A 112,166-nucleotide genomic window follows, 5' to 3' on the forward strand; every position below is an offset into this window, starting at 1 on the left:
AAAGAGAAATGTATGAAATAAAATAATGCAATGAAAACGAATGTGAAAGCAAAAGTTTTGTGGTGTTTAACTTCACTCCATTGAGACGTTTTGTGTCGCGGGGTTGCCACAATAGGTATTTTGTTACCAGGAGAGATGTATTTTTTTTAAGAGACTTATGAGCATTACAAATAGTAAACCGTGTTATTATAAGCGAGTGCCAAAAGAATGCTCAATTTAGATAAAATTGCCTTAAGGGAACTTCCATTCGAACTGAAGGTTTCAACAAACATATTGGAAACAGATTCTGACCATTCTGCTGGACTTGTGATTCAGTTTCACTTTCTATTTGAATGGAACGTCTCTGTTTTATAGAGTCTGACATGACTCAGCAGATCGCAAAAGAGAGGTCACTTCTCGAATAAATCCCTGCACACAAAAGTATAGAGAGTACTGAGGCCGTGGACTGCCTTGCTAGTAAGGCGGCGGTCAATAAGTTCATAGGACTAGAAGTATAGCCAGTATTTGTGTTGTGGTCTCGGGCGAAGTTGCTTAGGCAGTTATAGAAGAAGTGGATTTTTTTCAGTTATAAGGAGAGTAAACTCTAAAGAACTTTCATTGCAAATCCTGTAAGGACGGTCTCATAAATGAGTGATATAGAAATATCGAATTGAAAACGGAATGGTTTTCATGTAATTTAATTTTAAACTCCTTTAAAAGTGGCAACCTTGATCCCTGAGTATACTGTTTATTTCTTTTACAACACACATTCTTTATTTGTATGTATGTTTGTGCGCTGGTGTGAGTGCTACAAGCGCTGTTCGACGTGCGACATAAAGTGCAATAACAGTAAACACGACACAATGGTGTATAAATACGATAGCAACAACAATGCATCTACCACTGCAATAGCCGCAATGGCATTTGCCCACCGAGGTTGACTTGAGTTGTGTTAAGTGTAGTGCATTTGCACTTGAATTTAAAAGTTTTCTATTTGTTGTATATATTTTTGCGCTTTTATGGCTTTCAATTGCTTTAATAACTTCTTTTATGTACATAGAATTGGCCACTGTGAATCACTCTTTTAATGACCACTTATACAGATAATACAGGCCAAGGAATGTAGTAAATAGTCGCTCTTTAGACAGTGGCAGCTCTTAGTTGAAGTGCCAATTACATTTAATATCGAAATTATATACTTGAAATAGTGGCATTGAGAAAAAATTGAAAACATTAATGAAAGTGTTTTTTAGATTATCCGTTTTGAATTTTCATAGGTTCTACAGGATGTGAATTCAAGGCCCATTAAGAGATAGAGTCCATATATTTTCTATTGACTATAATTCTGATTTACATACATACTAATATATTTATGAGTCTTGGCATGGTCGCTGCTATGAATTGGAATATGCAGCTCCTGGACCTATTTATAGCAACACGTTACAGATTTTTAGTGTGTTATATATTTTTGAGTCTTCTTATCACTTAAAGCTATATAATTATGATGACTGAATTTCGACTCCATGTGAGCTTTAACCCATAATATTCAGGATTACCTTCCGCGAAATAAAAATAGAAAAGGGAGATATACTTAAAGTTCTTTACACAAAACCATATATTCAACACTCATTTTGGAGTCCAGTATCTCTTTCCGTAATTTTGTGCTATATTTAATATTTCCTCTGGACATAATTTAAGAACATTGCAATTATAAAGCAATTTTTTCCTAAATAAATAAAACAAAGTAATTACAATGGGCCTCCTAAGGTCTATGTGGACCGACATCCACTGTATTTATCTACCTAACCTCATATATAGGTATATAAATTTCGTTCTCGATAAAATCGAAAATATTGGTTAGGTTAAGTTAGGTTGTAAGGCAGTTTCCCAAAGGGAAACACACATAGACTTTAAAATATAGTCCTTTGTGAAGCCTGGATCCCCCCTAGATTTACAATTAGGAGTCGACAAAGCACCCTGAACGTTATTTTCCTATTTCGAGCCTGTTCTAAAAAGTGAGATTCAAGAAATCTCTTTCTTGATCTCGCAAAGAGGGAACATTCCAGAAGAAAGTGATGAGATGAGAGATTCCACCTCATCCTCCTCCATGCAGTAAGAACCCCTACGACAAAGGAGAGGTAAGGTTTACTAAGGGCGAAAAGTTCAGTAGACCTACCGCGGTTTACCTTAGGCCAGAAGGATCTTGCGACTAAGCATGTGTTTGTAACTGACCAGCGCCTACCCAGCTCAGCCGAAGCCCATAGCATAGCAGACCGCAGTAGGACAATGGTGCTCCTACATGATTCCATGCTTCTAATAGTGAGTCCGTCGAATTCCGTAGTGGCCAGGAACCCAGACTAATCTAATTGAAAAGTATAACGACGTCACCGACAGTGCAGATAGGCATTCCTTAACCAACGCTGAGCGCATGGTCAATGAGTGGATCGCCAACTCCCTAAAGGTTGTTGAGCTTCGAAGCAATATATCCGTCCCTGTTTTAATAGCAGCCACTTCCGCTTGAAAAACGCTGCAGTCATCGGGAAGCCTGAAACTAAGGTTTATGTGAAGCTCCCAGCAGTAAATTCCTCCGCCAACTTCATCCTTGAAGAAGCTCACCGCGCCTAAAAAAATAATTTTCGAAATATTATCGAAAATTTTTGAAACATATTTTTTTGTTGCTGGAATTAGAGGAATTTCGACAATTCCTAATCAGTCCTAATTCGATATATAGTCTTATGAATGCATGAAAACGTATAGTGGGCGTGGTTGTGAGTTTATAACAGCCCATTTTCTAGCTAGTAACAACAATTGTATATTTTTAGATTTTTCGACTTTTTTTGGAAAGTTAATTCGACATAATTAGCTTGTCTGAAATCGTGCATATCTATTGACATATTTTACTGTCTATATAATACTAACTACAGCATATTTGTAAATTAAAAGAACTTTACTAAGATGCCAAATGAGGGCAGAGCTGACAAAGCAATTTTACAACAACACTCTTCAACCAGCATCGTTCGCCTGACAGTAACGTTAACAACCCCACAACCGATGGCTACATTTAACAAAATCAGCGAGATAGGCTAACAACACCAACAACAGCGCACTTGTTAAAAGGAGCACACTTAGCAATAACAAAATGGATGATGACAGCCAGGTATGAAGCCAACTTGGTGAGAATATGTCACAATTAATATGTCAGCAGTAACTTTTCGATGCGGGTTTAGCGTCCATACGCTGCTCGCAGGCTTGTACATAGCTTTATATGTATTACATAACCACATTTCAGTGTTCAGTTTCACAGACTGCCCGCGAGAGTTCTTGGAAAATCACTGAATACCTGCAGACAGTTTAACACCCGGCCGCTACGCCTAAGTTGTTTGTAATACTATTGAAACTTTCTTTTTTCTTATTTTACTTGTTATTGAAGTTTTAACCTCTGAGGCCAAGTCGGCGTGTCATCGGCGCTTACAACGTACCAACACATGCGTACATCTCGACGGGCGTCTCATTTGCCGCGCAAAAGTTGTTCACAAGAACGTTAATCGATTTTGCAGTCGCTTATTACATGCCGTGCCGCCAGCTTTACAGATGTACCCGCACAACTGGCATTTACCTTTCCATTTACCACCATACCACCACCGTTACCCATTCCACTCATACTTGCTCTTGCGCCCCATCTAATTTGCATCATTCGCGCAAAAGTTGTGGTGTGCGTATAATACAAGTGCGAACCCAAACTGTCTCAACTTTTCAAGCTGTTGTGGATGAGACGTGCGGGTATGTGCGTGATTTCACCACCTCCACCTGGACCTGCTTAAGTTGATAGATCGCGCGAAGAGATAGGAAATGCGAGGTGCGTGAAGCGATTTAAATTACATTTAGTGGCAAGATGATGTCTATGTTGCTTTGATGGTGGGTGGTGGGGTACATACGCTCGGAAGTTAACACAAATGGGTGTAAACTTCGACACTCATCTTTCTCTCTGTACTTATACATACTTTGTTATTTGAAGTCCAATAATATTATATCTTATTATTATTGTACTTTAATCGGAAATATCTGTGGCAATAACCCGTACTTACTTTAGGACAGGCGTTCTGATTTATAGTAAAAACTAGGGCATATTTCCCGTCGTATTTTAGCTTAGTTAGAAACTGTCGATTTCAGGATATTAATTAGGGTAATAGACATCTAGTCTCAAAATAATTAGTCAGAACAACTTCATTGGACTTGAGGTCAAAGAAGAAGGTATTAAAGTGAATGACTTTAAACAACAGAGACCAGGAACAAAACTAGAGTATAGTGAAAGTGATTTCAAATAGAGATGATCCTTAAACTATAAAATTGGGTTTCTCATGCGAACAAGTTTCCGTACATTTAATGAGTCGTTCGAGGTGGTATAAAACATGTGAGTACTTCCTTTTTTGTATATTCTGAAATGCAGAAATATTAAGGTTCTACCTGATATCAAAGCTGTTCGTGTACTTTTGGTATCGGGATAAAATACGAAAATTTCAAACAGTATGAAGAAAATGACCATAAAGAATAATGATTTTAGAAATATACTGTACATTAAGGTGTTACATGGGTTGTGTCGCGTAAAATGGCCTATTTTCAATATTTTTTTCACGTAAAAAAAATATTTATTTCATTCAAACCTTTTTCTATCTTATAGATACATATTTAGAAAATAATTGCTGAAATTTTCGAAAAAAAAGGAAAACTTCCATTGCGACGTCATTTCCGGTGACCCCTCTGAAAAAGGTGCGTCCGCGTTGTCAGCATAGACAGGATCATCCAAAATGGAAAAACAAAAATAAGTGTTTTAGGTGAGACAATAATCTCGTCTCTTGAACGAAGGAAAGACAAAAAAAGTGAAAATTGGAATTTTGACAGATATTTTTCCAAAAAAATCAAAATTTCGGTCAAATTCGCTCAACAATTTTTTTTTAATAGTTGTAATTGAAAAAAAATAAAATCCTTCGTTCAAGCACGAGTAAATTATATCCCGAACACCTGTTCAAAGTTTCAATCAGATAGGTTGAATAGTTTTCTAGAAAATTGGACAACCGACTTTGAAAACAAGGTTCCGAGAAAAACGCGTTTAAAGTTTTGAGTAACAGTAATACCTGACTTGGAGCGCACACCTTCCAAAAGCTGTATCTTCGAAACTATTATTCGGATCGGCTTGAAAATTTAGGACAATATTCTTGAGGTATTGTATAAATTAATAAGCCAAAAAACAAAAAATCGATTTTTTGAATCCACGAAACCCCTTAATACCGTATCTGTAGAGTGAGACCCATAAATCCCAAAAACCTTAAGTGATAATCTTAATATATCCTTACATATAAATTATATTGCTTATGGGACTCCATTATATACCCAAATGAGACGAACAAGCAATGAAACTTTTCTTGAAAAAAAAAGAGTTGAGTTGTTTTTTTTGTAACCTTATTCTTGTTGTTGACGCATGTTGCTGCGAAATTAACAGAATCCTTGGGTCTACACGGCCAACCTTTAGTTGAGATACACTTGAAGCAGCTATGATCCAACTTCTTTAACCTAACTGAAAAACGATTCAAATCTCTTCAATTATTTTTCCGTCGAGACTTTTTCAAATTTGGAAACAGAATGAAATTGCAACGGATCAAAAATTTCAATACGAGATTATAAGCTTTTATCATGTAAACCTCTGTGGTTGTCGTTTTTGTATCACTGCGTCATCGAAGGAGAATAGTCACCGTATACAACATTCCCTTCCTTTTCGCTCTGCCCATCGAACGTGCATCAATATTTATAGTTGGTACTTCAACAACTGTTAGAATCCCCTTTGCATAACATCCACCAGGTGGATACTATTTATGTCGTTGCTGATTAATGAGTCTTTAAGCAGTAGTCAAATATAATATTCAAACACAGGTAGCCAGTCGATGTTGGGCTTCGTTGAATTTATTTTGATTTAACTTGCGGTCTGATTGGGGTTTTTAATCTCGTGTTCTCTTCGTAGGTCTCTGTGGACTTTGAATTGATCTTTCATTTTGCATTTCATTTAAATTGTGAAAGTAAAATAAACCCCAAATAAAAGTTAGTACATTACAAAATAAAAAAAAAATCCTATAAATATATCGGATATCCGCTACTAAAGCAACCGGAAACAAAAGTGAGGACCGCAGGATATGCCGCACATTACATTACCTGTAGATACATTATGACAAGTTTAATTTGAATTTAATTTGCGAAAACTTTACAATTGAAACGTGTTCACCTCGTGCAGAGCAATTTTTGAGGGTGCAACATTTCACACAACTCTCGCACACCCAAGGTGGTGTAAGCAACTCGCATTGAGTGGGTGTAAACTTTTGAAACTAACTAACGAAGCGGCTAGGCAGCCTTACCATATGTGACGGCCTGCCTGCCTGCCGCCTGACTGACTAACTTAGTGAGAAGTTGGCCAACACATAACTGCTACTCTACTGCCTGTCTGTGTTGGGGTTAATGCTTGCCACAGTAAATGTGGCGCAAAAGTTTTTACAACACTGTCTTCTACTCTTTTTTCGGCTTAAATAGCACACCTTCATCGCTGTTGTTGGTTTGAAATTTCGTCCCTCGACGCCTTCTTTTCCTCCACCTACTACTATTAATAGTAAAAAGTTTTTACTTTTCCAAAACGATGTTGCCACTTTGTCAGCGCAAAAGTGTCAAAAGCAAGAGTGCCTGTGGAGAGGCTAAATGTGTCGGCGTTTCAGCACAAGCACACAACTATCTCTCTTTTCAAGTGTAAATGTACATTAAGTACTTGCCTTTAAACATATCTTCTTTACGTGTACGATAGGTAGGCAATAACAACAATAAAGTCAACTTGTTACCACAACAAGGCCGGCATAACCCAATAAGCCTAAAGTTTTCTTTTCAGAGGCTCAAAGATGTTTTATGTACAGAAAGTTATGGATTCATGATATGAGCAAATTATGATTCAGTCAAGATCAAGAGAAAGAACTTTTATAAAAGTCCAATTGAGCTTTTCTAAACAAAGCTTATACGACATTATATTCAATATCAAAATAATTGGTAAGAAAGGCAGGGAGAAGGAGAGTAAGAAGAAGAGAGAGCGATTGAAAGAAGCATCTCAAAAGAATGGGAATAATATGGATATCTCTCTCTCATTACAGGATATCTGCTATATACGATCTCAATTATACATATGAATGTTTATTAATTTCTAAGATTTAAAACTAGTAGTTTAAAAACTTGTTTGTTCCAATGAATCATTATACACCTTTTTTGAAGATAGTTATCGGTGAGATCTACTCACATATTTCCCCGAGCGGACTATGGAGCATAATGGGTGAGTCATATTAGTCTACAGTCTAAAACAGGTATTTCCGAGTGCCACTTCTGATCATTCATTTATTTCACAAATAATCTAAGATTAACAATTTTCTGAATCCACGCATAGAAATTATTTCAGTATCTGAACCTCGGATCATTCATTTATTTCACAAATAATCTAATAGCGTTTTCTTTTCTCGATGAAAATGCTGCCTTTTTATATTTCAACATTATACAAATGCTGTACTACCTTTCTGAATGTCTTCCATTTTTTACGTGATAAAAGAACAGAGAAATGTCTTCCTATTATGCTAGTCAACTCTCATTCACAATTTGAAAATCCGAACACAGGGCAGAATAAATGTTACATTTTTTTGAGAAAAGAAAACGCTATAAGATTAACAATTTTCTGAATCCACGCATAGAAATTATTTCAGTATCTGAACCTCAATGCATTTAATGTCATCAATAGAATTGTATATGGAGATCGTCATCGAAACAAATCACAATCTCGAAACCTTCAGTAAATCTACTTCAAGCCGGTGTTGGTCAGTATTATGATTTGTGAAATAGGCCAAAGGCCTTACCATATTCTTTCTGTTTTTATGACTTTCTACCAATCTATGGAGTCTCCACAATTTGGTTTATTGACATATGTACAATTGAGTTTCTGGTTGTAATGGCTTCAGCGTAACTGTCTGTGTATCACAATTGGGTTTGGTTGCTCGGTTGCTTGGAAAGTGTAGAATATTTACTCCTGCAACTTGATTGTAAAACTAATTCAATAATTACAGTGTTGACACAATTTCGGTTTAACAATGTACAAGACTACGGTAAGTGCTAACACCCGCCCCTCTCTTGCTGTCTTTAAAGATGTTCGTTCTTGCTTGCAGGTACAAATTTGTACCGTTACGTGCTTCGAAAAACGAGTGTACAATTTAATGAATATGCTTTTATGTTTCCATTCCTTTTGTAACAGAGTGTTCTACACGTGTGGAGATCCATGGTTTTTAAAGTTTAGTTTCCAAAAAAAAGTATTTAGTTTATTTTGATTATCATGCATTACCTTTTTTTTTACTAGAAAACTAATTAGAGAGAATATACTGATCTGAAGAGATATAATGACATTATATCATTATTCAGCGAATGAGATCGGCTATACTTCTTAATCACTTCGTATGTCCAGAAACGCTTGGATACTGAAAATTTAGAATATTTTCTAATTCTCTTTACTGAAAATTCACATCGATAGAAATCTTAAGACTAAATTGGGCATTGGTACTAAAATGCTATTGAGACAGGTTTGTTCGTTTCATAGGCAAATGTAAATATACTATAAATTATCTTTTTGAACTCATGTAGCCCATATAAAGGAAACTTTGTGGTATTCTTGTTCAGCTGATTATCGGTGTGGAGGAAACTACATATAATTTCCACCGGAGCGGTATACAAAAGTTATAAACCTGTACGATGGCACCGATTTGGCAAATTTCTGGTACTAGTACCCCACAAATTTGCTGGGCGTCTTTAATTCTTTGTTCAATTAATCTCCAAAACTTCAGTGAGTCTCAGAAGGAAGGAATTTTGAATTACAAAGTTATATTCCTTAACTCCTAGAATATCAACTTTTCCGCCAATATGTTTTATTAAAAAATCTGATAACAATCGTGTCTATCTCTCATCCATTTGTATATATGTATATATACCATTTTTCTTATAAGAGGAACTCTGATCTTGATTTCACATGGTATATAACGGTCACCAGATATCTCGATAGAACTAATTGGAAATTCGATTATACTTATGCTACGATTTGGGACTTGATATGGCGAAGTTCCACTCTATCTTCGCACTTTAGTCCAATAGAAATATGAAGAACAAATTTTAATTTTAACTTAAATAAATATATTCTCCAAACTCTATAGGCCTATAATTCCACTCTACTATACTCTCGTATACTTCTTACTTAAGTATTTAAATGTTATTTCGATTATGTGGTCAGAAAAAAATAAGTGAATACATTTCAATTTAAACGGCAAACAGGATTTCGAAAGCTTTCAAATTTGCTTAAAGGCATGCAACATGGTTTTATAATTCAATTACAGCGGGATAATATTACAGAAACAAAAAAACAAAAACAAAATCAATTTTACGCCATCACATTGCGATAACCAGCGACACTCATTTCTGTGTAAATAAATTTATAAAATGAGCGAAAAAAGCTTCGAAATCCTGTGCTGCCCAACGACGTTGACGACGTGTTTCAATTTTCAGCGACGAATTGTTGTTTTTTGACACACACACACACACTCATGTATTTGTACAAATATAAACACATGTCCACTTAAATGCATGGAGAAGCGTGTTGTAACTGAGTGTTGGCAGAACAAGTTGATTATCGAATCGAATCGATTTAAGCGGATGCGACACGTGCTGGTTACGCTGTTGCTGAAAAGCTTATACTTAATAGTTAACCACTACAATTGCAAAAGCATGTACTGAATAAGTAAGAAAGTAAGGTTCCAAACGAATATTAAACCGTTTTCGAGAGCTGGTGACATTTTTATTATTATTCCAGAATATTTTAAATCTTCGTAAAAGAAGTTATGGGGATCTAGAAGTAATTTTACTAAACTTTACTAAAGCTCTTACTTTACTAAAGCTCTAGGTTACTCGAATCCATCAATAGTTGTGTCGTTTCCACAAGTAGGATATACAACCAAACTTTTAGTCATCTAATATAGATTTAAAGGTTAGAACTTGTAGTGCTGCTGCTTTCATCTCTCAAATTAATTTCACTTTGTACAGGCTTTGTGTTCGATGACATTAGGCTGAAAGTTAGTGAAGAAGTGTATTTCCTCTTTAGTGTTAGTTTTCAACTACTTCAATATCCGACTTGTTTGAGTATCCGGTCATAGTGGTGTTGGAAGAAGATACCTTAACTACATTGTCATCGGGGGGGAACATGTCGGTAGTCCGCGGTCAATACGTGGCCAACAACAAGCATTTGAAAGGTTGCAAGATCTTTCTGGCCCGGAGCGTTAGAAGTCCTTCTAATTGCTATGCCTCAGCAATGTTCATCTTGCCGCAATCAAGGGAGTGCTGAAAGGACACTATCCAATAGGCACTCATGCGGTGGGACTAAAGGTACTGACAATCGCAAGCTGCCAAAACGGTATGAATGAAGGCGAGGTGGAGTCATCTAGGCACTTTCTTCTTTAATGTACAGCTTTCGCCAGACTGAGGTCAATTTGTATGAATATATATCTTTTCCGACAATATGACCAAATTTTCATTTTATTGCGCATCTTTTTGTATCTTTAGATTCCCTATCAGACTATTTTATTTTAGCCCTTTTTACTCCAACGGCTTCTAAATTGATTATATGAAGGTGGTATTGTAAATGCAAATTAGATAATAACAGGGATAGCTCGTCAAAAATGCAGTCTTCACCTTACCTCTCTTACCCAAATGAAATTTGGAACAATTCTGGTAGAGAAGAACCGCCCGTTTTCTTGGGAATTATGACATATCCAAGGCCTTTAAGTTGAATCTCATTTTTAGAATTTATGGTATTATAATTAGTAAAGTCAAGAACATTTGAAGAATTATGTATTTTCGCTAGAGAATATCAAAATAGTCAGATTTTGGTTTAACAAGGAAAAGTGGCTTTAAAACGACTATCAAATTTACATACAATGGAATCAACTTTGCTTCCGCCGTTTTTTTGTAAATTGAAGTTTTTTTTGTATAAAAACGGTTACAAATGTCGATGTAACAAATCTCGATGAGCCTTCCTTTTGAAATACATCTCTAAAAAGCTTTCTAATTTATTATTCTTCATGTCGTGCATCGAATATTGTGGAGCTTGGCGCAAAATTGAATACGGTTCACTAAGTAAGTAACTTCACCGTTATTTTCTGCTCTGTAGCAATTTGGACTCTTAAATGTAGAGAGTGTTCATTACACAAAAAATACTTACCGCGAAAACCACTTAAACTTTGTAATTTAGGAAAACCCTTTTCACTTCATAAAAAATCAATTTTATTTGTATTTGCTTAACGTCTACGATTGACACGATTTCATGGCTTAAACACTAAAACAGCTAGAAGAACTGTGAGTATTTTGAAAGTGTAAGGAAAAAAATTGAAAACAATTTGAGCAAAAATACTAATTAACAATTCCACAGAGAACAAAACAAAAAGGTAAAACGGCTGTGTACAATTGATAAAGAAAAGCAAAATTGTAAACATTAATTGGCACATTTTATAAATGGCTGCAAAACAAAATTCAAATAAAAAACACAGAGAATTAAACTCGCATTAAATATATATGTAGGTGTATAGGAGATAACAAAAACCGAGCGTAAAACTGAAAATGTAAACACAAAACACTTCACACTTAGTTGGCAGTTGGCAGTTGACAGTTGACAGCAGCTGTCAGTTAACACTTGTCACCTGACCCTTGAAACTTTTTAGCTAACAGCTTACACTAGCTTAGCGCACCTTTACAACTTCTTGTCGCACTGCTACACTACTAGTTACCCTTCATTGCGCTTATTTCTCCTCCTCGCCGCCGGCATCATCGCCATCCTCGCCGCCGCTCGCTGGCCCAGAGAAAATGTAATTGTCACGTCCCGAAATGCCAGTGCCGCCAGCATCACCCAACCATGGATAGACATTGGGACATTCGCGGCAAGTCTCCATGTAGCGTGTGTCCGTCAAATTCTGTTCGGGTATTTTAAAGGGTAGCGCACAGGTATTCCAAATGTTGCATGGTTTCGGTGCAACGGCAACACTCTTGTCGCACTTCCACGCTTCGATGGTGTTGACGTCACGCAACTCTTTGGGATCGGTCATGTATTGCAGCATCTGGGTGATGGTGAGTATGTAGACGTCGGGACTGCAAGGGGGGAGAGAGAGAGAGAAGAGAAGAAGAGAGTATAAGTTAGTGTATGAGTTGTGTAGAGCGTGATAATGAAATCATGAAATAGTTTACAAATGCAATAAAAAGTTGTTTGGTCAAAAGAAGTTAAAATAACTCAAAATAACAGTATTTGTGTTTGAAAGAGAAAGATAGGGAGAGTGAACGTAGTGTACGTTACATGTAGTCGAAATAACATTGTGGGAGTACAAAAACAAACATTTGCATTTCCCAGAAGTGAAATAAAAAATTAAGCAAGTTAAATAGTTTGGTGTTCAACATTTGCTGAGCGAATTTGGAGAGTAATGGTGTTCCTGATAGGAAATTTAAGAGAGCGTTGCATATAAATGTATAAATGTTAATATAATGAGTTATTTTCATCATGAGTTCAAAATAATGATACAAATAAACAAACAAAATAAAATCTATGAAATCTATTATTTATCATTAGAGATTATAAGGCTCTGAGTTTGAACTTAGAATTTCTGATTTCAATGGCATGCATATGCTTAGGGGTTCTCTTTGTTCATCGTCTAGACTTTCAGTAAATTTTTTGTTCCATATACTTTTAGTTAATGTAAGTTGAGTTTTAAAATTTATTTTAGTTTGAAAATTTTATTGTTGTTTGTTCTAACATTTTGTGTCAATGTGGTTTTAACTGCTACCCAAACGATAATTTTGTATGAGTAAAACCGCAGGCATTAGGGTGAACGCAAAACTTCCATTTCGAAGAAACAGTTTGATAACGAGATGGATTAATTTACTAATCCTAAGGATTCGTTTTAGTTTAAGAAACTATAGATAAAATTTGTCATCGATGGTCACCAAAAGAGGACGGACTACAAAAGGGTGGAAAAATGGCTTTGGAACGTACAATAGTTGATATACTGTGGAAAGTCCAAATGTTTTCGCTACCAAGAAAGTGTAATACCACGATAGAGGCACATATTGGTGCATTTTATTGGCTAGGCCAGTATTTATCATACTTCTCTCAATCGAGAAAGGATCTTCCGCCTGATATATCCCTTCAGTTTAATACCCTGTATGCTAGAGAGAACTTCCCAGGTCTTGAAACACTTTCAACATGAGTCGTATGAGGTAATGTTGAAAGTGGACAGACCAATAAAATTCTACTTTAGAGTAAAAGAGAGAACTACGCAATATCACAGGGGTTATCGTGGGACTACTACCTCTTTGATTCCACCTACAGAGGTTTGGTATAGTGGAATGAGCAGAATGGAGGGCATTTCCAATTTCATTTCCAATTTCCCAATACTCCAATCTAAGAGAAATCGATTAATCTAACGAGTTGTTTATGGATACCTCTGGGGAGTACAATGGACCTAATGATGGCCTAACTGCGGCCGTTGTGGTTAAGCTCACTTTGCCTCCAAAAACAAACCAATCCAACAGTAGAGATCAACTCGTCTTCAAATAGTTTCATTTTTCCAAGTTGTATGGATAGGAATTGTGATGGGGTATTAAGTATTAAGTATTTATCATATAAAAACTGTAAGGTTGTTAGAAACCAGAACTAAGCTCTGATTATACTTATAATCTTGAACTTGTCTGTGAGCATACCCGTATTTTGAAGAAATATACCGTAGAGAGCGTGAGGATATGCTTAGGACTGTCCTTCCGAGATATTTGTCTGGAGTATATCCGAAATAAAAATACGTTAGATTTTTTTGAGCTTAAGCTCAAATTCGAACTCATTCTAGGCGGATGGTAACCAACATTTCATAGAAAAGTTCCACGGTTATGATGAATAAAATTTTGTAAGACTTTCTTTGCTATGGTGAGTGAAATTGTTCATCTGAGCGTTGAAAAATTTTTTGTTTTACCCTAATAAATACACATGCCAATCCCGTTTACATTGCAAATATCAAAAGTTGTAGTGTCGTTTGCAAATTAAAGCACACATACACTTAAATATACTCACAAACACCCCTGAATATTCAATCAAACATTTCCACCAGCACAGTAATACATCAACAAAATGAATACCCAAACAGTTGGCAACAATGTTGTCGCAAACATTCTGAAAGGTCAACAATTCACCGGGCATAAAGTCGATAAAGTGGCGCGAAGTGTTAAGTGCAGTGTGGACCAACTTACAGGTGTCAAACAACAAACTTCGTAGAATTCAATTTAAATTAAACTGCGACATTACAAACAACAAACACAATCAAGAAGCAAAGGATATGCCATAAGAATAAATGAATAAAAAAACACTGTGAATTAAATGAAACCCCCATGCTCGACTCGTCTAGCATTGATACTCTTCCATTGATGGTCACAAGCAAATAGTTGCTCATACGCACTGTTGTACCGGCGAATCATCGATTTCACACGCCCTTCCAGCCGGCGTTGCTGTTGCTGCTGTTATTGGCACTAATTAAAAATTCCAAAAGTTTCAAACAAAATAAGCAAAAGTTAGCTACGCCACAACTGTACTACGTCTGGGTTACACCGCTCTCACCCTATAATCGTGATGAGTTCAAAATCAACTTTGTTGGGAAAATTGAAGTATTTATATATCTGCATGTGTATGGGTGTGTGTGTTTGTCTGTATTATATTTCAATGTCTGCTTCTCACAACATTCAAATGCGTTTATTGCTGTTGTTGTTGGAGTTGAGCACAAAAAATGTTTCGAAAATAATAAGGAAATCATCATGTGCTCGGCAAAAGCGCCGAATAAAAGTATAGCTGAGGGAGGCACTGTGCAAAAGTGTTAAGGTTGTTGAGCGTGTCGAATGCCGCATGCCGGCATGTATTAGCATTGTGTAATTTCAATGTTGATTGGAAATTATTTTAGGTTAAATAGCGGTTAAGCGAAAGGATTACTTATGCAATACTTTCTGTAATTTCCCTGTTGTTGTTGTTGTTGTTGTTCATCTTAAACGAGGTTAAGTTAGAAAGTTGTTCTTCTTAATCTTGTTTACTTAGCTACTTAAAATGTTGGCGTATTGAATTAGATTTTACGTAAATAACGGGTGATTTTTTTGAGGTTAGGATTTTCATGCATTAGTATTTGACAGATCACGTGGGATTTCAGACATGGTGTCAAAGAGAAAGATGCTCAGTATGCTTTGACATTTCATCATGAATAGACTTACTAACGAGCAACGCTTGCAAATCATTGAATTTTATTACCAAAATCAGTGTTCGGTTCGAAATGTGTTTATCGACAAATTTTGTTCAGCGATGAGGCTCATTTCTGGTTGAATGGCTACGTAAATAAGCAAAATTGCCGCATTTGGGGTGAAGAGCAACCAGAAGCCGTTCAAGAACTGCCCATGCATCCCGAATGCACTGTTTGGTGTGGTTTGTACGCTGGTGGAATCATTGGACCGTATTTTTTCAAAGATGCTGTTGGACGCAACGTTACGGTGAATGGCGATCGCTATCGTTCGATGCTAACAAACTTTTTGTTGCCAAAAATGGAAGAACTGAACTTGGTTGACATGTGGTTTCAACAAGATGGCGCTACATGCCACACAGCTCGCGATTCTATGGCCATTTTGAGGGAAAACTTCGGAGAACAATTCATCTCAAGAAATGGACCCGTAAGTTGGCCACCAAGATCATGCGATTTAACGCCTTTAGACTATTTTTTGTGGGGCTACGTCAAGTCTAAAGTCTACAGAAATAAGCCAGCAACTATTCCAGCTTTGGAAGACAACATTTCCGAAGAAATTCGGGCTATTCCGGCCGAAATGCTCGAAAAAGTTGCCCAAAATTGGACTTTCCGAATGGACCACCTAAGACGCAGCCGCGGTCAACATTTAAATGAAATTATCTTCAAAAAGTAAATGTCATGAACCAATCTAACGTTTCAAATAAAGAACCGATGAGATTTTGCAAATTTTATGCGTTTTTTTTTTTTAAAAAGTTATCAAGCTCTTAAAAAATCACCCTTTAGTTAAGCAAAGGTTAATGCAAAGCATATTGAATTTCAAGTAATCTGCGGCGTGTGCTCGGAAAGCGCTGCAATTTGATGGAAGTTTAGTTTGTTAAAAGGTTGTGAGGGAATTTTGTGAGTTTATATAAATAAGCTTCGTCATTTACACTTTGATTGTTTGGTATAACGAGCATATGGATATTGTGTTTACTTGGTGGGTTGGTGAGAAAATATATAATATGAAGTGAAATAAAAATCTGGAAAATATATATACATGGCTTTAAAAACAGAATCGAGCTTATGCATACCGTTGAAGTAAAAATTTTTTTTAATTAAAACATAATAATAAAATATTGATGATAATAATTAGAATAACGAAAATCATCATATATGGTAAATGAGGGCTAAGGTAATTCCTGAATCGTATTCAAAAATCATTTTCACCACCAAGGCACAGTAGATTCAAGATTGGTTAAGATATTTAACAAATTTGAAAAATTTATAATTAGGTATATAGGAGGTAGGAGAAGTTATGACCCGATTTTAACCATTTTCGGTACAGAGACAAACTATTAGAAGAAAATTATTCCATATGAAATAAATTAAAATATCTGAGAGATTTACCAGTATTTTCGGTAAAATAGCATTGAGTTCTTCTTGTTCGATATTCGGGGCATTGAAAAGTTATAGTCCGATTTTGACAATTTTTTCATAAGTGATGCCACACCTCAAATACAGCATTTTTTTGTAAAGTTTTATTCCGCTATCGTGATTGTATTATATGGGAAATAGGTGTGGTTAAAAACCGATTTAGTACATATTCCATCCGTGTCATCAGGGTGTCAAGAAATATATATGTTATATACCGAATTTCATTGAAATCGGTCGAGTAGTTCCTGATAAATGGTTTTTGACACAAAAGTGGATGACGCCACGTCCCATTTCCATTTTATTTTTAATTCTGAGTGCAGCTTTTTCCGGCATTTCTTCTGTAAAATTTGGTGATTCTATTGTTTTCGAGTTAGTATTTTGCGAGTTATATACAAAAACCTTTTTACGGGCGAGATTACGCCCACTTTTCCGCTGTACTAAATACGATTTTCATTACTTTATTTATGGCTTAATTATAGCTTTTTATAGGTTTTCGGTTATCGCATTTTTGTGAGCGTTGCAATGGTCCGCTTTCAATAGTAACCCTCTTACGGTATCAAGGAATATGCTTACCAAGTTTCATCATGATATCCTAACTGGTACTACAGTTATCCGTTGACAAGAAGAAACCTCCCAGCAAGTTCGAACTTAACTGGCTATAACCGTAAACTAACTATACCCAAATTGACTAAAAATAAAAGCAATGGCGGTTTAGATTATTACCAGCCATTATATACTTTCAATCAGAAGAAATATTGGATTGGTTTAGTGCATATTTAGTACTCATCGCAGACTAAGGTGTAATATTAATATTGAGAATTCTATCAAATACCTATACTCTGTAACTCAGTTATCTCAACTCTCTTTACGATCGTTAGTTCAATAAATGGAATTTTGTTTGAACAAAAACAAACAATATTTTAATCAAAAGAGGCTGAGAGCAGCGCAGTAATGACAAATTCAATAAAAGACCATCTCATTGGTCATTTATATATGTCTCTAAAACGAAGTACAACAGTAACGTTTAATTATAGTATATTGTAGCAATCATTCCTAATAATTGTTAGACACATTTTTTGAAACTCTAAAAAAAATTCAATACTGGGATATGGGGATATCCAAATGGGGACACCAAAGGTTTATTTCGTCGTTTATGTGTTTTCCTTAACAACTCTCCCCTCTCGGCCATGTACGCTCATCTAATTGACCTATAATTTGTTGTGGAGCTCATCGAAACTAAATAACAAGGTAATAGAAGTGAAAGAGCTCCAGAAAAGTGAGAAATACTTCACAACTTTGTCAACACCTTCAACAATACGATTTTACTACAATGCAAGAACACACATGAAAACAAACAAACAAAAATTGGAGAAATATATAAAAAATATGTTAAAGAAAGTTTATTGAGGTTGGCTCATACAAGTGTGCGCAAATAACTTTTCTCATATTCGTACTCGGACACATACATGCATATATGTACATATGTTTGTACCTATATGTGTTCGTTTGTTGCTTGTAGTAAGTAGAGTTAAGCATTTGAACTCTTGTGTCTTGGCTCAAATCGCAGCTTGGCTGTCACAAGATCGAACTCTGTGCAACAATCGGCCAACGTAGGACACTCACAGAAGCATACAAAGCGACAACTCAAACACGGCTTGAATAGCTGTAAATACAATAAAAGCGTGGCAACTGCAGCAAACACTAACAAGACACGGGAGCGTCGATGGCAAAAGTTTTTGTATTGCTGCCACTGCCACAGCGTGCGGCTGGCTGCTCCACGTATATTGCCTACGTAGCAAAGTTGGAAAATTTTTGTTGACAAGCATTTAATTTGTTTACGATACACAAATGTCATTGACACATAAAATTTTATTTCGCTTCACAATTCGCTTTTCTTCTTCTTCTGCGCCTGCTTCTTCTTCTTGTCGCTTTAGTTTTCCTTTGGTACGAGCACCTTTCTGCTTTATTGATATTACTGTTGTTGTGCCGTGTGAAAAGTAACGCAAAGTACATAACAATAAAATCGACAACAACAACAACAACAATGTCAGAAATAAAGCAAATGTCAGAATTTTGCAATTTGTCACAATCGAATTGTCGCTTCGCCGACTCGACGAGTTTTCTTACTGTTTGCCCATAATTGGCAAAACTTTTGCTCTGCCCTGTCCGCAGTGCATGTGTGGCACAAAATTCTTTGGCTATTTGTTTGTACTTGTTTGTTTTTGGCATGCGGGTAACTCTGACAGAGTAGCTTACGATATTGGCTCAACATAATCGTTGGGTGTTGCTAGGACATAGTTTTCTGTAGATATGTATTCACCTATGTGGGCAGGTGTAAATGAAGATAAGTGTGTAAATATATGATATCCATATATAGCTAATTAAGCAACTTCTTTAGGGGCTATATCCTGCTACGTAGGTGATTAATTTGTTGCTAACAGACCTATAATATCTTAGCTACTTATAGATACAGAAATTATTTTTTTTTGTGTTTTAAAAGGCTTGGGGTAGGCACAAAGTAAATGCCGAAAATGTGGTGGAACTCCAATTTATACTATTATTATAAAGAGGAAAGATTTGGAGCGTGTGCAGCGGCTTGAAGAAAAAAAATTTACAAGCTAATACTAGAGGTCGTAATCAAGTTCTAGTTCATTGCAAATAATATATAATTTCATGATCGAATTTTCCTCATTTTACTTTTTTTAAAATGAACCCATTTAAGAAATGGGAAAGTACAGACACACTTCTAAGTTTTAAAATGTTTGTTTAAACCCTTGCGAAGCAGGAGAGGTCTGCTAGTAAGTAATAATTTTAGAGAACACACTTTTTATGTGATTTTATATGGAAGTTGGTTTATTTAATGCTAATTAGCAGAGAAAAGGATTTGATTTTGAGTAAATTCTTATTTTTTTTATTTATTTTTTTTCAATAATGAGCAATAGGTATAAATCATTTGGAAAAATTATCCTTACTCGAAAGACTTTATCAGGATATTCTACCAAATACTCCAACTTTGTTTTGTTAATAGACTTTCGATTAAGATTTATGGCTGTTCCCCACAAGAAGAGGAATACACTTAAACTATAAGGAATGTCCTTTGTGAAATCAGAAAAAAAACCCAATTAGATGTTAAGACTCGACAAAGCGCTGTAAACCTACTACAAATTTGCATAGATTGTTTACTTCTAAATCCGCCACTTCGCGAGAGTATTAAAAAAGTGAGATTCAAGGAATTTTAGCCTTGATCTTGCATAGACGGGGCATTCCATAAGGAATTGTTGAGATCATTCCAACTTGTCTTCTCCCACACAACTTCTGCAGCTAGAACCCGATACAATTTTTAATAGAACAATGACCCAGGCTGCAAAAAAACTCACAGTGATATTAAAAAACGCTTGGAAACGAAACGATGGGAGCCCGCTTACAAGCAGTGTTTCGTGTTGTTTATGTTTTGCATCATTTTCAAACCATCGACGAAACACGAACCCATTGGTACGCACCAGACATCAAGTAATGGAAAAGGTCGAAGAAATTTCTGTCAGCTATGGATGTGATGACCACCGTTTACTGAAATTCACAACATCTACTCTACATCGACTACCTGAAGGCGAACAAACGGTCACAGCGCTTTTTTAAAGCGGTTGTATTAGACGAATTGGTCGCCTCATTCACTATGTTGCCTAATCTGATCTCGAACGTACTTTAATAAGATTCAAATCTTAGAGTACATGAAAACCCGTCAGCGGACCTTGGGTGTCCTCATAAATAGAGGCTGTGGTGTTCACCACTTGTAGTAGAGCTTCGATAGTAAAGTTGAAGTGCAAGAATTTGAAGCAACTAGCAATATTTATCGAGATAACCGACTTATCTTATCGACTTGAGATTGTTTAGAAATCTAGTTCCTCTCTAATCTAATATCTAATTTTAGAGGTTTCATGAACAGTCTGATAGTAACAAGTCTGAATAATATCAATTACTCTATAAAATTCTCCTTTATTTGAGACTGTGTTTACTAGAAAAAGTAGGTCGTTTATCTACAAAAATAGCATAACTACTTACTTTCATTAAATATGAAATTTTTTTAAATCTCTGAGTATTTCATAATAAAATAACATTCTTATCCTTATTTTAACACTACATATATTGTAGTATATGAGCTTTAAGCATTTCCATCCACATAAATATTTGAAAAACGTATTTACGCTTAAACAACAAGTTTAGTTTCCTGAAGTTCATTATCGTTGGCCCTCATGTACGCAGTATGCGTCTGAAGAGCTGACAAAAAGTTTTATTAGCCGTTCACCACTACATGCATAGCTGATTGCAGTGAAAATGCCATTAAAATGGAATAAATTCCTCGCACATCAAGTGCCGGTGTTGTCATTTTCAATTACCTATCTTAACTGGATTGCGGATGAAGGATGCGAGCATGTACAGTGGCTGGCAAAATAATGGCATACGGAATATGTTTGTGAATTCAATGTTCCGTAAAAAAAAGTTTGATAAGAAATTGTGGAGAATGTGAAAGTGGAAGACGTGAAATATTACCGAAAATTGACTTCTCTTGAAAATAATTGAAAATCTTCAAATAAAATTTTAAAGTGCAAAATTTTCAAAATATCTTTTTTGTAGATATTTTTAAATTTTTTCTTTCCTTGTTCCAATAGTAGCCTTCTTGTTGATATATTGTTCTGATTATGCCATCATTTTCTACCCGTCTGTACGCCAGTGCTTTAAGCTTGAAAATGTGTGAAAATTGCAAAAATTATAGTTCGCTACGTTCGGGCGCATTTCGCTCGTGTAGTGAGCGGGTGATATGTGCCACAACAACAACAACAACAACAACAAGGCCGTCTAATACGACTAATACTAAGTGCCAACGGCCGCGCCAGTAGCGCTTGCTATTATCGGTGTAACTTCATTACCAAAGTTTAAGCAGCAATATATGCGCCATTTTAACATGGCGGCGGTTTAGGCCATGTCGCTTTCAAAGTTCACCACGCCATGCGCATCCGTTACATTAGTGAGGTAAATTTTTCGCATATTTCTACTTTACTGGATGTTTTTATGCGTTCGTTGTTGCTTTCCGATGTTAATACTATTTTCTCTCTTTTTTTTGGTTTTTGTTTTTGTTTAGGGGTGCAGCGCGCTTTGCTTATGTTTTTGCTTATGTTGTTGCCAACGGTTTTTTCCGGCATTAACTATGTTTTGCGTTATTTTAAAATGAAAGTTTAATTCTGTTAAACTTTTCTCATTAAAACGTGCGAAACACTGTTGGTCAGTGGCGTAAATGCGCACGAGTGCAAAAAACCGTTTGCGGTTAATGGGGCGGCGTAAAGCGCGGCAAATTGTGCTATGCTGTAAGTAGTGGCTGCATTTATACTTATATTTACTGGAATATATAAATTTTGTTGTGTCTTACTTTCGTTTTGTAAAACTATGCGCAGTTATAATTAAAGGAATGTAATTAATTACAATTGATTTTTGTGGTGAAGTTGGTATGTTTTTCGCTAATAACGGTAGTTTTCAAGTTTTCTTGAGTGAGTTGTGAGTAATTAGAACGCATGATCAGGTACACGGAATTTTTTAAAATACATATATAATAACTTTTTTCTTAATAATTCTAGCCCATCTATAGTGTGATAGAGGCTCTTTCTGAATGAAAATACTCGTTAAATTTATCAGTTATGAAATGGTGTTATAACAATAATATTAAAGATTTTTCAATTTGTCATGTATAAAATATATGATGAAATCTTGAAATAACCTCAATGAGTCCAAGACTTGCTCCAAACAATTGTCATTTAATGGAAAATATATACATGAAGCTATAAAACTAATTACCCTAGAAAGATCTGTACGCAAGGATTCCTTTAAAACCAAATAGAAGAAGAACTCTACGACTTTAGTAGCAAATATTGTTGTAGACCGAAAAATATGTTGAGTATTATCTACGGCGACCGGAGGATTTGAGCAATAAGTATAAAAAATTGAATATTTCATTGTTTAAATTTCTTCTTCTTCAAAAATGTAATACGTTTCAGAATAATCTAAGACATATTCCCACGCAAGGTTTTGAGCGATCTACTGTCAGGTTGTACTTCACTATAGAACTCAACGAAGTTCAAGATATAAATTCAAAAATATATTTATCGCAGCACTGCTGAGTTTTACTAACGTAAAATTCGTGTAAACAAATTATTGAAAGAATTGTCATGGTTGTACTTTATAGGGTGATCCAAAAAGTAAAAGTTTCATCGATATCGTAATCTCGCAGGCGTGTCCTGGGACTTGAAAAAATGGAAAAGAGCAATATTCTTGTTTCTATATGCCAAAAATGATGTGAGATCACTTCCATGCAGTGTTTGGGACTTTTTAAGAGCAACCCGAGGAAGTATCTGCTTTGACAAAACTCGAATAGCTTGGGGAATGTCTCTGCGACAGGAACAGCTAAACAGTGAATTTCATCTGGTGAACCTTCTTCGAAGAAGTCGAAGAGTTTTTGGAATTCACAAGAAACGATCTACATCTACATCTATCTAATTGTGAAGTCAATCGAGTGTTGGACGTATCATTCAGTAATATTTCGGTATTCGAACACTATGTGTAATTTGGCTGCCGACATACTGAATCGACCTATTCAGGATTCTGGATCTATCAGAAATCATTAATTTCATGAATTTTCTTTGGAATCACTTCTTGCTTATTTTTTTATCTGGATCTAACCGTAAGCAACATTATCGTGTTCTCCACCTAAAGAGAAGGGTCGCTGATAAGAATTACTAAGAGTGCGGGAAATTTTGAAGCAGAACCACAATATTAACAAACTAATGCTATCAAGAGTTGACAGATAACCGGGTTTTCATATTTGCTTTTGATATAATATCAAGTTAATCTCTTTTGTGGTAAGTCGAAGAAACATTATTAATTGATACGATGATTTGCATTAATATGACGCTAAATTGTTTCACGGTTTGTTTTTTTTTCATTTTTAATCAATTTACGACATCATACCTACCACTCTCTTAAATTTCCCCACATATACTTACAGCTAACGTCAGTAGATATCAATATAACAGTATATATAAAAATTTAAATTTACAACAGTCAGGTACTTACAGTTCAAGTGTCCAATCAAGGAATTTATGCAAGCCATTTTCCAGCGGTTTCGTCTGGAACCAATTCGTGTGGAATGGCATCATGTAGGGCGCCTTATTCTGTTCGTAGTAGCGTGTGAAGTCCTCCTGCAGCCAAGCGAACACCTCATCCTCATCCAAATTGTGGAGTACACATTGATCCAGATAGGGACAGTGACCGCCCTCATAACCTTCGACATAGTGAGTGTTGAGTGGCACCTCCCACACGCCGGGGAAGCTCTTCGACGGGCACGTGCCGCTCTTGCATTCATGCGAGATTTTAAAGTCGAGCGTGTACGGCCAGATGGGTACGCTAACTGGTGGCACCGTGATCGAACTGTCATAGATGTAGCCGAAGTCTTCGATAACCTGTGAGAGCGCCAAGCGTCAAGTGCAGTCATCCATTATGCAGCAGCGTGATGCGAGTTTGTGTGTGCGTATTTGTGATGTATGTTCGAACATAGTTTGTGGTTTAGCCATGAAAAAGAAATAAGAATATGACAGAAGAATTGAATATGGTGTTTGTTGCAAGTGAATATGCCACACACACACTCTCCACAGTGACTTGTATGTGTGTGTGCAAATGTTCAAAGTGAAAGAGTGTAAAACTTTTAATACATTGCATATAATAACAGTAAAAATGTTAAACGTGGGTGTAAATGCTGTGGCACAACGAGCAGACAAAATGTTGCAACAAGAATAAATGTGACCATGAACATGAAAATGGCTTTCAAGCTCATGCCACGCGGCTGCTGCGCTGCTTCTATTGTATATATGCATGCATGTGTGTGTGTGGGTTTTGTTTGACAGCAGTTTTGCTTTGGCTATTATGGTTATTTTTATTGTTGTTGCTGCCAGTTTAATGGCCCTGTTTACAGGTAATTGGTTGTATGCACAGCATGCTCATAGCTGTTCATGTGCAACAATTTCAAGTGCAGGCACTGATTTCACCACTCAACAACGCTCTCAACGCTCAACACTCAACGCTAACGGTGTTGCGGTTTAGTGTAGTATTTTATGCATTTAATTCTACTCAAGTTTCTGTGTAGTGTTAGTGCTTAGACACATACTCACATGTTTTGCAGTGCAGCGAATTGGAAAGTTGCAAGCTGCTATTGCATGTGGCACTTAATTCAATTAAAGTCATACGAAGGAAATAACAATCAAGCCACAAATGCCTCTAAATTTATGCAGTTGCCTTGGTGAGCTTCGATTTACATTTTTTAATCCTTACTTGAAAGTAGTTGTTATGGCAATAATAAGATTTAAAGGGTATTAAAAATAACTGCAATCTGTATCTAGCTCATTTGATAATACCTATGAGGAATATAGTCAAGTGTGAGATAAAAAGTCAAGTCGATCGCAATGCAGTCAGCCGTTGAGCCACTGAGCAAAAGAACGCCGATTCCAAAGGAGTCGCGACTCTGTAATTGGACTAGACTTGGTCTTATATCCTAAGATCTAAGCTCAATAAACTCGCTTGTTTCCTGTTACTACAACAATAGCTTTATATCTGGGTAGAGTTGTGGTTAACAACCTCGAATAATATACGGAGCTTTGTTTAACATTTATTATCTACATTAGTTCTATGGCTATGCACGGAATTTCTAAGTTGAAGAACGGAGATATTAGACCGATCCACAGAAGATGCAATGAAATATAAACTCTAATCTTAGTTGTCGTATCTTAGACTGAGTTTTTTCAAATAAGTTATCGAGAAATATCCTGAGTACAGAGATATAAAGCATTTAGAGTTCTATCGAACTGATTGGATTTTGTCAGTAGTGCTTTAGACAATATTGGATATCATAAAAAATACCAGTTAATAGTATTAAAACTGGAAGAGCTCTCTTCTAATATGTTGAGCGATTGCGGCGTTATTATATTCCAAGACTCCAAGTGTTCGTAAAAAGAAAGGATTTGTGTCATTAATAAACTAGTTCCGTGGAACTCAAAAATATCAAGTAAGTTATATTTTATCAAATTGTTAAATATAAATAGATAGGTAACCCAAAATTCATTTTGAGACCATTAAGGACTTAAACGAATTTCTACTGAAGTTGTCTATTATTAATTGAACAAGCTGTCCGATGAACATTTAGAAAAACTTTTCATAGAGTTTTACAGCTCTAAATTTGGGTATAGATCAGTTACTTTGTAAAATTCTTACTTCAACCCTTTCGTTTGAGCAGAATTGAGTACCCTATATTTAAAATCGGACTTCTACTTGTTCAGAAGTCTGTTTCGTTTGTTTACAAAGCGACTAACTAATCTAATCTAACATATTTACCACTGTTGGTTGGTCCTCTATTTTTGCACTGAATTGTCGATACCAATAGATGGATCTTCGGATATTACAGTCTTTAATAGATAATGATTTTATTTAACCTTTTCTAACCAAGTGGAGAATGGTAAATACAGCGTCTTCTTAATATTTTTAGTTCAGCTGTCCCTTACTTTACTTATTTCATATTAATTGCGTACAAATTGAGCTCAATACCATAATTCTATTACAATGTGCGAGTAAAAAGTTTCATTAATCCCCTTTTCTGCTACAAATTCCAATTTAAAGATTTCGAAATTACGAAAATTCTATTTTTATTTTCTCGGAATTTTTAATATTTTCTCTCTACTCAATTTTAACAGGAGTATAACAATCTACACCTTATCTGATGCAATTTGTTTTTATGAAATTTTTCGGCAATTTGTAAGTGACTAAACGCTTTATTGTAGTTCACCTAAAATGCCGACAAAAAATGTTTGTCTAAGCATAGACACAAATGACCAAATCATCCCTGCAGAGAAAAGCTGAACAAATTAAATATGTGGCCATAATTAAACTTACTTACTCAAGGTATGTTAAGGAACTAAAAACATCTGTTTTTTGAGAATTTGTTTGTGTAAACTCTTGTACAATAAAGTGTTGCTCATTAAACTCTCAACGGATGGCTAAAATGACGTCACAAAATATATTCTCTCAAATTTCTAAGCAGTCTTGTATTGCCTAATTATTAAGCGAGTAAATGGAGCGAGAGATATAACGCGAGTTCTTATGTAAGAACGGGTAATAAAGCACAAAGTACTTTCTAAAAGTCAAATTTCTCAATTGGCCTACTCTATTAAAATTTCCTGCATGTCTACCAAATATAGTTTCGACTTTTTTGTAATTTTTGAGTGAAAATAGTTGTTGACAAGTGAATGTTGAACATTGCTGCAGGAGCACTTAAAAATCCATTTGATGTAATTCTCCAAAGTAACAACAAGATATATGTGACTTTTCATAGGAGAATACTGCATTCTTTGGTTGGCCAAACTGGGATACACCAATGGGTACACTGTAATCGTCGTAGTAATGTGGAAAAACATGCATTCATACATATGTATGTGTGACAAATTGTTGTTCCCAATGTCCCCAACAGGCATTGTATTTTGTATTTTATCTCTATACAAACAATTTTCAATGCATAACTCTATGCATGTTCACATCCAAAATGGGCCAAACAAAGCAGACGAGTGAGAATTGTTAGGAATAATAGTAGGAAATGGTAATATCAACTGTAGATGTAAATATTCGAAAAATTTTCAATATTGACAAATAAACACTTTCGCTAGGGATATGTATATTGAATGCACTCGCAAAGCTTGTGATATATGATGCTGATATAATTAAGAGAGTGGTGATTCGAACGAATAACTCGTATAAATACAATAGACTGGTATAATTATATAAACAGCATCAAACGAAACAGCTAGTTAATGCTGCCAAGCCAAAAGGCTGCTGCAAATGAAAGCTATCGCCATAGAGCTTTGGTCAAAATGTCTTTAGTCAAACTGTCTTTATCAGCAAAATCCGCTATGTAACATATGATTTGTCATTAGATGACATCTGAAATATTGCATTTGAGTATTAATTAGACCACGTAGATTTAATCGACTCTTGATTATTATGCCAGAAACTGGTATTTCATTAACATACATTACATAAATGATCATGTCTTCATATTATACATATATGATTGCCTGCTTATCAGCAATCAAGCCTACCTTATATTGTGTGTTGCGTCCAGGCTTCAAGAATGGCGCACGCATACCGACCACATCGTTGGCGGACACATTGGAGAATTGCTTGAGTATTTCACGCATGCCAATCATTTCACCAACCCATTCCTCGTAGCCTTTGTCTTGTAGTCCTTGTTGTTGTGAAATGCTCTCAGTGGCGAATTCGTGTCCAGCATAGCCGAGATGTTGAATTTGTTGGTAATTGCTGCAAGAGAAAAAAATAAAATTTACATTAGTAAAGGGAAGAGGGAAAAGTTAAGATTATTGTTAATTATTCGAACGGAAATTTATTTAAAATAAATACGAATACAAATGTAAGTACTTTATAAATACCAACTCTATTTTGAATAAAGCTGAATATATGTAAAATTACGAATTTTTAGGTAAATATTTTCGTAATTTGGTGGTTGATTTCTCATCAGAATATAAAATTAAAAAATGTGAGTTTTTGACTCTATTAACCTGCAATTTGGCATTTATGAGTATTTCATTTGTTGGTTATAGCTATTTAAAAGATCTATATCGGGAACATTTTGGATCAAAGTTGTAACTATGTCTGAGTAAGTTCCACGAATTAATGTATGGAGAAGAAACACCATTTTAATAATCCAATTTGCCGAATGCTGACGGCCTGTTTCGGTAAACAATTTTTAAGAACAAGATAAAATAATCAGGAAACATTAATATCCAATGCGGCAATGGAAGATCGCTTTTGTAAGTTCAAAAAATTAAAAAATATTAGAAGAATTGAATAAACCTATCTTCCAAAAATAGAGCGCCGGCTCTCTCGAAGTATTTTTATAAAACATTTTAGTATCATTTCTCTTAAATCCTCAGATCTTTAAAATTTTGATTCTTTAATTAATCTATTTTTAGCCAGGCCACGATCGGCGTATTTAAAACTGTTAAAAAATGGAATGGAAGGGTTCGAGAGATATTTGAGTTTGGTCAGTGATTTCCTGCCAATTGAAATGTTATTAGTGACTTTTTCCAGTTGTGAATACTGAATGGTAGACAGTGTAAGAAAAATAATGTTGACTCGGGAATCGATTCAGACACATTTCGGCGTGATTTGAATAGTGAGAATATAGTTCGGTGGAACTAGATTTGAGTTCAAAGAGGCGGAAGTTTTCGAAATTTTTATTGTCAGAAAAAAATGCGAAAAAAATTAAGCTTTACATCTGATGAAAAAGAAGAAACACTCATTTAATTGGAACGCTTTTGTTTCGTCATCACAAAGAACAGAGTTTCAACGGTTTTAGACAATGTTCATTCCGTGGATCAGTCCCGAAACCTTACCTTATTACGATGGATATTACATCAAAATTGTATATAAAAATTTGGTAAAAGAAGGATTCCTCCAAAAAATTCGTTTCAAAATTTCCATAAAAAGCCAAGTCAAAGCAATATTCACAAATTATAATATGAGAAGCAATAGAAGAAGAGAGATGCAACCTGAGTTTATGCAATCAAGCCAATTGTAAATATGCAAAACTTGGTAATAAGTAAGTGCATAAATATGAGTATTAGGACACTTATACACACACGAACACATACATCTATAAATGAAAACATGCATTTGTGTGTGTCAACATGAGAAACAATAAAATATAACTTAAGTGATAACAAAATTCCCTTAGCAACCAAATCCCTTTAGTCATATGCAAATCTTAATTTGCACACAACTGCACAACAACCACATACATACATATTCATTTATTTCTATTGCATTGCAAGTATAATGTAGTATGGCTATATGTATAAAACTTAAAACCACAATGTAAATATTTCAGGGCAACCCAAATGTTTTGCAATAAGAACAATACTGAATGTATTTTATTAAAACAATGTTAGCAACAACAAATGCAACCATAGCGCATATACATGCATGTGTATATATATAATAATATTAGTAGTGCAATTGTATATTTAAGAGGTTTAAAAATTCGTAAAAATAAACACAACTAAAAATGCAAACTAAAACAAAAGGGTCACCCATTTATTTGCATGTCTATTCCCAAAATGTGTGTGTGTGGGGCGAAACTTTTGCATTTGCGGAAGTTGCAACAACCGAAAATAATAACAAATAACATGTGTATGTAAATAGGGAATTACTTGTAACGAATATAATATATTTATGAACGCATATACACGTCTATATATTTATATATAAATTTATACATATATGCATATTTGCAAGCTTGGTTAGGCAGTGCAAACAAATGTTGTAAAGTAAAATATAATAAACACAAGTGTGGTGTTTTTGTTTTTGTTAAAAATATATGCAAAATAATTATTAAAAATTTATATTTTCGTGTTTTAACAAAAATGTATAATATATATTTTTATATAGTATATTTGAAGTTAACTTTCATTCTATGGTAGTGTGATTCACTTGTATTTGATTACTTAAGCCTTAAGTTAATCTTTCCATCATTTAGTGGTGAGAAAAAAATCATATTCAATATTAACATACTTACAAGAATATATGTGAAGAAATTAGAAATTCCACAATGTCTTTAAAATTAACTCCACGTCAACTACAGTCTTATCAAAGTTAATAGTGTTCAGGAAAAATATAATGCGAAACCAACCTGGAGCAGACAACGCTGCATGTTGGCCTATAACTTCTTTATCCAGTATTGAGAGATAATTGTATACTTCTTGACTTTAATTTTTACAGCTATTGAATTCTAACTTTCAAATCGAAAAGATTTTCAATAAATCTGAAATTATCTAGAAATTTCCATGTACACTCGTGATACATCCTTTCCGTTTTGTATATTAAATTGATTTCTCCCAGGTCCACTGAATTCAGTAAAAGTACTATTATTAGAGCGATTTGGAACATTACGTCGAGATTCATTGGTTTTAAATTAAAATTACTTTAAGCTGAAGCTTTACACGAGTTGCCTCTTTGAGCTGGAATATGTCTGGTCGGTGAAGAGGTATGATAAGAATTCAGGCAATAAGGGTAAATGGGAATTTTTAGGAATCATTTTGAAAGTGTATCTAATATTTTTTGTACTTTGTAGAGAATCAACCTCGGTTCGGGAGATCGGTCAATATGAAGCGATCTTTTGAAAAATCTAATTGTTTGAAGTCACACTACAATTACTCCAATTTGAAGAATATTGTACATGTACATTAAAATGAAGTTTTAAATATAAATTTAAGTTTAGTTTAAAGTTTCAAGACGCAACAACAACTAAAGTTTAATTGCAATCAGTAATATATAAAATTATCATTGTAAACCTCTATAAGTAACATATGCTTTTATATTCTCTGCCAAGGAAAATGGAAATAGAAATTGAGACAGTATCGAATTGTTATCTTGTGTGTTTAACAGAAAAATACCTTTTTATGACGACACTTGGAACGAAAGTAGAGAAGGACGGAAGGAAGAAGAAAGTTTGAAAGGTCATACCATATATTAGGTCTATAACTTTGCTTCCGCCGTTTTCCAATAGATGTCTCTAGGGTCAAGCACTGGTCGATTAAATCGATTTTTTTTATATCTATCTTAGACATTTGTGTCAATATTAACCCAACAAAATATTTGTAGAATTCTGTTTGCATCCCAAACTTATTCTCAACTGAAAATGTCACTTTTTGAATGTCTCTAGGGTCAAGCACTGGTCGATTAAATCGATTACATCGTTTTATATCGATTTTGGACATTTGTGTCAACATTAACCCAACAAAATATTTGTAGAGATCTGTTTGCATCCCAAACTTATTCTCAACTGAAAATGTCACTTTTTGAGCTGAATTCTCGACATTTGCGGGAAATTTTGCTTTTCTTTTTTAATTCCAAGAAAAGTGCGGTTGAGGCTCATCGACATTTGTAACCGTTTTTATACAAAAAAAACTTCAATTTACAAAAAAAAAAAACGGCGGAAACAAAGTTGTAGACCTAATATGATATAGCATCTCTCATTCTTGTATATATTGTTTTTTGGTACTTCCACGACTTCTACTTACTCGTAGAGCTAATTAGCTTTATAAATTGTGAAAAAAATGAGATTTCATTTTTTTTTTATGGCACTAAACGTATCGATAACAAACCCATCGATTTTCACAATTAACCTCAAATACTTATTTTGGAGCTGTTACAGTTTTCTTTGCTTGCCCAACAAATGTTGGACCTTAGAGTTGTGATTTTCTTTATTTATGAAATGAATATCTATAGAAATTATTTGTCGAGCTGCTGCTTGGGTGGTTAGTTCCAAATTCTCTAAAATGTTAACTAATTTAATTAAAATGAAATGAATGAAAGAAACACTTTCACATTAATTCTGTTTTGTGCACAGTAATTAGATTTTCTCCGGAGTATACAAATAGTTTCCACAATTAAAGATAATATTTAATATCACTAAATAAACGAAAATTGCATAAAAGTTCTCTAGAGGATTATTTTCGAAAGACAAAAGCACACAAAGCACATTTATATATGTATTGCTTAACTGCAGTTGCAGTACATTTCACTGCAAGTATACAGTATATATCCAGAATACTTTCAACAACATGTAAGCACACTCATACATAATACTTATGCATATGAACATTGAAAAGACACAAGTCGACATGACAATTGCTGACATGGAAAACCGGCAATGGAGACACCAAAATTCTAACAGTTTATCGGTCACCAAGGGAATTAGAAAGTGCATTCAGCCATAAGAGTTGTAAACATATTTACATATGTATGTACGCTTAGGGGGTAGAACTACTGTTCGAAATATAATAGTTACTCGTGCCACAGACACCGAGCGTCAAGTTGCAATGCAACAACAAAATATTAGCAAAGCAATTCAATGTAATGATCGCTTCCGCAGACGACAGCAGCAAAAACATAAAACAGTAGCAATGCCGGTGACTTAGCATGATGTGTAGATGATGAGGATGAGGACAGCAGCAGTTCAGTTACATAATAGTAGTCAGTATAACAAAAACAAAAACCACATGATTGACGCCGATATAATAGAAAAGTGTTTCTACATGCCCACACAGAACTTTTCATCAACATTTATGAAATTTCATCTATATATATACATTCATTTTCATATTTAGCTAAAGTTTAGTTCCTTTCTGTTGCTCTAAGAGGTTATACTCGTATAATACAATAGTGCTTTGACTTGGTCACTCGCCTGTGCATCCTCAAAGGTTTTCTGGCTAACTGACGATGATGTTGATATGACTAAAAAGTCCTAAGTGTTATTGTTATTGTTTGCAGTTGTCAATATACATATATACATATATACACATGTATGTATGTATGTATATATTGTCTATGAGCAAGCCTTTGATATTTATACAGAGTCTAGGGGTAACGCTGACAGGTGGATAAGCATTTTGTACATTAGATATATAGGAAGAAAGTATGAAGAGAAATAGTTGAAAAAACTGACAAAAATAACAACAAAACGTGCATTGAAAAGTTTCTCGAAAGCTAAATATTAATATTTAAATACATATGAACACATAAGGCATTAGAACATACAAAGTTGATGCTTATTTTCCACTTGAGTAACAAATGCTGTCATTGGAATGGCAGAAAGAGCATAATTAGTATCCTGGAATAAAGTAAACTCCAAAGAGTGAGAAGGCCGATGAGCTAGATATACATAATTCGAGCAATTGTTACTTAGTGTTATTATCATTAAAAAAAAATTGGAAACTTTATTGACACCCTGTTTGTTTATGATAGCTGGGAGTTGGCTGATCTGCATTGAAATATCACTACTAAATTCCCATTGAAACGACCTCAAACTGACTGAACCCAAACCTTTTCCGACACAGAGCGTCTAAAAAGCAGAACTAAGTGACATCCTCCATCAAAATTGTTAATCTCGATTCGTCGATTATCTTTAATCTCCTGTTTTACTGAAACTGTAGATATTTTCGCCACCTTTTATAACTATAGAATATTGTTATAAGCTAAATTTTCATAAAATGGTATCAGTAAGCTAATAGCCTGGTATCTTATCTTTATCTTGCTTACCTAGATACATTTTGACCCAGACTTATATATTTGACAACCTGTAGTATACCGACAGTAATATCTTGTTTTCTTACTTGCAATTTCCTAATGATTGATGACTTTTTGGACTTTAAGTGCTAAGCAAAAGGATTTTAAATAAATGTGGGATCCCCAATATCTATTCGACTCTCAAGCGGATTTTTTCCTCTACTATTAATGTTTTTTTTTTTAATGTAATTCTAAATCTAAGGTATTGAAATTTTTTATTTCAATAGATTTCGCCGCTTAAAAAACTCTGTTGCCTTTTCCATGGCTCGTTCAGTAGAGGACTGCGCACCTCTCGTCGATTCTGTGGGAGGAGCTTATTCGTAGGGTTTATTCTTATTTGCCTTGGATATATATATTAAAGTCAACATTGTCTACATTTCTTCCGATTCGCTTTGGGTTATTAGGTGAAGTAGATACTATGAATTTTGACAATGTAAAAACTTCGGGGGTGATCGTTTATGGACAGTCTGATAGCTCCATATTCGCCGTAACAATAAGTAGAATACAATAATAGTACTATCTTCGCAGATATGTAAGGGAACTCGAGGCAGTAATTATACATATTTCTCAGCTTTCATAGACTTCCTTCGTCGAGTTTGACGCTCTTACCATTGACGATCATTGCTAGTGAGAATAGTTGTGATTGAAGATACTTCGCATAATTGTTCTGGAGTGTGATAACTGAAATATACCAATAAACGTTCAATCCTGGTAAAGAACCTCTTATACTGCCTAAATTCCACGAAAACGTAAATAAAACGCTTTTATACACCATTTTAAAGCTCACGCATGCTACCTTGCCATTTTTCTTTAAGTTATGCAAAGAGTTATTTACATACTCGTACAGCGAAGTTCAAGCAATTTCTTACCTAAAATTTTTGGCTGAAAACGCTCAAGTCATTTGCCTCCAGCAGTCGCACTTCAAACACTTGGTAGTTTGTGCACTTTTTAGGCCAAAGCCTTACCGCATTTAGTTTTTTTTTGCTTCTTAGTTGTTTGCGTTACCTTTACGTGCAACATAATGTCAAAAGTATAAAATTATTTTTACCACCGGCTTTTGAACCGAACCTTTTTTTTCGCTTGCTGCCGTTGTGCACTTAGTTTCGGGGGCGGTGTGATGTGTCGAAACGGAGTTGTGGGTGGAAAATGCTTAAGAGCTTTGGCAATAACAGCTGTTCATGGTACTCTGTACTATGAGACTGCGGACTACACGGCTAGCTTGTTGCGGCTGCACAGGTCATTACAAAGTTGGAAACATTTATGCAGTTTTCATTTACGTTTCCGCTTGTTTATTTTACTTTCTTTCCACGCGCTTTAAGCGTTTTGAAGTGATTTCGAAAAGGTAAGGTACACGAAACGTTCGAAAATTCATTAGATTTTTGATAAATTGAGTCAACAGTTTATGTAGAATAAAAGTGTCGAACAATGAACTCTGGAGCCTCCACATAATCTACATAGATATAGCAGGAGTTAGGCCGTTCTCAGGTTAGTCGGGTTGAGCTAATCCAAACGGAATCAACATTACGGTCGGCTAGGGAAAATCAACGAACAGTCTTTAGAAGATATTTTAAGCTCATACATCATCGAATCATTTGACCAATTTCGTGGTAATTTTGAAGTTCAGTCCAAATACAGCCATAATCCATTCTTGATCTGGCTACCATGGATAGGTAAAGTACATATGTATATGAGTGTTATATCACTATCTTCGAGCGGTCAAGAAATCTTCGAGCTGAGCCGAAAGCTTTCACTCGCATCACTGATAACCAAACTAAAAGTTCTGCGATCGAAGATTTTACAAGAGATGAAGGAACCGTGTCTGACAAGAGACCACTCAATCGGCCGTGGTATTTTTCACAACGATCTCATATAGATCATAGATCATTAAATGGCTATCGAAAATTTGATTTCGTTTGAGACAGGTTGAACGAAATGGTGATATAATTTCAGAATGATCGGACCAGAGACCGGATTCTTTACTACAAATTTATGAATCTATGATATATTTTTCAGTTGTTATGCTTTGAATCCAGATTAACCTATGTTAGGGCCTTACTTTTGGAGGGAAAGTCATTACTTTTCGTATACGGTTATCCTCGACAGATATTTTAATAAAACGGTTAGACGTTTTTAGCTTGAAAGTAGATATAATTTTCGGAATAACCTGAGTTATGATTTGTTATATACGAAGCCTTTATTTCCAGCCTTTTTAAGACTGATAGACTTTTTGAGGAGTTTTTAGTTTTTTTACTCAAGCCGGCTGAGGCTCGAACTGTCAATCCCAGTCAGAAGTATAACATAGTTTGACACACAAACTTGCAGCGTTCTATTTTTCTGCCAAAGAGGGTCTTTGGGTGCTGTTAGTGTGCGTGGTTTTTTCCTTTCGCTCTCCTTTTAATTTTTGTTGGCATTTTAATGCTTTCACTTTGCTTTTATTGCGTTGTTGCTTTTACTGTGGCTTTTACTGCTGCACACTTGCTTGAGTTGCTGATGGACGTTTGCTTGTGGTTAAAGCGTTGTTGCACGAACTTTCAACATTTTTATGTGCAACACAGTTGTTAGGCGACGACTGACTGCCACGTTAACGGCGCAAATACACACACATACACACAGGCAGCACCATAGCAGCATTGCTGAGCAGGTTGTCACGTTTGAGAGCAGCAACGGAAGTCGGTAAATTTTAAACTGATTTTGTAGAAGTTACCTGCGTGCTGTTGCCCCGATATTATTGCCGCAACGATAGTGAGGCAGCTGATTGTTCTGATAGCCGTAATGATTACCGGGCGAGCGCCCAGCGAGGCGTTAGAACGCTAGCACACTTTCATTCGTTATTTTTCTTCCTTTTGTGCCCTTGGGGCAAGTTAAAAGCTAACTACTTAGGAAGTGGTTAGACAGTTTACTGCGTTGGCTGCGTCGTTGCCGCGTGCTTGTAATCGCAGCGGTTATCACCAGCGTTATCACCAATGCCATCGTTGCGCGGCGGAGGAGGCAGAGAGGCAGAATGTGGCAAGGAAGCCACAATAGCGCCAAAAGCCTGTGGGGCAGGTTGAAATTTCGTTGCAAGACACAGGCAATTGTTGGGATTTTGAGTTTGAGAATAAAGTGCACTCAATGGGCATAGCGAAGTATCAAATTTGCCTGCGGTGCAGCAATCACTTTTAGCCTTATTTTACCAATGTATAATTTGCTCTTGATTGGCTAATAATATTATGTGCCGGTGGCGATTTTCCGAGCCATTTGCGAAATCGTTTCGTATATTTGAAGTGCTATTTGGTGTATGGTGTGCATTTTAAATTATGAAAAGTGGACGCATTTAAGCGACACTTAAATTAAAAGTAATTTATGCATTCCGCAGAAAGTGAGATCTTTTGATGTGGAACTTTTTAGACAAGGTATTAATATTGATTGGTTACAACGAAATTGTGTAACGTCACGAATTTGTTTAAAAAGTGCCACCACAGTAAACTTTGAACCGATTTGAGTCGTTTTTGAACAATACTCGGATGTCTTAAAACCCGAAAACTAATAATAATTATAGAGTTGCCACCAGTTTGAAATGAAATAATTGAATAAAGAAAATTTAAATGAAAAGTAACACTGCAAGTTGGGTACATTTTGTGTATATATTGGATATTAAAATACTTTATGCATAGGATTGCCACATTAATTCAATACAATTTAACATATAAAACTTAAGTTTTTATATTGGTATCAAACTAAAGATTTTTTTGGACGAATTAAATTGGAAATACTTATTGGAAGGGTTACCACCTGTTAGCAATATTTACTTAAAAAGCTATAACTATTAAACTTAACAGGTTTTAGAGAGAATTAAATTGGAGATATTTTATGAATTGGCTTTCCACCTGTTTGAAATTTTTAGTTAAAAAGGTAACAGTAAAGAAACACTATCAAATAGGTATGAAATTGAAGTAAGCCTTTATGTAAAACTATTTCATGAAGAGGGCCACCACCTATTTTATTATTAAGTAACAGTTCGCTTAACAATATTTGAAAATATTTTAAAAATTGAAAATTGAGTTCTTCAATAGTGTATTTAAGCTGATTAGCAGTCACACTGACTAAATTTTTTTACGTGATGGGGTCATGTATAGAAGAAGTTCACCCAAGTGAGGAAAGTTTCTGACTGTCATTCAATGTGTCAATGTGTCGGGAGCGATTCTTGTGCATATGTCTCAATCAGCTCAAGATTCCCGGTTTTAGCATCTCTTGGGTAACAAACTAACAGCCGTTTGAAGACGAGCTAAAGTGAGATGGCGAAGAAAGAAATATGAATGACGCGCTATTTTAGATCCGGATATATAAACTAAATTTTTAATATATTATACTGTAGAATGGTAGAACATTCTGGGACTTAATAAGCAATTTTTATACCAATTTTTGAGAAGTCCAAGCAGATTTGCATACTTTTACTCTTAAATTTCAATATCAGTATATATTATATATTAGTATCGTAAGTAGATTTAAGATAAGTTATGTATTTAGAGTAGTAGTAAAACTCTGGTCATATTTCTCATAACATTTTCATGGATTTTAAATTTCAAGCAGCAACTGAGGTTTATAGACAGTAACTCTATATAATTGGACAACTCCGTCAAATAAAAGCAGCTATCTTTTTAACAAAAGCCAACAACAAACTTTATTCTATTCATATACTTCATTCATATATTCTGCACTACTGAGATCTTGTTATTATTGTTAAATATCCTCAGAGATATTTGAACTGAGTTGTGTTTGCACTGCCTTGTAAAAAAATCAACAGGACTAAACAACAATAACTGTATAGAATAAAAGACATCACCTTGCTACTGCTAGTTGCCAGCAAACACTCTCTTAAATAATAATAAAATAATTAAATTTTCTATTGTAATGCAGAATAGGTATGCGGTTACGACTGCAAACCGAAAACCCAAACAATGATATATTATTCACCAGCCACCAACGGCAACAGCAACAGCAACGCACTTATATGGCAGTATAATTTATTTAACAAAAGTAAAGGATATCCTTATGTGTGGTGGTGATGGCTTACGTTGTGTGGTGTGTGTGAGTATGTGTGTGCATGTGGTTGTAAGCGGATGTGTACGTCAATAAAAATCAAACAATGCACTTGGCAAAGGTTTAACATATTCAAATTGCACAGTTTCTCCGTCATTGCTCACACACACTGACTCACTAATACATGTGCTTGTGTGTTGTTGTTGCGCGCATTCATGTGTGCTTGCTTTTGTTTTAGAGTGCTTTAGTTGTTGTTGTTGTTGCTTTGGCTTTTGTTTCACTTTCGTATTGTAAACAAGTAATCTAATCCAACCAAAAAAAGTTTGTAAATTTAATTTCTATTTTGTGTTGCAGCTATTGTTGCATGCAACAATGGCGACCACCGTGCGCAGCGCCACACGCACACTTCACTCACTCGATGTGGTGGGTTAATGCAAGTGTGCGGATAGTGTTCAATTTTGTGGCAGATTTGTTTGGATTTCAGCTTAGTTGATGTGTTTTTTGTTTTTGTTGTTGTTGTTTTATTTTTTTTTGGTTTTTTATTTGGTAGTAACTTTATTGCATGCGGTTGTTTCTTTTGTTTGAAATTATGCAAACATAAAATTTTATTTTACAGTTAATGCCGCAAAACTTTTATTCTTCCCGGTTAATGTTGTCTATATTTTGTGAGCGGGATGCTAACTTTTGAACAGAATGGGGAAATCCGCTGAAGTTTTTAGGGAATAAAGGAAGACTTAGAGTGGTGCTTATGCGCTGCAGAAAGCTTTGTGCAGATATCAACTAATTCAATCGATGTAGTTAAATATATTTCGATAAATCCCAATTTCAATAAAAAAAGTAAATTTTTATGGCGTTTGAGATGTGGAGTTCGAAGAGGTACAGAAAGTTTATATTAAAAAGAATTAATTATCTCCATAAAATTGATAAATACGCTCTTTTATAGAAAAATAATAAAAAAATATGGAAAAAATAGTTAAAGATTTTGATTCGACAAAATTTGCTAGAAATCGGAATAAATTTTGTTCCTACTCGAGAGATCATTTAACTTATTTGTGGTACCGGCTCCGTCGTTTGTAGAACGGTCTGTGGTTTACATTGTACATTGGCTTTTTCCATCTAATATCCACAGTCAAAATCAGTATCAAACACAATAACCAATACCATTTAGGTAAATATCTTATGAATTTTCAAATGTGTCAAGGGTTGCCTCTGTATAGAAAAATAATTTACGAAAAAACAAAAAAAAAATATTTCTATAAAACTACTGATAGCATACAATGCATTGTTAAATTGTGAAACATTTCTTAAATGTTCTTCAACGCACGCACTTGTGTCGCCTTTTGAGTGCGCAAGCACTTCAGAAATCCACACATTTCAAACTTAATGCTTCAGAGCATTTAACAAGAGTACTTGTATTTGGACTTTTTCTGAGGTCTGTACTAACATAGCACACAGAAACTTTTCTTTCGCACAAAAAACCGAAGTTATACTTGAAAAATCAAATAAATCTTGCTGTTTCAAATTTTTGAATGTGTGGAAAGCGCCGAAATACAGTTGAGAGTAGTTGACAGTAAAGGCGGGCGAAAAAACTGTGTAAAACGTGTAGAAAGCAGTGAAAAGTGTGGCGGGAGGAGTGCCATATTTTATGTCGCCAGGACATCAACGCAACGCGAAATAACTTGAAACAATTTGAAACGCAGTCACATTAAATCATTTGCTTGGCGCTTTTTTGGACTGGTGACATTCTGTAGCAGTTCAAGTGAAGTGCGCTCACAGCAGATAACACATATGTACTATGTTCGAGGGAGGTTGTATGTCTAAAGTATAGTGGTATATAGAAATATGAAGAAATTATTATATATAAGTGTGTGTAAAATACATAGCTTTTGAATACAATGAAACATATATCCCAATATGTCCAATCTAATTTCGCAAAACTGCGTGAAGGAACTTTTTCCATATTTAAGCGCACATTTTGGCTAAGTATAACAATCTGCAGCATTTAGAATTGTCAGTTGCATTGCATACAATATATCTTCTTTGCATGCAATCACAAAATATTTAATTTCGAATTTCAGACAATCCAATTGTGGTTGACTGAAACCGCAGACCACATATTGCTACAAATGATAGAGAATCTTTTATACTCTCATACAAGTGCATAACCTCTCGATCAGCTTAGTAGAAAGTTTCTACAGTTCAAGTATCGCTCTAGTCCATTTTGTAACAAATCTAGTTTGTATTTATTTTATTTTTCATATACAAGTAATACGCCAATATTTTTGGAAATGCTAGGTCTTCTATATTATGTTTCTGTAGTTCTAACTGCAATATGAATAATTTAATCCGGAAAGCTTTTCGACACAACATGATTGAGATAAGTGGACTAGAGCGAAAATCACTTAAATATAAAGACTTACTCATCAGTTTCATATTTCTCTAAGAAACTTTTCAATGGTTTCGGTTTTTTAACTTCTGATCTGATCTTTAATCTTATTCTTTAACCTTTAATCCTTAATTTTTAATCATTAATCCTTACTCTTTAATTTTAAATCCTTAATCATTATTCTTTTATCTTTAATCTTAAATTCATAATATTTAATCCTCAATCTTGTATCTTTAAATTTTAGTCTTTAAACTCATTATATAATCTTTTTCTTTAATTTGTAATCATTAATCTTTAATCTTTAATCTTTAATCTTTAATCTTTAATCTTTAATCTTTAATCTTTAATCTTTAATCTTTAATCTTTAATCTTTAATCTTTAATCTTTAATCTTTAATCTTTAATCTTTAATCTTTAATCTTTAATCTTTAATCTTTAATCTTTAATCTTTAATCTTAAATCTTTAATCTTTAATATTTAATATTTAATCTTTTTCTTTAATTTGTAATCATTAATCTTTAATCTTTAATCTTTAATCATTAATCATTAATCTTTATTCTTTAATCTTTAATCTTTAATCTTTAATCTTTAACCTTTAATCTTTAATCTTTAATCTTTAATCTTTAATCTTTAATCTTTAATCTTTAATCTTTAATCTTTAATCTTTAATCTTTAATCTTTAATCTTTAATCTTTAATCTTTAATCTTTAATCTTTAATCTTTAATCTTTAATCTTTAATCTTTAATCTTTAATCTTTAATCTTTAATCTTTAATCTTTAATCTTTAATCTTTAATCTTTAATCTTTAATCTTTAATCTTTAATCTTTAATCTTTAATCTTTAATCTTTAATCTTTAATCTTTAATCTTTAATCTTTAATCTTTAATCTTTAATCTTTAATCTTTAATCTTTAATCTTTAATCTTTAATCTTTAATCTTTAATCTTTAATCTTTAATCTTTAATCTTTAATCTTTAATCTTTAATCTTTAATCTTTAATCTTTAATCTTTAATCTTTAATCTTTAATCTTTAATCTTTAATCTTTAATCTTTAATCTTTAATCTTTAGTCTGAAATCTTTAATCTTTTATCTTTAATCTTTAATATTTTTAAGGTTTAACTACTAGAACATATTTCAACAAAAGAAAAGGTTCCATAAGAAATGAAAATTATTCTATAAATTTTACTAAATTGACAAAAGTTTTTAACTAAAAATGTGTGAAATATAATAGTGATGACGTGTTAAGCTTCTAAATAAATTTATATCCTTCTAAACTTTTTTCTGAACAATAAAAATTTAAACTTTGTTCTTCTACTTACTTGCCATCACATTATCTCACTCTTCACAAAAAATAAAAACAATTTTCAAACATTTAAAAATTCAACTAACTAGTTTTTGCTGGCCATGCGAGCAATAGCCATTCAAATGCTCTTCTACTACCAATAATTTCTGCTTGCTGCCAGCATTTTAAGTTTTTTTTATTGTATTTGTTAACATTGTAGTTGTTACAGTCGTTGTTGTTGTTGCATGAGTTGTATGCAAAATATTGCATGCAAGTTGAAGTTTGCTCATTTATCACAGTAGCGGCCTCAAGCCGTTTTGCATATGCTTGACAGCGTTGTTCATTGAAAGTCAGTTGTGTGCCACCGCCGGGGCGTATACGTAACTTTTGCATATTTTTCACACGCATTCATATGAAGAATGTGCTGAAAAGTTTGTTGCCACTTCAATTGGCGATCCGAACGATGCGCACTCAATGTGTGTGGGTGTATGTGTGTGTGCGTGACAGCGTCTGGTTGTACTGACAAGCATGTGTCAGTCAAAAGTGCTGATGTGTTGCTGTTTGCGCAAACTCGTCTGCTTTCAGCAAATTCGCAGCAAATTTGAGTCATGTAAACTTAATGCATTTGGAAATGAGTGTTGTTGTCTCTAAAGGGAATTCAATAATTGTTTCATAAATTTTAGTAGCTTAGGGTGGCTGGAAACAATAATTTTTTGAAATTGAACATAAATTGCTTAATTTTGGAAGAAATGATTCAACTCTGGTTCATCAAATTTAGATAATGAGCACTTTCGTCTTTCGGCTGAATGACCATGACCTCAAGTCTTGAATTATTTGAAGCAGATGTAACGATATGCCATCTAAATTCGACTCTCTGCCTGGTAGTTCCCAAATCATTGGAAATTCTTGATTAATTGTTGTTTCTTTATTCTAAAGGGTGATTTTTTAAGAGCTTGATAACTTTAAAAAAAAAAAAACGCATAAAATTTGAAACGTTAGATTGGTTCATGACATTTACTTTTTGAAGATAATTTCATTTAAATGTTGACCGCGGCTGCGTCTTAGGTGGTCCATTCGGAAAGTCCAATTTTGGGCAACTTTTTCGAGCATTTCGGCCGGAATAGCCCGAATTTCTTCGGAAATGTTGTCTTCCAAAGCTGGAATAGTTGCTGGCTTATTTCTGTAGACTTTAGACTTGACGTAGCCCCACAAAAAATAGTCTAAAGGCGTTAAATCGCATGATCTTGGTGGCCAACTTACGGGTCCATTTCTTGAGATGAATTGTTCTCCGAAGTTTTCCCTCAAAATGGCCATAGAATCGCGAGCTGTGTGGCATGTAGCGCCATCTTGTTGAAACCACATGTCAACCAAGTTCAGTTCTTCCATTTTTGGCAACAAAAAGTTTGTTAGCATCGAACGATAGCGATCGCCATTCACCGTAACGTTGCGTCCAACAGCATCTTTGAAAAAATACGGTCCAATGATTCCACCAGCGTACAAACCACACCAAACAGTGCATTTTTCGGGATGCATGGGCAGTTCTTGAACGGCTTCTGGTTGCTCTTCACCCCAAATGCGGCAATTTTGCTTATTTACGTAGCCATTCAACCAGAAATGAGCCTCATCGCTGAACAAAATTTGTCGATAAAAAAGCGGATTTTCTGCCAACTTTTCTAGGGCCCATTCACTGAAAATTCGACGTTGTGGCAGATCGTTCGGCTTCAGTTCTTGCACGAGCTGTATTTTATACGGTTTTACACCAAGATCTTTGCGTAAAATCTTCCATGTGGTCGAATAACACAAACCCAATTGCTGCGAACGGCGACGAATCGACATTTCACGGTCTTCAGCCACACTCTCAGAAACAGACGCAATATTCTCTTCTGTACGCACTGTACGCATTCGTGTGGTTGGTTTAATGTCCAATAAAGTAAACTGAGTGCGAAACTTGGTCACAATCGCATTAATTGTTTGCTCACTTGGTCGATTATGTAGACCATAAATCGGACGTAAAGCGCGAAACACATTTCGAACCGAACACTGATTTTGGTAATAAAATTCAATGATTTGCAAGCGTTGCTCGTTAGTAAGTCTATTCATGATGAAATGTCAAAGCATACTGAGCATCTTTCTCTTTGACACCATGTCTGAAATCCCACGTGATCTGTCAAATACTAATGCATGAAAATACTAACCTCAAAAAAATCACCCGTTATAATCTTTAGTCTATAAATTTAAACCACTAATCTTTAGTCATAAATCTTAATTCCTTAAACTTTAATCTTTGAGCTTTATTTTTCAATATTTCATCATTAATCTTTAATTGTTAGTCTTTAATATTTATTATTTAATCGTAAATTTTCAAGCTCTTTTCATTAATCATTAATTCGTAATCTTTATTTGCAGTTATATTTTTTATACTATATTCTTTAATCTTTAATTTTTAATTATTTAATCTTTAATCTTTAATCTTTAATCTTTAATCTTTAATCTTTAATCTTTAATCATTAATCTTTAATCTTTAATCTTTAATCTTTAATCTTTAATCATTAATTTTAATATCCAATCTTTAATTTGGAATCTGTAACGTATAATTTTTAATATTTAATCGTTAATCTTTTAGCTCCAATTGTTGACATTTAACGTTTAATCTGTTATATTTATTATTTAACCATTAATTTTAAATGTTTAATATTTAATTTTTAATCTTTAATCTTTGCTGTTCAATCTTTAACTTCCAATCTTCTATCTGTAATCTGTAATCTTTCCCACTAATTTTTAATAATTAATCATTAACCTTTAACAAATACTTTTAAATATACAAATAATAATGAATGAGTATACTATATATGGTTATGGCAGATTATCTGAACACTTACCTGTACTCATGCGACATGAAGAATGTACCACGAATTGTGCAGCCATTTGGATTCTTACGTTTGCCATTGAAGATTTTCAAATAATGATCGTAATTATTCAAGTTTACAGCACCATCGAAAGTTAGCAGGATAATTTGTGGAATCTAAAAGACACAAAAGAAAAAACAACAAAAATATTATAAAAGTAACGATAATTGCAATGAAAATGACGGTAATTGGAGAAAAAACTTATTTTGCACTTCAAAGGGAAAATACAGCAAAATCAATCAATTGGAAAAGAAGTGGAAAAAAACACAATAACAACAATGCAATGTAATATTCAAAGCGCACGGACTTAATTAGATAAGCACGCCACACTTTTTGCTGACTAAGAAATCGCGTTAAAGGCACGAAAGTGAACACAAGAAAGGAAAAAGTGATAGAAAAAACTACAAAGCAAATAAACAACAAAAACACAGCAGGCACAGCGAAGAAATGCGCAAGTGAAGAGTAAGAAAAAAGTTTAATTGCACTGTAGTATAACCGGATGAAACGAAGGGAGAAAACTATAAAATACAAAAATGTGTAAAGGAAAATAGATGCATAAAAAGAAGTCACATCAATTGCGAGTAATTTTAAAATAATCAGCACAACATAATTTATTGCGCGCTTGCCGGTGCGCGTTCAACAGCATGCAAGTCTGCGTAGACTACATGCCAATCGTACGCAGTCTCTTCTATCCCCAACATCAGTCGCCTACCCGGCCAGTGGAGTCAGTCTGTACATGTCCTTTGTGCCGCTTGCGGTTCGTCGCGCTGGTCCTTGCGGGAGTCAGTCGTCTGACCGCAAAGCTGCGACGCCGTGCAAGTTTCAAGTGGGCAAAAGCAGCAATTGAACGATTTGTTCACGCTTGGTGCGTCAGGCAGGACGACCGCACGACTGGCAAGCGAAAGTGCGGAAATGTAAGAATGAAAATGAATTGCGCTGATCGGAAATGGTAAAATATCAATTTCGCTTAATACATAAAAGATATTTATGAGCACAATTTTGCCATCTTTGTTGCATTTGTTTTTTAATCGAGACCAGAGACCAATACAAAAGTGTAAGAAACGCGTCGTCGGGTGAGTGCGCGAGCAAGTGGATTGAAATAGTGCCGGTTGCGGTGCTATAAATTGCGGCGCTTTTTAAATTGTTTATGTGTCGGTCATTTTGGGCTTTAAAGTATGGAGAAACAGATGTTTTTGGAAATTTAAAAATTGTTTGAATATTTTTTTATAAACACTTGTAGGGGACACTTGAGTTACTGAGTGCGAGGAGACTTAGTAAGTGTTGTTTCAATTTATAACTGTTAACGATAGTGTAAACTAACTAGTAAGCACTAGTATGCTTTGCTAATGGTTAGGAGCCAATTTATTATTTACATTGTCGCCATCATGATTTAACAGAGGTGTGTCCTTATACAACATCTCTGTTCGATTTAGAGCATTTTTTCTAATATTGTTCGTTCCCAAACTATTTATGATGGACTTAACATTTATAGGGCGCTCCTTCTGTGGTATCAAAACAAAACAAAGACCACAAAAATGATAAGAGAAGCTATGCGAAGCATTAAATAGTGTTTTAAGCGTCGTCTTTATCAGATAGTGATCGCAAAACGATATAATACGATGCTCCCAAAAAAACAACACCCGAAGTAGCCAATCTAATTCTTCCAGCTTCTATTGAGAATAGTCTTAGTTCATAGGAATGAGAATTTTGTAGTTAAGAAACACTTTTCATAAGATTAAAGATCGTAATTTAAAAAAACTGGAAACAATTAACTAAGAAAAGGCTTTATAGATATCTGAGGGTTATATAAGTGTCATAATTTTGGAAATGTAGTCAAAAATAATCCGAAAATTTTAAAGTTTCTAAAAGAAAACTCCATCAATTCAGTGACAGCTCTTACTTTATATTCGCCTGAAGAAAAGCACTCACTTTAGCATGTGCAATACCTAGTAAAATATTTGAGTAACTAGAGTTATTCGACACAATTTGAAGAATGACATATCGGTAAAGCCACTGGTATAAGTCAAAGGTACTGGTATAATATCTGGTAATATAGTTATTCATCAAAATTTGAACAATCATGAATCAAAGAAGCCTCTGGTATAGGTCAAAGATATTGGTATAAGCTGGTAATATTGCTAAAGTCTATCACGGCGTCGATTTAAGATAAAATAAATATATTATGTAGAATGAAGAGATTTGGCAAAATTTAAGAAGGGGTGAAACGAACAAACGAATGGTATAAAATACATAGGCTGGTAGAATCAGTTAGAGTTAGAAAATAATATATTGAAATAATCAGGAACACATAATTAGTGCTTTTTAATGTAAAATCTTTGATAAGATAGTGAATAGAGAAGTGCTGAAACGAAATTGGATCGTGCTTGATAAATTATCCGAAGGCTAATGAGGTTAAATATGTTTACGACTTATAATATTTGCAAATGTTTATAAAATAATTTTATGTAAATAATGAATCAAGAATTTCGATATTATATGTATGTATCTGCCATAGTTACATTCAAACCAACTTACAAATATATTGTATCTGAAAGTCCATTCTATTTATTACTTTTCTTCGGCTTACACTTTTCCCGAATTTATGTCTCTATTTATGAGTGAAAGGCGCACTCAGTCTATAATGGTATCCACTTCCATTCACTACTTACATAAATAACTAACTAACTCTGGATTAGATTAAGCTATTCAAGCAGTAGTGCCATTACACCGGGATAACCAACAAACGCTGCTTTAAGGACCCAACTAATAGCGCGCCAATAAACTCACGCTTCAACACAAATTACATACATATCTTCATGCATTGCTAAGAGGTACGCAAACAGCATTAAACACTTGTCATCAACATATTTTCGCACGACGCAAACGCTCATAAATCGCTTATCGAGCATTCAACGACACTTAAATCCACAATCTGTGGTGCGAGTAATGCAGCAGCGGCGATTTCTACTTGTGCCGCCTTCACGAACGTAATCAACGCTTATAACGGTGCATAAATGCAAACACCAGCTGACCGTAAAGCAATCTCGGCACGCAAATTGTGTGAAATTACAAAAAGAATCGATAAATATGGCAGAAAATGTAAAAAAAACAGCAGAAAATATAAAACGCAATAATAATGATAAGAGTTTGTTGAAAAATCGCTGGCGTTCAAATAAAAATAACCCATTGCTGATTTTATGCGCTTCCTGTGGCGCTCTCGTACACACAGCGTTGCCATGCTATACGTTTCGCTTTCGTTTCACACATCCATTATTTTTATGAGTTGTTTGTTGTTGTTTCTTTTTCTCATTTTTTTATACTTTTCCTACTTTTTTCTCCTTTCTGTTTGGTCGTGATTTATTTTCGTGGCGGAAGCGCACATTGAAATATGCCATTCAATATTATGCAAAATTCAGGACAAATAAAGCGCGCCATCAGCATATAATCAGCGCGATTGGTGAGCAAGTGTTTGGTGGCCTGGCTGGTTGACTGGCTGCTTGTGCGCCGCTAAGTATGCTATGAAAATGCGTGAGTTTGTGAGGGAAGTGAGAGAGAGAGTGGAGATTGAGAGATTTGTGTTGCACTTAGCGTCGTGCAACTGTCAACCTAAACGCAAATGGAAGTGCAATCCCCCAAAAAAAAAAACGAAAAAGAATTAGAGAAAGCTCACTGTAATAGCAATAAAAATGCATGAAAGAGTAAAGAAATTCGTAAGAAAAACTCGAGGCTTCCGAACTGCAAGTGCTGCCATTCATAACAAGGAAAAAATTGCGGTGTGAATTGCGGCACTCCTTCGTCAGACAGCGCTGTCATTAATCGTCGCTTGCAACACTGGCGCGTGTTCGTCGCATTTGTGGCAGCGCCAACTTGCAATATTTAATGGTCGATTGGAAATGTATGTATGTATGTCTGTTTAAGTGTAGTCACCGTTCGAACGCACGGTCTCATTCGCGTGGATTGCCGCTTAGCTTTGGTTTGCAGATTGAACTTGTAAGCGGTAGACTGGTGGTTGTGGCCATAAAGCGGTTTGTGTGTTGCTGGAATAATAGAGCGCTCAACGCGTTGGTATATTTGCTGCATTAAAATATGCAAGAAAGCTGAGGTTGCAATATCAGGCGACTTAATTTTTTTAGTTGTCGCGATTGGTTTTCTATGGAATAGATGGAGAGTAGAATAATGCATATCATCGCCGAGATATTTTATTTTTTGTCATACGCTTTTACTATTTTATTCGATAGTTGTAAATTTTTGGTGGTTTTAGGTAAAAGAGAGTGCAATAACTGATTCATTGATTTTAGTTTACGACAAGAGAATTTATTAGAAATGTGTTCTCAAGAATAAAACAATATAAAAGTAAAGATATCAAAGTAATTTGCAATATTCCGTTATTCTAAATGTTCGAAATCTCAAAAAGCTTTCTGAAATACCTTATACAGGCTCAAAATGTGTTCTATACTATAGAGTTTTAATATTCCGTAGGTGGCAACCTTATTTTTGAATTTCTGAAGCTTTTTATCGTTTTTGAAAACGTTTCCAAACCGCTTTATAAGTTTTTAAGAAACCGAGAAATGTCACATGCTCTCTCAATCCACCACAAATTTTTTTATAAGTCATTAATACAAACTTTACATTACTTTTTTCAGTTCTTTAGTATTCTGCATTTTTTCATTTGTTGAGGGGGATAACCCCATTTCAAAATATGTATAAAAACACTTTTCAAAAACAACACAGTTCAAATCACGTTTCGAACCCCATACATTATGATCCATTTTCTGCTTTCTATATTCAGGAACCAATCCAAGTCCTTTATTTTGAGAAACTATTATCCTAAATATGACCTAAAGGGAGAATATAATGGATACAGTTTTTTATTATTATCTTCCCAACAAAATCTTAGTGGAGAAATAAAAAACAAACGCTTCATCCATCCTCTAATTAAGTCAATTAGCAATTGCCTCCATTAATGGACTCAAATGTCTGTAGAGCAAAAGGAAATTATACTTAATCATAGATTTTGTTAGCTCCCTTCATAGCCTTCATACATACATATTTAAAAAGAAAACAAAATTAAATGTGCCAAATTTCCAAGTTTTAAATTTAGTCAAATAGCAAATAGATTACAATAATGGACTTAATTGATTTGCATGTGAAGTGTTATAGCTTAACCTCACAGAGGTTAATTGATCAACTAACCGGTCTTCCTCGATTAAGGCGCTGATTTAGATCGCTTTACCATACACATGAAAAATCTTATTTTACTACAATAAATACAAAAATGTATAACAACTCCTCGTTTATAGAGTAAGGTGGCTGTGCGAAAGACAACTGGTTTCTCCATTTTAAACTTAATGTATTAAATTAATTTGGCTGTGCGAAAAGGCTATTAAGGAGTTATTGGCAAACGATTTTACTAGGGATATGCTCCTCACGACCTCACGAATTAGATAATAATAATAAAATTTCAAAAATTTAAAACCATCAAGTTGTTCGCCATTATACATATTTCTGAATAACCCTAAAGCAGTCACTTGAGAGAATTATGCACGTAAGCCTTGCCATATTTAAATGATGAGCTTGTAAGTAGCTTGCTCATGCTAAGCGCAGCTAATAACAACCACGGTAAGCACGTAAAAAATTGTAAGCCGAAATTGTTATGATGAAAAAGCAGAAACTTGATATTGGAATTTTAATTTGCCAGCAAACACGACTCCTTACGCACGATACGACAGCGCTGCTTTGGTAAACTTTGCGCCAAAAATAATTAAGTGTAGCGAAGTGTAATGCAGCAAGTAGCTGCATTTGAGAACCTCAATCAAAACTACTGCTAACAACTAAGAACAACAAAATTTGTACTTACGAGTACGTACAATATAGAGCATCATAATCATTTACCTGCAATATACTATAAGTACATATATATGTATATGCGGGATATGCGCAATAGGGTGGTTCTTAAATGTGTGAAATAACAAATAGATATATTTCCCAAACTTCAATAGTTGAGGCTAATATTTATTTTATATAATTTTTGGAGCCGATTAGATTTGAGTAAGGTGTTACGCAGAATTTAGTTGTTGTATGAAGAGTAAACAAAATATTTTTTTTTTACTTTTTGTTAGGCATCAGTAATAAAGTATTTTAACTTTTCAAATCTTCAATCCGACTTTCTAAAAAAAAACATTTTCTTGAATGTACTAAGTACTACCCTAATTTACATATATGTACATATAAGTATATGAAAGCAAAATGAGGTAAGATTACGCTATTTCTGCAGTAATAATTATGGTGAAATGATAAATACGCACAAAATACATATAAATATATCATATACGAAAGAAGACTACCGCAATTGTCAAAATGTCGCTGTTCATACTGCATACTTATATGAACATTAATCATACGCCATGTACATACATTCCATTCACATTCCAGTGCCGATTCATATATAGTATATAAGTAAGTATGCCTTCATATTAGTTATACCATCATTACTATCATAGTTTTTGTTTTCCTACTTCTTATGAAACTTATTAATTATAACTTAATTAATCACAAATAAGAGATTAATTTTGTACATCGATATATCCTCTGTCCTGCCATCTAACTATTAGCTGTCAATTGCTGCCAGTTATTTATTCTCGCTGCCACCACACAAAGATTGTGTACACAAACACGAAACAGGACTGGAGAAGGATTATAGTTTTTATGTTAGTTAAGAACGTGGGAAATAAAAAGAAAAAAAAAAACAATCGAAATAAATACTTAATCTGTAGATGGTATTATTCACCAGTCAATGAGCTTAAGTGATTAACCCTGAATTGCTTGAATAAAAAGGTTTATTTTTTATTGATTCGGTAAGAATAAAATTAAAAACAGCATTTTAATGAAAATTGAAGAAGATATATTTTCTGTAAGTTTTAGTTTTGCTCACTGGTTGTTATTGTAATTATTTATATTATATCTTATTTATATAGGAAGTTTCAAGAAATAAAGAAATTATATATGAACATTTCGAGACAATATCCACCTTTAAAATATTAACTAAATTTGGCAATAGAAACAGAAGATCAGTAATAGTCTTGTTGAAGCAGTATGGTAACATTGAAAATTATTTGAGGGAAAGACAAAGTAATTGATTTTAAAATCATTCCAACATACACCATATTAGAATTACAATATTTAAATTGTTTGAAAGAAATCAGGAAAGAGAGGGAGGAGAGTGAATGGGAGATACGACGGAGGAGAGTTCAATATGAGCGAGAGTGCAAGCGGTAAAGACGACAGAGAGAGAGATAGAAAGAGGCCACAGAAAATTTTACTGTAATTAGCCTCAGTAGGACACTCATCCAGTTCGGATCTATGAAAACATTTATTAGTATAAAAATATTCAAATCCAGCTTCGGATCCATCAACGAAGAAGATTATTTAGCCTTCGGATATTCAGTGATAGGTTAAGTGCTCAATGATTTCTAATTTCTAAGTAGGTTAGCAGTTAGATGATGTGGTATATCTCACAGATAATTAACAGCGATGAAACGAAAAGTTGTGGGGTTGTAATTTTTTATTGTAAGCTGTCTTTTAACCAAATCATTGGCGTGAAGATAACGTGATAATTCGGTTCCAGCAACTTCTTGTTGGCTATTAGCTTGGCCAATAGAACCATAATTTTGTGGTATATTAAATTCTTAAATCCTCATTGAAATTCTTATTTGTAGCTTTCTTCCATTAATCTATTCACCTGCTAATAAAACGGAAACCAAATCGATTTTGAAATGCGGAACTTAAATATGCAACGGTTGCTGCACTATTTCCGTTAGATTTGTTAAATACCAGCATTCCCGGATAAAATATATCTGCAATACACTAAACAGTGAGCATAACTTGCTAAGAGCGACAAGCGAACAGAGTGTAGCTGCAACATTTGGCTGCAGGAAATCGAACGGTACAGTGGCAGCTTGCGCTCCTGTGACGTCAGGTTGCTTATTTATGCATTTATGAAACGGTTTGCAAGCGATAGCCAGCAAATGCCAACAATATGATAGCGCAATGCTTGGCGCCGCTTAGAGTTGTTGTCATATGTTGCACACCTACATACATACAATCTTATGTATGCTTAGCTATTATTCCGTAACCGTGTCGCTTATCATTTATGTAGTTTTGTTTCATTTTTGCTTTGTTGTTGCACTTACCTTTTCCGCTTCCAAACCGCCCGGAATTTGTGTGCCATCCTTTGAGCAGAAGCAATATGGCAATTGACACTCTTCGGTGTTGCAGCGTTGTGCTCTATCAGCCGGGGCATCTGTTGCTGGTTGTGGTGCTGCAAAATTGTAGAAGAAGTACGAAATGAGAATTAGTAGAAGCGCGCAAATAAATAAAAGAGAAATTAAATTGACTACTAACTAACTGTGGCACAAACAGGAAGAAAAGCAGAAATTAAACAATAATTCAATACATACAAGCAAACACTGGGAAAATAAAGATATATTCACAAATGATTCCGCAGCTTAAATATGTTGTAGATGTAGTAAGGGAAGCGAAATTGCAATTGGTCAGAAGACTTCTAGAAATATCTTTCTTGGAATAATTTTTATATTTCCAAAAGCTTCGTAAAAATCATAACCTCAAATATCTAGATGAGATATCCATAACCATACTGTGTGCGAAAATAAAAGACGAATTGAACTTTGGAAGGAGTTCTGACTAAATAAAATTTGTTCTAGTTCCGATAAAAACTTAATATTGGCATCTCGAAAACTTTTGTCTCAGGTTGGATATTAGAAGATGATTTATAGTATACCTATTTATTTCATAAAAATTTGCTTAGACCTCACCATATCAATTCTAAAACAACTCGATAAATATAAAAGATAAAAATACTCAAAATGTAAATGATGTTTTTTGAGATGTTCAATAGTGGTAGGATCCAGAATTTAACTTAAAATAATTTTATCTATAAACTCAATGAACAGTAAACTAAATGGGATAAACTGAAATATGATAACGCGAAAGGTGGATGCTGAAAACTTTTGGGGTTTTAAAAACTCGAAAACGAAGACTTGATTTAGTCACGGTTTAAAAAAAATTTGAATGTTTATTTAATTAAAAGATTTTCGTTTACAAAAACATATGTACACTGATAAAGCCGGTAGTATTATGAACAAATTTTCCAAAAAATTTTAGTGAAAATATCTATTGTGCTTTCATAAATAAATGTTTGAAGCTTTTGTGCTTTCACATAAAAACTTAGGAGCTTTTGTGCTTTTGTACTTTTTGTGAAAGTAGTCGTTGATCAAACAGCACGCGAATATTTGCTATTAGCTAATCTCAAAGTATGCTACAGCACCGTTTCCCATTTAGGATTACAATATTAAACGTAACAAAAGGTCTTGCTTAGACTTGTTCATAAGTCTTCTTCAGGTACTGTGTATTTAACATAGACCTGGCAAAGGTTTGCCTTGTGGGATCATGCAATGAAGAGGATGTTCTTTCTATGGATGAAATATGTTGGGTGAGCTATTGTAAAGTTCGGATATATTCTGACTTTAAAATCAGCTGATATGTTATAGCTTAAAGTATTATGAGAGCCTACCCTTAGGTATGATCCAGTACGTACTTTACGAAATCAGTGTTGACTTTTATTTAAACTGCAGGTAATACAGTTATATTGACGGATAAGCAGAGGAACTTATATTGTTCCGTTACAAACAGCCGTTATATAATCGACATTATGTTGCTTCTTGTGTAACAGTGTTGCATGCCGTATAAGAAGCGTCTCAACAGACTTGCTACATTCGATAAAATATATACAAGAAACTACTATTACTTGCAAACCAATCTTTAAATGCAACAATTCCAGTTTCTAATTAATTTTGCCGAATATTATGCTTTCAATTTATATTCGATTTTGTATTATTTTGCTATTGTTTCTTATAGTAATTGCTTAGCACCGCATGCAGTGGCTTACAAATTCCATTTCCAGCGTATGCGATATTGATATCGAGAACAACAATTACTATATCGAAAACAACAACAACAACAATGTCAACAAAGGCGATGCAACGATTGTTATTGTGATTGTGAAATTGCATTGGCATTCCGTTAAGTGAAAGGAACACTTTGCTGAATTATGCATGAGCGTCAAGTCGCTCTCGCTCTCCACCACCCGTTACAACTTGCTGCTGATAGAGTTAATATTGCCACTTGCTGTTTGGCTGTGTAGCTGTTGTGTAAGTATATATGTATGTATAGGTCGGTATGTATGCAAATTTTAGCTTGACAAAGTCTAATGTTGTTTAACTAAATGCATGTGTTGTTGTTATGTTAAACACACTTGTAAATACATATAAATATCGACAAATACTCTTAGACAAGTGACCTATCGGCGTTTGCATTTATAGGTCAGAACAGTTGTCCTTTTAGTTACATTGTTGATCCTTGCAATGATTTTGCCAACACATACTTACATTTTGTTGTTGTTGTAGTTAACACCTGAATTTATAGTGCCTCAGCAGTTAAGTAGATTGTATTGAGATTGTAAAATAGAAAGTGATTGCTTGGTACCGTAAAAGCGGAGAGATTTTTAGCATCAGCAAATGAGAAAGTTATTTCGAAATTATTATAATTAATAGATACAATAAATTAGATACCATAAATCATAAAACATTTACATATCAAAATGTTTGAAAAACGTTGTCGTGTATAAAAAAAAAATAAAATTAAAATTAAATTTATAAATGGAAGGAATTATTAATATGAAGACGTTCAAAAAACATAATGAAAAAAAAGTTTTAAATTTTTTTTTGTATTTTCTTACTATTTCAGATTTTACTTAAAATTTATCCTTAACATCACTACACGCCAACTTACGGTATCTTCCAACTTTCGTATGCATTCAAATCGAAGTCGTAAAATGGTTAGTAATACCCGGAATTAGATGAATAGTAATGAAAGCTGCATTTCTGGAGCATACTCACAAAGTATAATGTATACATACATACATACACAGATGCATACCTACACATGTGCCAAATACATTTTATAGAACAACTACAACAATGTTAATGCATTCGCAGTTAGACATCACAGAGTTGAAACAATTTCTGCTAGCTACTAACTCATGGAGATGTGAGACAATGCAATTTTAATACATTGTATGTACATAGCTGTAGATATACACATACATTAGATAAATGCTTGATGAAGCCGAAAAGTCAGCAGTTGACAAGTGATAACTCCAGCAATCATCAGCATATGCAGACGAGCGAAAGGATGCAAAGCTTAAATGAATTGCTCAGTGCAGACGGTGACATATGCCGACATATGTTAGCATACAAATGGGCGCAAACGCGCATAGGCTAGTAGGGGTGTGCGTGTGTTCGCTTCTTACTAAGAAAATACAAAAATGTGGAGAGAAATAAATTTTAGTGTTATTAAAAAGGCCTAAAGATTGACATAATTTGCAAAAGATGGCGTTTTAATGTCAAGTGTTGTTATAGTTGTTAGATTTGCTACATTGAAGACAATTCGTTTACATGTTTTCACTGACCTAATTTTTTAAGATGTCGGATTTTTGACGAAGTTAATGAAAATAAAAAAAATGTAGAATAGGGTTGCCACTTGGGTTCTTCGCTTTCGAATATTCGAATAATATAATAATATTCGAAAATGTATACCAATTCATTGGAGAGTGGGAATCGAACTAACTGGTATAAAACAAATATACTGGTATAATTCGAATTTATATATTTAAAAATATCAAGAAATTAATATTGCTATTGATGTATAAACCTATTCATTAGCTTTCAAAATTTATCTTACAATTGCTTTCTGGTTTCATACGAGCGCAGAAAAAGGGAGAAATTGCACACTTCAATTATAAAATATTTTACTTAGAAATATTGTATTTTACCAACTTTGTTACGAATAATCAAATACAATCAGCGTCATTTATTATTTAAAAAATGTTTTAAAGTACATAATTAATGATTTGGCGAGAATGATTTCTTCAACAGCTACTGTGAAAATTTTTATTTCCAGGAAATTTATAAAACACTCAATCAACTTCTATTTCTATATGCTCACAGCAGGTTGTGGCTCTGTATATGGCAACAAATTTGCATAAAATTCTATGCGTAAGTATTTTGCATCATTTGCACTAAATCGAAGGCACTCTGTTCTTGCGTCGCTTCAAAATTTAACGTGTTCATTAAACTGTGAAATTGAAAAGAGTTTTCGAACTTTCTAGTGAATTCTTAGCGTGACGCTGTGGGGTATATTGTTTGAAGTTTTTGCATAATTTGACAAATTTTCAAGTTCGATTATTAGCGGCAACGGTTAGAAGAAGCTGTTGAAGGTGGCAACATCTTGCAGCATAAGTTGGAAATTAGCTGTAATTTGCAAATGTGGTTAATGCGATGGTCACTTTATTGTTACAGTGATATATAAATATGTATTTATAGATACGTATATATGTGCTGTCAATTTATATATGTAGTTACAATAAAGATCCAATACATTATGTTGCATTACGGATAAAAGCTCCATTGTAGTATATTTCTTCGACCTGTTTGAAAGATTTTTTACACAATCGCATGGGAATTTAGAGTTTAAAACTTTGAGAAAAGCTTGATTGAAATCAGCCTTGTAACCGATTGGTGTTACAAACCGAATTTATTAAATGAAACTTGACATACTTATTCTTCGCACCCTAAGTGAGTTAGAACTGCAGGTGAGTCGATTGTCACGCCCTCTAAAGGCCGACAAAATTCGAAATTGTATATAAAATTATAGTTTAATACTTAATTGAGCAAACTATAATATATAGTAGGCGATTTCGGTTTTGAGATTTTTTTAGAGTGAACAAAGGTTCAAACTCAAATTCAATAAAAGTGAGTATTACTCATACTACAAGGATTATCTTATCAAATTTAGATACAGCGTTGTTTTTGACGATATCGTGCTACAAAATAAGATCGGATAAAATCTGATGGTTGGTTGGTAGGTTAGTTGTATTGACATGAAAAACCCTTTTAACCCTCTCATGCCCGAATTAAAATGGGCGGAGCTAACTTTTTTTTCAGGACAGATATATATTAGTCTTAAATCAAATATGAAGAGATAAAAATTTCAAAGTCCTATGCAACCTAGTTCATTAATTACAGGATGTTGCTTATAGGCACAAATTAAATTATTATAAATAAACTAACCACTTTTTTCATGAACATTTTTTTTCAATAAATAATAATCTTTTATCTTTACTTATTTATATAGTTCACTTTCTTTTAAAATAAAAAAAAAAATATTTTCATGTTTTTGAACACTTTTTGTATAACTTTTTCCGCGAAACGAGTTTTTCCAATTTCATTTTGTTGAGAACGCCTACTGAAAGAACACGTGCACAGATCGTATCATGTTCATGAAAGGAACTGTAAGCATGCACAACACATAGGTCTACATAATTGAAAAAACCGCTGGTCAAAAATATTTAAATAACGAGAATTAGAAGCCGGTAAGTACAATGTTGCTTATAGGCAACATTGCGCATGAAAGGGTTAAGCACCAATAACATAATGCCAGATGCCCAATTTCCTTTAAATTGAAATATAGAGAGTCATGGAAGATACTTCTTTTCAACCGACCGACCATGTTCTGGCGTCTCATCTTTCACCGCGGATACTCGGGATTCTGGGCATATTTTTTTTGACGATGGAATCTTATGAGAAAGTACCGTGAACAATCATACGATATTGCATAATTCATAAAATCGAATAATACTATAATAGTTTTCGAATAACAGGGCATTTCAAACCCTGAAATATCAATAAGATTATATAATCTTGAAGAATTTAAAAATTGGCCCACTTCTCAGAGATCTGCATTTATTTGATTTTAATGAAGATATATAAATTATACTTTGTACAAATAGCGACTTATGGAGTAGCAACTCTTTTTCTAAATATGATGCAAATCCCACTATACTTCTCTAGCCACCAAGCACTGGATATGGAATCCTCGGGATTCTTAAGGGATTTTATTAAGTTGAGGCAGTGGGCTGCCATAAATCCGGGATCGTTGTGGTAACGTAGCCTAGCTTCCTTAAATTAAATAAGAGGGTCTTCGACCTTATGATTGAACTTATGCCGTGTATATCGTCAATCTCTCAGCTTATCTCAAAAACGTTAAGTTATGCTATCGAGCTTTGAATAATATAACTGTTTGCTAAAACGATGTTGACTTTTGAACCAAATTTTATTATCATAAAGGCTGGTGAGGTCTCGATATATTTTACTCTTAACTTTTTTATAATTTGCGAGCGTGTTTATTGTTCAATTCCACCCAAATTCACCATTTTATTTGCTTGAGCGTGGGTTTTTTTTAACTTTATCTTCTTTTCATTTTTTTTCTAAATTTTTAATTTCGATTTTTGCATATACCAGCGAAAAGCATTGCTATGCCAAATCGCTACTGCAAATCCAACTGACGTGGCAAGAAAGTGTTTTAGTAAGCGCAATAATCATAATAAAGTGAAGTGAACGTGTAAATTGTCCAATGCTCATCGCAGTAAAAACGCCGTCAACTGCACGCTTTGGTGACTTTTTCTTTTTCTTTTGGCAATCAAGTTTGGCTGGCCGTAAAAGAAAGAGTTTCTGCAAGACATATTTAACTGCGAGCGCTTCATGTGCTTGCTTGCTATCTTGCTATTTCTACACTATTCTAGCCACACTATAGTACACTATGCCATTTGGACATCTCATTTAGTTGGCATTTCGGCTTTAGCATATATGTCGGTGTAAGCACCTTTACAATGGCTGCGCCTCCAAACGTGACATACACACAGTGTTTGTATGTGTTGGTGTATGTGCTTTCGCATTACGCTTTCGTGTCATTTTCCATTTTACATTTTCCAAGACTCAATTGCAATGCTGTGAGTTGAAATTTTTATTTCAGACTTTGCTGAGCCATACAAGATTTGTACGAAATCCTGGATAGCAATTTCAGTTGATGCCACTAAGCGTGTACTTGCAACTAACCGACAGTGGCGTGGGGAAATAGAGTGCGTGTGTGTGTGTGTGTGTCTAAGGTAAGCATGTGTTTGCGTGCTAAAGTTCGTATATAGCTTTGTATGTGTATTCTTATATGCAAGTATGCATATGTGCATCAGCTATAAAATCATCTCAGCTGTGCGTGCTTTTGTGTGGTTTTGGCTTTAAATGAATTATGCGACATTTACTTCCAAAGTGTGTCGCCACCAACGACCCTTCAACGCGCCGAGGGTAGGCCACAAGCACTCGTCCGTCGGCATAGCAAACGTTTCCTCAGTGAAATGTCGGCCCACTGTGATTGTGGTATTTAACCCTTGCGAAGACTTTCGCCTGCCTTTAAGTGTTGGAAATTGCAGTTACTAAAGCACTACAACACGCTTTGCTTGTTTGCATGTATATGTGTGTGTGTGTGCGTGTAAAGCAGTACTCTGGCGGCCTACCATTTGAAGTGGTTACGTATACGCCCTGTCGTACAGTACTTGAGGTGACTGCGCTTATATGCAAGCATACTGAAATACATATTTACATGTGTGTGTGAGTGTGTTTGCTTCACCTACTTCTTGCTGCTGTAGCCAATTTGTCTTTCCAACACATATGTCTATACATTCTAATAAGTAATTCGTCACACACGCACACACGCATACACGAAGAAACTTAAGGACGTAATATACTTATGTGCGCTTGTTTGTTGTTGTTGTTTTTACTGCATGTTTGTCTTAGCTACTGCACTTCTAATCGAATTTCCATTTGCTCTAAGGCCAATTTCCAATTTCATATTAAATGCATAATAAATTATATTTCGACTCGTAAGACGTTGTTGGGTGACTTGCTGTGAGAGTGAGAGTGCGCGGCACAGTGGGATGGGTTCATAAAAATTGTTGGCAAAAAAAAATAAAAAAAAGAGAAAATAGAAGTAGAAGAAGTAGTGGAAATTTAAGTTCATAGTAATTGGTTAGAAAGTAACATTTTGGTTAGTTTACAAAAAATTAAAAAAAAAATTCGAAAAATATTTCGAAAAATACTTTTCATTATTAAACTCATTTCAATATTTTGCTTACTAGTTTGGCTCATAATAAGTTAAATTAAATGATAAAAGTAATTTATTCAATTTCAGTAAAAGAAATTAAGCCTGAAAGTGTGATACGAATATTCAAAAATACTTAAAATTCTCGAAATTTTTGCAAATTTTTAATAGTTCAGTTTTAGGAAAAGAAAATTGGACATTTTTCAAATGAATTGAAGCAGTGTATTTTGATATATGGTCTATCTCACTTTAAGACATCGAATATGGCACAGCGAATTTTGTGAAAAAGGAAATTGCAGCAGCTACAATTTCAATTTGAGCCAACACTGTTTGAAGCCGGATAAAATTAAAGTATATTTTTCATATAACGATCATTAAATTTCATAAATATTCCGTCACAAAACTGCTTAATTTAGTTTGAAAATTTTTTCATTATTGTTTTATTTCACCACCGTACCACTGTGCGACGCCGCTACATACAAATTCTTATATTGCTGTGCCTACGTATTGTCCAATAAGGTTGTATGCATATTAAAAACCGAGCAGCTGCTGCACATTACTAACACATTCGCCAGATATAGTCGTATGTGTAAGTAGGTAAAAAGGCGCTTTTGTCGTTTAAGCACACACACACACACACATGTACACTGGCACATAAATAGTTGATGCCTTGCACTCCGCAATTATGATTTATTGTATATTTTACTGGTATTTTTACACTTTCTTGAATCTCTTACTTTCCACTGGCGTTTTATTTATAAGTCACCACTCACAAGGACACATAGCCTACAAATACATACAAATGCATGCGGTGTACATATGTGTGCGTGTATAGATAAATGGCGTATGCAAACACAGGCGCTGGGCATATGCTCGTAAGTCTATAAACTGCCTTGATTCGATTTGCTTTATTTCCAACATTTACCGTAATTCATTATTTATTATATTGCGTGTGTGCATATCGTAAAATATACTGTTATATTTTAGTAAACACTCTTGTTTGTGTGTGTTTGTTTGTATTATGTCACTTACTTGTTGGGAGTGGTCCGCATTTCGCTTCATCCTTGAAGGTGCAGAACTTCTGTTGATCATCAAAGTAAAGTCCGGACGGACAGCGATTCAAATAAGGGAAACCATCGACGCACTGAAATGCAGTAAGATTTATTGAATTACTGTTATTTTGTGGTGATCAACTACTATTGAGGGTAATTCGAAATTTGTTAGATTGTAGATTGTAACAAAAAGAAGTAAAATTAAGCAGAGTAAAATTACAAAAATAAACTTTGCAAATATTCAAAAAAATTATATTCAATAAAATTATCGAAATCCTGTTTTAATGGATTTAGGTTTAACTAACTTAACATTGGTGATGCTCAACTTTTCATTATTTCGAGATATTCAGTGCCTAATAGATTTTTCCACACAGATTTAAAAAATATAAAAAACTACGAGGAAGATTTAGGAATACGGTACTTTTAAATCTTCAAGAAGTAGCTATTCGAAGTCTTCAGTTGGCAGCTGGAAACTTTGAACGCATTTTCTGCTGTGAAACTATGAAAACACAAATTATGAGTTGTTATAAAAATTATTTAATTTTTATTGTCCATTGGCTTTAGTTTAAAATATCTTCCCAAGTACATTTATTCAATATTATATTGATAAATTTTGAAAATATTATACGGTTTGTACTCTTCTTTTTCTGAAAGCCTGCAACAGCCAGCATCTACTAACTGTAAATAAATACTCTTCGCAGCTGTTGACTGAAGCTGTGACATTTTTTTGACAGTTTGTAGTGAAAATCAGATCTGAATAAACAAATGTGACCAACAGAGTCGCACAGGAGGATTAAGAGTAGTTAATTTTTATATGGCGAAATTCGGTCAAATCCAGCGGTTTAGTGAGCTAAACTCCTCAGCTTTAACCTCGCGGATTAGTGTCTGTGGGAACATAATATAAGGGAGGTATTGACCCGATTTTATCAAATATCATTATTATTAGTCTACATAGCCAAATGTGTTTCCAAATGTATATCCTTATTTATGCTATTCTATTTTATTCCCCCAACCTTATTAATACAATATGGCAAGTAGGCATAGTTGTAGTTCGATTTCGCCCATTTACAAGTCTTTATATTATATAATATTAGTTATCATCTAAAATTGGGTGGTGCTATACTTATTGTACAATTATTGCAACGATTCAGATGCAAGCCTCTTGTACGATATTCATTCAAGTTTATTCATCTACAAGAGTGGTGTACAGCTGTCACACGGAACATGATCGACATCGGTAAACCCATGCACATTCTGTACGACGACATAAACAGGTGCTTGGCAAGAAAACTCAAATCTCGCTGGAAGGATCTACCGGGTTGTAAAACCGCAAAGGTCATTTGCAAAGCGGTAGATCAAAAATATACAAGGTTCCTACTGGCGCTCGATAGAACGGGTTGTAGGACCATGGTTGGCATTCTTACTGGTCGCAGCCTAGTAGCGGCACATGCCTATAAGATGGGGCTGTCAGATCGGGAGGAATGCAGAAAATGTCAAGAGCGCGGCACCAAGGAAACAGTGGAGCATCTCTTGTACGTTTGTCCTGCGTGAGTGAGCCAGCGTTGCAGGTACTTAGAGGTCCCACAATACGATATGTTAGAGGAGACATCGTTGGTGAAGCCTTATAAAGTATTAAAATTCACGTCAGGCGCAGGCATCCTAAACTATGACTACTACTCAGGGAACATGTGAAGGCACTCCATTCTGGTATCATAAAGGACCATAACTGGTCTTTGCGGGGCCTACAGACCAACCTAACCTAATCCATTCATCTACAATATCATAATCGTTAGTTGAATAAAGCTGAAATCACTCGTGTTCTAGGAACTATAAATTTTGATTATTTTTAATACAATTTTATATTTTACAACTATTAGTATTTAAAATTTCGGTCACTCATAAAATTGAGTTTCGATCAACTGCTCTCTATGAATACACCAACATTGTTCTGGTAAGTTCCGTGAACCAGTTTTTCAACTCGAAGATTTTTAAATTGAAAGTATAAAGTATGTAAATTTAATTTCAGTAGGCTAATATGATATAATATCTACTTATCATCTAAAAATATCAGCATGTAAAACTATTGAAATATAATAATATATGTATATTATTTTAAGAATTCTTATACTTATTTGTATACCGGAAATAGCTACAATCAATAATAGGAATTATTTAATTGATAATTTTTTCAAATCTCATACCTGATAGAATCGCCGACAAGTGACTGGATCAGCATAATTGCCGTTCGCAATGGTGGAGGGGCATTGAAAATCTTCCTTTTGTGCTGCAAAGAAAAAACAAAAAAATATATGAAAATACTTGTGGTAATTGATTGTGCAATATAATTGGTAAAAGGCGACGCACACATGCAAATGCTCTAAAACACACCAGAATGACAAAGTTTACAGTTTTGCAAATATAAAAGCTTAAGTTTCAACGAAAATCAACGAAAAACTTTAAATATGCTTTAGTTTAAAGCTCAAGGTTTCCATACCCGCGGCTAAGAGAACTTTCACACGCAATATATAAATGTATGTATGTATGTGCATAGTTTTCGAAAACTATGAACACTTTTCTAAACTATAGATTTCTTTTTATTCGCTTATTTTGCGCATTTCCTTTTGCAACTGTAACGATGAAACTGCGTAAATTTCTATGTAAACCTCATTGAATGCATAATGTTCGTATATATGATATGTATAGATGAATTTGGGTTGGAGGGCAGACTTTGTTGATTCAAAGTGACTGTTAGAATGCAACATAGTAGTCGCTGTGGTGAAAACAAGTGAATCACGTGAACTATATAGCGAGTAAATTTTCATCGCTTCAAGAATGATGGGTTTAAAACATAACAGTTAATTGATTTAGACTAGTATTCGCCTCTCAGCAAATAATATTAAAAGTACTCAAAAAACTGAAAATCGTATGGAGAAGGCTTTATACTCTCCATTTAATCGCCGCTTGACATTAGAAGGAAGCTTTCTGTTAAATTTAATTTCAAAATAATAATGTATATGGGTGTTTTTCGAACTCATACTATCTCAGCACGTAGCGATATCGGAAAGCGTATATGATTCGTTATAACTAAGAGAGATGAAAAATTTCTTTATATTATTTATTTATTATTCAATTTTTGATTCGAAAAAGAATTATACTCAATGATAACCAACTCTTTTTCGCTTTATATTTTACCGAAATTGTAATTTGATAAACCAGTTGAGAAGTGGGACTTGTTTATCTCAGTGAATGAAATCATGGGTAAACGCCCAAAATTAGATAAGAAAGTATAAGTAGGGGAATAAAAAAAAAAATTTTCTAGGAATGAAAACATAATGCTCTCGATTTGGTTAATGTGTGTCACTCAGATATACTATACTATAACTAAATATATTATGGGGAAGCTGATCTCCGTAAGATATGGATAGGAAATTCAGTCCATTGGTAATTGCCCCGTACAATTAGAAATCTACAAAGAAGGAATTTGCAGTAGAAGTGGTGAGTAAGATAACCTATTTTCTGAAATTTCTGAGCCCGAAAATTAATATTATTAAATTAATTATTGTTATTAAGATGTTCAATATTTGGGAGAGTGGTAGAATCCTTTGGTAATCCAACAAAGAATAATATTAACAGCAAACACAAACTTCGTCTTTCGGAAAGGACGAAGGATAGTGAGAGTTTATATAGTTTCGGCTTTTACTTAAATCAAATGGTGTATAAAGATAAGAAAATGTTTCGAAATTTGTTGTGAAGTTAAAATTGATTTGTAGTTAGACAACATTTGCTTGGTTGTAGTATAACTTTTAGGCCAAGTGTAATTATTATTACAGGGCTTAAAAAACATTCGAATATTTATTTTCTACGCGACTTGTTTACAGAACAAAGAACTTGTTTAGAGAACAAATGAACTTGAATTAGTGATGTTAAGGAATTTTGAGAACTCGAAATCTTTCTTTTTGGGAATATGATTAGACTGATACATATGACTACACTGGATTAAACTGACCTTGGGTATATGAAAATACCAATTTCAAAAATTAAGTGTTAACTTGAGTCGCTCTTTTGAAGAGTTTACGTTAAATGAGGGAATTAAAATATGAATTGATTGTAACAGGTGCTACTAGATGGATATCGTATTCAAATTGGGAAACGTTCTAAACACTGATGCTATTCGACCTTAAGAAGATATGTGTAGAAGTAGAAGAAGAATAGTAAAAATTAAGTTGAATTAAAAGAAATTGTGATATTTTAGTATGGCTTATAAATAGATGTGACCAAGGCCCGTGAAAATGGCACTAGTTACATAACTACTAACAACCTCACCAAACCAAAAGCGCACAAATTTTTTATGCTCGAAAACTAAAATGCACAAACTAATATTGACTTTTGTTATTGTAACTGCTTGCCAGCTCGCATTGTTCTTGCGCGTTTGTTACACATGCTTTTTGAGCTACACTCCAACCTTGGTCCGTTATAGTAGTTCAGCTGTTTGTCGAAGTTTGTTTGCGCAAATGGCTGGAAGCGCAACAAGCGTTTGATCAACCCACGCGCATTTCGTGCATTTTTCCGGCAAAAGTTTTTTCGTTTTAATGCGAGCACGCGAGTAGATTTTTCAACGAAATCAATTTGTGCAATTCACGTAATTTGGCTGAGCAAAAGTTTGGGCTTGGAAGTAACTAAATGCCGTAGATGCAGTTTGCGACCCTCGTTGCTGGTATAAATACGTTTTTTTCTGCATAAAAATTTATTTACTTTACGCCAAAAGGTCCTCCGAATAAACTATGTAGGTCAGCGGTTTGACGTTGTTCATTTTTGTTTTTTTCTCATTCGGTTAGCAGCGTCGTTGATTAGCAGCAAATTTATGAAACTATTTAATTTTCCGGTTTAAAGTTAGTTTCAATGCTGCTGTTGCTGCCGCCAAATATTTAACATGCTAAATAAAGTATTAGTGAAATTGTTGTAAGCGCACCTGCAGCCGCTGGCTGGTGGCGAGGTCAGCCATTGTTTGCGCATCACACTTTCACTAACACGAATACAAATAATATGTAACACATACCTACAAGCGCGTGCTAATAAATCTCGTCGCTTATATCCGGCCCAAAAGCACTCAGCGCACATACACACACATACATACACGTGAAAACTCATTTATTTAATGGGCAAAGCCGTTCGGCAAATTTATTTGAATTTTTAATTCGCTTTCCGCCACATATTTTGTAATTTTAATAATGTTGAATTGTTTTCGCATTTTCGTTGATGGCGCTCATGGGCGCTCACTTGTGTCGGCTGCATTTGTTTACATAATAATTTTATGCTAATTATGCGTCGGTGTTTATTCAATTAAACATTTTAAATAATTACAGCTGTTTGCTGTGAGTGTTGCTGTTGTTATTATTACTGCTGTTGTTGTCCATACAACATTCGCAAATATGTAGAATGCGCCTAGGCATATGCTTTGTGCGCTAGCCGCAAAGCTAACGGCATGAAACCTTGAATTAGCAAAGTGTATATTGATTTAGTTTAAATGCATAGAATAAATGAAAATAAATAAACTAATAGAATAATAGAAAATGTTTATTAAAATTAAAAGCTCAATTTTTGGTGAATGCGTGCGCGCGTTTTCATTAAGTGCATATGTGATTTTAGTAAATTATATAGCAGAAGGCAGTTGATATGCGGGTAAATGCGTGTTTGTTTGCAAATCGACGCTCAAACGCCCAATAGTATGCATACTAAACACACACACAGCAGTGCTTAGCGAGATTAGCGTTAATTGAAATGTTTTGCGCTTTAAGTTAATAAAGCTCTTGTATAAATATCAGCAGCTATTGCTGCCTTTTATGCAGCTATTAGCAATTAAAATGCGCAAAAAGTGTAAATAATCTGCATGTGTTGCATTCAAATATTTCATAAATGAACACTTTCAGCATTGCGCCTAAATGCATGCAATTATTTGCATTATAATGTGTGGCATTTCAAAATGTTATTGACGTATTTGCAATCTAATGACATTGAACGCGATACACAAGTGTATGATTTGATTGGAAATTTCTATGCAAATAGTAGAGATTATTAATATCAATTAATATCAAAAGAAAATTGTTTTAAAATAAAATTCAGCTAGCTCTAAAAAAATTTAGACAATTAACAATTTTTTTAGGATGTACAGTGAAACTTCCATACCTCGAACTTCTATAACTCGAAGATCTAACTCTTGCATTGGCAATAGAAGTCAAATTTCATACTAATTTCCTTCCTTTCTTTCCACTAATTTAATTAGTGTTGCCAGGTGCAATCTGACATTTCCATTGGAATGTTTGACATTTTGTAGCATAACATCACTCAGAACGTTTTGTCATTTAATCGTGAATTGTTTTATTTACAGGGAATTAAAAAATTCATCTCCGCCAAAAAATGGAATTAACTCGTGAACATTTTCGTGCGATCATTTTTCGCAACTTTCGACGTGGATTATCGCGACAAGAGTGCATCGATGAACTAAAATCTTTGTATGGCTATGAAGCACCATTCTATAGCACTGTGAAAAACTGGTACAACGAATTCAATCGTGGCCGACGCTCGCTCAAAGACGAATTCCGTGAAGGTCGTCCAAAAACAGCCGTTGTGCCAGAAAACATCGATGCCGTACGTGAACTGATAATGCAAAACCGTCATGTAACATACCTTCAGATAGAGGCATGCCTATGCATTTCTCCCACCAGCATACATTCGATATTGCATGAACACCTGGCCGAAAAAAAGGTTTGTTCTCGTTGGATCCCGCTCAATTTGACAATCGCTCAAAAAAAGGCTCAAAAAAAGTGCTTCGAAAATTGGTTTGAGCAAAAGTATCTAAATCTTGATGGAGAATATTTAATAATATAATAATAAAACCATTTTCGTTGATAAATATTCCTATTTTCATTATTAGGCCAGAAATATATATAGCCCTCGTATTACACTCATGGATTGCATAAATCATGTAACAAAGGCGAAGTAAATAAATAAACTGTGTTCAAATCTATATTTTATACCTTTTTGAAAAATTATATGTTTAAATGAAAATTCTATAACGTAAAGTCTCTCTCGAAGTTTTTTTGTGGTTTATGGTGATTCGAGTTAGATAAGTTCCACTGTTTATTATAGCAATATAATATTTAATCAATATTATATTAGGTTTCAGAAAGCTTACACTAGTCTTGTATTGAGAAAAGTCATAAAGGGAGAGAGTTTATAACTATTTGACTATGTCAAGATTATAGCTATTCTTCTTCTTCTTGACTGGCGTAGACACCGTTTACGCGGTTATAGCCGAGTCCAAAACAGCGCGCCACGTATCCCTCCTTCTGCCAGTTTGGCGCCAATTGGTTATACCATCTATATGTCTATGTCGTCGAATAACACATACAGCTCATCGTTCCATCGTCTGCGGTATTCGCCGTTGCCAATGTTTAAGGGACCATAAATCTTCCGCAAAACCTTTCTCTCGAAAACTCCTAGTGCCGTCTCATCAAATGTTGACATCGTCCACGCTTCTGCACCGAGCGTGGTGCATAGCTATTACCGGCATCAATAAGCAAGGGAAGGCAGCGAATATTATATAATTAGATAATATATTATGAAAATAATATCTAGTGCCCAACCGATGCCCAATTTTTGACCAATGCCGATGTCGACCAGTTCGCAAAGAATCGGCCGTGCCGATGCTGAATCTTTCATTAACAAATTTATTTAGTGAACTAGTACAGTTACAAAAGAAACAAATAACATCACAAAATTAGTAAAATACTCAGTTTTCTCCAATCAAGTTGCTACGTCAGCTAGACACGAATTTTCTTTTAAGAACAAATAGGAGCTTTCAGACCAATATTCGAAAATAGTAGAACTGGTAAAAAGTAATACGTTACATTTTTCATTGACGACTTGATGGTCATTTCGTTGCTGAATCGCAAAAAAATTGTTAAATTTCTTAAGTGGGTGGTTACTGTTGATGAAAGTGGTTCAGTAACAACAACGTCAAGCGAAAACGGTCGAAGTGGAATCGCGGTGACGCGGCGCAACAGTGGACAAGCGAGGATTGACAGTCATGGTGGGTTTGCTATATATTTGTGTGGTTTGGCAGATAATAATTTATTTTGAGATACTCCCCTACTACCAAATTTAATTCGAACCTGTACTATCTAACGTCTGAAGGAAACAATTGCCAAGAAGCAGCAAGTTTGGGGCAATAGGAAAATACTTGTGTCCCATCAGGACAACGACAAGCTTCGTATATTGATAGTGAATCGATAAAAGCTTCGGAAACTTGAGCAGGAGGTTCTTTGGTTCTTTGGCATGCACCTTATATGTATGTCCAGGTCAGCACAAAGTGGTTATTACCTGTTCCTGTCTATGGCAAATGATGTTCCTTGTGAAAAGTCGACTTAAAAGAAATAGACTTTATAGCAACGAAGAGTGGCTTTGTGACATTATCTTCAAGATTTCAACAAGTTGTTGAACAAAACTGTGCATATTTGTCATAATCGGTTCTTTTTAAATAAAATCTTTAATGTAATGCAAAAATAATGAAGTTTTGTTGTATTAGAATCAAACTGTGTTTTATAAGATAAACCAAAGAATTCATAATTTAAACATTAAATAAATCAAAATAGTAAAAAAAATTATTTGGGAGTAATTCGAAAAAAGTAGAAAGAAGCCAAATATGGCCATGCCGATGCTGAAATTTGTGGCCGATACTGTTCGGTGCCGTTTAATCGGTTGGACTCTAATGATATCTTAATATCACACAATTAAGTATACGTACCACAGGTTAGACCAAAAGTGAATATTTTATTTTATGAAATAGATCAGAGTGAATATACCAGATTTGATTGAATGACAGACTTCGCAACGAATGATCATCGTTCAGGTACAATCAAGCAATCTATCATGCGACCATTAAGTGAGACTAATGGTTTAACACATCAGGTGGAAGCATAAACATTTTATTGACAAAGTGGCGTGTTGTTGGCTGTGATGTTCCAGTCAAATTATTCAGAACACAATTAGCGAATATTAACGCTATGGCAATTTATATCTTAGGGGAGCTGTTATGTATATTGAACATTTTGATCAGCTCCCGAATCTGTTAAAACCACTTTATTTTCAACAACTTAAAAATATATTGTACTTTATTCGATTATAAGCAAAATCAATCCATTCTGCATGTATTGCAATTATCCTATTCTCTTGATTGATGGTATTGAGTAACTTTGCCTCGGATACTTTAAAAAATACCCCATTTCTTCACAGATTTTTCTCTCCCTCATTTGCTTTAGTGTTTATATCTACATCCCTTCCCAAATGAGAGTGACAGCTTTAGTCTTTGTATGTATATTTATGATACTCTTACACTGTCTTACGATTACGAGAACTGCTCGTTGGCGATGCTAAAAGTACTCAGATTTCTTTACTGTGAGAAAGTATAATTCTTTACCTACAGACGTATTTATGGTTTTGTTACTAAGGGTCCTGCTAGTACTATCTCTAATATATCAGCCCGGAAGAAATTCTTATCGTGCCGCGAAGGACGTGGTCGGTTTGAGTGCATCGTAGAACACTACATTATCACAAACTCTGTGTGAACGATACTTTTCCCAACTGTCATACCTCACTTTTTCTTTTCTTGAAGTTCATTACTTAGTCTATAGATGGGGTTCATAAGGTCTATGGTGTTGCAAAGATTGCTCTATAAGCGTTGGTTACTATTTTCTAAACAATAAACTCTTTCGCGAAAATTCTGAGAAAATATGCAGAAGAAGCATTTGTGTTTTACAAGATTTTGAAATTGTAAGTCAAAATATGAATATGAGAAATTTTAACGGTTATACAATTTTATTAAGAATATTATATATTTTATTTGTGCTTTAATTGTTTGTATAAATATTAATATGTATAATACAAATAAGTCAGAGCAGTTGATAAATCGGTAGTTATATAAATTTATTATACCGTAAAGTAAGAACATTTTTTGTTGTATATCCATTATAACCCAGATTTATGGCGAAATATACGCATGCCATGCTAATAATGGGCATAACTGCCAACAAGCCCTCGCAATGCTGTCGAAACATTAATTTAACTTAAAAGTAAATTAAAACTCACACACACACACGCATAATTTTTTTGCAAATGATGAAGTTACGTAATGCAAAATATATACAACTTATATTTTACATAGCGGGGTGTGTGAGAGTTTGTGGCGAAAAATATATTTCTTTCGAATTTCTGGCTTTTATCAGGCGCCTACCCAGCGCCCGGCTTGGATTCCTTGCAATCAATTTTGTAAATTACCACTGTGCATTAATTAATTAATACGCACTCATTTACGCATGCAGATACCAACAATATATATATATATATATATTTAAATTTATATTTATGTAGCACACATACAGAGTGAGGACAGTTCAAGATATGGCCATAATTCATTTCAATAATTTCTTAAATGCCAAGCTTACAAGCAGCAAGGCGATGCATGGTTGCACAGCTATATGTATGGGTGTGTGTATGTATGTGTGGAAGCTCTCGCACACACACCACTGCAAATTTTGAATATGCAAATAAAAGCAAGCCTGATAAATAAACTACTTGCAAAGGAATGACTCGTGTCGAAAGAAAAGTCATGCAATGTTGGCGCCTGAGCGTAATGGACGCTTGAAATTCTCTCAATATTTCAGCAACAGATTGGCTGTGGTGGTTGTTGTTGTTGTTGCTGCGGTATGCAAATGTGTAAATAAATGCCAACAACAACAATGGTGGCACAAACCCGAGTAAATTGCGGCGGTTGACGATTGAAAACAATACGAAAATTGGTGCGAAATGGTCAAACCAATATCGCACAACAACAACAACATCACTGTAATAATCATGTGTGTAAAGTTGAACATTTAAATGCTTGATCGTTGTGAGTCAACAACAACAACAGCAACAATCACTACAATTGCGGTGGAAACAAAGCTTTATCGATGACTGCAACGGCACTTGAGAAACGTTCGTTGATTGCGACTTTCAGCAGCTCTGCTGTTGTTGTTATATTTGTATATAAAGACATACCGACACACGCTTATATACACATATATATATATGCGCATATGTACTTGCCTGACCGCCGTGGCGCGCAATATAAAAATCTTTACAAATGTAAATTTTACAAAATAAAAAAAAAAACCTCGCAATAATGACAGCAGGACAATTGTGCGCGACACATGGCCGGACCGGCCAATACCGCCGCAGCGGAGGTGGGGGAATTGGAAACAAAGCTGCTTGTATGCACTGGCATTTGCAGTAAGAAAGCGGCTTCGTTATGCTGCGTGTGCGTAAGACTGGCAATAAATTCAATTACGGTCCTTTTTTTCCACCCGGCATATAAATAAACACAACGACCGCAGTAAATATTTGCGCTGGTTGTGGTCTGTGGTGGTGTAGGTGAGCATGTAAAATGTAAAAAAAAATAAAAAAAAAAATAATAAAAAAAATTTAAAAATATTTTTTACTGCAACCTTTCGAACACGAAATATTTTAAATTAGGTTTTTGTCACAATTTATGGAAATACGTAGTAGTGGTGCGGAACTTAAACACTGTGAAAAATTTGTTGTTTAAAGAAATAATCAAATTCAGAAAGTATCATTAATTTAACATATAAATATTAATGTAAAATATAAAGGCATAGAAATGTAAAAAAAAAAATAGCCAGGTTTCGACGCATCCAAATCTAGATAAAGTCAAATCGAACAAGTAACTGGTTCAAATGGACCGTCGCAATCAAACGGAGATGCATTAAAAGAGCATACCTTAGTGAGCTACTTTCTTGATTTAGTTGCTAAAAATAGTTTGAATCAGAGAGTTGTCAAATCGAACAATCGAACTTCGAGTTGGAGAGACTTCCGATTACACTATGTAATTTGTATGAATTTTGACTTTTATTGCCAATTCAATAGTTCGAATTATGGAGAACTTCGAGTTAGAGCAGTTCGAGTTCTGGAAGTTCAACTGTATTTATTTACTCTCTTTATATTAAACAGAGTTAGCCAAGAAATGGTGAGTTGAAGGCAGTAACTTCTTAAATCATAATAAATAGTAAGCTCCTACATGTATTTGTATGATGTATTGAAAATGTATTTCTATTTCGTATCTAATGTCAAATTTTAATATTCATACACATATTTGGTTTTTTTTTAAACCTTACTACATTTCCCAACTCAAACACCTCGAATAAAATAAATTAATTTTTTAAATTTGTGTAATGGGAATGCTCTTTTTGTAACTTCTAAGTAGGGATGGCAACGATTAATCATTTGATTAAATTAATCGATTATTTTCATTAAATTTACGATTTAATTGCATCGAAACACCTTTTCTAATTACTCGACTATTACTCGAGTAATTGCAAAATAATCGCAAACAGCATTTTGAAATTTAATACATTTTATGTTCATCTAAGTGAGCGTACAAGGGTCGAAATTGGTCCCATCAGTCATTAATGACTGGAAACGGTGTAAACATAGTTAAATTCTAATATGTCAACGTAGTTTAATATCAACAAATGAATGTCTGGTAACACTTCATTTACAGTTAAGTCAAACGCATTTTACGTTCAGTTGTTTGAAGAGCAATGGCGTCAGTTAAAAGCGAAGTGTGGACATTTTTTTAATAAAATAGCAATAACTACGTTAAATGTCAACTTTGCTGCAAAAATTTAAAATTTTCTAATAACACAACAAATATGTTGCAGTATTTAAAATTAAAGCATGCAACAGTAGCCTGCAAATTGTGGTAAGTTGGAGCAATCGGTATTACATTTTAAATTTCTTCTAGTTATATATAAATATATGTGTACAAATTAGACTCTGAAATCTAGGAGTAACGACAATGTTCCCCTAAGTGATGATGACACTGACACCATGATTGAAATGCCGAGTTGCAGCAGCAAGCCAATTAATGAAAGCCCTTCAGCTTCGAAACACTATTGATGCTTGGGAAGAAATGAAAACCGTACGGACTTTCAAAAAAGTATTGTCATCTACTTGGTACCTCAGTTCCTGCTGAGCGGCTTTTCTTAAAATTGGGTGCAACTGCGACCGAAAAACGCAATCGTTTGACAACAAAACGTTTATCGAAATTGCTTTTTCTTCAAACTTGGTTGAACAGACTTCTAAATTTTCTTGACTTCAATAAATATATTTTCCTTTATACTAAGACAAATGAATTTTTAATACGATATTTTAATTTTATTTTCGTTTTTGTTTTGTGTATATACCAACATAATTTGAATGTCTGAAATAAGAATATAGTCTCCTATATTTTATTGGTTTTATTTTTACGCAAAGTTGCAAAACATAGTCTTTCAAGTAAGAGGCAATTCTTTTACTTTAAGATTGCTGTACATATTTTGAAAAATTTAATACCATTGTGCTACTTAACTTCAAATATAGACCATTTTCTCTTTTAGGATATGTCTCGGACTCAGTGACAGAGCATTATAATACAAAATTCGGCCCTGAAACTTGGTGGTGGTCTTTATGCAATTTAGTATTATTTGAAAACATTGGAATTAATCGATTACTCGATTTTTTTACATTAATTGCAATTAATTGCAATTATTTTTTTATATCTTGCAATTAATCATTTGATTATTTAATCGATTAAAAAAAATTTTTTGCCATCCCTACTTCTAAGGCAATACAATATTTTTAGTACATAAATAAGACAACCTTCAACAATTTTTTAATTGAAAAATATCTGAAATTTAAAAGATTGAAATATTATTTACGGTTAATTAATAATTTTTTTTTCAATGTAAAAGTAAATTTTTACGAAAAAAAAACGATTTTTTTATTATTTCAAAGAGTTAATAACCCTTCTCGAAAATTTCCCCAGATAAACCTTTCTGGTATTGGTTGATTTCATTATTCTGGTCGATTCTCTTATTCAAATGGATGTCAACATATTACATTATACGTATTATGTGAACAAGTGTCATCGTGGTGGTATTCTATACACTTTAACGACTTTATAGAATTTTATTCTTCAAAAAAGGAACCCCTTAAATGTATTAGTATTATCGAAAGAATTTTCAAAATTTTAAATGTACTGATCGATAATTCAATAATTTTGTGTTTCTAGAACATGAAAATAGTGGGTTTTCATCAGTGAAGGTATTTCAATTTTATATTCTTATACTGAGTCATTAGATCTCTCTTAGTCTGTAAGGATTCAGTTTTAGGAAAGTGCTACCCGATTTATTTCAAAGTTGACTTTTTTCGAAATTTAGTTGTTTATTAGGCGATATTAATTCGAAACATACGATTGATATAGATTATGGCCTTGAGATGTTAGTGGTTTAATGGCTGCTGGAAAAATATAGGAGGTTATCAAATGATTTATAACACAAATATTTATATTCATATGAATTGTTGCATATTAAAAGAGCTTATATATACATATATAGGAGTTCACAGTATAGGAATTAACAGGCAGCAAGGCGTTTCTTCTTCTGCAACCTCTCTCTAGCCAGACCAACTATCTTTATACTTGAGTATTGTCTTCTGGTGTATAATTTGCCTTATATACAGTGGAACTTCCATAACTCGAACTTTTATAACTCGACGATCTCCATAACTCAAGAGTTTGCTTGAACTGGCAATAGAAGTCAAATTTCATACAAATTTTCTTCCATAAATCGAACTTTTCGACCAGGGCATAATACCACTTTGCTTCCGCCGTTTTTTTATGTAAATTTAAGGCTTTTTTCACTTAGGCCTCACCGTACGTATTCGAAAGCATTCGATGAGCCTCAGCCGCACTTTTCTTGGAATTAAAAAAGAAAAGCATATTTCCCGCAAATGTCGCAATTCGGCTCAAAAGTGACATTTTCAGTTGAGAATAATTCTCGGTTGCAAACAGATCTCTACAAATATTTTGTTGGGTTAATGTTGACACAATTCTCCAAGATCAATATAAAACGATTTAATCGACCAGTGCATGACCCTAGAGACATCTATTGGAAAACGGCGGAAGCAAAGTTGTAGAACTAATACAATAAACAAAATTACATAATATATCTTTTAACGAATGTAAATAAAAATTTTTGCGAAGTTAATAAATAAAACTGGGTTTAAATCTATATTTTAGCTTTTTGAAAAATTGTAAGTTTTAATGAAAATTCTATAACTCGTTAGTTAGAGAGACTCTAACTCCAAGTTTTTTTGTGAATTATTCGAGTTAGAGAAGTTCCACTGTAATTACATATATGTACTCGTATAAGTATGTTTCTTCATAATTTCGCGTCCTTTCGTATCATCTTGTGTAATTTTACGCAGAATTTGTAAATAAGATTCTTTGTTTTTCTCAATGCACTGCAATTTAAGTATCCAAACAAACTTAAAAACAGCCAAATAAATACATATGAATAAGAAAATATGAATATCTGTAAATATGTATATATGTGAGTATATAAATAAAGTTTATTGCACAAAAGGCTGTTGAAAATTTCACTACTTCAGTTTGCTTACATTTTATGTGCTTTTTACACTTTTGCATACTTCTGCAGTTGTCGCCATGTATGTATATGTGGCTGGGTGTGCGTTTGTGTTTGTGATAACCGCTGCACGCATGCATGTGATGTTTGGCAAATTAAAAGAGCACGGAACGCCAATGAGTTGAACAATCATAAAAAAATAAATGCGCAATAAATACAAAGGAGTATAAATAATATTGTACGCGTAATAAAGGGAAAATCCCAACCAAAGGTTCGATTGCATAACGCTGCACAGTCATCAGCGTAAAATATCAAAGTTAAACGCACACGCACACAGCCACACATACAAGCAAACGGTTTATTATTGAAGCCTTGGTTTATAAAGGGTGATTTTTTAAGAGCTTGATAACTTTTTTTTCGGTTCTTTATTTGAAACGTTAGATTGGTTCATGACATTTACTTTTTGAAGATAATTTCATTTAAATGTTGACCGCGGCTGCGTCTTAGGTGGTCCATTCGGAAAGTCCAATTTTGGGCAACTTTTTCGAGCATTTCGGCCGGAATAGCCCGAATTTCTTCGGAAATGTTGTCTTCCAAAGCTGGAATAGTTGCTGGCTTATTTCTGTAGACTTTAGACTTGACGTAGCCCCACAAAAAATAGTCTAAAGGCGTTAAATCGCATGATCTTGGTGGCCAACTTACGGGTCCATTTCTTGAGATGAATTGTTCTCCGAAGTTTTCCCTCAAAATGGCCATAGAATCACGAGCTGTGTGGCATGTAGCGCCATCTTGTTGAAACCACATGTCAACCAAGTTCAGTTCTTCCATTTTTGGCAACAAAAAGTTTGTTAGCATCGAACGATAGCGATCGCCATTCACCGTAACGTTGCGTCCAACAGCATCTTTGAAAAAATACGGTCCAATGATTCCACCAGCGTACAAACCACACCAAACAGTGCATTTTTCGGGATGCATGGGCAGTTCTTGAACGGCTTCTGGTTGCTCTTCACCCCAAATGCGGCAATTTTGCTTATTTACGTAGCCATTCAACCAGAAATGAGCCTCATCGCTGAACAAAATTTGTCGATAAAAAAGCGGATTTCACATTTCGAACCGAACACTGATTTTGGTAATAAAATTCAATGATTTGCAAGCGTTGCTCGTTAGTAAGTCTATTCATGATGAAATGTCAAAGCATACTGAGCATCTTTCTCTTTGACACCATGTCTGAAATCCCACGTGATCTGTCAAATACTAATGCATGAAAATCCTAACCTCAAAAAAATCACCCGTTATGAAGACCATACTGATATTCATTGGAAATTGCATTAAAATTTGTGCAACCACTATCTGGTGTGGTCACCGAATATGCGTAGGAGTTCGTTGGATGCGCTGAATATTTGTGAAGTTGCACAAAGTGTCAATTATGCAAGGGAGTTACATACATATTTACATATTATATACTATATAGTGTAGAATAGTATTCAGAAAGCAAAAGAGAAATTTCGTTGAAAAAGCAAAAATACAAAGAAAGAACACTGCACTGAACACATCTCATGCTCCATTCTTTATGCCACAAGGCGTGTAAAGAATGGCGCTTATCGGCAAATAAGTGAGACAAATAGGCACACTCAGTGCAACAGTGGCAAAGTAGATAGTACCAGACAATAAATTTTATAAGAAGTCTTTCGTTTGCACTACGTTTTAAGAATATATTCTATTATTTTCAATAGGGAGAGCGCCATTAAGAGATTTTAAATCACTTACAAATAACTGGAGCATTTTGCATCTCGGATAAGAAAATTAAATTTTTACTGCATACTTTTGTGCGCCATAGAAACGTTTCTCGAAACTATCTTAGATACAGTCGCTAAATAATCTTTTTCTTTATAAGATGAGAAACATTTCTGCCGGTGAAAGAATTCAAAGTCAATGTATAGATTGCTGTGATGCTGTGGGCTTGTGATGTCATGATATGATATATTTATGTTTGCTTTGTATATATTCGCTTTTTTTTAAACAAAATTACGTCATTACTGGGAGCTGTCAGCAAATTAAAATCGGCAAACAAATACTGCTTTCAAAGCTGTATTGTATTTAATTTTAATGAAAAAATAGTCAAGTAGTTTAGCATAGTATTCGGTAAGCTCTCCTCTGGAACCAATTATATATGATAGTGTTATCGATAGTATTTTACAATGATAGTTCAATTTCGGAGAGACGCTCATAATTATCTATAATTTTTGAAGGTATGAATAGTAAGTATTGATAGTTTTTATAGGATTATAGAATTATTATCGATCAGAAATATCAATATCTTTAGAATATACATATTTTTTTCTCAACGTTTTTTCAAATGATCCGATATAAATCTTGGCGCCACAAACTTGAGATTTATATATATTATTTATGAATGAATGATTTATATATATTATAATACAGTGGAACTTCTCTAACTCGAATCACCACAATCCCAAAACAAACTTCGAGTTAGAGAGACTTCGAGTTATAGAAATTTTCATTAAAACTTATATTTTTCAAAAAGCTGTAAAATATAAAATATAGATTTATTGTAAGAATTGCCAAACTCGGTTAATTTTTACGAAGCTAAATAGAGTTCGATGGATAATGGGTTTAGTATTGATGAGTAGATTTTGCTTTCAAACAAGCAAGGTCAAAAATTTTCAAATTTTAAAAGCAAATACATATCGCATATCAGCTAAATAGTCAAGTAGTTTAGCATATATACATATATTTAACCGAGCAACATGTTCTTTTCGTACTCACTTTTAATAAATATAGATCTAGTGCTAATACCAAAAGTAAAACTCAGTAACCATCATCATCCGCATTTGCGATTAACACAACCGGAGTTGAGTGCATCAATTTCAAATTGGCAGTTGTACAATAGCGCCAATCAAGTGAAACATGTATGTCAACGCTTAAATAAAGCATGCGGAGCCACATATCCAAAAAAATATAAAAATAATAAATACCAATGAGCTTATAGCGATATGTAAGTCACTGGGCAGCAGCAGCAAAAGCAATAAAAATCACAATAATCTTTACATAATCATTAAGCGGCATAAAAATAAAGAAGAAGTAAAGAAATACGCGAAGCTGTGAAGTGAATAAAGGCTAGGCGCAGCGGGCGACAAAGAAAGTGGAAGCTGTATGACTAGAAAACTTAAAGCAACTATAAGCGAATCGGGCACGCCAGCTGGCAGATGAAGCAGAAACTAGTTGTGAACGAAAGCAAAAGTTGTTGATATAAAAATAGAAAAAAGAAGAAGAAGCAGGCGATAGAAAACGAGAAAATGGGGAACGCATGCGCAAACGCGCCACTTGATGCTGCCATTGGCAGCTTTGGCAGTGAATGAGTGCGACACAGGCAGGCTAATCGATAGGCAACACGTACAAGTAGTTTATATTATGTACATATGTATCATATTTATATATAGTTAGTATGTATTTAAGTATGTATATACGTGTAAGTAACGCATTTGGCAACGAACTGTTTGCTTTGAAATTTTTTTCTTGTACTCTTTTCACGTATATTTCAAGACCCCGTATATTTCCAGTCCTAAAGTAACGCGCTTGCCAGACAAATATGTGTTCGATAAATAATATTAGTGGAAATTGTATTACATAAACGGAAGCGCAAGAAAATACAAAAACAAAAAAATTGTTGTTGTTGTTGTTTGACTGGCTAATACTTTCTTTTGACTGCCAAAACACATATGCACACAGCCGCATACGCGTGGCGTCCCCTAGCTAAAGCATAAATAATTTTTATTGCTTTATTATCGCTTCACTTTTCAGCGGCGGCGCTATGATTTATCGACTGTCCGTGGTGGCGTTGCATGATTTGTTGCGAGGTAATATTTTATTTGCACACACTGTTTGGCTGGCGTTCGTTCGCATGTTTTGCATGCGTTCGCTGTGCTATTGACCATGGCCGAAAGTGCAAAAAAAAAACCAAATGCAAATAAACAAAAATGCCAATTTTACATAATTTTAAGCTATATCAGAGGTAACTAATTTATTAAAAGATAATATAATTTAATTTTTTCATTTTAATTTTTTTTTTTAATTATATTAATTTTTTTTGCTTTATTTTTTAAATTATTTGTTTCTACTTCTTTAAGCACCCATTAAGCACCCGTTATTGTGGCATTCGCTGCTATTTATAAATCAATACATTTTATTTTCATTATCTGCACCCTCCCCTTCCGCGCTGCCTAGCACCTGCCTTGCGCTAATCACTCTGACAAGTTTGCCATCATAATTAACCGCATGCCGCTTAAGCGTGTGTCGCTTTAAGAGACGCAAGCTTTGCATAATTAACCGGTTCTACATATTTACCAGTTTTCCACTACGCTTGTTTTTTTATTGCTTTACTTTGGTTGTTGTTGTCATATTTGTGTTGTTTCTGTTTCTTGTTGTCGCATGAAATTAAATCTCGATTTCAGCTCATCTGCAATCACATTTTTTTTTATTTCAAAGCCATTATTGCTGCTGCTGCTGTTGTCGTTGTTGTTGTTGTCTAATTTGCATTACAGCCATGGCGAGCGTGTTCTTTACGTAGGCATTTTGCATTATTCAATACACGTCTTAGCATCCGCATCTGTTCAACAGCGAAACAACTCGAAGCGGCTTGCGTAAATTTATTTATATGTGTTTATAGGTATTTTTTCTTTGTAAAATTATCGCATAAACGTTTCAACTTTTTTTTCGATTTTTGGTTCCTTGTAAAACTTGTTTTGCCATAACCATTTGACATTCAGAAATAAAGTTGCTCGGCACCATGGTGTGGCCAGTATTTTTATAACGGCTGTCGGAATTGCAGAATTTCGCAATTTCAACTGACTGATCGCTGACTTGTTCTTCATTGAAAGGGGCTTAACGTATTTGAGGTTAAATTAATATTAAAATTTACTTACATTTTTTTGAAGTTGTGTCAAATTGACTAAGATTGTTTTTGTAGGTTAATTGAGATATATAATTCTAACGAATATTGAAAAAGAAGGTCGCTAAGATAACTATTATCTAACTTGATTACAATTATCTAGAAAAAAACCTGAAAATACAACCCTGTTTTTAAAGCATCTCAGCGAGATATTTGTCTAAGCTCTAGGAAACAATTTGTTCTAGTAAGTTCTCGAAATTTGATTTTCATCTTGAAAGCCTCAAGCATAAATATTAGTAGTTGAGCGAAATACATATCGCAAAATGAAAGACAGGAGCATTATTTCTGTCTATATCAATATAAATCTGAAATTAGATTATTTTTCTGAAACTTCAAATGAAGTATACAACATAAAAAATGAAAGTCTCAACCGAACCTAGATTAAATGAAGCATCCTAACTATGGATGAGATTGTCGCCATTAGCATTCCTTGAACAGTTGTTTGTTCGATTCGCCGCTTGCTAAGTTTTAGCAAGTCGAACAGAGCTATTAATGGACCTCTTCGAAATAGGGGAGCAACAGCGATCGAAAGAGATCATAACTGAAATCTTAGAATATAGTTATACATCTTCTTAAAGTAGACAGTATGGAAACCGATGAAAATCAGTGCATGTAAGGAAAATTGTCACAGAAGTATGGGTCTGTAGAAAGCATGCGTTGAGAGAGGAGAAAATATTATACTATAAGTCATAATACAATTATCGGTTTTTCTGTCAATAAGATGTGCTTTAAATTAATTAACGAACATAAGTAACAGAAATCAAATTAAAATTGTTCAGATCTACTTCCTTATCTCATAATCGGTTTCGAAGAGTTTCTAATTAATAGATCAAATGTAGATACTCACAAGTTCGTTATCCTAAGATGCCCTAGTTTGAAGATAATACTCCCTTATAGCCTTTTCGCACAGCCGAAATTAATTAAATACATTAAGATTATAATAGAGAAACTAGTATTTGTACTTCACACTAGTGACTACTTGATTCATTCATTAGAAGTTTTTAAGTTTTATCAGCTGATTAATAATTTATCAATAACCACAGAAAAATTTACAGCGTGGACAACAACCCGCAGAGTTGAATTGCATTTTCAACTCGATTGGTATTCGATTAAAAATTAATGTAGAAAAATATGAATTTTATTTTGTAAAACGATTTAAATTAGCGATTTAATCAAGCAAAGACCGTTTAATTGATCAATTAAGCCTTGTGCGAAAAGATTTGCAATATTTCTGTTTAAATGCCATCAAATCAATGAGGAAAGTGATGATCTGGCCCCGAACTTCAATTATTCATATCGTCAGAAGAATCAGCAATTTAAAAATAATGCAAATATATTAATTTGTAATGTTTAATAGACTCTAAGGATATGATCCAGGTCACAAATTTTGCCGATAATCTTCTAAAATAGATTTGTGGTATTATTCAAGTTGAGGCACATTCATAAACTATGCAATAGTGAATTATTGTTAGAATTCTCAGCTTAGTTAAAGTCTACAATCTAAGAGGCTAAGACACCTAAGAAACCCACACTTCGGTGCTAATATAGATATATAATAATCAATATAATAAAGCAAATGGCGACATTGACACTGAAAGCATTCCAATTGAGATTTGCTAATCATTTGATATTCAATTCAAGGCCATTGTTTTTGTATTATTGTAACAAGTTGCCAGACTGACACTAAATCACGTAAGTAAAAGATTTTAACGGTTTAAGTGGGGTGGGGAGTACGTACCATATGTTATACTGTATTTTAAGTTACATGCCACTGACCAAGGACGTCGAGTAAGCCAGGTGTAAGTATCGAAACGCTCAGCTGTTAGTTTTATCAATACATTATTCTGGTTTACTTCGAGGAAATGTCAAGCTACCAGTGGCCATATCGTTGGCATTAACCATAAGTCATGCCGTAAAAAACTCAGCGATATGCAAATGAGACACGAAGTAAAACGCGGATGTACATATGCACATAGATATCGGTAAATGTACACATTGGCTTTCAGCTAATAATAGTTCGATATTTAACGTACACGTTGTGAAAACAAACCGAATTTAGCATTGATAAGAGAAAGAGTCCATAAAATGGATAGTGCATAAGAGCGATAGTGCGAGCGTGAGTGAAAACTCGCCGCATACAAGTGTTACCTAATTTCTGTTAGGCACGGCAGGCAGACAATACAATATGGCAAATACAAAGGTGGCGAGAAATACAAAAACAAATGCAGAAACACAAAGCAAATCAAGAAATACCAGTCATACTACACAACAACAACAAAGTGGTGACTGCAACAAAGAGTTCACGTCCATGCGGCAATACCCCCTGCCGCGTTACCCAGGGGAGTTGAGAGGTTAGTCTGAGACAGGTTAGTCTGAGACTCACCATATGTTTTAGGTATTAAAAAAAATAGTATATGATAATAAAACAAAATAAAAAAGTAAATAAATAAAATAATTATAAAATGATAGCAATGTTAGAAAAAACTGCCGAACGTCGGCGTTAAGCAAAATCGAAACAAAACAAAAAATAAGGAAATCTGTGGAAAAAACGCAACGTAGACACTTTAGGCATTCCACACACGCGGAACTCGTTCAATACGTCATGCAGACACTGTATTGTACTCTATGAGAGTTTACTTTTATAAATATACGCTGATTTTAAATATTTATATCTGATAAAGTTATTTTTTTTCATTTACCCTAATATTTTAATTAAGTTGACTTAATTAATTCACATCGGTTAATTTAAGTTAATTTATACGGAATTAATTGACCATTGATTAAGTAATTTTATTTCATATAAATTTATTACTATTAATTTATTAATATTTAATAAAACATAAACTAATTTCACTTACATTTTTTAATCTAGTTTGATTAACCTTAATTGTATTCAATTTAACATACATCTTTTGCTAACTAAAATTTTCTGTCTGTTCCTTTAATTTCTTTTAAATTTCGCTTGACTTCCTTTCTTTGAAATGAATTAACTTTTATCAGTATTTATTTATTTACCTTATTAATCAAGCAATTTAATGTGGACTATTTTAGAATTTATTATTCCAATAATTTATATACAATACTATTTATTTGTACAAATTTGTTATTTGAAAATTTAAATTTGTTATAATTCTTTTTATTTTCATTAATATTAAATTATTTTTTAATTTAATTTAATTTATTATTTATTTTATTTTATTTTATTTTATTTTATTTTATTTTATTTTATTTTATTTTATTTTATTTTATTTTATTTTATTTTATTTTATTTTATTTTATTTTATTTTATTTTATTTTATTTTATTTTATTTTATTTTATTTTATTTTATTTTATTTTATTTTATTTTATTTTATTTTATTTTATTTTATTTTATTTTATTTTATTTTATTTTATTTTATTTTATTTTATTTTATTTTATTTTATTTTATTTTATTTTATTTTATTTTATTTTATTTTATTTTATTTTATTTTATTTTATTTTATTTTATTTTATTTTATTTTATTTTATTTTATTTTATTTTATTTTATTTTATTTTATTTTATTTTATTTTATTTTATTTTATTTTATTTTATTTTATTTTATTTTATTTTATTTTATTTTATTTTATTTTATTTTATTTTATTTTATTTTATTTTATTTTATTTTATTTTATTTTATTTTATTTTATTTTATTTTATTTTATTTTATTTTATTTTATTTTATTTTATTTTATTTTATTTTATTTTATTTACTACACTTCACTTTATCTATATACAAATTAACAGTTATTCAACTTACCAACTGCAAAGGAAGAAAGTGCCAACAAAGCACTTAACGCCAGAGTTAAGTCCATCGTACGCTTATGCATTTTATTTTCAAAGCGAATCAATTGATATCTATGCAAGATGCTTCGTTTATTAGTGTATTCTAGCAATCGCTTAAATGCGATTGATACGCTTTTAACACCAAATTAATTCAACTATTAGGTCCTCTATCGCTCTTCTTCCTCTTGTACCACACACTGACTGCCACTACCGTTACCACAGCGACGATACTCCCCGAACGAATGTACACCGTCAACTGAGCGCCGTGGTCTTCATAGAAATTGCAAGAAGCAACTGAAGAAATTCACTACTAAAGCTTTCGAAAAGCTCGATCGCCGCTAATTTCCACTCAATTCACTTTCAAGCCAGCGCTATGGCTTAACGTGGTCCAAAGCCACTGGCAAGTAGTGTAGCCAGTTTGTTGGCTTTGTTGTGTGAGTTGAGTACTCGCGCCAAGCTGGTTGGGCATGCCGGTACGTTTGAGTGAGGTGCGCATGCGCTTTGTATTGTATTTGCTGCGGTCGCTTCTTTGCGGCTCCCCTACGTAATTCAAATGCTTTTTATTGGAACTGTCGCGTATAACTTTTATTGTTGTTTTTTTATTTTTTTGTTGTGTTTTTTCTTTTCTTTGGCCCGACGTGACTTTTTATTTGCCCTTCCTGCATTCGTTTGGCATTTCAGCTGGGTGTGTATAAGTTATGAATATGATAATAAGGCGCTTTAATGCCACCGTGCGGCGAGTTTCTAGTCAGTTTTCGAAGCACAACAGGTTGGGTGTGTGAACAAATAGTTTTTGGTTAAATAACTATGATAAATAACAATTAGAGTCTTCACAGGCAACCATATCTTCATAAGCTCTGTTTGAATTACAATAAAATATTTCATGAAAATTGAAATGCACATCACATCTACAATTTGTTATTGTGACTTTTGGTAAATCTAAGTGCAATGACACTTAAGAATAAAGAAACTGTGGTGATATAATAGACAGGAATAGAAAAATAGCTTAAGTGCATTATCTCATAAAACATTTTTTGTTGAAAAGTTTTTGAGGTTTCTAATACCTTTTTAATCATCGAACTCAACCAAAAGATAGAACAGTGAAATCCCAACTCTAAGAAGAGAAAGTGGCATCACCAGAATCTATTATTGTCGAACAAGAAATTGGATCTGAACTTGAATTGGATTGGAACCAATGAGTCCAGGTTGTTAATGACCGATTTTCTGTGGTCGATAAGGAAGTGCGCTTGGTCAGAGATGATCATAATGGTTGTCGATTTAAAGCAGTTTTAAGCCTTAAAATTATTGGCCTCCCAAAGGAGTTAGTACAATTTTAAGAGTTTTCTAAATGTCTTGAACCCTATGCTCCTTCTACCAACTGTTAGCATCTTTGCTAGCTAATGCATCCATTGAATTTAAACTCGTTGAGTTAAGTCGAAATTGTCATGGAGTCAAGCATGTCATCGTTTGCAAGTTTAACCGGTATCATAGTTAGTATTTCATAGTAGACCAGTAATTTTGCTTAAACAAATTGAATATTAAATTGAACATTAGTTCACTAAGTGTGAGCTACCATAACGCTCATTAGAACAAATATTTAAAAATTGATATAACGAAGTATTTTTAAATTTTTTTACTGGAAGCTGTCATAACAAATAATGCCAGAAATGCGACAAATCCGGTTCAGCGGAACATACATATTTACGTAGTTTTTTAATGCATTTATAATCATGAATACATAAAAGTTAATTTTTTTCAATACTATTGAAATGTTATAGAAATTTGTATATATTTACTGTAGCGTACAACTCGTTTTTCTGATTGGTTAAAGACTGGTTAGAGATGCACCGTTAATATTGAAAAAACGTGTGGCCTGCGTATAACGAGTATACCAAAATTTATATGAATCTTACGAGTATATACACGTTGGGAGCTTTTTTCAAACTGAAGAAAGAATTGTAATTCAAATTCGGTTTTTATTTAGCTCTTCCAATTTTCTAATCTACATTCATATCATACGGTCCCTTATTAAGCAACACTTAATGCTTGTGACTTGTCAGTGGAAATTGAATTTTGTTATTTAGTTAAATATAGCTTCGAAGTGAGAAAGTTAGAAAGTTTTCTTTATTGAACAAACCTTAAACGGATAAGAATGTATATTGAAATTAAAAAATCAATAGCTATCTCTTCGGCAGGAATAAAGAAATAAATTTGCGGTAAACAGTTCTTTAAATAGAATTCTAATCAACAACTTTCCCAACAAATATTATTAACTATTAATTAAGAACTAAGGTTATGTAATTAAAAGCTTCAATATTAAAAGACAAAATGAAAAGCTCGCTTGAAAACTTTTGTAGCGATAAGCTCTCAAGTTAAAAGCACATTTTCTAGCGATATTTTTGGGATAAGGAGGATTGGCTGTTTAAAAATATCAAACGAATGATCTTTAAAATTTCCCGAAATCTAATATCAACACATAGCAAAATTAATAAGTGTATGGTCCAAGATCGCTATACTATTAGGTTGTCATCCTAATATCATACCACCCTTCCGTCTTTTGTCTTTTGAATTTCGCGGATCTGTATAAAACGCTACAGAGCTCGTATCTGGCAATACTATACATCTTTAAAAGATCTTGACATAAAACGACACCATGGATAAACCAGCCGGCGGAAGACCTGTGACGATGAATATTGATCAAATCACGGAAAACATCGAGTTAGACCGGCATGTGGCATCTCGTGATACCGCCCAGGAGATGAGAGTTAGTCACCAAACCATTTGAAACGATCAGCAAAAGGCTGGATACACAAAAAAGCTTGATATTTGGGTGCCACATGATTTGACGCAAATAAAAACCGTCTGGACCGAATCAAAGCCTGCGATTGGCTGCTGAAACGGAACGAACTCGACCCACTTTTGAAGCGGATGGCCGAGATAGACGGCCAGGAAGGTTTTGCTGTATGTTTGGTGTGATTGGAAGGGAATCCTTTATGAGCTGCTCCCATATAGCCAGATGCTTAATTCTACCATCTACTGCAATCAAAAGGACCGCTTGAAGCAGGCGATCGACCAAAAGCGTCCAGATTGGAGCTTATATCGCATCTATCATATATCCTGGACATAGCGCCAAATGATTACCACCTGTTCCTGTCCATGGCGAACGGCCTTGGTGGTGTAAAGTTGAACTCAAAAGGCTTGTGAAAAGTGGCTTTCCGAGTTCTTCGCAAATAGAGAGGGGGCTTCTACGAGTGGGGTATTATGAAGTTGCCGTTTAGATGAAAACAGATTATCGAACGAAACAGCGCATATTTGAACTAAATCCGATCACTGTTACACTTTTTATAAAGCATTGAATAAAGAGCGAAAAAAGTGAAAGTGAGATATTTGACAACCTATATATTGACTAATTTCACACTTTATGCCTCTCGATTACTATTACATATACAATAAGGAGTATTTATAGTGGAGGAGTATATATTTATGCCATGTACCGTCAAATCAAATTTGTTTTCGGCTATAAATAAAAGTAACGCTTGTAGGTAATTAAACTATCCTGTATCTTAAAGTTTTAATTGCGTTTACAAAATTCAAAATTCCACGGCGTTGATGCATGCTTTAGAGTGTAGAAATTTTAGCCTCGTAAACTAATGCTCAACATAGTTAGCATACCGAAATGCATAACAAATTATGCATCTGCTTTTATATGGAACTCTGTACGAGTATGTTAGTGGTTGGTAGTTAAAATTAGTGTAGGTAGAAAGCAATTTAGTGTAATGCTAATACTAAATTAAGCTAATATTTTTGGAAAACTTTTGTAGTCAATAAATTTTACAGGCAAATAAAATTACTTTTAATTATTACTTTTTACTCTCTCTCTCTAATGAAGGTGGTTTATTGTTGTTGGCTTTTATATGCCAAAAAATAATTAAAATTAGGTTATTACTTTCCTAGCTTCTAAACACCTAATATACGGATTTTAAAACTTTCGAAAAACCGGAAAACACGCGAAGCAATTATTTGTTGACAAATCTGACCTTGTTTGACACTTCAAAATGCAAAACCAAATCTACTACTCCTGCCTACTAATAATGTAAAAGGAATATTACACCACTCATCTCCTGAAAATCACGTGGTCCTTGAAAATTTAAACAAACCCAACCCGATGACTCTAAATGTAACGAACTATACTTTATACCTTTAACAATTACCCAGTCACCCTACATGATCTTTTAAAATATTAACAAACACGAAGTTACCTTACTTTATGTGATCTATAGTTACTCAACCTGGCCACTGAAAATGTAAACAGACTTGACAACACAGGAACCCTCCATAACGTGATCAAACCTTACGCGATCCCTGAATATTTAAACAGAACCTTATTTACATATTGACTTGGTCAATAATCTTTGATTGGGGTCTATCATTTTCGCCGAGGTCAATGACCTTTGACGGTGGTGGTTGAGGCCAATGACCTTTGCCCAGGGTTTGCTTATAATTTCGCCGATGGCAATGACTTTTAGTTAGTTAGTTAAGATTTTAAGGTTGCTTTATATTTTGAGGGATCAAACGAGATCAGATTTGTCTACTTGTTATGGGTTCGCATGAAGTCAAGCTCATTTACATTTTAAGAGTTCACGTGTGCAAAGGTCTGGTTGGTGTATATTTAGTGTAATCACTTGGGGTCATTGTTATCCTTGAGTATTTTTTTTGTAGATTTTGGAAGAGTCTAACTGTTAAAACAATAGCATGTGTTTCAATGAGTATACGAGGGCTGCTATATATATATATATTTCTGGCCTAGGCAACACAATTGGAAAGTTTGACATTTTTTAGCATAACATTACTCAGAACGTTTTGTCATTTAATCGTGAATTGTTTTATTTACAGGGAATTAGAAATTCATCTTGGCCAAAAAATGGAATTAACTCGTGAACATTTTCGTGCGATCATTTTTCACAACTTTCGACGTGGATTATCGCGACAAGAGTGCATCGATGAACTAAAATCTTTGTATGGCTATAAAGCACCATCCTATAGCACTGTGAAAAACTGGTACAACGAATTAAATCGTGGTCGACGCTCGCTCAAAGACGAATTCCGTGAAGGTCGTCCAAAAACAGCCGTTGTGCCAGAAAACATCGATGCCGTACGTGAACTGATAATGAGAGACCGTCATGTAACATACCTTCAGATAGTGGCATGCCTATGCATTTCTCCCACCAGCATACATTCGATATTGCATGAACACCTGGCCGTAAAAAAGGTTTGTTCTCGTTGGATCCCGCACAATTTGACAATCGCTCAAAAAAAGGCTCAAAAAAGTGCTTTGAAAATTGGTTTGAGCGCATGCAAAAGTGTATAAATCTTGATGGAGAATATTTTGAAAAACAATAACAATTATCGTTGATAAATATTCGTATTTTCATTATTAGGCCAGAAATATATATAGCAGCCCTCGTATACTTTCTCTTACGGAACAATGCTTAGACAAAGTGCTTCTCTTAACTCTGCAAGTGCATTAGATTATATTGTATAATGAATTGTTGATAAGTGGTTTACATGAATAATTCCGAAGCACATACAGTTACATACTCTTTCATCTATGCGCGTTATACGAAATGCACTTGGCTCTAGTAATAGTGGATTGGGAGAGTGGGAGTGCTTGTTGTCAGCTTCCTTGCGACGTCAAGACATTGCTAAATGCTTTTTTGTCCACAAATTGGCATCGCGCGAAAAGCGAATAATGGAAGTTAGAGATACACATACAGACACACCAATATATGCATTTCTATATATATATATATGTTTAGTTGCTTGAATATTCGCACGCAGGTTTGTATATTTCGTATGCTGATTGTGATAATCTCTTTGTCAGTCAAATCGTTTAATTTTACAAACATTTTCTTATGTTGAGCGTACTGAGTGAGTGACTGTATGTGTATGTCGGAGTGTGTATGTGTGTTTAAGGTCTGCTTTAATGTAAATACAGGAAACTGAAGTGCTGGCACAAGCAGCAGCGGTATGTTGATCTCTTAATTTTAACCCTGGAATATGTTAACACGCACACACACACAAATACATACATATGTACATGTAAATATTCCGAGTTCATTGCGAGCATAATACGTACGGTATTTTGCATTTGGCAAATTGCATTCTGACTGTCGGAGCTGTGTTGATTGCGGCCAACACTTTGTGCGAAAGCAAAACCAACAACGAAATTAAAACAAAAAAAAAATATATAATAATAAAGAAAACGCAAACAACAAAAACACCACAGGGATGGTAACGAGTGCGCTCAAAGCCATATGTTCGCCAGCATGCAAAGTTGAGGCGCATGCCATACACACACACACATTTCTACTGCAGCAAACATGCTGCAGAATGTCATGTAAAAGTTTTAATCACCAAACCGAAAATGTTGGTGCCATACTTTTCAATAACATAGCGACCTCGCCCAGGTCCGAGGTATTCGTGCGCGCGGCTTTTGTTGCGTTCGCTGGCTGGCTATGCGGTATTTGCGGTGCTGCAGCACATGCTTTCAACTGCTGTTTCAACGCTGCTGCTGTTGTTCAGCGTTGTATAAAATTAATTTACTTATAAAATTTACATTTTGATTGGTTTCCAACACCAAAAACCAAGAACACGCATAAAAAAGTCCATAATTTAAATGCCAGTGTAAATAAGAACAAAAAGCGTTGTCCATGTACTACATGGATTCGGCTTAATATTGTCGTATTAAATTCTGTTTTGTGGCTGTTTCTGTTTGGCAATTGACGACAACTTTATCTTTGCGTTTTTGCCTTGTTGCTTCTTGTTTTGCTTTTGGTTTGCGGAAAATGAATATTCATCACCAGCCGCAGCGACGCATTCATCCATCATGCAACCAAATATACACCACCCTTTCACTTTCACGACTCTTTTTTTAGAACTTTTCCTTGCTTTTGTTTGCTTCGGTCCATTTTACGCTGTTTGCTGCATAAATTTAGAGCATTTACAGCTATGATAGGTTGTTGTTTTTGTTTTTGTTTTTGAGTGTGCATATGCACAATGTGATTTAATTGGCTGACCTGCTCTAATTCAATTGTAGCGCAGATATTTTGCAAAAGTTTACATGAAAAATTAAGAAAAATTAAAAAAAATAAAATCAAAAATTCAAAAATATATTCAAAAACTTCATGAATATAATTCTAAACACTCATGCTATTGGTGCTGCGTAATTTGGTAGAAGAAGACTCGTTTCGTGATATTTAAAACTGAAGAGTTTATCATTTAATACATCTTGTCATAGTTAAAAATCAGCTTTACTTACTAATACTATTACTGATAGAACTAGGTTGCGATCGAGCTGTCAAACTTTTATAATAATTACAAAGAGAGCCTCTCCGTTTTTAGCTCATAATGTCTGGAACATCATGTTTTTTAGCCAAATAAAACAAAACCATACCATTTTTCAGCTGATTTAAAATTTTGATTTTGAATTATTGCTTTTGGACATTCCTATTTTGCTTTAGATTATGTGAAAATTAATGACAGTTTATATTTACTGACAATTCAAATTTTCTTATAAAATTTAAAATATTCAAGGTAATTTATTTAATAACAAAAGGTTCACATACAACGCTGGTCAAGCAGTATCCTATAGTAGTTTTCACAGAGAGAAAAAAACTTGGAAAAATGCTGTATTGAAGGTGTGACGAACACATATGTAGTAGACTACATCATAAAGTGGAAATGATGCTAAAGAGAAATTTGAGTTGTGTAAATATTAAAGTCTTTAGTTAATTAAGATTTCGAAAGATTATTCCATCATGAAGAAATATGAGAAGAAATAATGTTCAAACCAAGAATGAAGAATTATATTATATATTACGACATTTTCGATTCATTACTTTAAAATAATGTGATATAAATATTTGAGCCGATAAATTATATTTTTATAATAGTTAATTTAAAACTAGAGATAGATCGACACTGATACGAAGTATATTCAATATAACTTCATTTGTTAGTTGAAATTGTTACAATCTAAAGTGTTTACCTTTTATCTTTAGACTATGGGTGAAATGTTCTAATCTAATGATAATCTGATAAAGTCAAGTTAAAGTCTGTATATCCCACGTAAAACAGCTATTATCTATCAGCTTGTCCGATGTGGTTAGGAACATGCAGAATTCTTCATTTATTTGATCAATATAATTAGATAGTATTAAAATTCCAGTAATTTGGAAGAATGCTTAAGGCTATTATGAATATAAACTATTTTAGGTTAGGTTATGTTCTATTGCTTCTTTCCACAAGAGGGGAAATACACTAAGACTATAAAGGATTGACGTTTGCAACGCCAAAATGACGCCCTTTTAATTAGATTTAAAACCTACTATAAATTTGCTTAAGTTTTATATTTCCATATCGGGTAGTTCGCGCGGCTGCAGGTAAAAGTAAGATCCAAGAAATTGTTGCCAATATTACTGAGTTGTCTAGCTCTACCTCTTGCGATTTACTTTGGGACAGAAGCATCTTACTATATATATAAGCCAAATTTTTAGTTACAATCTGATCTGCAATTATAATAGATCATACATGGATTATGATTAGGTACATGCATCAGCTCTTTGTACAATTTGGTCAGAAGAAATCATGTCCGTCGATTGGAATCTCAGTGTGCTTTGCCCAACCCATAAAAAGGGAGGCCTCACAATCTGTGCCAATTACCGTGGTATAAGTCTCTTCGATATCGCATATAAGGTCCTCTCGAGCTTTCGAAAGACTAAAGCTACTTTACAACAATTTTCTTGCTTTGGCAGTTTGGCGCCAATTGGTAATACCAAGTGAATACAGGTCCTTCTCCACCTGGTCCTTCCTCGGCTTCCACCAGCGGGTACTGCATCGAAAACTTTCAGAGCTGGGGCACTTTCATCCATTCGAACAACATGACCTAGCCAGCGTAGCCGCTGCAAAGTAGTAAAGTAGGACGGGAATGATGAGGTACTTGTAGAGTTTAGTTTTTGTTCGTCGAGAGAGGACTTTACTTTTCAATTGCCTACTCAGTCCATAGTAGCACCTGTTGGCAAGAGGGATTCTCCGTTGGATTTCAAGGCTGACATTATTATCAGATTTAATGCTGGTACCCAGGTAAACGAAATTATCTACAACTTTAAAGTTATGACTGTCAACAGTGACGTGGGAGCCAAGACGCGAATGCGCTGACTGTTTGTTTGATGGCAGGAGATATTTCGTCTTGTCCTCGTTCATTACCAGACCCATTCGCTTCGCTTCCTTATCCAGGCGGGAACTAACGGCGCGGGTGTTGTTTCCAATGATATCGATATCATCGGCGTACGCCAACTTTAGATCAGGAAAATCCACCATGGATCAGATGTTCACCATGCGCGAAATCTTGGAAAAGACCCGAGAGAAAATAATCGATATACACCTTTTTTCATCGATTTTAATTTCCTGTCATCAAACGTAAAATCAGCGCACTCGCGACTTGGTGCCTACGTCACTGTTGACAGTCATAAATTTGAAGTCGTAGATAATTTCGTATACCTGGGAACCAGCATCAACAACACCAACAATGTCAGCCTCGAAATCCAGCGCAGAATCACCCTTGCCAACAGGTGCTACTTTGGACTGAGTAGGCAATTGAAAAGTAAAGTCCTCTCTCGATGAACCAAAATCAAACTCTATAAGTCGCTCGTTATTCCCGTCCTGATATATGGTGGCTCCTACGCCAAATACATATATATATATAAATAATAAATAATAAAATACTCTATATATAATAATATATTGTCATGAAAGATCTAAAATTCCAACACTTGTAAAAAAATTGTACGCAGTTTATGACATATCCATCCTTCTATCTACTGATCGCTTAATATAAAAGTCTTGCCTTTTATCATTTGCAATTTTTACATTGAAAAATAAAAAAAAAACATTTTCTTTATTTTTATTCTTCAGCCAAGTGGGTATAAGTGCCACCTCGAGCAATTCACAATCGCTTTAAAAATAAGCTTAATGCGCGGTTAGCCAGTTTGTAAATGCACACCATATTTAAGGTGTTGGCAAAAGGAAAACAAATAAATATATTTGGGTAAAATCAGCATGCTCTTGATTAAGAATGGAACAGCGAAGGCAAATGAAATCCTTGGAAAATGAGAAATATTGCTGCACAAGCGAGGCATCTTAGGTGTTTACGTAAATGCTGGCGCTATATGTAGCTCTATTAGGGTGATACTAATATGCATAAGTACATTTCTGGCCAAAAACCTTTTTCTTTTCAAAATAAACTCCTTTTCATTATGTTCCGATTTTTATTTATTTTTAATATTTTCAGAACTTGTAAGAATTTTTGAATTTATTGTAATCCAAAAACAAATTTTTACAGTTTTATTCTTGCGCCACCTAGCGGTACATTTTTTCTCTAGCCCATATATTTATATCTTTAAATTCAACACAAAATCACAACTTCAAATATTCAGGTTTTCACTTTAAAAAATAAACTATAATATAAGATATTTTAATCTTCGGAACATCCCTAATATACCTACGAGTGCCTGCCAACCTTCGCGTAATATAATCAGAGCATAAGTAAGCGAAATTGTGCAGCATACCTGCAGGCGCAGAACTGACGGTAATACATGAGCACACATCTATTTATGCGCTCTGGCGCAGATTTCGCAACAGATCCACTCCTGAAGAATTACGATTGCCCCGACCAAGATGCGGAAACACATACACACACTTATATGTATATGCAGGCAGATAGCGAGAATAAATATGTATGTGTTTACAACAAATTCATGCTGATTGTTGTGAAGCGCAGGCTTCAGCGAGATTTCCCGCTGATTGCTGGTGCAATTTTTGGCGCTCGAACAACTTGACTGCCAGATACACCGGCAAGCGTCGAATTGTGGCGAAATTTTCGAAGTAGCACTCACCACATCACGACGCCGCTCACCTTGCTGACTGCCTTTACACATGTATGTAGGTGGCGCGTGGTGCGTTGCATGCGGCTGTCTTGGCTGACGTAGTGTTTATCACCTTTACCGCGCACACATGCGCATTTATTTATTTATTTCAGCTGGGCGCTTTGTTCTCGGTAGAATTTTATCAGCGGTCGCAATGTACGTGAGTATATACATATATTTGTAACGGTAAGTAGGTCTCGGTTTCATATGCAGATGTCTGTATGTCTGTTTGTTGAATTTGTTTGCGTGCTGCTCGTATTACCTTTGTCTTTCTGGTTGTTGCACCACCCACTACTTCACTCACCGCAAGCTGCTGTTACTCAGCTCTTATTTATATGGATAATCGTATCATCAGCAATAAATTGTTCAACGGCAACACTCACGATAAAAGCTAAGAAACCAAAGTTACAGCTGTTCTGAGGAGTGGTTGGAAAGTATTGTGGCCATTGATATAAATGGAGGAAGAGATTTCTTTGAAACAACAGTTTTTGAAATAAAATACTATATACGGACACTGCCAACAGGGTCGACCACGACTCTACTCTAGTAAATAAGATACTGAGTATGAAATGTGGAGTGGTTGCAATTCGATTTAGTATGTTTTAAGGCCCTCCTATCATAGCATGTATAGCATGACTGAGATTAGTAAGAGGGTTGTAAGTTATAAAAATTCTCTAAATAGTTAGCCAAGCGACAAAAATATATACCGTTCGGTTTAAATTAATTGCATTGCCAAAATCTGAAGCATTATAAACAACAACCATTTTGCAATACCGAAGCCTTGAGTTTTCCATTGTATTAACTGTTAAGTAGAGAGAGAAGTAGAGTAGGGCCAATAATCATGGAGTTTGGATTGAAAAAGTCTACTAGATTAACGAAAATCATTGTATATAGTATATGGAAGCTGGGATAATTCCTCGACCGATTTCAACTCTTTTTGCCACCTTACATTATTCGAAGTTTTTATCTTCACTTAATTTTGCCAAGATATCTCCTCTTCTAACCGATATATACAACGTAAAGTCCACTGGAAGTTTAGAAAGCTGTATTTGAGGTACATAGGGACTATAGGAAGCATTGACTCGATTTGTCCATTTTTGGCACATATGCACACTATTATAAGGAAAACATCCCCTGTGAATTGCTTTAGAATATCTGAGAGATTTACCGATTTTTTCGGTAAAATATTAGCCACAATTTTTGAGGTCCTTATGTTTGATATCTGGGTCGTTGAAATTGTATTTCGATTTCGGCGATTTTATAGAAATGGAGTAGTAGCAGGCTAGAAATGCAGTAGTATTTGTGCAAAGTTTTGTTCCAATATCTTCACTGGTTCTTGCTTTATATGTATACTAGTGGCCGGGCCACGCACTGCTGTGGATAAGTATGTTAAGTTCTATTCTGGTTAACTATTTGATAACATCTTGAGAAGACTCTACTACTTTCACTACTTTCGGTCAGCTTTAGTGCTTTGAGATAAATATACCAAAACTAACTCTTTGGTTTTTCTCGCCAATTTATTAAACAATTAACCACATATGCCCTTCCGTACCTAGATCATGTGTTCCGATTTTTCTAGCTTAAATTGTTATATCCCCTTTTGTTCAACTACTATTTTTTAGTCGATGCATAAGTTCGAATTTGGCCATCAAGAATACCAACCTTCTCATAGTATCAAGGTTTAAATATGAGCTAAGTTATATTAGAATATCCAGACCGGACCCTCACCTAAACATGTGTAAATCCTAATGTCCTTCCGTGCTGTGAATATCTGTTGTAAAAGTTTTATTTTTTCTTAACTTCTTTTTTTATATTTTGCATTTGTCCGGTTTTGCCTATCTACAATACAATCTCATTTTGCTAATTGTAACGTATACGAAGTTTTATTAAGATATCTAGATTTAAATTCAAATTATCGCTTGACCGAATTGCGGAATGTACATTGCGAATAAAATTTGAAATATAAACTATCCTATCTTTTAAGTTGGACCAAACTGCAGACGTGTGAAAAATTTCATTAAAATCGGTTCAGTAGTTTAGGCGCCAAGCCCGGACAAACAACGTGACATGAAATTTTTATATATATACCCCAGTCAAATAATTATATGTGCATTTCTGCTTTTGTTTATATTTATTATTCACTGTTATTTTTTGGATTTCGGTAAATGTGGAGTAAAAGGTTGATATGTTACCGTTACTATGCAACGAACAGTTACATTAAAAATGTGCTTGTGAATTGGGAATTGCATAGTAAATATTTATATGTGCAAAATCAGTTTAGCGGATCTTTCTTACTGATAGTGTCGCAGAAAAAAACTTTTTTTGCTAAAATTTGTTTTCAAAATTATTGTAGGTGCATTAACTTAATGAATTATTAAAAATTTGATTACATTTATTTAACTTTAAGCCTAAAATGCCTAGTGGTACTAGTTTATCAGCCGAGGAACAAGTAATAATGATAGGAATGCATGAAAGCGGTTCCAAAATGGCTCTAGACCAAATCGACATCGGAACTGTATCTCAAAATTTCTTAAAAACCCCACTAATTACGGTATAGTGCAACGCAGCGGACGACATTGATGAGCGGTGCGAAAGGATGATTCGACGGCTAGTCGTTGCGGACTTGATAAGCAGCGATCAAATATGGACCTAGTTAAGAGGAAAATCACAATAAATATAATTTTTTCAATTATACATAAAAATCAGTTTCTGAAACACACCTCCATGGCACCTAAACCAACGCTAAAGAAAGACACAATAAAGCAAATTTGAGGTTTGCAAATAAATACCAATTCTGTGCCGATGAGTGATACGAGGGCTGCTATATATATTTCTGGCCTAGGTGCAATTTGATATTTCCATTGGAAAGTTTAACATTTTTTAGCATAACATCACTCAGAACGTTTTGTCATTTAATCGTGAATTGTTTTATTTACAGGGAATTAAAAAATTCATCTCGGCCAAAAAATGGAATTAACTCGTAAGGATTTTCGTGCGATCATTTTTCATAACTTTTGTAGTGGATTATCGCGACAAGAGTGCATCGATGAACTAAAATCTTTGTATGGCTATGAAGCACCTTCCTATGGGAAAACTGGAACAACGAATGCAATCGTGGCCGACGCTCGCTCAAAGACGAATTCCGTGAAGGTCGTCCAAAAACAGCCGTTGTGCCAGAAAACATCGATGCCGCACGTGAACTGATAATGCAAGACCGTCATGTAACATACCTTCAGATAGAGGCATGCCTATGCATTTCTCCCACCAGCATACATTCGATATTGCATGAACACCTGACCGTAAAAAAGGTTTGTTCTCGTTGGATCCCGCACAATTTGACAATCGCTCAAAAAAAGGCTAAAAAAAGTGCTTCGAAAATTGGTTTGAGCGCACGCAAAAGTGTATAAATCTTGATGGAGAATATTTTGAAAAACAATAAAATCATTTTCGTTGATAAACTGGCCTATTTTCATTATTAGGCCAGAAATATATATAGCAGCCCTCAGAAAATACAGTCTTTAGTGACAAAAAAAAAACTAAATTTGGTCGGCCAAGGTCATTGCAAGAAATATAAGAGAGATTCGACCAGGAACGACAGTCTTACTACAAGCGATGTTTTGGAAGCCTTGATTTCATGGGCTGCAATTTGCTGCTGTGGAAAGCTATCTACATGTTTTATATTCACTCAAATGAATGCTAATATCAATGTAGATCTTTTGGACAGCGAGGTAATACAATTTGCTGGCAATATAACTGGACATATCGAAAGGATAACGCTTCAATCCACACGAAGAACATCTTTAACGACCGGAAAATTCCGATATTACAATGTGCAGCATTGAGTTCGAACCTAAATCATATTGAGGATCTGTGGGGGAACCTCTCTGCTCCTTTTTTCCAAAACGGAAAGCAGTGTGAGACAGTACGTCACCTTAAATTAGACATAAAGCAAGAATTTTCCAATATTTACATAAATATTCTACAGTCAGTAGTTAATTCTCTGATTAGACGGCTTAATTTAGTTTTAAAATATAAGGACAATTCTACTGACTATTGAAATAACCATTTTTTCAGTTAAACTCAATTGTATAGGCTTTACAGGTAAAAATAGTAAAATGCACATATAAATATTTACTATTAGCCTAAACTTCAATTCTGTTTTATAGTTTAAAAAATATTTTGAAATTTGTTAATTTTTTTTTTTATATCGTATACATTAATAATAACAAACCTGCATACTCAGAAATGTTTTGCAATTTTGTAATCTTTAATTTTTTTTTGCAAAATGTTCATGCACATATAATTATTTGATTGAGGTAGATATGTAACGTAAAGTAAAGTAAATAAAAGTAAGTATAGAAGTTGGCGTGGTTGTGGACCGCTTTCCAACATTTTATAACTATACCATTTCGATGTCATGAAAATATAATGAACCGAGTGTCGTTGAAATTGGTGGAGTAGTTCCAACCTTCTTATGACGGCAAGGAATACGTGTACCAACATTCAGTTTTTCGTTAGGACTTACAGACAACCGTTAGGTCTTCTTATACTTCAAAATATGCTTGGAAATCTCGTCAGTGAATTGAAATAATAATTGGTACCACATGTTGTAGTACTGCAGCCACTCACAATTAATACTTTTACAGTTTCATCTTTATTAAAATTTGCTGTCAGATATCAGGTTCAATGTTAGTCATTCGAGGGACTATTTGACAGACTATTACCAAGCGTCAGATGGTGCACCCTGTACAATTTCATATCGGACGTGCTTTTAAAATTGCTCTCGATATGACAAAAAACCTCGATTAAAACATTTGTTTCTGTTATCAATAAGGACCATTTAATAATTCCATTTCATTATTAGGTAGTTCTAGTTGCATTCTGCTTGTAATTTTTTTATTCGAATAAATAATTTCTGGATTTTGTATTTATTCGTTTGTTTCCTACACAAAATCACTGTGATTATCATCAAGAATAAGAGTATTCGCCGATTACAAGAATACTGATTATACGAAAGGTTGTCTGAGTAAAAAAAAACTAGGAATCTAAAATTAAAAACTATTACGAAAACCCAAATACTTTCAGCAAATCAATATCGTCAGCGCAACAGTGTGCATATATCTCCTTTCAACAGCGAGCCCACACGCATACCAATAACGGTTACACTCTATTTTGGAAACATCGCTCGTGTATGGTAAATTTCATGCGAAAGTTTAACTATTCAAATGTTCAGCTTTTTCCGGTGACAACATTATCCCAGAAAGCTCGTGTATGACAAGCAAGTAAACATATTAAATTTTGTTGAGCCACAAATGTCAAAATATATATTTAAACCCCTTCAGCTTCTCTTCATTTCACCCAACTTAATTTGATTTTTCAGCTCAGAAATATATAATCAGCAAGCTGTATGTGGACATTGACATAAATGCCGGTTACTCATTATTGGAATGAAAAATGCTACTTCCTCTTCGCAAGAAAACCCCTTAGCCATAATTCAGGCTCCACTGAGACTGCGCTGGTTCACGTGCAGGAACACACCGGTCGCCGGCTTGCTAAATTTTTAACGTCATTTACATACAAACACACTCGTATATACTGTCACATGCGAGTAGTGTACCGACGCTTGGCTTTGCCCATTTGTCAGTCGGCTACTCACCGAAACCGGAAGTTTTTAGTTCGGCTCCCACAGAGTAGCCTAAAAAGTTTCCTACAAATTTCCAATTAACTTGTGTCCATAAAACAATTACAAACACAAATCCAGCGTAAAGGTTCTGCGAGTATAATTCATATGCCATTGCATACATACGCGAAGTATTAGAGCCGTTGGCAAGGGAATCGGCATACACTGCACGGATTTTTGTGGAAAATGAAATGAAGGTAATTATTATTTTTTAATACCTTAAGCAAATCCTTCTTTAAGAGTAGAAGCAAAGCTTTGTTCGCATTGTTTATTTAAGATAAGTAATTTCCTAGAGCGAGAGCTGTCAAACCAACTGTCAAAGGAAAAAAAAGTTCGACATTTCTGTTCAGTTCATTTTGACATCTCTAGTAACCGGATGGAGTGACATTAATTCCACTGACTAATAAGAGTCAGCAGTTCTTATGACAAAGAAAAAAATAACAAAACTCTATAACCCTCACTGGGACTTAAAGATCGAGATGACGACTTCGCTACTTGGGGGCCTCACAATATGAGATTCTGGAAGAGGGTGCGAAAGTGAAGCCACAAAAACTTTTGAACTTCAAGCGCTGGCATCCTAAAGGATGACTACTCCTCGGACCAAAATGGTCTATGTGTGGCGTATGCCTACCAGTATAACCTAACCTAACCTAACCTATAACCCTCACGGAGGGAATTCGTTATACTCTCGAGCTCCATTGAGTATCTTGGAGACCTCCTTAATAAAAAACTAAGAGTAGAGAATATTTCAAATTCGTGTCTACAAACGCTCTTAGAATTTGGAGCTTCACTAGAAGATTCAATCCCAAAAATACTGGTTTACATTGAAGTATGTAAGAGCACAGTTTACAACCGGGCTGCTCCTTCATTAGGCTCAGGCTTACCGCTACCCCTACGGGTTTTGTAACTTACTCGTTCTTCTTACATAACTCGGGCTAGAATGGCTATGTGATAGAGGTCTAGGACATATGGAAACATTTATTTTTCAGGAAAGAATTGTGAATGAAGGGTAAAAGGGCTTGACTGTGACAACTACTTTATCCGGGTTATTAGAAATCATATATCTCATGGAAGACCAAAGTATTGTCTCTATCTGAACTACACGGTCGTGGATACTCCTGCTTTAATAGCATTCTATGAGTATGGTTTTATCTTAATGTTTTCATATTTTTCCCTTGACCATGGCATAGGAAGAAAAAGTCATCACGAGTTGAGAATTCGGTTCCTGATTTTTCCTTATTTTTTTTTTCCTGATATATTTTTCTTCCTTAACATATTAGTTCAAAGTCGTAGCGTGGGCAGTGATTATTTCAATAAAGGAATATCGAATAAAAAACTCTCGGTATTTCCATTTTATGAAAAAAGTTCTATAATAACCACTTGTTCACGTTGCCACCGCTGCTAGTTATTTATTTATTGAAAAGTTAAAAAAAATATTACTTTTGAAAAATATTACTTTTAATTCCCCTCAGGAAGCATACAGAATCTGCCAATTTAAATAAGCTTGTGTGCTTATTTGTCCGTCCGCCTCTGAGCGCTCTCATAAACTTACATATAAGCGTCATATTTACATATGCAAATGAACAAGTATTTACCCACTAACTATTGTACAAACGCTCACATGGAAATAATTGTTTTTGTATTTCCGATAGGAGCTCCTCACGCTATACCCCATCCATTCTATTGCTTGTACATATGTTACAAGCCGTGGTATTTATTTTTCACGGGCGGATCACATTTACATACTGTGTAGACAAATAGTAGCACACAAGGGATTTACAGTGTTCCGAGGCATTGAAAACTGTTTAGGGAGTAAATGAGAAATTCTAAATGATTTTTGGAGAAGGTAAACACAGGAAGTTGAGCATATGACGATTTTCATCATATAATTTGACAATATTTGTATGTTTCGAAAATCAATTACTCTAAAATTCTCATATATGCCTGCCCTCTTCCCAATTTCTTCCGATATTACTTTGAGAATTATGGATAATAATAACTTTTTATACTCTCGCAATCTGTTGCACAGAGTATTATAGTCACCAAGAAATAATAAGAGTTAGATATGGGGTTATATATATAAATAAATGATCAGGATGACGAGTAGAGTTGAAATCCGGATGTCTGTCCGTGCAAGCGATTGCTTTCGAAGATGGGCAAAATCGGTCCTCTTCCACGCCCACAAAATGGCGAAAACCGAAAACCTATACAGTGTCATAACTAAGCCATAAATAAAGTTATGAAAATAAAATTTGGAACATAGGATCGCATTAGGGAGGGGCACATTTGGATGTAATTTTTTTTTGGAAAAGTGGGCGTGACCCCGCCCCCAAATAGGTTTTTTGTATATATCTTGCAAACCAATAAAGCTATATAAACCAAACTTTCTGGAGTCGTTTCTTTTAGCCGTTGCCTTATGAAAAATGAAAGAAATCGGATAATAACCACGCCCACCTCCCATACAAAGGTTTGGATGAAAATGACTAAAAGTGTTTTTTTTACAAAATGGAAAATGGGCGTGGCGTCGTCCACTTATGGGGCAAAAACCATATCTCAAGAACTACTCGACCGATTTATATATATATAATACTTTCTTGACACCCCGATAACACGGGTGGATGGATATGGGCGAAATCGGTTCACAACTACCCCTACTTCCCTACTAAATTTTGAATTCTTCCGATTCGTTCACTTTATAATACATACATAAATACATAAGGAACCAATGAAGATAGCGAATTAAAACTTTACACAAATACTATATTTAAGCTGTGACATCACTTGTGGAAAATTTATCAAAATCGGACCATGACTTTTCAAGGGCCCAGATATCGAACATGAAGAACTCAGTACCTAAGGGTAATTTTTCACCGAAAATATAGGTAAATCTCTCAGATATTTTAATGTAATTCATTCCCTCAGAATTTTTTTCTTATAACAGTTTGTCTCTGTAAGTGAGCATAGTCTTCGATATATTGTATCTTGGTAGTGAAAACGAGTTAAATCGGTTCAGGAATTATCTCAGTCCCCTTATACAATTTATGATGATTTTCGTTATTCTATTGAACTTTATGCCGAATATATGGCTCGAATTGTGTTATCTTTATAAAATTACGTCAATAAATTGCGAGAGTATAAAATGTTCGGTTGCATCCGAACTTTGCATTTCGTTACTTGTTAGAATTAGAGTTCTCGGTAATGTTAGTTAGTTTCAGACCTCAAATTAAAGTTTCAAAAATACTCCAAGCACTTATATTCGTAAGTCTGGCATTTTTTAAAGGAACTCTGAAAGATATTTATATAGAAAGGTTCAACTGAATCAAATTCGAAGCTCGGTCCACTTTTCTGGCATACTGTATGCGTATCAAGCAGCAAAACAATGCGAGACACCAACTCAACTATGCCATTAGAACTTTTGCTAACCACAAATTATATTTTCAAAACTTTCGCCGCGCTCAACGGCAACAATAACAAGCATGCACTCGTGCACTGAGCACGATGAGCGTCGAGTGACTTTATGTTATATTAGGTGGCACAACAAACACAGCGACAATAACAAGATTGCCGTATGTATGTGCGCACGATATGACCGTGGTTACCGTTTGGTCGCAGTCATCGCTGCAACAGCGTTTGTGGTGTGAGTGCTCATGCATGAGCTGGACCCACTGCCGTTACCAGGGCACTGCATCAAGCGGAGATTTAAATTATGCAAACATTATAGCTCACCCACTCAGACACTCTGATCCGCTCACCGGAACATAAACACGCGACTGCATATAACTGTAGAAAGTGTGCGCATGTGTTTGTGTATTTCGTTTTAACTGGTTGTTATTTGATTTTTGTCGCATGTCACACGCCTGGGGCTTTTAATAATACAGAAACATAAATAAATGTTGCACATATTGCAAACGTATTTGTGTAATTACTTACGTAATGAGATGAGCCATGACATTAAGGAGAGTAAAATGCAGCAATAATTTATATATTATTTTGGTTTTCAATTAGTTAAATGAATTTTGATAAACTTTGTCAAAAGGCCAATCGAACAATAATTGGTATAAATACAATAGACTGGTATAATCAGTTAGAGATGTAAACCACTATAAGGAGATTATTTGATGATTTCCCACCTTTATAACCGTATAAAAGTTGTGTGATTTTCAAGTGGTCTTTCTTGAATGTTATTGTGTTCAATGATGGTCCGTTCAGTATGGCTAAAAATGTTGTGGAATGCCTATTGCTGATGTTGTTTGGTTATATAAGATTGGTTCTGTTAAGATTATCAGCTATAGTGTTATCATTTAGATTGTGTACGTTTAGGTTTCAGACAGGGTGACTCACTATGGTATGACTACTTTAAATTAATGCTGGATACGCCGATGAGATCGAGTTCATGGTATACAACAACCGCGCCATTAGTTCTGCTTTTTCCAGACTCCCACTTGGCTCCCACACCACTGTAGACAGTCATAACACCGAAGTTGTAGATAATTTCGTATACCTAGGCACCAACATCAGCACCGATAATAATGTCAGCCTTGAAATCCAACGTAGAATCACTCTTGCCAACAAGTGCTACTATGGACTGAGTAGGCAATCGAAAAGAAAAAAGTCCTCTTTCGACAAAAAAAACCAAAGTCTATAAGCGAAGCGTGGACGATGTCAACATCCGATGAAACGGCACTAGGAGTTTTCGAGAGAAAGGTTTCGCGGAAGAATTATGTTCCCTTAAACATTGGCAACGGCGAATACCGCATACGATGGAACGATGAGCTGTACTATTTATACGACGACATTGACATAGTTCAGCGAATAAAAAGACAGCGACTACGCTGACTAGGTCATGTTGTTCGAATGGACGCAAATGCTCCAACTCTGCTGGAGGAAGCCGAGGAAGAGGGAGACTTCCACTCCGATGGAAGGATCAGGTGGAGAAGGACCTGGCTTCACTTGGTGTTACCAATTGGCGCCAAACTGCCAAAAAGAGAGATGCGTGGCGCTCTGTTGTGGACTCGGCTATAACCGCGTCAGCGATTTCTACGTCAGTCAAGAAGAAGAAAAATACATAAATAAATTGAGAGAGTTTGAAATGTTTGGTTACACCCAAATATTAATTTTTTGTTAAATTTGAGGTTACTTCTGCTGAAACATTAGAATCCTGTACAAACCGATACACCGAGTCTAATTTGAACCAGATACTATCATCTTAGGGGTCATGAAGGCAATATCACTCTCCAAAGATCGGTGTGTTAATTTATTCCTCCCTGAGTTTACTTCCTATCAACCTTAGCTATTATTGACTTAATTCTAATATTGATGGAATTGGAATACGTTATATAGACACTAGAACGCTATAGCATTGCCAGCTGCCGTGGAACTATTCGCAAGTAATGCTCAATTTCTGCTTTTTATCATTTGGAACACAAACTAAACTCTCGAAGGTTAAAATTTCTACAACTGGAAGCCTTTAAAAATTTGTGCTTCTGGAAAGCAATTGCTCTCTCTCTCTCTTACAAAAATTCCAAATAAAAGCTATATATGTACCTGCTTGATTTCCCACAGAGTTCCATTGACTGGTAAATGGTAGTTTCATTAATTATGAAACCATATAGTTACCCAAACGACCTCATTCGGGCTTGGGACCTGCAATGAAATTGGATTTCCACGAAAACGCTCAACATTTCACATGATTTTCACAAGAAATCGAAGCCAACAAAAGCCCTCGCTGACAGCAATGCTGTACTTCATTTCAAATACAAGCATCAACGTCAGCAACAACATTATGAACAACAGCAAACTCATCATCATCAATGTACGAGTACTCACCAAAGCAGTTGGTAGAAGCGCTGAAAAGTGAGCTGCGTTCATGTGAAATATTTTCATCACTTTTTCGACAGCAATGAGTGGCCGCACGCACACACACAACAACCCACTCCAATAACGCCGTAAGCGGATAAGTGCAGCGCTTGCTGTGCCACACCGCCGGCATCATTTATATGATGATTTAGCTGCTTACGTTGGCATTCAAATGCAATGCATCGCTCAGTGTCAGTGAGTTAACCGGTGAACAGTTCACTTGTTAGCCATGGCAATGTTCATCATACGACATGGCGGCCAGCAAACACAAATCAATTGCTGCAACGCGTACAAATTGAAAATACACGCTGTTAGTTAATCAACACACACACATATACATACACAGAGCAATTTATTTTAAGTGAGATTTTCACGAATTCAATGAATTATGTGTCACTGTTGTGTCTAACGACTGCGTGCAGCACGTGAGTGAAAGTCTCTGCTGTATACACGTGTGTGGGTGTGTGTGTGTGCCGCTTCAATAAACCTTCGCAGTTGGGAAATTTGCGGTTTCCCTAATGCGCATTGCTACAATCGAATTTCGGTTGAGTTCAGGTGCACACCAGCACAAACAACCAAGGCCACCGAGCTGGCTGCCGTGATCACGCGTGGTCAATCGAAACGCAGCGTTGAGCTCGTGTGACCTAATCAGTTCCACTGAAAATGCATGGGTACTCCATTCATGGTCAGTGGCAATTGCGCAACGTTGAGGCATTGTTGCAACAGTTTTTTTTGCTGCATGGCATTGCAAGTGATTTTTTCGAAACATTTCATTTGTAATTGTAGCATTTGAGCGGGAGTAATACCTTTGTGTATAAATCACTTCATAGCGCGACCGTCATTAGTGGGCTTTCCCGGGGTGCTCTTGACTTTTACGAGCTAATTTTCACGAGTGTTAACCAGTTGCGGTGAATCATGACTGAGCGTACTATAATTTGTTAAGTAGCAATGAAACTGAAGTGACATTTGCTGTGATTAAGTAGCAATAAATTGACTTCTCTCATTCTATAACTAGCAGCGTGGAATGTGAAAGACGTGATAGTTGCGGATAATTGATTTCTAAAGTTACTGGAACTTCAGGGATTTTGTATTAATAACAATGCTTAATTTAGGACAATAAGATCACAAATCACTCAATCCCCCTTGATTGATTTACAATTTTTAGTCAGATACTCCGTTGTTTTACGAGTGGAAACCATTTAGTGTTTCCTTTGCGGAATCTTTTTCTCATAACTCTTTAGAGTTGCTGTGTGGCTTATACGCCTCAATAGAAGGTAGATAAATTGGATGACAGACGACGCACCTAGGCTTTTAGGAAGTCCATTGTGAAACCACCTGGATTATAATCTCCTGACACTATCATGGCACCTCTGAACCACTCTGTTACCTTTCAGAAATTAATCAATTCAATTTGTGTGCAATTCACGGGATATGGTAAAAAAACCGTAACCAATAGTTGCAAATCGTTTCCTCCACAAGGACTGCTGGTATGTCTTTCAATCAGACAGTGATCTGATATTCCCTACAGACTTGTAATCTTTTTTTGAGCAATTTACGGATTATTTTTCCCAGGACTCTGACAAATCAATGAAATTTTTAAGAATTAAGTGCCAGTGGTCAGTGATATCCCCCTTAATGGAAGTCTAATTGTAGGTAGAGACTTTAATGATTTCAAAGCTGCATGGCTGTCTGCAAATATATACGTGTTGTAATCACCCTCTTTGTCAACACGAGAAGGTTTTCTTTGATTACAGTAATTTCTTCTAGAAAAACGCTGCAGTGCAGGCGATTATGGTGTATTTTAATTATTTTTAATTTTTCTGTACCAACATCACCTGCCACTCGTTTATATAGTTTGGATCCAACCGTACAAACGCCTCTATAATGTATGCTATTCAGTTTAGTTCAAACTATCTTTTTCTGTGATCCAGATTTTGTAATATACCATATATTTGTCCGCCTTTTCTAACCTCATCACCCTCAGTTTGTTACCAGTAGCTTCGTTAAGCAAGCTGAATTTTCCAGTGAACCTGTCGTTTATAGGCATTAATCAGTTCGACTAATATTTGGTCTATTCATCATTACATTCTGTCCGAGTAAGGATGCAAATTAGCCAGTTGTTAACGAATCTTGTTTTATTCAGGACTATTCTGCGAGAACCTTTCACCGCACTGAAAGATACTTGTGGCGTCATCATTCTCCTCTTGTTCTAACTAACACATTTATGTCATCGCATCACTAGATTCATGTCGTACCCGTCCATTACCATTCTATGGTATCAGTTAACCTCCCAGAGTGTCTCATTAATTAAGTACACACCCATTAAATTTTGCTAATATTTCACGTGTGGTGATTAAGATTATATATTGAGGTCTAAGAACTTTCTGTATTTACAAAGATCATAGCTTTAGGAAGTTTTTGTTTAGTTTGTTTGTTTTTCTTATATTCGCCAGAGTCTGTGGTTGGTATTGGTATGTATGCCATCTATGATCATTAAATCTATTATATCACTTTCTTCTAAAATTGTTCAGGTGAGATGTTAATACCTCGTTTTCGAAGGAATTCTGTTTATAGTTCTATTGAAAGAACATTCATCGTAATTTATCTATTATAGTGAGGCCGATGTTA

General features: G+C 34.5%; 1 protein-coding gene across 1 annotated transcript; it reads right to left on the minus strand.

Annotated features, from left to right (window-relative positions):
• Positions 1-11,334: 11,334 nt before the first annotated feature.
• Positions 11,335-87,298, minus strand: Aper1_8 (chitin deacetylase 1). The gene is made up of 8 exons (XM_011190910.3): positions 86,995-87,298; positions 64,930-65,012; positions 62,709-62,820; positions 53,801-53,928; positions 45,585-45,727; positions 27,974-28,193; positions 23,913-24,298; positions 11,335-12,216 (listed from the first exon to the last, which is right to left on the minus strand). Exons 1-8 carry the CDS (start codon positions 87,062-87,064, stop codon positions 11,871-11,873), a joined length of 1,488 nt encoding a protein of 495 aa, XP_011189212.1. The 5' UTR covers positions 87,065-87,298; the 3' UTR covers positions 11,335-11,870.
• Between the last annotated feature and the right edge of the window lie 24,868 nt (positions 87,299-112,166).

The sequence above is a fragment of the Zeugodacus cucurbitae genome, chromosome 5, assembly GCF_028554725.1.
Source record: "Zeugodacus cucurbitae isolate PBARC_wt_2022May chromosome 5, idZeuCucr1.2, whole genome shotgun sequence".
Taxonomy (NCBI): Eukaryota; Metazoa; Arthropoda; class Insecta; order Diptera; family Tephritidae; genus Zeugodacus; species Zeugodacus cucurbitae.

Bases quoted from the DNA above. Each gene is read 5' to 3' on its own strand.
- Aper1_8 (XM_011190910.3), bottom strand. From the start codon at position 87,064: ATGCATAAGCGTACGATGGACTTAACTCTGGCGTTAAGTGCTTTGTTG. The intron at 65,013-86,994 runs GTAAGTTGAATA...TTTTCTTTGCAG, and splicing joins ACTTTCTTCCTTTGCAGTTG to CACAAAAGGAAGATTTTCAA. The intron at 24,299-27,973 runs GTAGGCTTGATT...GCGCTCTCACAG, and splicing joins GACGCAACACACAATATAAG to GTTATCGAAGACTTCGGCTA.